The 144,179-nt window shown below is 36.4% G+C and overlaps 4 protein-coding genes and 1 long non-coding RNA gene across 5 annotated transcripts; 3 read left to right on the top strand and 2 right to left on the bottom strand.

The window, feature by feature from the left end:
* Positions 1 to 915: 915 nt before the first annotated feature.
* fam91a1 (family with sequence similarity 91 member A1) lies at positions 916 to 21,226 on the top strand. The gene is given in 25 exon segments (XM_042744700.1): positions 916 to 1,219; positions 2,216 to 2,300; positions 2,523 to 2,674; positions 3,549 to 3,606; positions 6,248 to 6,315; positions 6,540 to 6,653; positions 7,034 to 7,124; positions 7,904 to 7,966; positions 8,165 to 8,271; positions 8,356 to 8,394; positions 9,812 to 9,859; positions 9,861 to 9,925; positions 10,976 to 11,085; positions 11,254 to 11,363; positions 12,574 to 12,660; positions 12,994 to 13,123; positions 13,969 to 14,117; positions 14,525 to 14,659; positions 15,289 to 15,402; positions 15,512 to 15,584; positions 15,716 to 15,853; positions 16,164 to 16,271; positions 16,432 to 16,537; positions 19,300 to 19,387; positions 19,762 to 21,226. Coding segments are annotated over 25 exon segments (2,496 nt in total). The 5' UTR covers positions 916 to 1,147; the 3' UTR covers positions 19,948 to 21,226.
* A 994-nt stretch (positions 21,227 to 22,220) lies between these two features.
* lratd2a (LRAT domain containing 2a) lies at positions 22,221 to 24,404 on the top strand. The gene has a single exon (XM_042744699.1). It carries the CDS (start codon positions 22,776 to 22,778, stop codon positions 23,580 to 23,582), a length of 807 nt encoding a protein of 268 aa, XP_042600633.1. The 5' UTR covers positions 22,221 to 22,775; the 3' UTR covers positions 23,583 to 24,404.
* Positions 24,405 to 49,361: 24,957 nt separating this feature from the next.
* On the bottom strand, positions 49,362 to 56,362 carry LOC109111295 (tribbles homolog 1-like). The gene is made up of 3 exons (XM_042745209.1): positions 55,749 to 56,362; positions 54,693 to 54,985; positions 49,362 to 51,635 (listed from the first exon to the last, which is right to left on the bottom strand). Exons 1-3 carry the CDS (start codon positions 56,031 to 56,033, stop codon positions 51,170 to 51,172), a joined length of 1,044 nt encoding a protein of 347 aa, XP_042601143.1. The 5' UTR covers positions 56,034 to 56,362; the 3' UTR covers positions 49,362 to 51,169.
* Positions 56,363 to 76,124: 19,762 nt separating this feature from the next.
* LOC109111167 (protein FAM92A-like) lies at positions 76,125 to 84,656 on the bottom strand. Its single transcript, XM_042745507.1, has 10 exons — positions 84,484 to 84,656; positions 83,881 to 83,943; positions 81,208 to 81,379; positions 81,060 to 81,128; positions 80,744 to 80,845; positions 80,494 to 80,499; positions 80,148 to 80,252; positions 79,364 to 79,477; positions 78,449 to 78,568; positions 76,125 to 76,711 (listed from the first exon to the last, which is right to left on the bottom strand). Exons 1-10 carry the CDS (start codon positions 84,510 to 84,512, stop codon positions 76,610 to 76,612), a joined length of 882 nt encoding a protein of 293 aa, XP_042601441.1. The 5' UTR covers positions 84,513 to 84,656; the 3' UTR covers positions 76,125 to 76,609.
* On the top strand, positions 83,879 to 92,672 carry LOC122140733. Its single transcript, XR_006157315.1, has 3 exons — positions 83,879 to 84,091; positions 84,604 to 84,668; positions 92,226 to 92,672. It is a non-coding gene; the product is annotated as an uncharacterized LOC122140733 (long non-coding RNA).
* Positions 92,673 to 144,179: the final 51,507 nt, after the last annotated feature.

Here is a 144,179-nt window from a genome sequence, read left to right on the forward strand (position 1 = left end):
TGTTTAGATTGCTGGAGAGGGAAAGAAAAACAAACATGCATCTAGGCAGATTATATGACAGTCCCAGAATGCCATGGAGTCTGGAATGCCAGCAAGGGAGCATCATCTTTAGTAATGTCACCTGTTCCCTTTGATGTACACAGCTGTGTTTGCTTTGCCTACTGCACTGCTTTCCTACAGTACCTAGTGACTTGTAGGTGTGGTTATGCATTTATCTTAACAAATACAGAAGATATTTGCATCAAAATCTTGATAGTGATAGTTTTATAATAAGGTGTGGGCAAAGATTTAGCATATGAGTTTCAATTTAAGCTATTACGGTTAATTTTGGTTACACCCTCACAACATTTGAATGCAATGCGTTTTAATGTTTGGTCTGCAGCGTTGCCTGATTCGCCAATGAATCGTTCATTTGAGTCGGATCTTTTTCATGATTCCGTTGAACCCACTCAAAAAGACAGGACTAAATGTAAACGTATATTTAGTTTCTGATACACTATGTTTTTTTTTAAAAAGCTTTATTAATTCAGTGCCACAAGAACATGAGGTTGTACATATTCACATGATCAAATTAACATTAGCTGCCAGAGAAAAAAGGAAGAAAATAACATAAATTTCAGTTTTACATGTTTGCAAGGTTTTTTTTTTTTTTTTTTTTTTTTTTTTTTTTTTTTTTCAAGTGATTTACATATCATTTAAAGCCTCTGAGCCCACTTCTTCTTATGTATGTATTATGGAATTTTCCTAACAAAATAAATGCATAATATGTTGTTCTTTGCAATTCAAATTTTCGTTTTCTGTATAAAAAAAGTACATCAAATATACACATTTCTATCATACATTCCATTTTTCTGTTAATTTAGAATTCCAAGCTGATACACTGTGCCGAATCATAACCGCAATCCCCTTTCGTCACGCGCTGAGCGGAAGTGACGTACATAGCCAGAAGCGTGACGAAGGCTGGCTTAAAAATACAACAAGGAAGTGGACGTTTACTGTCAAGGCTTAAATAACATTCATAAAGGAGACATCTAATTTCCTATCGGTGTCTTATCACTGAATAAGTACCGGGAGGGTATAGTCACCCCGGACTTACCCGCAAGCCCGTGAGTATCTGTTTGAATAACCGTGGAGCTCGAGTCCAGCAATGAATACGGACGTAGAATTTCACATCAGGCAGAATTACCCGTGGAACAAACTGCCAGCTAATGTCAAACAGGTACAGTAACACACCGCACACAAACACCGTCTGACCTGACTTTCCCATCACTGCCTGCCCTACCTGCGTAATAATTCACAGAATCAGCATGATTTCCAGAGATTCTGTCATTCATCTCATTCATTCAGTTATCCGTAAACACACACACACACACACACACACACACACACAAACACAAACAAACACAAACAAACACACACACACACACACACACACACACACACACACATCAACATCATCATCATCATAATTATAGTTTCGTTACTGTCATCAGATTCCTCTGCATGATACCTAATCATAAAAAAAACTGTAGGAATTGCATTTTTATATATAAATTAATCATTGCATTAGTTGTGTGTTTGTGTCGACTTTGTATCAGATGTTTCTTCTAAAAGAGTTACTGAAGCATGTGGGGATAACATATTGTAATGTTTCTTTATGCTTTGAAATATGTACAATATGTTACACTGAATAGTATATTATTCAAATAATGTTAACTTTTTATTGAATAATATTAAACAATAGTTCATGATGTTTTATTTTGCAGTGAACCAAATGTATATTATAATTTTTAGGCATTTGTATTCATTTATTGTTTATTGATATTTAGAATTGATTGATTTATTTTAGTTTTTAATCAAAAAGATATATCTTTGAGACATAAAAGTCCAAAAAAATAAACAAAAGAAAAAAAATTTGAAAAAAAACAATACAACAGAGATTTAAAAACAAAAACAAATAACACAAAAACAGTAGGAATAAATGTGGATAGCATAGAAATTGTGGCTTTGGAAATATTTGATAAAACATAGATTTGATTTTTGACATTTGACATGATTGTTCTTTAAAATTCAAATTCATAATATTCAATAATGCCAAATATTATGTGTTTGCATTGTGCATTATGTAACTAAATCCACTGGAATTAAATTTGCACTTTCATTTCTGTAAAAAATGTTTTGCAGTGTTTTAATTGTCATCCTGCTTTATTTATAGAGCCTGGGAAACTCGCAGCGTGAATATGACAAGCAGGTTCTTCTGTACAGTATCCGAAACCAGCTTCGCTTCCGCAATAACCTAGGTAAGCATTAGATGAACGGAGAAAATCTATTGCTTTTCTCTTCTATAACTCCTATTTTTCATTCTGACATTGTTCCAAGCCATTTGTGTTTCTCACTCTACTCTGGCCAGCCCAACAAGCTCATTGTAGCTCCTGTCAGCAGATGTAATTACATTGAAATAATGAGCCTTGTTGCTCTGATTTAGCGTCCCACAACACTGTCTAAAATCTCTCCTCTAACAGTCAGGCATGTGAAGAAGGATGAACGCAAGTATTATGAGGAGCTGTTGAAGTACAGCCGGGAGCATCTGATGCTGTACCCCTACCACCTGTCTGACATCATGGTCAAGGGTCTGCGGGTCACCCCCTTCTCCTACTACATCAGCATCATGGAGGTTCGGTCAAGTCATTATTTTTGCAGCTTTAATTGTAAAGAGAGAGTAATGGGGAGGATAGGAAGTCTACTAATTAATTTTCTCAAACTACCACATTATTTTATCTACACTTATCACTGATTCTGTGAAAACAGTCTTAACATATGGTAGACATGGGCTGGCATCCAAGTGTTCAGTGTTTTACTGATCTAGTTTGCAAGTGTTTTTCTTCCTTTAATGATAGAGGCGATAGAGAAGTATTAATTCATAAGCTCATTACAGTACAAGTTCTGCATTCTGATCTTGCTTCAGACAGGTATGTTTGCTAGATGTTAGTGTTTTGTTTGCACATATGAGGATTACTGTAAATGACTCATGCAGAGTGTCAGCTTACCATATTTTATCGTATAAAACAAGTGTCTGCTTTCTGTCTGTGTGACTTCTGGTGTCACTTATGCTAATTCATTTACCGGTGTTTTTTGTAAGTCTTTGAAAGATGCTCTGAGAGCATTCAGAGGGAAAGTTCACTATCATTATTTAGTCACTCTCATGTTATTCCAAACTTATATGTCTTTCTTTTTTCTGAGAAAGGAGTAGTTTTAATGCTCTCTTCCATGCAATGAATGTTTTCTTCTCCAAAAAAGAAGAAAAACACAATAGAAGCATCCAACAAGTAGTTTATTGCTTTGTGTGAGAAAAATCAGTCATCATTCACTTGCATTCTATGGAAAATTGCAGCTTGGACATTCTGCTGTAAACATTTATTTTTGTTTTCCATCGAGGAAAGGAGGTCATATGGGTTTTGAAAGGCAGGAGGAAGAGTAAATGATGACAGAATCATAACTCTTATTTCACTGGACTTCATTTGATTGCAATCTCTTTCCCCTTCATTCAGGACATCATGAACTGCGAGAAGAGTTATGATTCCCTGCCCAACTTCACTGCCGCTGACTGTAAGTTGTTCTCTCTCTGTCAAAGCTGGGAATCATTATTTGTTACTATTACTGACTGCTCATGCACAATAACAAGGCCACAAGCCACTAGAGACGACTGTACATTGCTCACTCAGAATGAAGTGGCACAGAATTACTCTGACAAATAGTGAATGTAAATATTTTAATGAATGTACTTTGCTAATTCTTCAGAAGAAATATGGCATTGCTTTCTTGATGCTTTAAATGTGCCATATATTCTACAAAAAGATGCATTTACTGTTTAATGTGACTCAGACGTGGCATACATGCATTTACTAAATAATGATTAGTGAAATAATATTTAGGAAATGTGAAATATGTGTATATACAGAAATATGGATAACATTTTTATTAAGGTTTCATTTCTTAGTTGCTTTGGATAAAAGTGTCTGCTAAATGACTGAATATAAAATGTAGTTAATACATGAGGTTGATTTAGCTTAATATTATTTTTTGAATATACTAATGGTCATTGCTAATTTATTATACATTAACTAATGTTAATTTATAACTAAAATGTTAAAAATGTATTAGTATATGTAGAAATAATAAATGTACATTAATTATGATTCCTTATACATTATTGTAAAGTGTTAGCAAAGTGAAATAGTTCGTGAAAATGGCATAGTATAAAAATTAGATATGAAGTAGGATTATAAAATTTATTCATGACAATGGTAAAGTTACATTAAATGTTGACATTAAAATTTCATGAAATAATGCAGTTTTAAAGGGTTGCTGAGGTTCAGTGGAAAACTATTGTGAAAATAGACAGACATTGACATGCGTAAAATGTATTTAGATTTTGGACTGGGGCATTTCGTTTGGCTAGTTGGATTATTCATTTATGCAAATTAGTTTTGCAATCACCACAAAGGAGAAACATAATAGTGTACAAGCACCTGACAACAAGACAAACCATCACATATTATTTTGTGGAAAAAGGTAGAATTCAATTTTTAGAGCATCATTGCATTTTACAAACCCCTTATATTTACACATAAGTCTTGTCATTATTCAACTGAAAGAAATGTGCCGGTGTATCTTCGGGGAATTGATGTCAACACTCTGATGTGAATTGCAGGCAAAGATTAAAGTGAATTGTGTAAGGCTGTACAGTCATACAATATACATCATATATTTGTACCCCAAAGCATCTGGGTACAAAATCATTGGCATAATAGCACATCATTAAACTATGTTATGAAACAAATCATTTGTAATTGGCCCATAATAGCTGGCTGTGCATGCTCTGAGATCTCACAGAACATGGTCTTTGGGTTGGGTAGACAGAAGGTAGCCAGCAGGCTATGCATGGGTTTCTCGCTCTAATCTCTTTGTCTGAAGTGAAGCTGCACTCCTGTCCTTCACAGCTCACCCCACAGCCTTTGGCATCATGCCTGGCACGTCGCTGTCAGGCCTGGCCTTCCCTAATGATCCCAGACCCCTGTGCCTTTATGCATGGTGAGGGACAGGCTGCTGAGGCCACAGGAAGGCAGGATCTGGGGCATAGAGGAATATGTTAAAATCACAGAGGTTCCTCCAAACACTAAAGGACATCTATGATGTCCTACCAATTGCATGCATAAGTGGTCAGCTCTCAATAGAGGTGAAAACTGGGTCCAAAATGTTCTGTGAACCTCAATCCACATTTGGAGATATTTGAAAACGCATGTAAGCTACATTGCATAAGTGTTTGTAATGCTGCCTGCCTGGTCACATTATCCATTGTGCTTTAAATGCACATACATGTACATCCAAAGTTTAAATAGTGATTCTGCTCAAAATTCCATATTTATTAATTTCAGATCACATTTATTCATATAGTGCTTTTAATGAGACATTGTTCTAAAGCAGATTTACAAGAGATGCACATTTCTATGTTACAATTAAGAGTAATTTGTTATCAGAGCTGACTGTCAAAGTAATGTCCATATGGCAGAAATGTACAGTTTTATTATAATAAAAATCATGCAGTTAATGACGCATTCCAGCAGAAACAAAGAACACAATTAAGGCAATGATTACATGTGATCATAATGATTACAATGAAAGGATTTTTTTTTTTTTTAATTTGGAATCAACAAGTATGCAGATTTTTTTTATATATACCAACGTATAGTGAATTCTATTTTTACAAATCGATTTTTATTAACATCTTTACACTGCAGAGGTAAAAAAGAAGCTGCTTCTGACATGGCATTTATGTTTATTTACACAGACCTTTTTAATGATTCTTAAAGGTGACAAATGTATCTACACAATTACATCATGTATATAGCCTACATATAAATTCTGAAAAACAAAACAAAATATTACAAATGGTCCATGACTCCCATTATAACCTCTGAAGCTGTCTTACACTGCAAAATTAGTCTCTTACGTGCTTACTCTTACTGTACAATCAACACTTTTCATTTTCACATTTGACTTTAATAGCAATAGTTAGAATTGATTTAGTTTAATTTTTTGTTATTTTTGTGCCTTTATCCCAAGCCCTCGTTAATTTCCGATCCTGGTGTATACAGGGTCATAGATTGCAGATTAGGTGTCCATACATAAAATATTTGGTAGTTAGTGTGCATTAGCGTATTTATTGATCTAACTGTTGATCTTTCAGGTCTGAGGCTGCTTGGGATTGGCAGGAACCAGTACATTGACCTAATGAACCAGTGCAGATCATCCAAAGTAAGTCGCTCTTGGTTTTACGCTGTAGATCAATTAGAATGTTATGGTTTACTTCCATGGAATATCTTCTGGGATTTCAACATGATGTTCATTAGATGGTTCTCAAATCTGGATGGTTTCATTGCTCCCTTTGAAGATGAAAGATGTAATCCATAGAGAGCAGTGCTTTGCACACACGGTGATAACCTTACACTGTTGCCTAAGCAGCATCTGTCTGTGGCTAGAAATTCTTCCGGAGGAAAACGGCTCGGGATCTCCTGCCAGCAAAACCTGTGGAGATCACAGTAGAGCCCTGGTGGGTGGTACAGACCGGATATATCACCGAGGATGACATCAGGGTAAGGCGGATTCATTTAACAATGTTTCTTTAGTCTTGTTCATAAAATTACATTAGGCTTTTGGAAATGGAAAAAGGGAAATAAAAATTACATCAAAGAAATGCAATCAATGAGAATAGAAATAAATTATTCATTTAATATTTCTTTTATGATGTAACTGTTTTCAAACACACCTTTAAAAGTTCTGTAAAATTTAAATAAAAAAGATGAGCAAAACATCAAAACAAAGAAACAAATTATTCTCAACAGCTACATTTTCCCTCATATTTCCCGATTGAAACTATCAGAGGACAAAATGTCTTTTAGTTGCTCATCTGAAGTTTTGTAACTGGAGTGAAAAACCTCTGGCCTTTATTGTTTTTGTGCTGGGTTGATTCCAGATCTGCTCTGGGGCGGAGAAGACGGCCATTGATAAGATGATAGATTCTGGACCCCAGCTGGCTGGATCAATGGAGTACAATGTGGTTCTGAGTGAGTGCCAGTTTTTTATAAAACCGCTTGAAATAAAGATGATCAAGTCAGGTCATGCTCTGTGCATAAATACAAGTCAGTGTACTCATATTTTAGCATTAATGTAATAATTGAATGTAAAAGACTTTGCTTTGGTTGTCATCCTTTTTCAGGACTTTTTCAGGATTGTATTACAATGATATTGCATATTTTGACCCATAAAAGCACATGTTTTAATGATATAATGGTCCAGAATTTGACAATGCTTAATTATAATTTTTATTTACACTTTTTATATAAGCTTAATTTTAATAGACTTTAACTTTTTAAACTTTGACATTGAAATGAGGCTCCATAACTGCCATGGTTAATAATAATAATAAAAATAGTAAAATAGTAAAAGTTATATTGACTCACTCCACTAATTATTATATTAATAGGGTATATTAATAACATAAGAATAATGATAAAAACAACATAATATTTACTGAATATTTAACATTTCAGCCAAACTGTCATAGTCTCTGCGTCCAGTCTGTACTGGTGTGCGCAGAGCTGTCCACTGGACCGTGCAGATGATTGGTTTCCATACACAGCAGATAATGGCAGCGCACAATCCAAAAATGTGGGGTAATTTTGAAGTCAGACCAGTACGACCTCTAACAAAAATGTAGTCGCACATGCAGGAAAAGTGGTTGGAAAAAGCCACCATTTAGTCACAGTCTGAAGCCCTGTGTTTTTATGGGTGGTACATTCAGTACAATAACTTTCTATCTATTTATCTTCTCCATTTTTTTCAGGTTTGTACAACCGGGGCTATATATATCTTGATGTGCCCATATCAGATGATAGCTGTATATCAGGTATGCACTGCAGTTTATCAAATAGGCTTTAATTATAACCTCTTTGGAAAAGGATTTTGCTTGTCCATCGCCGCAGATTGTACGTAATAGCGGATGGGAGAATCATTGATCAAAAAGTGTTGATAGGATGATCACAAATCCATTTGGAAGAATAGCAGAGAAAACATCTAGGTTACTCTTCTTGGTTTTCGTTTTCAGTGCCGCCGCTTGAGGGATTTGTCATGAACAGAGTCCAGGGTGATTATTTCGAAACGCTACTCTACAAAATCTTCGTTTCCATCGATGAGCAGACTAATGTGTCGGAGGTACATAAGTGCACTTTTCATTTCTTTTTAGTGATTCTGCTTGTCTTTGGGAATCTCATAGCACTTTTCTGTTTGTCATTTCAGCTGGCTAATGTACTGGAGATTGACTTGGGCCTGGTGAAGGTACGTGTCATGCAGGGATGAAAATGGAAGGTCATTTACATGGAATGTTTGATATGAAATGATGCATTTATAGCTGACGCAGGACGGTGAATCCAGGATGCACCGGTTCTGGAATTACCGCCGCAAAGGCAATTTTCCAAATTCTTTGGCCTTTTGATGGGTTGTGAAATGAGTCCTCCTTTGAATGTATGATGCAGACTGAGGAGAATGAGGAGTGAACCATTGTGAACCACTGAACATTTCCATGTAGCAGTTTAGCACCATTTCAGTATCCGGCAGAGAGGAAAACAAGCTTATTCATGAGATCCGTCATGAAAATCCATAACTTGCTGACGTGACTCAAAGGACACAATCTTTAACAATTGAATGAATTTATTTTTACACATGATAGCTAGTATTCATTTTCATTATCTCTTTGACATTTTGCTAGACAAATAGAATGAAACATTTCCTGCAGTCATCCCATTAGTGAAAACCTATTCATTTAGTAAATGATGTTGACAGAGTCTATTTGAATAGATCCATTGTCGTCAGTGTTTATGCGTGGCAGACATGGTTTCTTTTGATAGCCGTGTGCCTGAAGACAAATACTTTCATTGGAAAAGCTTGAATATTGGACCTTAATTTTGAAACACGAGACATTTTTTTTTCTCTTTTCTTTTTTTTTTTATAAATCATTTATAAAGCCAATCAAAGTATCCATTTATATAAGGATAGTTTTATGACCATTATTAATTAAAGATTTATACAGAATTCAATTCTGCTATTTTTTTTTACGAATGACTTTAAAATAACGAACACTTTCTCTCTCTCACATACACACACACATATGCAGTGATATTTAAATTCTCTCTCTTTTTTTTTTTTTTAAAACCATAATTTATAGTAAAATGAGGGAATATAGTATCAGGCTGTATGGAGCCCAAATCCTGACCTACTTTCTCCAGTACTATTCAGTCTTTCTCAATAGCTAACAGAGTTTTATCTTCACATGTGACAGTACCGCAATTTTCTTTTCTGTTCCACTTCACTTAGAGCCATTCTGAGTCGTGCTTATGGCCATGTAGAGAATAACCTTTGGAAAAATAAGGGAATATGTATTCATAACCTTAGCTTGGTTGGCCTAGCTGCAGAATCAGTTGGATGTTTCTTGTTGTCAGGTGAAAAGGGCAGATGGAAATTGTGTTTTGGCAATGATGCTGTGATAATGTTTATTATTATAAAGCTGTTTTCGATATCGCTATGGATTATTCATGAAGATGTGTGTGGATGCTTTCCAAACATGATTCAGAGACTGGCAAACTTCCTCAAAAATTAACGGTGCTAACATGCTATTATAGTAGTAGTAGTTAATAATCATCACTGTGTTGTGTATGAATGCTGAATGAATATTGGACTTTTTTCTATTGTCTTCCAGAATGCAGTGTCCATGTATTGTCGCCTGGGGTTCGCTATCAAAAAATCATCACCTGACCAGCCCCGACCAGCTGCACCCCTCGTGGAAGAGTGCCCCTTCGGTCAATAGACTCAAGTATGAGAAGACATACCTGACACTGATGAATAGGCCTTTAGTGCTGGCTCACGTCTGAGAAGCAAACAAAACTCTTGCTGCTCTAGATATCTCAAACTCCGGGCCGTTCACTCATTAAGAGATTTTATCTGTGTTATTGGACATAGTGGGCATTCTTACTGCTGGACGCCTGGAGTTTATTGGTGGACTGACCATATCATTATCACAAATATTACTAGGATTAAATTCTTCCAATGAATTGAATATCGATTCCTAAAATCCTAGGATTGGTATTTTAATTTATGCATTTGTAGTTGATGCATAAACATGTCTGCCAAACATAATTTGTGCCACCTCACGTCTAGCAGATGTTGCTGGGTTAGTGGTGGATAATTGTTGACACCTAACACATGCAGTACTCCACCTCTATCATATATCTATTTCCCATGCTAACTATTTATTTATTTATCATGCTAAACATGTTAGATAATAATATTTTAGTTTTTATAATAATTAATCATTTTTGATAATGTAATTCAAAGTAAAGAATTCTTCAATAAAATAAAAATCTTTTTATTATATTCTTGTTATAATTGTTATGCATTATTATTTATTAATTTCCCATAAAGGAAAACCTTTGTTTTTTTTGTGTGTGTTCTTCATAGTGACATTATAACAATTCTTCATTCAAAATCTTGAAAAATCTGAATATTCTTCTTTTCTGTACTAATATCTTATATTAGCTTTGCATCTAATATCTAATAATCTAACAGTTTGTAATGGCTAAAATATTTGGAAATGTGAAAGGAGAAATAAAGAGAACGTGTAGTGTTATGTGGTAAGTAATTGTTGACATTTTACTTTGTATATTCCCAAATGATTCACTAACAAATTAAAATCAGAATTGAATCAAGAGCTTGTGATTGAGATTCAGATTAAATCAGAATGGGAATGTATAGCCGGTTAAAAAATCTCATTATAATGTAACCAGCAGTTGCTGTATGTGTGAATGTCTCTTTAGTCTGGTGTTTCACTGAGTTTTATATCTGAGTGTTTTCTCACGCTTGCCAGAGGCACTATGGACCCTCAGAAGATGCTTCTGTCATGGGAGGGTGGCAGTCCAGTGATGGAGGCAGGTTCCTCAGCCACTGATACAGACACCACCAGCCTGGAGGACCAGGGTGAGAGCACAGCAGCATTCATTAAATCATAAACAGCTTTCCACTCATCCGTTAGACACTTGCTCACTTTACTGCAGTGTATTATTAAACATTAGACTGGCTCCCATCAGTACATAAATCACAATAACGTGAATTAAATTGACTGTGTGATTTTTCCCTGTCCTGTAGACACTGCAAGTGTGAGCAGTCTAAGTATTCCAGTCGCCCCGACTAAGAGGATCGCCTTCCTGTTTGACTCCACGCTCACCGCCTTCCTCATGATGGGCAATCTGTCCCCTGTTAGTGTCTCATTCACAGATTTAAGTATCTCTGCTTTACAACTGACATATAGTTGAAACACTACATGTGGCTTATTTTACTGTGTATTTTAAAGGGGTCATGAACTGCCTTTGTTTTTAATTTTGTACTGTTCTCTGAGGTGCACTAATAATGTTATCAAGATTATTACATAAAAAACATAATTCAGACGTAATAGGTTATTATCTCTCCTGTTTTTAACCCCCTCATCAGAACGCTCTGTTTGAATAAGCATTGTGGATTGTAGACTCAGAAGTAAATTGTATTTGACTGAAATGCTTCAATTGAAATATTTTTACCCATTTAACATTCTACCAATGATAAAACTATGCTAAATGATACGTGAGGGAGGGGCACTGGAAGGGAGCCTTTGAGCTCCTCATGATTACAGTGTTATAACAGTTTTATAAACCTGTTATAAAAACCATTATGTTGATGATTAGTGCTGTATAGTGATTTTCATACTAAACTTGTGTATAACATAACATAGGAGTAGCATATTTTGAGTTTTGATATTTGGCATAGGCTAGTTATGGGCTGTTTTTGACTGAATGTTAGACAACAGCAAAGGTAATCTAAATGTAAAAATAAGGGAAAGAAGAATGCACTATTAAAGAGCCAATATGGATCTTTAACGATAAATTTAAGAACTCTTATTTCAGCCTATATCCGATCTTACTGATACTTATATGTTTGGCATCCCTACTACAGTAATTGCCCTCTAATTGTCCTTTGTGGTATTTAGATGCTAATTCATCTGTTACTTGGTAGAAGCAGCTAAATGAAGCAGATGCCAATAAGGGCAAGTTGTATGACATGCATTTATCCTAAAAAACATGAACAAAACTAATTAAATGCAACCCAGAATGTTAAATATGAGTTCACTTGCCGAAAAGACAAAACCTGGTTTGTGCCCTCCACAATGTGTTTAGTGTGGTGAATTATTGCCTGCCGAGAGCATGAAAACATAGAAATTCAATTTTGTACACTAAACAGTTTTAGTACTGTTGTGTCACCACTTGAAGTCCAGTGGAAAAGCTGGACCCTGAAGATAAACCAGTTGAGAACTGCTGATTTAGTGAACTAAGAGGAGGAGTCATGCTCAAGGGTTTTCCAAGATTGTCAATCATCAAATATGTTTAGTATATCATCTATAAATATCGGGATTTCATGTGGTGTTTTTCGTCTCAGAACTTGAAGAGCCACGCCGTGACGATGTTTGAGGTGGGGAAGTTGTCTGATGAGACCCTGGACAGTTTTCTCATGGAACTGGAGAAGGTAATACCCTTATTATAGGACACAAAAGAAGCCGAGGGACACACAGTGGACAGACAATCTCCTTCTCTGTGCTCGTGTTGAAATAGAAAGGGGCCACCACCAGGGGCTGATTATACAACACACACACACTCACATTTTTCACTTTGGCACTGCTCTCACATCTCTTGCGCACACAAAAGCATAAAGGCTATTGCATTTCTCCCTTAATATCTCTCCAACCTTTAGTTATTCTTTTCTTGTTTGCACACGTTCTTTTACTCACTGACATAATGACTTTCTTTGTGTGTTGAGCTTGATAAAGATGCTTTATTTGCTTTATTATATTTCTATAAGGTTGAGAGCACTGCTGAAGGAGAGGCTCAGAGATATTTTGACCATGCGTTGACCCTCAGGAACACAATACTCTTTCTGCGCTACAACAAAGATCTCACGCCTGATCAGGGCCCCGATGTACCAAATATAGGTATGTGTTAACATCTGAGGGCCTGTATATACTAGACCTGGGTGATCAATAAAATATTTATGCATTAAATGTTATATTTTTGCTTACAAATTAAATGTATTTCTATGAATCAGTTCTTTTGAATCCTTTACATTTAAAATGTTCATGGATGGATTTTTAACAATGCAAAAAGGATGCAATAGTTATTTACCCTGTTTTAGTTCTTAAATTTATTAATTTATTTATTCTTATTTATTCTTATTTATTCTTAATTTTAATTAAAATTAATTTTCGAAAAAAATGGAAAAAATGAATTTTAAGTAAATTTTGTAATTTCAGAGCAAAAGCAATTATATCAAATATACTATACATATTGAGCATGTGAAATATAATAATACATCATAAAAAATATACACAGGTGGGCAAATGTTTGGAAAATTTATGAAATTTAAAGGTGTTTGAAAGATTCAAAGAAAGGTTGCATTTATTAAAAAATTATTGTGAAATATTATTATACTTTTCTATTTTAATATATTTAAAAATGTCATTTATTCCTGTGATGTAAAGCTAACGATTTTCAGCATTTAAAAAACTCCAGTCTTCAGTGTCACATGATCCTTCAAAAATCATTCTAATGTACTGATTTGCTGTTCAGGAAACGCTTATTATTATCAGTGTTGAAAACAGTTTTTGCTGCTTGATATTTTGTGGAAACGATTCTGATGGGTAATACACAGTGTCCTTAATTAAACTGTATTATTGTGATCTTTATTAAATTAAATTTTCTTTCAATTATGGAGCCGTACAAGTAGACACATGTTCACACGTCCTGGTTGGCACTGATGTATGTTTGTGTTTCTCGCCAGGCCTGCCTCTGGACCTCCTCCGCTGTGAAAGCCTGCTGGGATTGGACCCTGCCACCTGCAGCCGTGTGTTGAACAAGAACTACAGACTGCTAGTTTCCATGGCGCCACTCAGTAACGAGATCCGGCCAATCAGCAGCTGTACGCCTCAGGTAGCCCAGGAGACTGTAGTCAGACCCGTAGAGAGGGATGTGTGAACGCTGGGAGTTACGAGACTGTGCTCGCTCAGTGAGCAGTCAGATCCTTGTCCTCTTGAGAGTATCATTCAAACTAAATAGGTCTTTCTTTGCCTCCGGGTTTCTTTATAAAAGTTGCACCGTGTACAAAAACGCTACTCACCAACTACATCGCTGCATTTCCATAATGATCTTTTACATGCTGTTTAGATGTCTTTTACAAATAAGGTCAGCATTTGGCCTGGGGGAGAAGTTACGGTGTGCATTCGGAATAACTTCATTTCGTTACACTTCATTACATGTTTTGTCACTAGGAGCTGTTGCTTGGAAGTTGGCCATGTCTCTTAGAGTAGCTTTATATGTGTCTGATGTGTCTCTTCCAGCACATTGGTCCAGCCATTCCTGAGGTCAGCTCCATCTGGTTTAAACTCTATCTGTATTCTGTCACTGGTCAAGGCCCTCCTTCGCTGCTGCTGTCCAAGGGCTCCAGGCTCCGGAAGCTGCCAGAGAACTTTCAGGTCCGTTTCAGCATAAAAATATTTATTTCATTTTTGTTTGTGCTTTGTATGTACTGTATATACAGGTATATGTATATTAGGGGTCTTAAGATTTTTTAAATGTTTTAAAAGAAGCCTATGTTCACCAAGGCTGCAATTATTTGATAAAAAAATACATTAAAACAGTAATATTGTGACATATTATGACAATTTGAAATAACTCTTTTCTATTTTAATATAGTTTGAAATGTAATTTATTCCTGTGATAGCAGAGCTGAATTTCATCATTATTCCAGTCTTCAGGGTCACATGATCCTTCAGATGTCATTGTAATATGCTGATTTACTGCTCAAACATTTCTTCTTATTAATATTAAAACCAGTTATGTGCAAAAAAAAATTTCTGGAAACTGGTGCATTTTTTAAGCATTCTTTGATTATAAACATTATAATTGTCTTTACTGTTGATAAATTGAATGCATTCTCACTGAACAAAAGTATTAATTTTAATAAAAAAAAACTTACTGTCCCCAAAAATTTTAATGGCAGTATATGCATTATAAACCTGTTATTATCATATATAATTTTAATATATATAATATATACTTTAAGTAAAATAACGTTTACATAATCATTTGATATGTTACTCAGGCCTATGACCGACTGCTTATTACATCATGGGGTCATGACCCTGGGGTTGTCCCGACATCCAACGTGCTAACAATGCTGAATGACGCCCTCACCCACTCTGCTGTGCTCATCCAGGTAATGCAGGGAGACCCTGAACACCCAAGAATTCTCATATCTAACACATTTTCAATCTAATCTCATTCTAATTGAATTTTAAAACATTTAACAAAATCACTCTTTTCAGGGTCATGGAATGCATGGTCACGGTGAAACTGTCCATGTCCCATTCCCATTTGATGACGAGGACCTTAAAGCAGGTAAAGTCTTAGTTGTGTATACATATAGTGGTATACATATAGTTTTTTTTAGGGTCACTGTAGATGTGTTTAGCGCTCTGAATAGCCCAGACTTTCTAACTGGCTGCTCTGATTTGTGTTGCCTCTCCCAGAGTTCTCATATTCCAATATGTGTGCGCACAAAGCCCTTAAGATCCTGCGGGACAAAGTGGATCTGGAGCACCAGTGTGGCTACATCACCATGCTCAACCACAACAACAGACATCGCAGACGACCCAGTGATGCCGACGGTGGGGCTAAGAGCCTCTTCTTAATTCTAACTGTCCATTTAACCAATCTCTGAAATGCCTGATAAGGACGGCCCCTATACTGATCATTAGCCACTCCAGGGCTGTATCGATAAGTGCTGGAATTAGATTAGAATGAGAGCAACCGGGTCAAGCTTTTGCCAGTGTGTTTTATTAGAGCAGGTCTCTAATTCAATTTATGTTTTAATTGCAGTCCACACGTTTGATTGCATCACTAATCAGAGTGAAACCTGAACGCTACCTTCAGGGTCTCAAAGGAGCTTGAGATTCACTCTCTTTGCTTTCCTCACAGGAGACCCTGAGCTTAGCGGAGTGCTTGATGCCAGCGGAAGCAATGAATCTTTTGAGCTGGTTACGGAGGAGAATAACGGAGACGGCAGCAAGAAACCGGGATCAGAAGGTAGGTGTACTTTGACTTTGAGCCAGAATCTGCAGATTTTTTTTTTGATAAAACATGCAGAATAGAGTTAAACGTGTGTTGTGGGTACTGATAATCAATCAAGTCATGCAGCTGAGTCAGTATGAGGTGCTCAGAAAATCTTGTTTATTCACTCTCCCAGGGTCGTCCAGTGAGGATGAATGGGTTCCTCTGGAGCTTTGCTTTGGGATGCCACTTTTTAGCTCGGAGTTAAACCGCAAAGTGTGTCAGAGGATCGTCTCCCACAAAAACTCCACAAAAAACACATAAAAAAATCAACAAAAAACCCCCCCTTTTTTTTTTACTGTGCCTAAGAGTGCTTAAAAATACTGTGTTTGCAGACATGCACTGGCATATTGAGCTGCGATGAGCACCGTAGCTTAATGTGCCAGTGCATGTCTGCAAATATTTCTAGCAAAGCAAATTTGAATCCAGCCCATTATTTTACTGATCCCAGTCCTACTTCTTTATCCCATCATTTCCTGTCCTGTATCCACTATCTATATTAATAAAAGTGGCAAAAGGCTAATTCACTTCTATTTAAAAGTTTGGGGTTGGTACAATTGTTTTCTATTCACAATATTATTGTTAAATAATAATAATAATAATAATATTTATTATTATTTAATAATAGTGTTGAGGAATATTATTATAATTCAAATAACGTTTTTCTATTGTAATATGTTCATTGTTTTATATATATATATATATATATATATATATATATATATATATATATATATAATATATATATATATATATATATATATACTGTAGATTGTTATATATAATACATTTAAAGCTGCAGTCTGTAACTTTAATTTGTTTAAAAATGATCCAAAATCAATTTTTGGCCAAGTACATTACTTTAAATGTCTAGTTAATGTTGTAGTATTTTGTTGTTGTTGTTGTTGTTGTTGTTAATGCATTCAGTTCCTTTTCCAGAAATAACACTAAATTATATGAATAATGATATAATTAATCTGCTGTAATTAAGTAATCAACATTCATGTTTGTACAAATGACGGTTTGTTGAGCTTTCATTATAATTAGACATGTTATAACATGCTATAAATAAACATTTAAATAATTATACACATAGAGTACAAATTCTATGTATTTTTTCCAGTACAAAAATATAAATATTTCACCTTTGGCACGTTTTATTATCCTCGCTGGCTATTTTTAATATTATCGGCCCTACCACAGTGACAGATAACGTGTGAGAAATCACACTTGTCTCTGTGATAGTCTGTGACTGGCCTCTTCTTCAATCAAAACCAACATCTCTTGAATGAATACATTAAAAGTGTTAAGAAAAATTAAGCATATTTAATTAAGTTCATTTAACAGCCTTAATTACAATATACACTGAACAAAATTATAAACCCAACACTTTTGTTTTTGCCCCCATTTTTCCTGAGCTGAACTCAAAGATCTAATACTTTTTCTATGTATACAAAAGGCCTATTTCTCTCAAATATTGTTCACAAATCTGTCTAAATCTGTGTTAGTGAGCACTTCTCCTTTGCCGAGACAATCCACCCACCTCACAGGTGTGGCATATCAAGATGCTGATTAGACAGCAATAATATCACACATGTGCCACAAAAAAAAACCACACTAAAATATGCACATTTATACTTAATGGGGGGTCCGGGGGGTCCGACAACCAACCAATCATCTTCTGTTGACACCACCATTTGCCTCACGCAGTGCAACACATCTCCTTCACATATAGTTGATCAGGTTGTTGATTGTGGAATGTTGGTCTACTCCTCTTCAATGGCTGTGTGAAGTTGCTGGATATTGTCAGGAACTGGAACACGCCGTCGTATACGCTGATCAAGAGCATCCCAAACATGCTCAATGGGTGACATGTACGGTGAGAATGCTCGCCATGCAAGAACTGGGATGTTTTCAGCTTTCAGGAATTGTGTACAGATCCTTGCAACATGAGGCATGCATTATCATGCTGCAACATGAGGTGATGGTCGTGGATGAATGGCACAACAATGGGCCTCTGGATTTCGTCACAGTATCTCTGTGCATTCAAAATGCCATCAGTAAAATGCCCCTGTGTTCGTTGTCCATAACATATGCCTGCTCATACCATAACCCCACTGCCACCATGGGCCACTCGATCCACAATGTTGACATCAGCAAACCGCTCACCCACACAACGCCATCTGTCTGCCATCTGCCCTGTACAGTGAAAACCGGGATTCATTCAAGAAAACAACACCCCAAAAAACCACAAGACATCAAATAATATCATCATCCCACCAAACAAGTCTGACACGACGATTAACTGCAGTCAGATCGAGACCCCGATGAGGACGACGAGCATGCAGATGAGCTTCCCTGAGACGGTTTTTCTCAGTTTGTGCAGAAATTCTTTGGTTATGCAAACCGATTGTTGCAGCAGCTATCCGAGTGGCTGGTCTCAGACGATCTTTGAGGTGAAGATGCTGGATGTGGAGGTCCTGGGCTGGTGTGGTTACATGTGGTATGCGGTTGTGAGGCCGGTTGGATGTACTGCCAAATTCTCTGAAACACCTTTGGAGACGGCTTATGGTAGAGAAATGAACATTTGATTCACGTGCAACAGCTCTGGTGGACATTCCTGCATTCAGCATGCCAATTGCACGCTCCCTCAAAACTTGCAACATCTTTGGCATTGTGCTGTGTGATAAAACTGCACATCTTAGAGTGGCCTTTTATTGTGGCCAGCCTAAGGCACACCTGTGCAATAATCATGCTGTCTAATCAGCATCTTGATATGCCACACCTGTAATGTGGATGGATTATCTCAGAAAAGGAGAAGTGCTTACTAACACAGATTTTGACAGATTTGTGAACAATATTTGAGAGAAATAGGCCTTTGTATACATAGAAAAAGTCTTAGATCTTTGAGTTCAACTCATGAAAAATGGGGGCAAAAACAAAAGTTTTATTATAAAAATATAAAACAACACATATTAAAACTGAACTAAAGAATAAAGAACACACTCTGTTTCTTTTGCAGTCTTCAAGAGTTACTACATTCCAGTCGAAAACTGGCATTAAAAGTTCTCAGTTTTGTTCATTCTTTCCAGGTAAATCTTCACCAGTTTTATTTTGTGCCTAATATAATGTGGGTTTAGTTCATAGGAGCAGTACTAATGTCTTATTTCAAATATGTCATTCAGCTGTATTACAGTCATGGAAAACCAGGAAATATCAGCATTTCCTACAGGAACTTAATGAAATCTTATAAAGTCATGGAAATTTTTATAGTGGATATATTTTGTTCTATAGATATAGTGGATATATTATGTTCTGCTCTAAAATATTTCATCAGCTAGAAATTGCTCTATGAGAGTGCAATCTCTATAAAATTGGGCAAGAAGTGTGAGAGCCCTGGTATTTTTCACTGTCAGGTGCTCTCTGTATGTGGGTTGAGTTGACTATTTTTCACCGTCCCTCACAGGATGGAAAACAGCCCGCGGACCCTGACAGCGGGGTCTGGGGTCCCCTGAGTCAGCCCCCGGCAGAGTCTGGCGTCCCCCTCCCCGCAATCAACCTGCTCTTCAAGGACGGGGAGCTGAAGGAATGGAGCGGTCGAGCGCCGCCCTCCCTGCACATCTCTGCCCCACAGAGAGATCAGCCCACATAAAACACCACCCTCAAAATAACCCTGATCAGATCCACACCATACACCGCTTATGTCATGAGTTACCATGTTACCTGTGGCAGTCAATCACACACAGCCGTCAAGCGCTGCTGCCGCCATCCGTCACGTCTGGATGCGAGCGTCCAGAGTAAAGTCCCGGCGGCTTCAATCACATGTCCCATTCACCCAAACAAAAAATAGAAAATCTATTTACAAAAAACCTTTTAATGTGTATATAGACTTTGCTTGGAAAACATAGGACCAATCCTGGGGTTGGATGAAGTCGCCCTACTCGTATTACCATGTTTTGTGATCTGATGCATGATATCACTGCACAAAATCTCAAAAACTACTTGACTGAATCAGCAGGGTTTGAAAACACAAAGTTGAGGTTTACGTTTTGCACAAAGCCTGTGGATGACATTCAGGTTTACTAAACAAATTAATTTTTGTTGTTGTTGGGACTTGATTACGGTTTATTAGATAGTATTCCAGCAGGAAATCTTGTCCGTCTCAATTCTGCTTAGCGGAGGAGCGTTTCTGCTTCACTGAGACCAAAGACCAACTTGTTTTATGTTGATTTTTACTATTATTTTAATTTTGGCTGCCTTATTTGCTTTGTGCCCATTAGACTACTGTATCACCAAATGCGTTTATTCCACTAGGCCAGTTTGAACATGTTCCCACTATCTGCTTTTGTCCACACATCTTCAAGTAGTGACAACAAGGTCATCGATTATCCATCAGTACCTAGATGTGTTGAATATCAGTATAAGTTTCGAGTTTGTGCGAATATGCAGTAATACAGCATTAAATTCCCCTCAGTGGCCTGATTTTTCCCCCTCACGCCTTTAATGAGGGTGCTGCCAGTGTTTTCCCAAATCAAACCTTATGGTAGTGGTGTATGAAGACCGATTAGAGATCTTGGTGCTGCATGATGAGTGTGTAGAGTCGTTGTGTGTATTGTGCACCATCCTCTCCTCATCTCTTATTTCACCTTTCCATTCCTTCCTGCATCAATACGACCCAAACCACACCGGCTCCGTGCCTGACCCAGTCACAGTGTTAGGGAAAACGTAACCGATAGTTTTATAAAGTCACCCTGCATTTTAGGAACTCTCTGTTGTAGTGTATTTGATGGGACTGTGAACATGCTCTTGTAATTAAATGGGTACAGAAGTTACATTTTCCCCTCACGCCATCCCATTCTCCAAAATATATGTCATAACAAATTAATATGTAAAAATTATATGAAAGTACTAATAAATATGTTACAAAAACACCCATTGCAAGTCTAACACGTGGAGTTTGTCATTTAAAAATCTGTTTTCTTCAGTTTGTTGATGGGTCGACTACAGAAAGGCTGGCTCCCCGGTGACTGTAATTACTATAAAAACAAAAACACAGTGTCACAACAGGGCACACAGACTCTCAAAAATGGCACATGATAACATAGATATAACAAAAAACAAGAAGAAGAAGAAAAAAAAAAAGCATCTGATGATGCCTGTCAACAATTCATATCGAGATGCTCTTTATTTTAAATCTTACAATATGCGCGAGGTCAGTGTATGTAGTGGTTTGACTTTCTGTCATTAATTTCATAATTAATCTTCTTGTGGCTTAATAATTAAAATTGGCTTTATCTAGAGGCTTGCTCTTTAAAACTAGGTCAGTGACTATAGTCAGAAACTTTCAATATTTCAAGAAATGTGTGTATGGGAGGAAATTTGACACAGCGGGTGGCTACCCTATCCATTTTTATTGTAGACTTGCTGCAGCCTATGAAATTTTACACAGAGAAATACAGACTTGTACAAAAGGAATATAACCTTTTACTTCAGTCTCTCTGTATTTTCAGCCTTTCATGTTTCTAAGCAGTGCATGTAGAAAAACAAAACTGGCATTATCCATGTAATCAAAAATATCTTGATGTAATTTTTCACTTACTTGGAAGAAGGGCACATACTTTTATTTACAGTTTAAATTACTGTAAATAAAATCTTATTCTGAATTATTAAATTCATAGAGCTCAAATTCATGGAGCACAAAATCCCCCTAGTCCCCCGTTAACTAAATTATTTTATGTCCTATTATTATTATGTCATAGGACTAAGTTTATGTTTTTGTTTGTTTGTTGTTGTTTGTCTATTTCTTGTGGCTCCTCTAATATGCACTGCGTACTGTTAACAGGACAGCTGGGTGAGCTGCTTTATCATATTAATAATTCGTAATGACGCCTGTCTAAACCGCTTTACACCGTGTTGTGCTTTTTCAGCGATGTCTCTTTAAATGCGGGAGCGTGTGTAATAAATGTGGCTGTGGTTGGGTTTCTTCAGCTCTGCCGGTTAGTTCGCATGATATCTGATAAACCCGAGCAACGCGCAGCAGGCGCAGTTCAAAACAGAACACTCTGACAAACAAACAGAGCGTTTTACGTTTCTGCAGGACGGAAATAACGTATTTGGCGTTCTATTCGGATTCCGGAGCAACATTATTTTTTTCAGCATGTCAGTGAAGCTTTGAAGAACTTTCTGCTTGGAAACATCAGGTGTGATAGGACTACTAACCGCCTGGTGCAACAACGCGAATCACTGGATACACAGACTGATGTAACCTCGGACTATCCCACACAACAACTCTTCTTATGTAAAGTGCTTTGTTTTGGTCTGTAATTGTGATGCGCGCGGATCTGGCATATGCAGCGTTAGTAAGCAACTCTCTGCGCAGACGGAGCATCGCAGTCAGTCTACTTCCAGATGTCCACCTCTCTCTGCTCGTAACAGGTGGAGCTCGTTTCACTCCATCTGTCCGCTGCTGAAGTGGCATATATGGGCAACCAGGTTGACAAACTGTCACACCTAAGTTACGCCGAAGTTCCCACGACCGACCCTAACGGACTGGACACGGAGGAAGACGGCCCGCGGATCGGGGTCTCGTACATTTTCGCCACCGACGACGACGAACTGGAAGATAACCATCACCAGCCTGTTGATGGACCGGAGCAGGAAGAAGAGAAGCGCTACAACGAGCTGGACTGCGCTGTGTACCACCGAGACGAGTGCATTTATGAGAGAAGCAGCAACACTACGGAACTGGAGACGTTCAGCCCGGAGAATTTATTGAACAGATGTAAGCCCGGGGACGTGCTGGAGTTCATGTGCGCCGGTCAGTACCCGCACTGGGCTGTGTACGTGGGGGACTTCCAGGTGGTGCACCTGCACCGGGCGGAGGTCAAGAACAGTTTTCTGACCGATGCTGGTCAGGGCAGGAGGGGCAGGATCGTAAACGAGCTGTACAAATTCAAACCCCTCAGTCCTGACATGGTGGTGCAGAACGCGATGGAGCAGGTGGGGGCTAAAGACAGAGAGTTAAGTTGGAGAAATTCGGAGTGTTTCGCCGCATGGTGCAAATTCGGTAAACGGGAGTTCAAGATGGGAGGGGAGATACGGATAGGAAAGCAGCCGTACAGATTAAAGCTCTTCTTGCCTGACAAACAGTTTCATGTGCTGGAGTTTCAGAGTTTGGAGGATTTGATCATGGAAAAGAGGAGAAACGATCAGATCGGTAAAGCGGAAGTTTTAGAGGAGTTGGCGCATCATTTGAGCAATAACGGAAGTGAAGTGAACGTTCATTGATGTGCAACAGGTAGCGGAGAGAAATGTATCCCAACATAACATGTGCGTGATTCTCACGAAACCCGTGCAGAACGTTTAACTGCAAAATTAAAATCAAATGTTTTTTGTTCAAAGAAAATTACAAAACTGGGACAGATTCTGATAGGTTTACTCCATGATACAGTACTAGCTCTTCATCATATCACTGCGCCGCTCCCATAGCAGATGATCTGCCATGTCAGGGACTACATCTTTTAGTGGAAGGATATTACTTAATTTAATAATGATAATAAAAGTTTAAATAAAAAAATGTGTCCTCGATATTTTTAATTTGTTGCATCCGTCTTTATAAAAACAATTAATCACTAGGCCATGCTGCATTGTGAATATAGTACTGGCTAAAATAATCAGCCCATATTGACAGTTTATAGCACATGATGGGTTTATTGGTTAAGATTGTTTTTTTTGGATTGTAACTTATTGTGAAGCGTTCTTTTCAAAACAATTAAGCAAAATTCCCATTGCTTTAATGCAAAAATATGTTCTTATAGACTCTGTAATGTGGTGAAAATATATATCACAGCAGGCTGGTATTACCACCTTTAAATTATGTTGATTTTAATAAAATAAAATGCATTGAAAATAATGGAAATAGCAGTCTAGATGTAAGCAGGTTGAATTATGGTAATGAGAATTGGGTGGTAAAACTTGCTAAACTGTCTTTAAAATAATGTTACAATGAAAAACATATTAATTGTCATAATTGTATAGTCATGGCCAAAAGTTTTGGCAGTGACATTAATTTTGTGTTTTGCAAAGTTTGCTTCTTAAGCTGTTGTGGTGTTCATTCACATTGTTTCTAGATTATTGTGTAGAGTGATTAGATGCATTTTAAATAATTGCTAAAAGCTTCATTGGCTAAAAAATGAACTTTTCACAAAAAAAAAAAACAATCACTGTTTTTATTAATCCTGACACAAAATGAGCAGCTAACATTAATTGACTAATCATATCAGCAGCACATGTGATAGTGAATGAGTACTAGTCAGGTGAAATCACTTTCATACTAAATAGACTGGAAGAGCAGACTGATTGCTATAAAAGGAGAGAAGAAGTGCTTCCATTCATTGTGTTCTTGTTAGCAATGGTTTCCTCCAAAGAAACAACCAATCAATATGGCCTCAAATGCAAGGAAATTGCTACAAAGAATATTGCACCTGAAAGAACCATTTACCGGATCATCAAGAACTTCGAGACGAGAGGTTCAACTGCAGTGAAGAAGTCTTCAGGACGTCCCAGAGTGTCCAGCAAGCACCAGGACCATCTCCTCCTGAGGAGTCAGCTGAAATCATGTCTCCAGCAGTGCAGAGCTTGCTCAGGAATGGCAGCAGGTTGGTGTGAGAGCATCTGCACGCACAGTGAGGCCAAGACTTTTGGACAACATCCTGGTGTCAAGAAGGGCAGCAAAGAAGCTACTTCTCTCCAAGAAAAATGTCAAGGACAGATTGAAATTCTGCAGGAAGTACAAGGAGTGGACAGCAGAAGACTGGTGCAAAGTTACTTTCTCTGTTGAAGCTCCCTTCCGAATGTTTGGGACATTTGGAAAATCTATTGTTTGGAGAAGAAAAGATGAAAGATCCTGTGTGTAAAGTCCTGTGACGTGCCAACAGTGAAGCCTCCTGAGACCATCCATGTGTGAGATTGCTTTTCAACCAATGGAATGTGCTCTTTCATGTCACAAAGCAGGAGTGATAAAGAAGTGGCTCGAAGATCATTACATTGAAATTTTGGATCCGTGGCCAGGCAACTCCCCGGATCTCAATCCCATAGAGAAGCTGTGGTCAGTCCTCAAAAGGCGAGTGGACAAGCAGAAGCCACGAATTGTGATCAACTCAGAGAACTTATAAGGAAAGAATGGCTCACCATCAGTCAGGATTTGACTCAGAAGCTGATATTCAGCATGCCAGAGCGAATTTCAGAGGTTATGAAGAACTGTAAATACAGTATTGACTCACTTTTTTGCAAATAAAAGCCTTTAAAACTTATGATATGCTTATCATTGTTTTTCAGTATACCATAGAAACATGTGGAAAAATAAACTACAAATACTGAAGCAGCAAACTTTGCAAAACACAAAATTTATTTCACTTCCAAAACTTTTGGCCATGACTGTGGGCTTCATTTACTTTTAGCAAAAATAAATTTAAATTTTGGGGCTTCGTGAGATTCATCTGTATGTTGGTATCTGACATCACATATTATGATGACAAATTATGTTAATTTTCCTTCTGTTGGAAATCGAAATTTCACACTCAGTTATTAAATATTTTAAGTTGGGTGCTATTGTTTTTCAAATAGATTGCCTCTCAAGTTGTAAGCTGTTCTCTAGAATGTCTAATCAGGCTCTCTGTGAGTTGCAAAATAGCCATAAATCCTCATATGTGGACCTTGCTTTATAAAAGTTTTGGCACACATGAAATTACAGTAAGTAAACATTGACTGAATCCACCTGTTTGCCCTCTCTCTCCCAGTTATTCTTGCTTTCATCATTTCACAATCTGAAAACACATCTGACCTCACATCTTGCTCTTTATGGTCTTTGTGTCAGTATGGTTCATTTATAACGCATATGTATGTAGTTTTGTGTATTTTTGTGACTTTGTTGCTCCTACAGTTAAGTGAGTGGTATTCACTGTCGTAAATATAGCAATATAGCTGTACATGTACATTTGTTGCAATCCGCTCTTTTCATGGAATTTTATACCCTCTCATCTTCCTGACAGATGTTTGGCGGGAAGTAGGGGAAAGAAAAAGAAGACATTCAGGGTATTGATTTTAAAACTGAAGGTGAAAACACATAAATTTGCTTTAATTAACTGAACATTCATTATACTTTTGACATTAGTATCCACATTTTTCCTGAACATGGGAAGTCGCACCTGATTCATACTGGAACAATGCTTTACATTTCCGGTTTCTGGTGTTTCTAGTAAATTTTTCCAAATGGATAATGTAATGTTAAACCTATGAAAATGGTTTAAGAAATGTATGTTTATATAAGAAAACATATGTTTATATATTTTCCTTTTTTTTTATTATTATCAGAGGCCAAGTAATATGGTGGAGTTGGAAAGCTACAGGTGAAAACATGAGCTTGTTTTAAAAAAATCTGATGGAAATCATTTGATGTAGTGTTTTAATATTCAGAATAAGATTTAATCCTGAGCCTCTTCAATATCCTGCAAACTCTCCACGACTTTCATTTGCAAGGCTGCCAAAGTTGGCTTACCCTCTAATTGTCCTCCCACTTGTAAATTTTTAATACAATTTTCTCTGTGTGTGTACTGAATTTGATGATGTGATGCTGTAGAAAAGAAGTTGAAAGTAACAGTTTGCTAACACTGGGTTAAATAAATATAGCAAAGGCCAAGGCATAAAATGCCATGTAGGTAATAATTTATTAATCTCTGCTTCGAAACTCTATAATAAGAGCCCTAACAAATGCCAAAGGCAGTAGTTCATAGCCGTTCAGTCATGAGATCATGAAGCAAATGCTTCATCCAAACTAGACTTTGACCTCAAACCTTGCCTATGGGAAAACACCAGGTGGTAAGACTTGAAATGCATGGACAATCTGAAGGGTCGAAACACAATGTCACAGAAACTCGGTGTGACTTATCTCTCTGAACAGGAGCCCTGCCTTTGAGATACGCCACAGATGACGTGTTATGTTATAAGAGGAAAGGGTGTTTTATGATTTGAGCCCAATCACACTGCCACAGGGCCACTCTGAGTAAATACGGGATGCTGGGAAACAGAGAAGTAATTATATATTGCCATACTGTGAGTGAGTAATGGCTGCCCACAAAGGCAACAAGACAGTCTTTGTGAATCATTGGAAAGCCAACACTCTTGCCAGCTTGAGACAACAGCCCCCTAATGAGCACTTAGTTGGTGATGCTTTGAATGTGATCTGACTCTGTGACACTGCTCTTTGTGCTGTGAGTGCAGGTCTCTGCCTTGTTCCTTCAACTGAGCTGTGTATAGTTAGCAGTTTCTGCCATACACTCTTAAAAATAAAGGTGCTTCAAAAGGTTCTTCACAGCGATGCCATAGAAGAACCATTTTTGGTTCCACAAAGAACCATTCAGTCAAAAGTTCTTTAAAGAACCATCTCTTTCTTACCTTTTTATAATCGGAAGAACCTTATTTCGCTACAAAGAACATTTTGTGAAACAGAAAGGTTCTTCAGATGTTAAAGGTTCTTTATTAAAACCATTAGACAAAAAGGTCTTCTATGGCATCATGAAGCACCTTTGTTTTTAGCTGAATAGAATTAGTATGAGAAATTCCTGAGGGAACCCATGGCAACCTCCGGGGTAAGGCAACACACTGACCTCTTAATTAAACAGTTCTGTTGGTTTGAACTCCGAAAGTATAAAAGACCATGGATACTGGAGAGAACTTTCATTTTTTACGAGATCTTTGAAATATTTCAAATGAAAGCAAAATGTAAATAGTTCTAACAAGTGACATTAATCAAATCCCCTTGTCCTTTTTATAACTGTATAGATTCTCTAATTTAAAAATGTACATAACTTAATAAGTAATAATAATAGTGCTGTCAAACGATTAATTGCATCCAAAATAAAAGTTTTTGTTTGCATAATATATGAGTGTGCACTGTGTGTATTTATTATGTATTTATAAATATAAACAAATGCATGTATATATTTAAGAAAAATGTTATGTTTATATATTAAACATATTTATATATAGAATAAAATATGATAATATCCATATACTGTTTAAATGTAAATACATGTAAATATTTTCAAATTATATAATAAATGTGTGTGTATTTATATATACATAATAAATAAACACAGTACACATACATATATTATGTAAATCAAAACTTTTATTTTGGATGCGATTAATTGCGATTAATCATTTGACAAAACTAAATAATAATAAAAGTAATAATTCAATAATTAAGTGTGTGATAATCATCAAATTTCAGTGTTCTATAGCTGCATGCATTCTCTAATTAATAGAAGTTGAGAAATTAAATTAAAATAATTGAAAATTTAATTAATTAATGATAAAATGAGCAGTCCAGTGATGTCCTTCAAATCCAAGTGTTTGTCATCACTGATTAGATTTTCTAAATCCGACAAAATAATTAAAAATGAGTAATCATGCTACATTCATCAAGTCCTTTTTGTAGGTATTTATTAGAGAATTCCTCAGTGTAGCTGCAGATTATCTTAAATTAATAAATGAAATTTTAAATAATTTGAAAAGTGACATTCATCTGATCTCAGTGTCCTTATTGTTGCTGCAGAAATTTTCTAATTCACTAAATAAATAAATAAATAAATAAGGACAATGGAAATAATTTAAAAAGAGTATTAAAGCCATTTAATCTCAATGTTTTTATTGTAGCTGCATATGCTCCCAAATAAGTAAATAAACAAAAAAAGAATTCAAATATTTAAAAAGAGTAGTCCAGGGACATTAATCAAATCATAGTGTCATTATTGTAGCTACAAAAAAATCTTAAATAAAAGTTACATTTTAAAAATTATTAAGAAAGAAAGAAAAATATAAATATTTTAACAAGAGTTACAAAGCATAAACATCCTAATAAATAGATAAATCAAACTATTTAAAAAGTGTACTTCAGATGACCTGGGTTGAGGTGAACTTGTGAAGCTCATTTGTCAGTGCTTCAATAGCTTATCAACTTCATCAAACATGCTTATTTAACCACAGGAAAATCTTTTCCTTGCTTCTCATTATCTCATTATCATACTCTTCATACCTGAGTCGTTATGTAAAAAATCCACCACATTATGCAATGTCTGAAATCTCTCAAAATAACATAATAACAAATAAATAATATAAAAAAATTACACACATTTCTCTCAAAAAACAACACGAGATAAGAACACCTCCTCCAACAACAAAACACCTCTGATATCCTTAGGGCTTACAATATGCCTTTTTAAGCCATGTTTAAATTATGCTAATATTTCAGTGAGATTAAGTCTCAACCATCTTTTTAACACTTGCATGGCTGTAGCCAGGCTTTGAAATTTGAAGTTATTAATTGTATTATGATAACCCCTACAAATACATCTCATTATATACACTATAAACACTTTAAAAGAGAGAAATGTAGATGTTTGTGAAAGATTTTGGAGGGATGATCATTTTAAAATTATACCCTATTTATTAGGTAATTTGTTAATACTTTACTATAGTTAGGGGTGGATAATTTTATGAGTTGTTTATTATTCATACAACAATACATATCACTGTCATAATTGTTATTAATAACCGTTGCAGTATAGCTTATAACATTGTCTAGTGCTCTTAGCATGATTTGAGAACCGTAACCTACTTGTTCTACAGATCTGTGTACTAGGTTTAAATGCTCCTGTTTTTTTTTTTTTTTTTTGACAACGTTGATAACGTTTCTGACAGATAATATCATATTTTTGGGGGGGTTATGTTGTTTCCTGTCAGCGATAACCTGTCTGTGGGCTATTTTGATTACTGTCAGTTTAAGTGCAGCAATGCAGGCGATGCTGTGTTGGCAGATATTGCTATTAAAACAAACAAAAACCGAAATATAAATAAAAATAAACTTTTTTTTTTAATTATTTAAAATCTTTTGGAATTAATATAAGATAAAGATATTGCTGACCCTAAACTGCAACGTCTTACTTTATTAACTTTAGTCAACTTAAGTGAAAAAGACAAGTCAAAACACGCTTGTAATAGCTGGATCTGGCAACACAGAGGCTGCGCTCACGCCCTCATTCACAACATTATCAAAATGCATTCACACCGCCAGCGTGTCACAGCGATTATTTTCACAACACTGACGCTAAACATTTTTACAATCTGTCTAAACTGAATTATACATGCCATGCAGACATTCATATGAGGAGTTTAACAGCAAATTAGTCATTCAGAGAAAAACAGTATTTTTGAACATGAAAAATGTACCGAGGTCCGGACCTCGGTGACCTCATAGCTGGCCACGGATCTCAACCAATTACATGGGTAAGTTCCAAATAATACAACAGAGTACTGAACACTTGCAGCAGTGACGCTATACAAGGCCTCTCTTTCACAAGACAATAAAGGCTGCAGTTTTAGCTGCAGTAGCGAGGAGGAAGGAAGTTACTTGCATATGAATCTTCCTGTTGCAAGCAGTTGCAGTCTGTAGGCTACTGTAGTTTCAGGCCTTTTTCAGCTTACGTCATATTTGGGGGGAGTTTTATGAGCCAAATATGATTTGGAAAGAAGAAGATTATTAAACAAGCATTTAAACACAATATTTTGACAGAAAATGCACCCCTCCTTATTGCCAATTAAATTTCCTCCCCCAACAACATATTTATGAGCCAAAAATGAATATTTATTGAAGTACAATGATGTCTATGAAATTAAAAACATATTTCCCACTTACAAAGGTACCTTTCTACTCCCAGTTAATCTTCTTGTGTTTGTTTGAATGTCACACATTTACATGAGGAATTTTTACCTGTTCTTCAATGCAAATTAGTTCTGCTAGATTACACAAGAGCATCGGTGGCCAGCAATTTTTGAGTCTGCCAAACATTTCTGATTGCATTCAAGGCTGGCTCTAGCTGCAGCAGTTCCAAGCCAGCCTTTTATCCTTTTTGTTGTGTGCTCTGTGTCATTGTCCTGATGGAAAATCAATCTTCACCGTGTGGATCTTTGGATAACTGAAACAGGTTCTCCATGGTGAAAATCTCCACTGTGAAGTGTAGTTGGTTTGTGCCACATATAACACATCACTTTCAGGCCAAAGAGCTCAATTTTAGTCTAATCAGTCCACAAATGGTTTCTTAGAAGGTGTTAGATGTTCTCAAACTCCAGGAATGATTTAATGTTGGACAGAAGTGTCTTACCTTTAAAACAATGACCTCTCAGCCATTACAAAACACTGTAAGTACAGTAACATCTTGTAATATTAAAGGTGCATACAGTTATTTCTATTTTTTAAAAGGTTTGTTGTAATTTTGAAAAATGTCTGTTATCAGAAAGACAAGGCAAGGTCTTTTCTGAATGTTTTAATCCTTCCTTACTATGTCCTAAAAGAGACCTCTATTGGATCTAGAGGCAAGTGGCCTTAAAATACATAAAGACCCATCAAGCTTTTCTATAAGAACTAGTTATTGCAACTAGATATTTGATGTGAAAATGGTCACTGACTGAATTAAAATGTAAAGTGTTGTGCTCAGAGAGAACCAAAATATTTTATTAAAATTTTTAGATTATAAATTAAATTAATATTTTATTTAAACTAATAAAATACTTAAAAAGATTTAAGTGTTTTATATATATATATATATATATATATATATATATATATATATATATATATATATATATATATATATATATATAATATATATATATATATAATAACAACCAGGTGAAATCTGTGTAGTTAGTAATAATAACAGTAATAATAATAATAATAATAATAATAATAATAACAACAACAACAACATCAGTATAAATCTATCATTATAAAAATCAAAAAGTGGCTGAATATAAACTTATTTAATTTAGTGAATTGTTTTGTATTTGAGACATACAAGACATACAAAAATGTCATGAAGAAATTTTGTCAGGCTATGTAGTAAAATGAACTTTTACCCACTGTCTGTGTTCTGCTTTGAACATCCTAGAAAGAGGAAAGCCTGTTTGATTATTTATCTTATTTCTCCAGAAGAAAACTGTATTTGATCTGCAACATAAAAGCTATCATAGAAGAACATGGAAACCACTGCTGGACTTATGAAATATTGTTTTCCCCTGTCTCAAAAAACCACATCAATAAAATTTTTTAAAAAGGTATACTGAATGCAGACCTACGCTGTAGATGTATGAAAGAGTGCCAATATGTTCTAGAACCTTTTAAAAGGTTTTAGAGTTTGTCCTTCAGAACTGCTGTTTAAAAAGTGTAATGACACTGAATTTAAAGGATTAAATTACTTCTAAAGCTGGTGATAATTAATAAATGGCTCGAAGCGTAATAAGGTGACATAAAAATGCCAAACACACCTCCAGACTCCATGAGTTATATTTTCATTCTGGATATGTATTATAATGAACTCACACGGGTGTATTTGGATCACTCTTAGCTTGAGTACCTGCTGGCTCAATCAAAGCAATGGAAATTCCAGGCCCACATTGTGATGCCAGGCAGCATCATAACACTGGGCACACAATAGAAAGTCACTGCATGTGGTGCTGATGTGGCAGCGCCTTATTCTAATTTGATTAATGTTGATTTTTCTCTTTTATGAGACAAGCATGACATGTCTGAAAATTCAAGACATTAGCATATCAGTCATATCAGGTGCCTTTGTCAGCATTGTGATAGGATGCATTAAATATTTCATGATGTAGATAACAGTTTAGAATTAGGATAATGTGTTGAGCTAATGTCAGAACACCTTATTACATATTTATTAAATGATTGTTTAGCTGTACTTCATTTAATCATTTTTAATGCAATGATAAAGGACATTAGGACATGACTAAATGCTACACTACCAGTCAAAGTTTTTGAACAGTAAGATTTTTAATGTTTCCTAAAGAATTCTCTTCTGCACACCAAGCCTGCATTTATTTGATCCAAAATAGGCCTACAGCAAAAGCAATATTGTAAAATATTTTTCTATTTAAAAGAACTGCTTTCTATTTGAAGTCAGTACAATTTTCATATAAACCAGTGCTTTTATTTAACAAGTACACATTAACTTGACCAAAAGTGACGGTAGTGACATTTATAATGTTATAAAAATATTATATTTCAAATAAATGCTTTTCTTTTGAACTAAATGAAGCAGCACAACTGTTTTCACCATTGATAATAATAAGTAATGTTTCCTGAGCAGCAAATCAGCATATTAGAATGATTTCTGAGATCATGTGACACTGAACACTGAATTAATGATGTATTTGATCCTTCAAATATATATGCTTCATGGGAGTCGGGGGGTCATGATGGATCTGTCTCTTCAAGATTCATCGGTACTGTAGTTGATCACCTGGGTTTTGGCTATTAAATGCGATTTTTAAAAAATTAAATTGAAATACCACTGACTAATGGCTTCAAGAGAAGCATATTCCATTGATTAATAACCATGGATCTCATAATTGGTCAGTTTGAAAGGTTTACACACAAATGTTTTGTGGACAAAACAAATGGTATTTTCCTTCATTAACAGACTGTTGAGCTCTATTATAGGCTTTCTTGAGTATACGAACCTTTCTTAAGATCTCGTTGTCAACTAGTCATTCAGGAAACCCACTGATGTGTCGATTAAGAAAATATATGTAGTTTTACACATCCCTTGCAACTGCACATTACTTTCTGATCAACTGAGTGCTTTTGAACAACAGCCTAATGTATTTGCGAGAGAGCTTAAATGTGTTGGGAATAATCAACGCTTTTTTCTGTGTGTTGAGACAGGGATTTGTTATGCATTAATACTTTTAAGAGAAGAGGGCGTCTTGAGGTCTGCATCATGCAGATAAGTGCTGTGGAGGACTGGCCTTATATGTCATTACAGCTTTCTCACTTCTCCTGTCTGACTCATAAAAGCTCCTCCAGCCTAAACCTCCATCATTCATAATACTACACCTTTACTGCTAAGAGGACCCAACGGTGAGTGAGTTAAAAGTTTTATGTCAGAAAAGTAAATGACTTGAGGAAGGTAATTGGTGGTAAATGTGTTCTGCTCAATTCCAGAGGACTGTGAACATGAGTGCATTTAAACAAGGCAGATGGAGGCCACTAAGTGGGTTTCAAACATGGCATGAAATGCAAAAGATGCGCGTGGGAAATAGGAGCAGCATCCTGTATGAAACTTTTCATGCATCATCTTGTATTCATAGTAATGGTAAATTTGATAGACTTGAGGGAAGACAATCATAGCACTTACAAACAAAAAAGATATTTCAATATTTGTAACCACTTTACCTGTTACAAACAGATAATATTATTAATTTGAGGTTTTATCTCTTACAAAGCAAGACAATGGTCAAATTTATTGCACTTAATATAAAAATAATTCTGTGATAATTTACGTTATTTTCCCATGTTGTTCCAAAGTGATATATATCCCCAAAAATAATACAATTCAAACTTTGCACATAACATTTGGTTATGAGACACCAGAGACAATCAGTGGTGTTTTTTTTTTTTTATTTTATTATTATTATTTCTAAATTGGCATTTTGATCAATCTAGTTTCAGTATATGCACATGCAAATAAAATTTGATAGTAATGGCAGACTTAACAATCTTTAGAAAAAATATCTTCTTAAATTATTCAAAATGTTATAAATTATAATTATTTGATCAATCAAGTTTTAGTATATGCAATATGCAAATGAAATTTGACTGTAATGACAGATGAAACAGTAAAATGTTAAATTGGAAATTAAATTAAATTTAAATTAAAAATTTCAGTCTGTCCCTGACACAATGCTATGATAAGGCTTCAATATTATTCTTGGGATATAGCATGAGTTATATTCTTTGTCCCTTTAAAACCTTATGGCACTTTTGTGCTTTTGTAAAACATTCTTTAAAGTCAAGATGAAACAGAAGTGTAACAGATCCGAGTGTAATAGATTCTCAAAAAAGGAAAAGTATGAAGACTTGGCCTGATTTTCAGATGAGGACCTGTGGATGCAGATGAACATGAATATGTCTAATTGAATGGAGAAGTCCAGCATACATTTAGAAAACAAATAGGGGGAACTTTAATTTCATGCCAACTATATTGCTATTTTGAAAGAAGAAATGAGGGTGAGTGATGATGACAGTATTTTTATGTTTCGGTGAACTATCCCTTTAACTTGACGTGAAAGCTTCAAGTGATTTAATTGTTATTGGATGTTTACACACACGCACACACACTCTTGACATTACTCAAGCTTAGCAGCCATAACAACATTTGACACGACAATACCTATGAGTAGTTTGCTGGGAAATGAGGCTCATTTAGACGCCACCGTGTTTAAGGGGAGATTAAATGGTTGCCAAGATACAAAAACCTGTCTGACATCAAACATCTGAGAGTATGAGTGAAAAAGCTTTATTTTGGCTGTGGAGAAACGCCAATAGTCACATACTTCAGGCGCTAATCAAGCCTTCACTGATGTATGAATTCACTGGGTAATCTGCTTTGCATTTAATTACATGGTTCCAATAAATTGGAGCATATTCTCCCTCCACAGCTTGTTTCTTAGTCACTTGTTTCACACTTGCTTCAATAACAGAATGAATGAAGGAGCTGCATAAATGATGCTGTCTGTGTGTTTGAACACTGTTAAAATGAGTGCTTGAATCAAATGTTAGGCTCTATCAGTCATAGAGAGAGCTTTTTCCAGTGTGCATCTATGTAATTTTAAATCTGCCTTTTCAATTATGCCTAAGCAATATCACAAGAATGTTGTTTGTCTGTACATCAGCTAATCACAGTCCTGCTGAACGTTCAAACTAGCAGCACAGTGTGATATTGCTTTTACAGTCCTACTGCAGTTCAATAAACAAGATGTTATTATTGAGCAACTTATATTTAGACACAATATTGACAGTTACGTTGTCTAATTTTGTTCCTCCAATGAAAAAAGTTCCAAACAAAGTCAAATTAATCTATCTAAAGGTCCATTCACAGCAAAAACAATAACTATAAAGATAACTGTAACAATATTAGTGTCCACACCAATGGACAATAACGGTCTGTTTATTATAAGTGGATTGCAGTTGTATTGTCTTTTACTTTAAATGCTTAAGTTCTTTAAAGTGTGGTGGAAATTCAGCTGCGAAAAATTGTTCTGAAAGTGATTCCAACAATGTTGTTCCTGTGTGTCATTATCTTTATAGCTGTGGTGTGGACTTCCCTATAGAGCATTTTGGTGTTTGCAAAATGTCATGATATGGTGGCAGAAAAAGGCAGCTTGTAGGCCCCCAAAACTCCATTGTCATGTAAATGAGTGATATAAAAGGTTTCCATTTTTAGTTGAAAAAGTTTTCATGCAAACAACCCTTAAATATTATTTCATGCTGTAGCTGGAGGGCTAATACATTACGCCCTCTATAAACTGCATAGGTACAGTAAATATAATGTAGATCTATAGTTTATATTAAATTCACACTGTAGTAGGCTAATCATTGCAGGTCGTCTGTTTAATGGCTTGCAACCATAAACATCTGTTTTAGCTTCAAACGGCATCTTCCAAAGATGGTATTATATAAAAATAAAGACAATCTTTTTTGCATCTGATTCTGACGGTAAGACACAAGAAGACATTTTTTCTATCCATCACGCGTGTTTTCCTCCACTGCCGCCAAAGTGCGCACGCAAAGTGACGTAACTATGTTGTCAACAGTATTTCCAAATTGTCTACTCTCATAGAATTAAAACTATTATTAAAACTTTGGAGTTATAGTTATCATCCCTGGTGTGAATGGTCTTAAACCACACTGTGGAATGTTCCAAATCTATTAGGGTGTGAGTAATACACAGTAGTGACGTTTCCTTCCTGAAGGAATCACTGTTTTTGAACAAACCAATTAAATGAATGATTCAATGACTTATTAATAAAGAGAATCGCTGCTTTCATTGCTGAATTAATCAATGTTTTTAAATGAAAAGGCTGAATTATTGATTCACTGACTCACTCAAAGATAGTTTCTTGTTGCCTCCTACTAGTGTAATGATGTAACCTGCAGAAAGAGTTACTGCACAAACCAAGCTGAGTGATACAAACAGTAAAAATACCAGAACTAGCTTCTCTGTTTTAAAAGAAAATGTTAAAGTTTTCAGAGTGGATTCTATTCATAGTCAATGTGATTAACTACACCTGTGTTTACTTTCCTAGGACTTCAAGGGAACTGACTTCATCCACTAAAAATGATCCTGGGACCAGATGGTTAAAAATAACTAGAATATGTTTGGTTCTGGGAAATAGTCTAGCATCATTTATTTGCAGATGCCACTTGGTTCATCAAATGCAATGAAATTAGTGTCCAGATTCATTCTGGGAACATTTTATTTCCCTGTGCAAACAAGATACTTAATATCAGGCCTACTACCAAACAGTGTGCAAGCTACTTTCACTGTTTACCCTGTCTGACAGTGTTTTGCCGTCATGTTACTCTCTGAATACTCAGAAGAACGCTAGAGCTAGTACTGCAGACTACCAGGCCAATTTCCTTTGATTAGCATTGTGAAGACAACTCCAGGAGCACTGTGACGAACATCAAATGCTGAATCATACATTCCACGGTTATACCAAATGCGAATGATCCGATCACTGCTTCTGTTCAATTTCCCATGGGCTCCCTGAATGATTCATTCACAGCGCCTTACTGGTGCCCATCGGTGATTGCCTCGGATACATTTTAAGTACATCAATATTTGGAGCATTGAATACAGCAAACTCAGGGTCAGAGCTATCAGAGCGGAACGTTAATTTCACATCCCAGCCTCCTCCATGTGCCCAGTAATGTCAAAGAAACTCATGTGGTGGAAACCATAAAGCTTGATGTCTAATATCAAGTCTAATATCAACTAGCAAAACACTCTTGTCTAAAGAAACAGAGCGATTCCGGGGGCTTCTAAAAGCCATTTAGCTTTGATATTACTGTCAGGAGTGATACTGAAGGCATCTGTTCAAGATGTATCACTTTTAGTATCAGTGTAGACATGCAGTGGTCCCAAAGGCTATTTAGACTTATAAGCAGCATGTGCAGATATATAAGTGTGTTTCTTTACTTCAGAAATTTTTAATGTCCCGGGGGGGGGTTTATTATTTAATTAACACTCACAGAATTTTTCTTTTTCTTTTGTGTTATATAAACATCACATTAAAACTATTTTGGAAACTTTTTTTTACCAGGTCTTCATCATTTTTTTCTACCTTTCCTAAATTAGTCTACAGGATTAAAATTTTAAATCTCAATAAATGGCAAAGCAATAGAAAACAAAATATTAAATACAAAAAATTACTATGTAAGTTACTGAACAACATAAATACTTTACTGTTCAAAACAAAGAATAAATGTATTTTGAACAAAAAATGCTATGTTCATAGTTAATGAGAAGAATTAAAATACATGTGGTTCCTCTGTTAACCTGAGGAGAACTGACACCATCTACTTGAAGTCTATCAAGTTATATTCAAATAATAAAGTCTTGGAATATGAATAATTTTTGTTCATACTGTATCTCCAAAGAAAAACCTAGATTTATAGTCTATAACAGTATTTGCCTTGAGAGCGTACCTCTCTCAGGAGATGGGAAGTGTGAAGCACTTTTCAGTTTGATGCAAACTTGGAGACAGAGATGAGAGTGATCCAGTCAAAGCTCTGCAGCAGCTGTTTGAAGCCTCCTGCTCACCCAGAGAGTGAAGGACCTTCAGTCGGCACAGGTGAAGGGAATTGTGGGATACAGAGCTTTGGACACTGCTGGACATCAATGAACACCTGCTGCGACCTGTGGTCCAGTTGAAAGATATTGTGAGACATAAGAGGTTAATCTAGATGAGCAGGAATTGGCACAAGCACTGCAACAGATTATCATCTATAGATACATATAAATAACAAATAACTAATGTTCCATAAGTGTGGATGATTTTGGATTTTTTTTAACAACATGAGAAAAATGAATACGATTTATTTATATCACAGCTTCATGGCTGTATATTTGCTTGTTTTAAGTCTTTTTTTTAGCATAGCTGCTTCTGGCTGAAAGGATGAGTCACATAAAGAAGTTCTCACTCTCCCATTCTCTAAAATGCTCCTTTTATCTTTGAACTCAATAAGGCCAATCCACCTCTGACCAACTTTTCACAGTACTTAAAGAGATGGTTTACTCAAATATAAAGATTCTGTCATTATTTACCCTCAAGTCATTCTAAAACCTTTATGACCTGGATGTGTGGCTGAAAGTCTAAGCTGTTCTTTGCCATTCAGTATGTGAATGGGGACCAGGGGCTGTCAAGTTTCAAAAATTAAAACCAAAACCCAGTCAAAGTGGTCTAAAAAGGTCATGCTCTGTGCTGTAAGTGTACTAAAGCCATATGATAGCTTTGTGTGGAGGAAAAATTCAAATCTGTCATTCACTGAATAGCTTACCCTCTGCCACAACTGTTAAATCTCTTTCATGTGTGCATATTTTTAGTCTGATTCTCACATAAAGCTATCGCATGACTTCAGAAGAATTTGAAAATAGCGCATGAGCCATATGGACTACTTAAAAGAACAACTCACCCTAAGGCCAAAATGTATATCAGTTTGTTTCTTCATCTGAAACAGATCTGGATAAATTTAGCATTATGTCACTTACTCACCAATGGATCTTCTGCAGTGAATGGGTGCCGTCAGAATGAGAGTCCAAACAGCTGATAAAAACATCACCATAATCCACAAGTAGTCCACATGACAAGTACAATTTACAAGGGAAAACTGTTCTAAACAAGTATGTTAGGACAGGACAACACAGGATGGACTTTTTTTACCCGAGGAAGGATTATTATGGATTACAGTCTCATATTTTGGCAAGAAGTGACATTTTAAAGTTAAACCAATTTAAGGACAGATTTGTTTCTTAAAAACACACCGATTTTTACTTCACAAGATGTTAATTGATGGACTGGAGTCATGTGGATTACCTGTGGATTATTTTGATGTTTTTATCTGCTGTTTGGAATCTCATTCTGACGGCACCCATTCACTGCAGAAGATCCATTACAAGTGATGTAATCCTAAATTTCACTAAATCTGTTCCGATGAAGAAACAAATTCATTTATATCTTGGATGGCCTTAGGGTTAGTACATTGTCAGCTATTTTTTTTTTTTTTTACTTTAATGGTTTAATTTCATTTGTGTTGCACAAGAATCCTACGGGGTTGGAGTGACATTCAGGTGAGTAAATGATGGCAGAATTTTAATTTTGGGGTGAACTTTAATACATCTTACAATTTCATGGCATTTCTTCATACAGTCTTCGCACTGTGCTTTTTATGGTACAGTTAATAAGCAATTTGCTCTCTGCACCATGACATTTAACACAATTTTACATTCATTCCATGCAGTTGAAATTAAAGTTGATGTTGAGAGTCAATGCAAGTTAATGCAAGATAAAAGAAACAATGGAATAGTTATAATTGAAATAAGAAATACATGTTTACCTTATTTGTATTCAGTTATATAGCTGGTTCAGTTCTCATCAAAGTTTTTTTTTTATTCTCCTAATGCCAGTAGATCTCTGGAACTGCTTTGTGTAAGGCACTGACATGTAAAAAGCTATCTGAGCTTCTTATAATTACAGCCTGACAACACACAGAGTCTCTACAAAGGTCTAATAATCAGAAGGAGATGATCAGAACCATGGTCTATGCCTCTGAAAAGCAGCACTGCTGAAATGTAATTAAAGTAGCCCAACTTCTCCAGCAGGAGGTCATGCATACCACTCTCCTCCTTTACTTCACCCGCTGACATGTGAATCTCATGCTGTTACACATCTGTACGGGTCATGGCTTTTAATGCAGCCTCAGAATGTTTCGTCCATTTTTATAAAACATTATTTGGTTTCTGATAATGTAATGTGCTTCATTGCATTTATAGGGCAATGGCCTTTCATTATACTCTAGTTCACAATCCCTCTACAGCATCAGAATGACAGTTCATGGTTTCGGTGGTGGGTGGAGAGAGGTGTGCACAACCACTTTACACCCTGGTATCAACCACAAGAATGGGGTAGCTAACATTAAATACCTTATATGGGCGAAAGCGCTTGTGCACTTTGCAAGGAGTTTAAAACAGGAGTGCACAGTCACAAAAAGTTAAAACTAACATTTTGAAAGTCCTTCTTGTTCCTTTGAAAGATTTTGCAAGACACTGTAATTTAAAAGAGCAACAATAAAAAGGCAACGCAAGGTTTTTCTGTGTGGGTGGAGAAGTTAATCTAAGGTTTTGCATTCTCCCTGACATAATAATGGAACAAATCTTTTTTTCTCATCATTAAAACAATGCAATGACTCACTCCTGCGGTCTTTGTAAATTGCTTTGGTTGGAAGGAATTTGCCAGATGCATATGTAAATATACACACTGCATACATACAAGTATTTTTTTTATTTATTTTTTTTTTTTGTGGGGGATGTTGAGATATCCTGCAGTGTTAAATGCTTTTATGAGATCGTGCTAATTAGGAAACGACATGCGGCATTTGCATGTTTAAAAATTCATTTGTGACATGACAGGAGGGAGTGGAGGTGTTAAAGCATGTATAACAAAAGGCAGTCAAGCTATATGTAAAATATGTGGTTCAAAAAAGCATTTAAATTTTTTTTTGTGATAATTAATGACAGGTTTGATTACAAGCAGATGTGTTCGGTTTTGACCCAGAACTACTGACAGAAAAGGTTGACCCAAAGACATTGAATAAGGATCATTTAAATTAAACTAGTGAAGGCAAAAATGCCCAAACATTTACATTTATTCATTTTGCAGACGCTTTTATCCAAAGAGACTTACAACTGAGGTATACATAAAGCGATTCTTCTTAAAGAGTCAAACAGACACAGGAAGTGCTTGTAATACCAAGTTTTAGGCATTGTTCAAATAAGTACAAGCTAGAAAGGGAAGGAATAAATAAAGAGAAAGACAATTTTTTTTTTTTTTTGGATGAAGTCAAGTAGGTTCGAAAGGGATGAGTTTTCAGCTGTCGCTTAAAATTTGTCAGGGATTCAGCATTCCGGATAGGGGTGGGAAGATCATTCCACCAGCCAGGAATGGTGAACGAGAATGTTCTGGAAAGTGATTTTTAGCTTCTCTGTGATGGTACCAAGAGGCATCGCTCACTAGCGGATCTCAGGCATCTGGAGGGGATGTAGATTCGTAGTAGTGAGTTGAAGTAGGTGGGTGCTGAGCCTGTGGCTGTTCTATATGCAAGCATCAATGTCTTGAACTTGATGCGAGCCACAACCAGTAGCCAGTGCAAGGAGATAAAGAGAGGTGTAACATGGGCTCTTTTGGGCTCATTGAAGACGAGTCATGCCGCTGCATTCTGAATCATTTGTAGAGGTTTGATTGTGATTGATGGAAGTCCAGCCAAAAGAGCATTGCAGTAGTCCAGCCTAGAAATGACAAGGGCCTGGACAAGAAGTTGTGCAGCATGCTCCGTTAGAAAGGGCCAGTTCTTTCAGATGTTGTGCAATGCAAACCTGCAAGATCGAGCAGTCTTTGCAATGTGGTCTTTTTTTGAAGGTCAGCTGGTCATCAAAGGTTACAGCAAGATTTCTGACCGAAGTTGATGGGGTAATTGTAGAAGAACCTAGCAGGATGGTGAAATCATGCTGTAGAGTTGGAGTGGCAGGGAAGACAAGAAGCTCAGTCTTTGCCAGGTTGCACAGTAAGTGATATTCTTTCATCCATGCTGAGATGTCTGCCAGGCAGCCTGAGATCCGTGCAGCTACTGTTGGATCATCTGGTTGAAATGAAAGATAGAGCTGTGTGTCATCAGCATAGCAATGGTAGGAGAACCCATGTGCCTGTATGATGGGACCCAGTGATGTTGTGTATATGGAGAAGAGGAGGGGTCCAAGAACTGATCCCTGAGGAACCCCAGAGACCAGTTAATGTGCTTTGAATACCTCCCCTCCCAAAGCCACCCTGAAAGACCTACCAGTGAGATAGGATTCAGACCAGCGAAGTCAAATCCCTGTGATGCCCAGTGATGAGAGGGTGGACAGGAGGATCTGATGATTGACAGTGTCAAAAGCAGCATATAGATACAGCAGAAAAAGAACTGATGATTTGGAATCAGCTTTTGCAATCCGCAGGGCTTCCTTGACTGACAGTAGCACAGTCTCAGTTGATTGGCCACTTCTTAAACCTGATTGGTTAGCATCCAGTTTGTTGTTCTGTGAGAGAAACAATTATACCTGGTTGAAAACAACTCTTTCGAGGGTTTTCACTATGAATGGAAGGAGAGAGGCAGGGCTGTAGCTATATGTAAGTGAAGTGTTTAATGAAGGTTTTTTGAGCAGTGTTCTTCATGTTCTATTTTAAATACCCATACACCAATATTACTATTGGTCAAGTATATAGATTTTTTGACAGAATTTTCACAAGAAATTGTTTGGTATAACACTATAGGCATAATGGCAAGGAACTTCCTCACTTTAAATTTATAGACCCATAGTTTCTCTGTAGTTACTTTTTTCAGCCAGAGTTTATTTATATTCTTGTTAACACATCCCATCCCCGTAGTCGTATAGGGAGAACAACCAGCAAGGCTGCCAATGAGATGGCTGATCTGTGGGATTTGAAGCGGACACAATAGGTGTTATGTGCTGAGAATCTAATCTTGTTGCTCAAGCCAGGATTTTCTCTTCTGTGGCTTTACAGAAGGCTGAGCATTAACTAATTTTTACACCAAAAAAATGCACAGCTTCCTTACCAAAAGTGGCCTGTGTGCTTGAATATAATGGTCAATTTTTGGAAAGTGCAGCTAAGCCTCTCACAATGTGGTGTAAGTCTGATTAGAATTAATCTTTCTGGCTATTTTGGGTGTTTTTTTTTTTTTTCAAAAATGCAGATTGGGTATTTGCTGATGGAGCCTGGAAGATAAGCTACTTAGGCCTCTTGCTCCACTGTGTCACATTCAATACATCCAACATATCCAATTTACTCTCGATAAAGAGCACACTATTTGAATAAAACAACAATATTTTTGAAAGTTTCTACTTTTCTTTTCAAATTTTATTTGATAGAATAACATGTTAGGACCACACACTGTTTTTGTGCTAATAAAACTGTACATAATTTCACCTTCTCAAGTTCTAATAGCCTACATCCCTGAGAAAAAAAAAAAAAAAAAAAAACGTGTTTCCCTACGTTTATTCACTAAAAAAACATAAAGCAATTAGGTTACATAAAAATTATTTCAGAAAGATTTTTTTTTCTTTGTTGCTTTAAATGCCCTCTCAGTCCCATTAGAGACATTCACTCCTTCATTAACACCAAATTAAAAATATGTTCCTTCTAACTGTTTTTAAACTATGTTTATTTTAACCTACATATTATCTCAAGCTTGCTATTAATATAATGATTCACTGTTAATATAAAACCAGTTGATGTTATGAGTGAAAACAGGCTCAACAAGTAGCTTCTCTGTTTAGTGTTACCATCTCAGTTATGTACAGACTGCATGATTTCCAGCAGGCCTATTAACAGATGTGATGGCTGATGAATGACTGAGCAGGAATGAACATGACATTTAGAGAGAGCGGTAATAAAATGATGAGTGTGACTCAAACGTCATCTGTCTGAGCAGTTTCGAAATTATGGCTCCTCTGAAAGTTTCACTTCCATCATGAGGGGTAATGATATAACCCAGCCAACAGAGCTCTGACAAACCCGCGATCTCATGAGGGAGAGCAAGCGTACTGCAGCTCGCATTCAGAGCACCATAGTGCGATTATTAGAAGATTAGCTCTCTCTCAGATTTGTTGCAACATTCCCCATGTTATTTGTCACTTGCAGGAAACAAAAGCCTTTTGAAATGTTAAGGAAGCTGGTTCAAACCTGAATCATATTCTGTACAAAGCAGAAAAGGATAAAAATCCTTAAGAAACACCACAAGGACAGAAAAATAGCTTTCTATTTTCTACATTTTCAAAATTTGCTAGCTAAAGCATTCCAAGTGGTTGTGTGTTCCTGTTCTAATAAGCATAGGACTTTGTTTACACTGTATTAAGGTGAATGGGGTACAAAACATTTTGAGGTTTTATACTTTCATTCACATTCGGGAAAACACTGCATACCACACTGGCTGCATTAGTGTAAACACTCATGTGGTTGAATATGTTTTGAACGCAATGAAGTACCGCCCCTTACCTGTCAATCAACCACAATGCCTAAACTTTGACGGTTTGTACTGACATAAAGGAACTACTTCAGTATGTCTGATATGAGCACGAAGCACACCTGAAGTTCAATTAATACAGCTACTTCACTAAAAGGTAACTATTTTAAGGTGTCCTTGTTACACACGTTACATGAAGGCTACTTACTATTATAATAACAATCAGTTATGCATAATTACATGCAAGTAACCCTAAACCAAACCCTAATCCTAACCCTAACCATACTAGTAAGTACAGGTAGTTAATTAATATTACTCAGTACTTAAATGTATAATTATACTGTAACAATGACATCTTAAAATAAAGTGTAACCCACTCTAACTGACAATTCTGCTTGTAACGTCACGTTTGTGGTATGTTTGGGAAAAACAGGGCATTTAGGATTAGAAACAGAAGGTATTTTTAAAATGTATAACCCTGTGAGTCATAGTTATGGTGATCTATATTTAGCAAGTTATTAATATTGACAGGAGATCGAATGACTTCAATTAGATGGCAGTTTACAGGGTAAAGCGTCTCATTTTGTGTGAGTGAACGGCAGAATGTTTTGAGCTCAGATGTAGCTTACATACTGAAACAGACCGTGAAACAGATGCTTGCACTTAGCATGGAGAACCATCAAACCATCTGTTCAACAGGCCTGACAACAACTTTATCAGCTTTTGCTGAAATACTGGCCTCTGGTGGTTTATAATTGCCATTTATAATAAGAAGTGCAGGCTTTTTTGTGTATTTTAGCAATATGGAAATGCGTTATCTGAAACATGTTTGAATTATTCTGTGAATTATAGTGATTTTTCCTTCCTTTATCCAATTTAATTATGTTCCTGTTTTCCAGGAATAAATGTTTTTCTTTGGGAAAAGTAATAGTTTCAGTACCAAACCTCTCCACACGAGTGTGACATAACACTAATAATAAAATATGAATGGTTCTAGTAAATATTTGCCCTTACTTTTGCTTTACGGATATGTGGAAATGTTATTGTTAACTAAACTAAAACTATTCAAATCGTTTTGGTTAACAGAATAAGGTTACATTTTTTTTTTTTTAAAAGAAAAGAACTAATACAAATAACAAAAGCATTACAATCACTAAAACGTGAACTAAAATTAAATGAATACTGAAAATATAAACATAAAAGCTAATTCAAAAAATTAAAAAGCATATAATAGTATACTAACATGATTAAAAAGGGCCTGAACTGAACACAAATATGCTTAAAAATGGCTTAAACTCAACTATAGTAATGAACAATACAGACATCGATAACAGACATGTACTTGGCCTCTGACTGATACTGTGAACATCTTACAAATAACATTCTTCAACTGATAATCTTTTGAACCCTGTCAGCCCTGTCCCTTGACCTCAAATTAGTATACTTTTGAAATTAGTGTTGTTTTAGATAGAAAATCTTCAAAATGATGCAATTCGAAACAATTTGTTTGGATTATTTTCTGATCATGTGAACCTCTGCTTCTTATTTATGTGTGGGAATGTAGACTCTGCAATGTAACTGACAGTAATAACAGCAAGCGTGATTTAGTATCTGTGTTTAAATGGTACTGTCAAAAGATGAAATGCTCTACAGCAATAAGCTGTGCATCATAATGGCTCCTGGAGTGCTCTTGCTCTTGTAAATCTTGAAATCAAGTCTTTAGAGGCTTAAGTTCATGGCTAATGGCATTACCTTCACTTGAAGCAGATTAATAGTTGGTGCAGTTGACATGTTGTGACGCAAGTTGCTTACAGAGTCACTTTACACCCCTTTATCTATCATCACGTCTAAAGCTTGACTGCATATCACAACTAAGCTGCTAACAGGCCCTTAAATATGACCTTATCCCATCACATCATCTTTTGATTTGGAGACAACTTCATACACTTGGTAGTGACTCATAATGTCACTCAGAGAGACTAGTGTCAAGATAATATGGGTAGTGCAAGCACAGTGGCGCTTTTTATCAGAGCGTCACCCAAGGCCGGCTCCGACATGTTTGGCAATTGCATCCATAGCGTGCAACGCTCCCTGGCATCCGGCCAACAAAAGAGACGCTCCAGCTACTCTGTTGATACCCAATCAGTTGCTTACGCAAGCCTCTGTGAGGTCATAACAGAAGGCGGAGCTACCTGACTCTCAGGTCATAATGCACATTAAGCTTTCTCTTTCAGTCTGCCCTGAATTTAGCACAAGAGGACATTTTACTGCTGCCAGTGGTTATGCTCCCTTGTGAAAAAGAAGTGCACTTTAGCATACTTTTAAAAAAGTAGTTATTACAGAAATAAAATGCTTTAATATATACTTAAGTGCAAACTAAATATAATGTTTTCATAATCTTAATTGCAGTAAATTAAAGTTACAGTTTAAGTTTATATTAAATGCAGTTAGCTGAACTTTAGTGGGCTCTTTTGAATCATGTATTTAAATCATTTTTAATAAATTACATTTTATTGTGATATTTTTAATAATGAAGTTGCAATTTTGTACAATATAATTTAATATTGAATAACCCTGCAGATAAAATTATATTTAAGGACTTCAGTGCATCAAAATAAGTGTTTAAGAGCACAATGTAAGATTTTTTTTTTTAAAGTGCACTAAAGTGTGTTAAAAATGGTCATGAATGTATATTTAAAAAATGTAGTCCATTACTGATTCCAAAATACATGACATTGATTTAAATAGGGAAATCTTGAATAATATTGATACAAAAATACAAAGAGTAAGAAAATATATTCCATTTGTTGTTATTAAGGTTGTAATTAGGTTCATGAAGGAACTGCAAGGGGTTCGAAAAGCTAATAATTCATTAAATCATAAAAATGTCAAAATAAAATAATTTCAAAGGCGCTTAACCTAAAACAGCAGAAGAACCAAAACCCACAACAACACTGACCAAGCTAATAAATATAGTAAACTAAACGATAAAAACGACAAATTATTTCCATGTTTTATGCCACAAATTACATTTTCATTATGTACGGAAAGCACATACTCTCTTTCTCCTGCTCTCTCTCCCTTACAAATGTACACACATACAGTACAGACACTCACACAAGGAAACATACGTGCACAGAAACATGTTTTATAAATAAAAAAGCTTAGTGACTTAACAGTTACATGAAATTTCTCACTAGCGAGGTAATAACGCCGCTGTTTTTGAAGCAGATGAACTTAGTTTCACAATTAGCAGAGATGCTGCTAACGAAAACTGTCCTCTCTCTTTAAAAACTCCATTATTAACTGCATTAGGCTTAAGCCTCTATTGCTACCTGTAGGTATAAAATAACATTGTGGAATTAGCAATGGAGGTACTGGATGAGATGAATAAGAAATTAATCCTACCTTTAAGGGCAATTACCTGACGAATGTCTTTAAATACAACATCTGAACAGTATTTGATCTGTGGTAACGGAATAAATTACTCCGGTCCATTAAATTATTAGAAAATAATGCACACCCAAGATAGTATAATTGTGTTGTGGCTGCATCAGCACCTCAGGTGTGCATTGTTTTTTGATAATTCAATGGCCCATCATCAATTATTTCTTTAATATATCATCTGCAAGTACAGTTATATACTTAAAAACTATAAAATGTACTTTTAAAATTTGTAGTACACTAAAAGTACATATTCAGTTAACCAGAGTTATATATTGACATCCTGCAACTTTAATAAAATTATTAGTGATTTCTGATGGTCTGGAAATGTAAAAAGAAATCCCAAGGAATTACATGCAATGCACTGTGCTACACTAGAGAGAAGTATTTCACAGAATGCACCAAAGATGTAAATAAGAAAGAGTAATCTTTATTCAGTTTTGTTCACACACTTAAGAGGCACATATTTACAAATGCTCATTTGTACAATGAATTTTAACCATTAAACCCTCACAGTCAAGCCTTGAGGTTTGTGTCACAAATACATAATTCACAGTGCAATATGAACTCTGTGCACTCGTGTCAGCTTTCCCCATGTGTTGCATGCATGAGACAGGCATTTTGCATACCCTCCAGCCTTCGCTTATGAGCCTTTCAGAAACCATAAACATCGCGTATCACCATTATGCTTTGATTCAGAGGTAACATACAACCCCCAACACGAGGGCAAGCAGAAAACAGACCTTTATAAGATGCTCTACCCTTACAGTAGTGCTATTGTAGTACTGTCCTCCTTTCTTTAAAGTGAGAGTAAAGCTACGCATATGTAGTCTGAGCACACTTATCTGGGCTCACAGCCCTTTCCTCTTCGTTACACCAACGCCCAGCTGTTGAGTCATCTTATATCTTACCCGCAGTATGAACTGGCCTGCCATACTGAAGCCTTATGCTTTTATGAGGTTGCTTGGATTCAAGTAAGGAAACTGTGACTAGAAGGACTAGAGAGATCAGGATACATCAGAAAAAAATGAACAGTTTGTATCAGTCTGTAAGAAGCTCATCCTGAACATTTAAGAATCTGTAGGTAACGGTGGCCCCTTGGTTGTCACAGAGTCTTAAAGGTCAATAAGTGACATTTAACCTTTGAACGGCTCTTCTGCACAGTTTGGCAACTCTGAGAGGCAGAAGTCAGAATAGCACACAGTCTCTGTGATTTAAAACAGCTTATAGCATGTAAGACGAAGTGCCACCTAAAAATTAAGTGAAGAATTAAATTATCACTATATTACATTTATTAAAAATTAACAGATATAGACATAATTGCTAGTATTTTATTTAAATAATGTTTAAAATTTTAAATGTAACAACAAGATAATTATTTTAATTATTAATATAAATGATAAAACAATTCAACTTTAAAATTTGATATGATAAAGCATTGGAAAATTGCTTTTCTTAAACCATTTTCCAATTATTTTCTTTATCCTTTTGTCAGTCAACTTCGAAAATATCATTGGATAGTTCATAAATGGCAGCAACCAATGAACTTTTGATAGTATTTTAGGTTACATAACTTTGACGCACAATGGCTGCCAATGTGTAAAGAATAAAATACTAAAGAAAAGCAATTAGTTGTTGTTTCAAATGCTTTAAAAGAAAAAACTTTTGCATTTAAAATGTATTAATGTATCATCTATTGTTATATTTAATCACATTTCTAAACATGAATTAATTGCATTGATAATTGTTTCTTCATTATATTTTTTAAGCTGCACTTCTAGTCCTCCATATGTATGTTTCAGATTCCTGGGGTTTCATTCCCCTCTTATTAAAATAGACATGTACCTTTGGTAACGCAGTATTCAATTGTTGAGTCAACCTACATGTTTCGTTTTGACAGTCATCTTGAAGCCACCGGTCTGGCCCGTAGGCCGAGGTTAGTCACCAAGCCGACATTCTCACATTCTCTCATTATCACATGACCCATAATGCTCGGCCTCATTCACTTCATACAGCACAAGAATGGTTCAATAGCAAACGACTTCAAAATACACTGGCTGTTGTGCACATTGTCCTTAAACCTGACACAGATGATACAGTACTTTGAGTGAGTATACTTCTGAATCTATTACAAAATCCATATAAGAAACCAAATAATAAAAACAAAACACCAAGAAAACCAACAGTTTTGGTCCATATTCAAGCTATATTGGTTTCCTCAGGAGAAAAGATCCTCATCCTGCTCCATTTCTATCTGGGGCACTGTCTGCTCTCTGAGGCTGACATGCTGTTCTGCGTTTCCTGTGTCCTGCATGTTGCCATTGAACCACGGGTGAAGGAGGACCTCCGCTGTGGTCAGTCTTTCGCTCGGGTCCTTTCTGAGCAGACTACGAAGTAGGCAGCGTGCCCTTAAAGACAGCCCATCGGGGAGGCAATATGTGCCCCGTCGAATCTTAGAGAACAGGGTTGCGGGGTCCGGGTCGTGGAAAGGGTAGCGGCCCACCAGCAATGTGTACAGCATGACGCCGAGGCTCCACGCGTCCGCCTGCTTGCCTGAGTAACACCCTCCGCAGTTCAAAATCTCCGGACTCACGTACGCAGGGCAGCCGTGCGTGTCGAACATCGAGTCGTCCTCTCCGCACAGAATATGGCAGTCCTCCAGACCCTCTAATTTCAGTTGGGTCCTAAAACAAACACACCATGTTTAGTACTATACAGCAGTGGAAGAGTTATAGTGTAGTGGCATGACTTATACAGTCCATTTAGAATCAGCTATTTCACTAATGATCAGGTCGTGTTTTACATTTTCCACACTTAAATTTGATTTAAAGCTTGTAGAATTTTCCAAATTGAAGTTGCCACTTTACATGGTAAAGTAGGTGGGGTCAGTAAAAAAGTATGATTTCTTAATGCTTTTGGGAAAAAAATTATTAATTTGATCAAAAATGTGGTAAAATTGTGAAATATAGTGCAATTTAAAATACCTCTTTTCCTATTTAAATATAAATGTTAAAATATAATTTATTCCTGTGATGGCAAAACTAAATTTTCAACATAATTTCTTCAGTCTTCAGTGTCACATGGCGGGGGTGGGGTGGGGGGTGTATGTGATGTAAATAACAGGTGATCCAGCTCTGTGGAAATCTGCATAGCTTTCTGCAGAACTCTGTGGGCACAGATTTCATGTGGGCCTGCCGATGATGGATTTAGTATATTCCTCTTCCCCTGCTAAACAAAGTGATGTATTGAAGCCTTCCTTTATTGTGCACTGAGCTGAAACAACTCTCCGTCACTTTTGTTGAGCTCACAGATTGTTGAGAACGTAAATCATGGTAAAGACAGACGCTCTAATTACGGCCTTCGTTTAAACAAAAGCACGCACCAGAGTTTCCACAACGCACGCATACAAAATAAACACACTTCCTCTCATTCCAAAGCGCTCTGTAATGTATTCTTGTAAAGTCTGGGCTAAGTTTAGCTCAGTTTCCAATAGGAAACAAATCCCTACTACTCTAGGAATATCCCTGTGGACTTTAATGGTAGACTTAACGACCAGTGAGTCTGTGGTATCCCTTTTAGTAAAACATGAGCTGCCCTGCACGCTATTGTGTTTCATCACTGGCTATCAGCCTCAGTTTGGGGGTTTGCAGATGACACAACAGCATTCTGCCAAAGAGGTGGAGAGAATGAGTCATAGTCCTGTGTGTGTGTGTGTTTGTGTGTGACAAACAGAGAGACTGAGGACAAATGAGTGCACTGCGCTGTGCTGCAGGTCCACTGTGTTCTTCCTGCACCTGTGCCGTACGCTCAAGGCATCTGGCGGAGCCTTATTACCCATGAACAACACTGTTACATCAGTGATGCATGGACGGCCCCTGCCCAACCAGCCTGTTTGTGTGCGTGTTTCACAATCTAACTACAGACGCATTCCAGGTCAATGAGTGTCTTTGTGTATGCGATCACACACCGTATCTCAGTGTTATCACAGTTTCGGCCTTTTTGTTGCTTATCCATCACTCATCATTACCGCATTTTGCAAAAGCTATTCTAGCTATGGAAATTGCATTCGGAAAGATACAGTGTGTACGAACTGTAGGTTTGCATAAGATGTCACTATGCTGATTGGTGATGAACAAAGTGAAAGAAAACACAAACGCTTCTTTGCGCTTTTCGTCTGACCAAATGTCAGCATGCCCTGGTCACGTCTGTGCTAGACGGATGCATCTGTTGTCTGCCAATCTGTAAGTGTCGCAATGGCCACAGCCGGCACACCTCACCTACGAGCGGTGCTATATTCAGGAGTGGAGTGTCGAGTGTGTGGGTATGATCCTGAATGGTGAGTTTCCCCTGTGTGCATTGCTATGACTCATCTTGCTGCACCCGTTGGCTGCTATGAGAGAAGGGTGACTACGTCCTCTTACACGTTCTTGTCTGCTTACATTCACTCAAATGAAAACCGATGCCCAAAGGTCAGGCTTAAAATGTTGGCCCAGAAATGGCAAACCTACTGTATGTATCGAGGGATGTGAAAAACAACATATTTGCTAAATCGGCTAATTGGTAGGTTGCCTGACAGACTAGTTGACTAATTGGTTTTAAGGAAGCCCGGTATAATTAGGTGAGTTTGGAGTTTAGTTGACACTAAACAGATGCATTTTAAAGGGAAATTTACATTGCTTTTTTTGCATTCAAAAACATTCAGACACAATGTAATGTAACAGAATGCAGGAATCCCAAGCCATGTGTATAAACTGGATTATTTACACACAATTATTTTGAAAGTGTAACTTTTCCAAGTAAGTGTTTCTGTCTAGAAACACAGCATGCTAATTAAAGCATTTATGTTAAAATATATATAATAATGTTTCATATTTATCTTTATAGAAAAATAAAAATAAGTAATATTTTATCTAAAAATAAATGAACTGATATTTAATAAAATATAACAAATTATGAAATATGTATACATAATGTTTCATAAGTTTTATAGTTTTAATCTAAAAATAAAATCTAAATAGTTTTAATCTAAAAATAAAATAATATTTAATAAACGTTAAAATATATAAAAGTAATTTTATCTAAGGGTTGAAAATATCAAAAATTTAAAATATACAATACATATAACAATAATAAACATACTTTGTGTGTGTATGCATGTATGTATGTGTGTGTGTGTATATATATATATATATATATATATATATATATATATATATATATTATATATCAGGTTTATTCTTAATATATATCAGTTTTTATATATCAGTAATATTTTATATATAAGTTTTATTTATATACAGTATATTTAGATAGACAGATCAGCAGGCTCCGGTATGTTTTCTTCATTGGGGATTGTGGATAAAATTATTAACATTTTGTTTTTAACAAATAATTCACACGTAATTCAGAAGACTCTCATTTTCTACAGAAAAATCTCTGGACACAAGTTCAGAGGTCGGATTACCAGTTGTTCCTCTTCCAGAGAAGCATGAGTAAATTGTGTTAATAGGTTTGTTCCATTGAATCTTAGGTTTGTTACATTGAAAGGGAAGCAGCACCAATCACCTGCGATGTGACACATTGCTGTGAGGAAGCGAAAACTGAATGAAACTAGAACTGACACTATTCACCCAGTGAATGTCATAGCTTTGATGCACGAGGTACAGTACCGCACCTGGAGTGCCCAAAAAAACTCCTGCTTTCTCACACTCTCACACAGTCACACTAACTATAACTCTCACCTTTTCTCATCTGAGAACACAAACTTGCGAAGCTTGAGGTCTCCCAAAATGATGCCAACCTGGTGGCAGTGGTTCACTGCAGATACCACTTGGTAGAAAAACTTGGAAGCCAGGTCTTCAGAAAGCCTCTTGCTGCTCTTTACAAAGGTGTGCATGTCACCAAAATCCTTCTCTTGGAACACATATGCTTTGCACTCCCCAAGAACTATGTCTTTGATTTGTGCAATGTTCTTATGACTTGACAGCATGCTATAGGCTCTTATTTTCTCCTGGTAATGGCCCATATCAAACACCTGCAGATGGCAAAAAAAAAATGTTCAGTATAGTATTATAAGTCAACTACAACTCTGACCTGATAAAGTCAGTTCACTGGAGCTGAATGAAGGTGATGCGCTAAGATTAAAGCACAAACATACTATGCAAAATTGAATGTCTTTTGAAGTAATAATCATATACAGCCTTTTTGTGTGTCATGTCAGCCCCATATTTCTCACGCAGTTGCAGATGCATTTGCAAACAGTTGATACAGATCCACAAGACTGTCATATTTGATTTTATAAATAAGATGGCATCCATGTATTCTGCACACAAATTCTGATATCCCTTCCTCACTGAAAGTGTATGATTATTTTAACAGTTTTTAATGTAAAAAAAAACAAGATTACGATACTCAGAAATTTTTTGCAATTTAATTTTTTCATATAGATTTTTTGTTAACATCTCTGAGATCATACAGTACCTGCCAGTTTTTAGTCCTGCAGTATTTTTTTCTGTTTTGTTAGCATATTTCTATATAATATAGGCCTATAATATTTATACAATAAATATAAATAATATAAATAACACACAATATAATAATAATTCAAGTTAAGTATTATTATTGTTATTATTATTGAAAGTTTAAAATCACTGCGTTTTTTAGTACCAAACACTTTCATTTCTTTTTTAACTAAATACTGTGTGTTGTGCTGGGTCTCGGAGGCATAAAACGTGTTAGTTGACTGAAGTGGATCATACTTATGTAGGTCATGTACATTATAGTATGCAGCGGTTTACCTTGCAGAGCAGTTCCTCTCCTGTGTCCATGTCCAAAGCGCTTTGCACCCCCGGTCGGTCGGTCAGGGGCACTAGCAGGAACTGGCCGATTCGAGCGGGACCCTGGTGGGCTGAGGTGAGGCTCAGAGGCGCTCCGCTAACCGGGGACCCCGGTGAGGAACCCAGGAGACCCGCATCAGCCGAAGACTCGCTGAGCCTCGGACATCTGGTCACAGGCTCGTCTGTGTCAAAGCGCTTGTGTCCGTGTCTTCCCGGTACCGGATTCTGGAGCCACTGCAAGCTCATTCTTACAAACTGCAGTAGTTGAAACTGATATAACCGGGCTGATTTCAAGCAAGCATATTCCAGGAAAGGATCTGTGCACTGCGCTGCAAAATGGAAAAATATCCTACTTACTAGTCAATGAATATGAAATGCAAGTGTCTGTGGTTTGCAGTTTCGCTTATCCATTGATTTCATTTTTTTTTTTTTTTGTGCATTAGCTAGTCCGTTTGAGCTTTTTGATCAACATTGAAGAGATACTGTATGAGGCAGCTGTGTGGTGTGAAATATTCCCGGTGTAGATCTGAGCCAAAGAGAAGGGTTGTCTGACTCACTGAACTACTGATGCTGTTTTCTGAGCTATACTTTCAGCTGATGTCCGATTCGGACGAATCGGTTCTTTTTAATGATTCACTTGAATCGACTCGGAAGCTTCATTCTTTACATCATTCCACTGAATAAAAGAACCTTAGCAGTAAAACTGTTTGGTGTTTAAATCCAAAAGCAACACGGTCGATACAGCCCAAACCAAACGCAGCGATAATTAGCTTAACTAAAATGTGTTTTACTTCATACGTGACGCACACAATATCAAGCTTGTAGGTTTTTTAGAGGAACCTGTGAATGATGACTCAAAAGAATCATTGAGTCACTTTCATTGAATCACTTCGTCCGAACGAAGCGAATCGCTAAAATGAATCGGACTTCCCAAAGCTGGAACTCCGCCCGGTTCAGACTTTCTCTAGTGACACATTCATTGCAGTCTCGACGATTGAGCAATCGCCACATGCCATTCACCTTCCAGATGAACAGTAAAGCGCTGGTTTAATCCATTTTCCTTTCCCCTCTGCAGTCAAATCTGCACGCAAAGCGTTATAGGCCTAAGTAACACTTATGTAAAACTGCTGCCTTTGTATTATTTTCAAATTTTAACAATTTACTCCAAATGTTTGTCATTGTGAAATCCAAGGAAGTTGCATTCATATTTTTCATTCTTCTTCAAAACACATGGCTCTGCAATGATTAACTTATTTCAACATTCAGGGCTCAGGGGGTTATGTTGTGCTCATTAATTCTGCTGCACTATATGCCTATTTTCTTACTAAAATGTTTAAGATGTATCATCTTCCTGCAAATATGTCAGCCACCACAATTACATATTTATTCCCCTTGACCTAAAAAAAATGTCTGTGTCTGAGGAAACGGTGGGTTTGTACTTCATATTTGCAGTTCATATTTGTTAATGTGCTGATGAGTCATCGCCATAAAGAGAAAGACATGGGAGTGGTGGTGGTGCCCTTTGTAGAATAACGATAGATCTTACTAGGAAGGAGATGTTTGTTTAATGTAACCAGAAGGGTAATGCACAAAGAGCTGGAAAACATATGCCTATGACGCACAAAATAAATTTGTGTCTCACCGTGTCATTCGGCCTATTAGTTTACTTCAACAAACAGTATAGCCTGCTGGGCACGCAAGACAGCGACTGTCTTTGAAACATCAATTGTGAGACAAAATAAAATCTCCACGCATCTCCTAATTGGCTGCATATGGCTATACAGTATATGTCCCACACAGACTGTAAAGTAAGTTGCTAGTGAAATCTTTGTCCCCGTTTTATTGGTTGTGACCGCTCTTAATTTGGAAGGGTGTAACTGAACGAGCACCTGTTTCGCTAGACAGAAAAAGAGAGCCCTGTTCAGAATAGACTCAAGTGAATGTGGGTTGTTTTTGATGCTTAAAATATCAGAGCTTTATCAGGTTGTACGTTTTCAGTGTTAATGAGAAAGATAAATGAATGTTTTTGTGGGCTAGTGAACAAAGTCTAAAATATGTGTCGAATAAAAGTATTCTGAGGTGATTTAGCAGTATGAGAAAGGTTCCTACAGTTTCAAAAAAGAAGTGTGGAATATTTCAGTACGCTTCGTTCCTGTCCTGCTTGGCTGAATTCGTGACTGTGTATAAAAGACGGTGCAGCTGTGGCCTGCAGGTTTCGAGTTCAAACGTGGTCGGATTGAGGATTTAACATTAAAGATGGATTATTTTTAGCAACCATGTTTTCTTTGACTGTAAAATATCTCTCTGATGACTCAGTATCTGATGTGTGTGTTTGTCATGCTGTTAAGCAGGAACAGAACAGGTTTTCTGCGCTTCCTCTCCCTTTAGAGTAAAACACCCTACTCTCCATGGGAAATATCTACTTCTCCTTTGTTATGACATAAACAGGTGTCACTGAGACCACACTGGATGCTATTTGTGTTATGTTTGCATGTGATTCAGACTCCATGGCTATTTGAGGTCATTCTCGCTTGAGAGCCCTAACAGAGCTCTTTTCCACTGTAATTAGCTGACTCATTGCCAGTAGCAAAGACAAAGCCAACTGATCATTCTGTACACAGAACAACTCGGCCAGAAACAGGTACGTTCTCCTTAGACAGTCTGCATGTACACCAGCTGCTTTGGAAGAAAAAATATACTAGTGAATCTGGCCTTGACAGGAACGATATATCATAAGTGTGGCTGAACTTTAACCTGAATGTTACTGTCAAAAGCAATCATGAAATAGGGAAGTTCTGAGTACTACACACAGCCCAAAAGGTGTAAAGTCAGTTATAGGTTAACTGCACAAGAAAGCATTTCAGTCACAAGATAAACTATTTCTGGAGGCCCATTTCTGCCTCAGAGGAAAAATTAAAAAAGGTAATTGTGAGAGAACGTTTAAAACAAGAAATAAAGATAAAATTGTGAGATTTAAAGGGATATCCTTGTGAAAAAGAAGAGAGGTTGGTAACACTGTATTTTAAGGTGCCCTTGTTACATGTACTTACTATTATAATGACAATCAGTTATACATAATTACATGCAAGTAACACTAAGCCGAACCCTCATCCTAACCCTATATAGTAATGTTAATTAATATCACTCTTCTTAAATGTATAATTACACCATGACACCTTAAAATAATGTGTAACTGTGAGCTTAATTGTATTGAATGTGCACTTGTACTTCAAATCTTAAAGGCATATTTTTAAAATGTGCAGATAATATAATATTACTGAATAGTAACTAAGTGTATTTAAAGAGAGTGCACTTTAATGGCTGTTTATTTATATACTTAAGTACACTTTTTAAAAAGTGCACTTATAATATCAAATTAAACTTTTTATTTTAAAGTACTTTTTAAATCATTATGTTTTAATAATTTTCTGTTTTGCTTTAAAATAAAACACATATTTTGAGATGTTGACAAACAGAGGCCTACTAAAGCACATGTAAAGTACTTGATTATAATTTTAGTGTGTTATTCACTGTAGTGTGTTATTCAGTGTTACAAAGTCAATACATTTAATGTGCTAAATTGCAGCTTCATCAGTACAGATGTGTAATTATAATATATTTTAATACATGACAAAAGTTTCATTAGAAATTACATTAAAAGTATATTTTAGTTTACCATAAATGCGTATCTGTACATTTGGTAGTACATTTGAACTGTATTTCAAAGATTAATTATGCAATTGCATATAAAGATGCACAGTACTTAAGTGGGTCAAAAAACTGATTGCATTTAGTGTAAATTTAAACTATAATACATTTTAATTTATTGAAAATAACATGCAGTTAAGTGTTTGAAAGTATAATAACCCACAGAGACATTTATCAAAACATGTTTGTTCAGAAAAAAGTAAGCCATACAGATTTGGAACCACATTGGAATAACAAATGATCCTTCCCTGTAAGGTTACACTTTCGAGAAAGAAAGTAGCATTTGTGAGAAATAAAATTGTAGTAGTAAGACAAAGTCACAATTACCTTTTATTATTTCTTGAATGCAGAAACATGTTTATATATGGCAGGTCAGGAAGGTCTGGGGCTACCATGAGCAGATTGTGAAACAAACAGCCCCACGGTAATTCAGTCACCAGTCTTCCCTCTTCAGCGGCTGTGGTTTGGTCACAGGTGTGTGCAGGGACTTTTGAAGGGCTGCCTAGACATCTACTGCTAGGCTCGTAAAATCTCAAGTGGCAAGATCGTGAAATCCTCACGGTTTACAAGACATAATACATTCAGCACCACTAAAACGCTCTTGTAAACATTCCACGGTTTAACAAGCATCAAATTTCAAACAGGCCAAGTTGAACCATTATTAAGCTTCCACTCAGCTTCTGTATTTCTACTGTGAACTTTTCCCATGTGCTGTAGTGTTGCTGTCTTTTTTTACGCCATGTTCCTCAGGATCCAGTTACCCAAGAAAATACCAAGTGTTTGTTGTGGTAAGTGTTATCATCAACAATCAGTCATGATGAGGAAGAGCTCATCCTGTCAGCCTGAAGAAATAAAGTGTGATGTGGTGGCTAAAGGCAGTTCCCCACACCACCCTCCTTCAGTCGAGAAAATAAAAGTACAGTCATTCTGCGACTCTGCTTACAACCGTATGACCTTAAGAAAGAGGTTTGGAATGTGGAGCTGTGTTGAGATTCTCATATGATGCCTAAGTGAGAGGTTAAATGGTGAGAGCGACGTCTGCCGCAATATTGCATTGAGTTCTGCTAATAGTTTCTTGCAGGTTCAAAAAGCATTGAGTAGCTGGGTTTAATTCCATTTGGAAAAGAAACAGAGGAGGGGAACCTCTTAAAAATGCATTAATGCCACTCAGCGAAGGCCTACAGTTTACACTTGTCTTGAGTCCGTTAGCGTGAATCCTTCTAAACCTTTCAGTCATCAAGAGTGAGTCAGCTGTTCTTAAATTATCAAAGGGAGGGAGAGCTTAGCATTTCAAAAAGAATTTAATTGCAGCACATTAACAGGATTTCAATGGTCTTCAGCATTGTACTGCAACAGTGGAGATTTGCACCAATAATACCGTGTATAATAAGGATAAAGCAATAATTTCATAGGCATTATGGCAGGATGCCAGGGAAGACCAGGAAGAAAGTGTTGTAGTAGAACAATGTGAGTGTCTATAAGCTGTTCTTAGCCAGATTATCCACACTAGTGCTTGAGCGAAGGAATACCTCTGTATTAACTTTTTGCATTTTGATATTAATTGCTGTCTGACTCATGATTAATGAAATATACCATGGAAAATGTTTTTAAAAACCCAGATATTTAAAATGAGGAAGGCAAAATGCCAACATATGGAGTAAGATTTTTTTTTTAAATAAAATAATACTTTTATTCAGCAAGGATGCATTAAATTGAATAAACGTGAGTCATTTAGTTATTTATAATATTACGAACAATTTCTATTCCAAATAAATGCTATTCTTTTAAACGTTCTATTCATCAAAGAATTCTGGGGAAAAAATGTATCACTGTTCAACATTGATATTAATGACTAATGTTTCTGAGCACCAAATCAGCATATTAGAGTGAATTGAAGTATCATGTGACACTGAAGATAGACTAGAGTAATGATGCTGAAAATTTAATAGTAATAAATTACATTTTAAAATATTTTTAAATATTTTTAAAAAATATTTTACAATATTACTGCTTTTGCTGTATTTTGGATCAAATAAATGCAGGCTTGGTGAGCGGAAGATAATTATTTAAAAACCTATTGATCCTATGTTAGCAATATGCCCATATAAAAGTAAAATGCACTGGAAAATGTTTTCCGAGGTTGGAGAGAATATTGCTCTTAAACATTGATTTCTGACACTGGATCAGTGTCAAGAGATTCCCAGCAAACCCTGGAGTCAAGTGTCACTTTAGTAAAGACTTGTTAACATCAGTTCTAAAGTGCATTTACCTCAGCAGCACTTGCTCAACTTGAGTACAAAGAAGTGCCCCTGTCAGCTTTGTTTAGAGGTGTGCAAGGGTTACGCAACTGCTATTTCCATAAAGGTGGACTCGTGAGAGCTCTGCTCAGGATCAGTGACTGGTTCGTACTTGTTGAGGTCGTATGGATTGGGTATGAAGTGAGTGCTGAGAGGAAGGTGTTATGTTAGCATGTAGGCGGAGGTAATTAAGAGAAGGAAACATGCATTATTAATGCTAATGAGTTACAATAATAGACTGCGGCGTGATCTGTCGTGCCCACAACCCTGGGTCGTCGGCATGTTGATGTACCCGCTGTTGTTCCCTGGACCTGTCAGAACTCTCACTCACCAAATCGAGAGCTCTCGATCTCAGCTGAGTCGTGATACACTCGTGACACAAGGCTGTACATGCCAAATGAGGAGTAAAGACCAAAACTAGCCGTATTTGCTTTGTCTCTCCTCCAAAGCTGATGATGAGATTACTTTTACTATAAACAGGATGACGAAAGCTTTCCGACAGCTCTTGCTGACACAAAAAACAAACTCATTATGTAAATTGCCTCTCTGACTACAACACGCTTGCTACAGAGTGCCAAATTTCCCACAATGGGGAAATGAGATGAAATGAGGCTACGAATCAAATCTTTATGGGAACTGAACTAGCCGGGACAAAGGCGAAGCATAGCCCTATATGGATAATGAGACTCTCTGTCTCTCCATACTGAGAAGAACAAAACAAACTAGATTGAATATCAGCTGCTGTGCAGTCCAAAGGAGAATTGGCATACAGTATGTGCAGTCTGGAGCTGGGACGAGGCCTGTGTGTTTTTGAACACACTGTACTTGATAGATGGGAACACAGAAAAGGCTCATCAGGAGTGTCTGTGCGCCAGCTCTGCATAGTTTAACAAGTTACTGAACTTAGTATAAACCCTATATTTCTTCTGCATTCTTAATGATTCAGTATGCCAGTGCAGTTTATTTTGTGTACTCAAAGCAATTCAATGCCTTTTATGAACATCTCTCTGTGTTTGTATTATTATGCATAATCTCTTGGTTAAATAATTACCATTAAATTACATTAAATAGATCAAACGTGACAGTATTGTAATTTATATTCTCACAATGCTGTCTCGTTTTCAACATTGATGATAACATAATAACAAATGTGTCTTGAGCAGTAAATCAGCATATTAGAATGACTTCTGAAGGGTCTTTTTATATTAAAGGCTGGAGTAATGATGGCTCAGTGCCTTTTATGAATATCTCACAGTGTTTGTATTATTATACGCACCATTTCTTGGTAAAGCAAAGCAAACAATGATGTATCAGTGTCATGATGGGTCATTCTGGGTTCAGGAGTTAACTGCGCAGACATTCCTCAGGTTTTGTCTTCACACTCCGTCTGTTCCCACCTCACACAAAAGCTCTTAACACAGTCCAGATGCCTTTGGAACAGAGTCAGAGAAGGAAAATTATCCTCTTGGTTTTCAGGAGTAAATATTTTCATCAGTTTTGAAGGTAAATGGAAACAGCCGGAGCTGGCCGAGGAGGAGAGACATTCCCCTGCTGCTTCTCTGACACTTGCTTGGTGAGAGAAGAAGGCAATGTAACATGCCAGCCAGCTCCTGCAACACTCGTGATGGAAGAAAGTGAGCTAACGTAATAGACCACCGTGCTCGTGTCTTGGTCTGTATGAGTAACAGCAAACTTTTGGATCATATTCAGAATATGTAAAGATTTATTAGTTTTATGTTCTGCCTGAGCTCTGTTATTAGACTTTCACTATTGCTTTCTCAAGCAAACTAACTAAAGTTGTGGTGCAACGTAAGCTATAGAGCTTAATAAAAGTGATAGTAGTTTAGCTGTTTTTCTTTAGTGTATTTAGCTACTTTTGTTAGTAGCTTGTACTGAATATCTCATTGCTTGGCAAACTACATTTAAATCACAAGTTTAAACCAATAGAACACTTTTTTTTGTTAGCCATGCATGCTAAAAGACTAGTCAATGGCATACAAGAGAGTAAAGAAAAGAAGAAATCTTTTAACAATTTAGTTTAAACGTGTCAAAGTCCTAATATATATGTATGCATGTGTGTGTGAGTGTGTTTGTGTGTGTGTGCTTCATTCTTTTAATTAACCATTATGTATGCATAATCTTTAATGTCAAATTCATAACTTTAATACATTTTATTAGAATAATAAGAAACTATATGGCTGTTACCAATCAAATGAAATCTGTATCAAGAAAATCCATCTTTGCACTGCATCTGAAGTGGCACTGAGATGTTTAATGCAGCACAGAGGTGGAATAGATGCTTTACACTGCAATAATTGCTGCATAAACAAGGTTATGAGATTCATGTTTCAAATGTAATATTCTGATGATACAAAATGATTCAAAAATGAAATTATAGTTTAAATAGGTAACTAAAATCACCAGTAGGTGATGAGCCAGTAAAGCATTCATTTATCTGATAAGCCATTGAATCATTGACCCAACTGATTCCTTCAAAAATGCAGATTCATTTAATATGTGCAACATTTCTACTGTGGCTTAGTTAGAAATATTTTCATCAATGAAACAAATATAAAAATTTGTACAGGATACACTTTTATATGTCCCATGCCCTCATTAATTTCTGACCTTGCAGGACAGAATATTTATAATTTAATAAAATAATCATGTACTGTAAGAGGTGTTTTCAAGTAATTTAATTGCATTTTTAATGTTTTTTATTTATTTATTATTATTATTATTTTTTTAAGGTTTTATTAAGATCTGGACAATACAATTAACATGTCATTGATCCAGTTACCTCTAAACAGGTTCATGAACTCCAAAAGTTATGCCTGCCCTTTATTTTGAAAGGGTTTGACTAATGGTCTTGGTAAACATTGTTTCTTCTATGTCTGGGTCATGCAGTATCCCAAACTGTAGAAATATTACCTAGACTGGACATATTTGAGCTCAAGTATATCTAAGGTTTGAGCATCAGAGTCAGTGGTGTGCTCTCCATGACCATCCAAGCACAAGAAACCCTTAAAGGTCCCGGAGATGGGTATAGCAAACACTGGATTGATTTCCTCCAGATGTCTCTCTACATCCTGTCCTACCCAAACAAACACTCAGCAAAAAGGCAGAGGGACACAAAGCAGGGATCCACAAAGCATGTGTTCCATTACACTGTGTATCCTCCCTGTTCTCTTGTGTTCTTCACGTCCAATGCCAAGCACACTCAGTTACTGTCTATCTGTTACTAGATGTCTCCTGTTTGTGGGATGTGTTTTTCCTCAAATATATGGCCAAAGCTGAGCCTAATTCAGTTGGACAATGATTCACATGTGAGAAATGTTTATTTTTCTTTTTTTGGTCATTCAGATAAGCCGTGAACTCAAATTTGTGTAACTGAATTGAATGACACGCTATAGGTTTAGCATACTTAATGTAACCCAACAAAGAAATAAGCAATCATGTGTCTGTGGTGTTTGCACATGGAAGACATTTGTTCAGTAATTGCTCCCTGATTAAAGCAACATACAGCACAGTTTTTCATGCCCACAATCCTGTCCTGACAGCAGTACAAGCTCCACTCTTCACCACAACATATCAGAAACCTGTCTAAATCCCAGCACAATATAACATTAAACATGAACTAGTCTCAACCTCTTCTTCTTCTTCTTCTTCAAAAACACAAAATAACAATTAATTTCAACATTTACTCCCATTGTGGTTTGCTTTGCATGGAACTGGAAATTCCCTGCCCAGCTACATTAGTGCCAAAGAAAATGATTAATGTAATCCCAACGCAAATGGTTTAGGCAAACCATTATTTTGCAAATTTAAATCAAAAATGAAATGTGAAAATGTACTCACCCTCAAGGCATTCAAGTTTTCTTCATCAGGACAGATTTGGAGAAGTTTAACCAATGGATCATCTGCAGTGAATGGGTGCCATCAGAATGATAGTCAAAATAGCTGGTAAAAACATCACAATAATCCACGTAATCTACATGACTACAGTCCAGCAATTAACATCTTCTGAAGTAAAAAGCTGTCTGTAATAAACAAATCCATCATTAATGTTTTTAAATTCAAACTGTTGCTTCCAGCTAAAATAGTCCTCTATCCATAATGTTGCTTTCTGTAGTGGAAATGGAATCTCATCTGAATTAGGAGAGGAATACGCACAGATCTAGCACCGTTTATAGGCAAAAACAGTCCAAAACAGTTCTAAACAATTATGTTGGTGGTTTTTTTATGTGAGAGGACAACAGAGAGTGGACTTTTTCACGTGAGGAAGTGTAATCATGGACTGGTATTTTGGCCAGAATGAAAGTTTAAAGTTAAAATGCCTTAATAATGCATTTGTTTCTCATAAATACGCAGCTTTTCACTTTACAAGACATTATGGACTTGAGTCGTGTGGATTACTTGTTGTTTTATCAGCAGTTTGAACTGTCATTGTGCTGGGACCCATTTTCATTTTTGGGTGAAATATTCCTTTTAACAGATCCATGAAATTAAATTAAATGGATGATAAAAATTAATGCTAAAAAGTTATGATAAAAGAACTGCATTACATTTGCTGAGTTGAATTAGCTGAACAAGTGGCATTTGTTTAGTTTATTTGCATAATTTTGAATCATATCAACTTGCTTAAAGTGATAGTTCATCCAGAAATAAAATTTCTGTCATGTCTCACCCTCATGTCATTCCAAACCTGTAAGACCTTCATTCATCTTCAGAACACATTAAGATTTATTTTTTGGAATTTTTGCCTTTATTATGATAGGACAGATCAGAACCGACAGGAAGCAAAGTGGGAGAGAGATAGGGCGTGATTGGAAAACGTCCTCAAGTCAGGATTCCAACAAAAATGTGACGCGGTACTCTCGTGAATGCCGGCGGAGACTGACCCGGAAGAGAAGAAATCGAGTCATTATTTTTGTTGTCTTTGCACACAAAAATTATTCTCATAGCTTCATAAAATTAAGGCTGAACCATGGATGTCACATGGACTATTTTAAAGGGGACATATGATGCAATTTAAATTTTTCCTTTCTATTTGGAGTGTTACAAGCTCTTGGTGCATAAAGAAGATCTGTTAAGTTGCAAAGACTAAAGTCTCAAATCCAAAGATATATTCTTTATAAAAGTTAAGAGTTAACCACTCCTACCTAAAACGGCTCATTCTAACACGCCCACACATTTCTACGTCATGATGTGGGAAGATCTGCATAATGCAGCCCAAATGTTCACGCAAAGAAAGAAGGCGTAACTTTGATTCTCGCTGTTGCTGCTGGTGCCATGTCAAGGAGATGCTATGTTTCATTTTGAAAGCAAAGCTACTTTGTTTGGCCTTCCAAAAGAGGGCACAACTAGAAATCAGTGGTTAAGTTGTATTTACAACACTGTTCCAGAACAGTTCAACCCAAATATTCAGATGTGTGCAGTGCATTTTGCTGAGGACAAGGACTGTTTCCTGTGAGAGTAGCCTACAATGCCGGTGTCTGTTTCTATAAAGTTGGGCAATTCTAACTGTGCAAGGACAGTCTGGCTCTTCTGACTTACAGTCTGTAAGTACGTTTACATATGTAACGTTAAAGGATTCACCTCTGATGACTCAAACGCAAGTTTTGAGCAGTGTAGAGTAGCGCTTGTTGTTTGTCATTTCTCCAATCACAAATGCAGACAGCGCATAAAAAGACAGTATAAGTCATTATAATCAGTAATTATATCTCCACTGGATGCAACAAATGCCTCGTTTGTAATGGGTTTTATTGATTTTGTCTCATCGCACCGGTGTCCTGATATTTTATCCTACTGTACCCATCAGGCACACACGGCATCACAGTGTTTAGGGCCGTAACATTTCTGTCACACGCCTGAGGTATTCATCCAATCACAACGCACTGGATAGCTGGCCAATCAGAGCACACCTAGCTTTTTAGAATTATGAGCTTTGTGAAAAATGACACGTTTCAGAAAGGCGGGACATAAAGAAGAAACAATATTGTACATTAAATGTAAAATAATGTGTTTTTTGGAACCTTAAACCACATAAACACATTGCATTACACCAAATACACAAAATAATGTTCTTTTTTAGCAACGTCATATGACCCCTTTAACAATGTCCTTACTTACCTTTCTGGGCCTTGTATGTGTCAGTTGCGTGGCTGTCTGTGCAGGGTCAGAAAGCTCTCGGATTTTATCAAAAATATCTTCATTTGTGTTCTGAAGAAGAAAGAAGGTCTTACGGGTTTGGAACAACATGAGGGTGAGTAATTAATGATGAATGAGATAAAGATGTGACAGCTGTTTTTCCTGAAGTTACTGTTTTTCCGGTACTGTCTGAATTGACTGACTGAGTTTTAGCCTGCATCACTCTTATACATATGCTAGATCCAATAATACCGGAAAGAAAAAAATAGTTGCTATGCAATCGCTGTGGTAACTTGGGTTATTATCTCATCACGAATGTTTATGATCACGCAACAGTTGCTGCATCTCCACAATCAATCAACCACACGGACCCACCGGAATATGAAGAGATAATTATTAATGTTAAGAAGCTCTTTCATTTTAAATCATTAAAGTTGAGATTTACGGTCTGTTGACAACACCCCTGTTAGCTTTGAAGAAATGCCTCTGATGTGAAATAACATTAGGCTGGTTGCGTAGACAGTTAAACATGAATATGAATGAAACTGCTTGTTATGACCTGAGATGCTCATTAAAAGGAAAAATTCCTTTGCTTGCTCACCCACTGAGTGTGTGGTCTGCTGCATTAATCACAGCGCCGGCTGAAAAGAACATTTTTACATTTCAAATTCGACCGTTTTTCAAAGGCAGCTCTGTTTATGAAAAGTTTTACTGGCTTCTGTCAGTAGTCAGACAAAGGAAGGATGCAGCCTGACTCAAAATAACAAATTAATATGAGGAATTCCATCCTACATGGACTGCTTTGTCTCAATAGGCCTTCAAAACATAGTTTCAGAAGATTTTTCAATAGAATAAATATTTTTTGTCTCAGTACAAAAACCATATTCACATCCATGATGACCCAAGGACCAGTTTTAATTCAGAATCCCAGCTGGATCTTTATGGAAAGCTGCTTAAGTGGCAACAAGAGGAAATTTTGAATTGAAATATTGACCATGCTCTGAATCAGAAGTTCACTTCTCAATAAGACCGCTGGACGGTCAGTAAACACGGATTCCCAGTAGTCCCGGTTCAACATTGGCTTTATCATTGGCCAACGAGCAACATCCCTCTGCCTTTGATAACAGAAAGGCACACTTGTTTATATGAGTGTGTTTGCCCTCAGATATATTGACACAAACGTACCATTTCCTGTCTTTGCTCTGTTGCCCAGTGTTTGTTCTTAATAAAGAAGGGACCCGCTCTGTGAAAAGGTCAGGTTTGCTTCTACTTCTTACACCAGCTGTTTCTGTTCTGTCTGTTGGCTGTAATCAGAACAGATGATTATTCAGCACCACTGGGCTTTCCGTGGGCTTCTTCCATCATTACATCCTATATCTGTCATTTCTGGAATAGACACCACTAGTGAAAATGCTTCTGTCTTGCATACATTTTCTTTACAAATCTTATTGTGTGTAAAACCATTTGACTATGATTTGAGAATGTTCCAAAAAGCATTTTGTGTATCAATGGAAGCAAAAACATCTGATTGTCTGTATGAAGGTGTTCAAATGATCGATGTCACAAGATTATTTATGTCATTAGTGAACTAAAAATATGTCTGAATCTTTAAGTATTTCTGCTACATTTTAGTTAGGCTACATTTTTCAAAATACTAAAACGTAAGAAATAATAATAAAGAAAATTATATTTTAATTAATTAAGTATAAAAATATTTTACAATTATTTTTACATTTATTAATTATAATTTATACACTCTAGTGTTAGTACGATATTTGATGTTTTAACCAAAGCTGATTTTTTTTTTTAAGAGCTGCAGATAAGAAACACTGCGGTTCATTGTATTGCATTGTAGGAATTCCTGCAAACTGTACATAATGATGGATATATGCATATACATATATATACATTTTGTTTTAATGCTTTGTTTTAATTAAAATATATTATTCTGGTCTGACAGTGGGGTCCAATATTTTGAAACCAAATATTGGATATACGCTACCACTGAGTTTAGGGTTTAGAGTCAGTACATATTTTTATTTTGACATTTTTCAAAATAAATTAATATTTTTATTCAGTAAGGATACATTAAATTGATCAAAAGTGACAGTTAAGACTTTTGTAATGTTACAAAAGATTCCTTTTTCCAATAAATGCTGTTCTTTTTAGCTTCCTATTCGTCAAAGAATATGGGTTTCCACAAAACTATTAAGCAGCACAAATGTTTTCAACAGTGATAATAATAATAATTAAATAAATAAATAAATAAAAGTTTCCTGAGCAACAAAACCAGCATATTAGAATGATTTCTGAAGGATCATGAGAAACTGAAGTCTGGAGTAATATATTTTAAAATATAGTAAAATGGAAAACAGCTCATTTAAATGGTAACAATATTTTACAAAAATTACAGTCTTCACTGTATTTTGCATTAAAGGTGTTCTAGAGATTTTGGAATGTGTAAATGAACTCTGCAGGTCTTTACAAGCCAGCATCCAGTTACTCAACATGGCTTGTTGTCCACGTTTACACACATTAATTCAAAAAGCCGATTGTTGGTGTTGACCTTTAGAAGTTCTCATGCAATGCCTGAGATTATTCATGAAGAGACATTCCATAAATGGGAACGTGATTGTGCATAATTAGATCATAATGGGCACCGTGTGAGTCATGGGCAAACATCGGCTACGTCTGTAATGGTTTTGTGTGCTACTTTTCTTTGAAACCTTTATCAACACATTGCACAATAAGAATTCGAAACGAATTGTGCAGGAGTCAAGGAGATTAAAAGCGATGACACTAGTGGAAAGAAGCAGAGGCTCAGTATGAGGCCTCGTCCCCCTTCTCAGAAGGCTGCTATTTGCTCTGAGCAAATGGGCCAGTTGCACAACTGTTCTACCAATGCTGTTCAAACGACTTCTCACAACAACCTGCTGTAAACAAAAGGCACAAAAGCAAGCAGTGCCGGTTTGCAAAATCCACCCCCCAAGCCTTCAAACAGACCCTATTTGCCCCTTTCTGCCACAATTACACAAGACCTTTTCAACCCCAGCCACTCTCTGAAGCAAATAATAGATTAGAGCTGCAGCCTATGGAAACAGTCTAATTACGAAATAACGAAAGTTCAATGAAACCCATATATTTGAACATACCATTGTCTTGCATAAGACAAATCTGTAAATTGTATAAGCTTTTCTTCTGTGGAATAGACTGGATATTGATGGGGTAATATAGTATGGGTTTACACTGGTTTTAGCTGTAATCCTCTACTACTGTAACTCCTATCCAAAGGCCAGTGCTGTTTATGGGATTTGGAGGATACTGAAACTGGGTCCTTAAAATTTATTCACCAACTTTTTCTTCCTAAACCATGAGACTGTCTGTCTTGTTCAGAACACAAAATGAGAAATTTAGCAGAATGTGCAAGCTGCACAAATTGGGAATAACATCTGTGGAGTAAATGATGAAAAGAGTTTTTATTTTTAGGTGTTCTTCCTCTTTAAGGTGGTTTCTACACATTTCTCAAGGCATATATACACAAATACCTGTTTTCAACAGCTCATGATGGCACTGCCGCGCTACAGCAGGGTTGCCAAGTTGGATACATTTGCAGTGGGTTGATTTTTTCCCCCTAGGGTTAAAGGTTTGACATACTGCGTGAATGATATTTGACAGAAAAGCTTGGTTTGAAATATTTAACTCTACCCAATACTAAAGATAAAACTGTGCTAGATGATGAGATGGCATGAGCTTTTATGTGGCTGTTTCCGTTACCATGGTAACAGTTTGGCGGGTCTCTCATGGATTGTTGCAAATAAATTAAAAAGATGTAATTTTTTAAAAGCATTTTCCATTCATATATGTATATGAAAACAGACTGTGTTTATGATCCCTACAATACAGTATTTTTGAACACTTTACATTTAGCTTTTATTAATCTTATTTCATTTCAGCATTTACTAATAAGTTTATTAAAATCAAAATTTTTGTCTATTAATATTATTAAATGGCTCAGAGTTAACATTACCTAACAAAGAACAATTATATTTTTATTAACTAACATGAGCAAAAATGAATAAACACTGTAACAAATATATTGCTCATTGTTAGTTAAAATTAGTAACTAATATGACCTAAAAGTGTTACCGTATATGATTTTGAAATTATGTATAAAACATAACTTTAAAAATGTATTTAGGTGCTGAAATTTTACATATTTTACAAGTATTTGGGCTAGATTTGGAGCTAGTTTAATTGGTCAGTGGGCTAGTTTTGATTGGCCAGTGGGTTGGATTTGTTATGCAGATCTGGCAACCCTGGCATACAGCTATAGCAACAACCATTAAACGTAATTTGTGTGAAAACAAGAGTGTATGTACAACAACAAACATCCCTCCATTGTTTCCTGTGTTGATCACGAGACGTTTTAAACTCAAGTCAGGCACTGTGGCGACCGTAAGCATAAACAGAGGCACGTTCCTGATGATGAGGCCACCTTGCAGCCAGTGGAGAGGATGTTGTGCAATCAGTGAACTAAGCTAATTATCATGAGATCAAATAGTGGCTCCATGGAAACCTCTCCACTTTTTCCAACACAAAGCGCCATGACTGTCTCTTATCCATTCCTTTGAAACGGCCACCACTTGTTTGTCTCTGCATACTCTGTTTATTTCCAATGACACATGGCCCAGCAGCCCATGTAAGGAGTTTGAGAAACTGTATGTCACTTGATAAGGAAATCTGGGCGTTTGCTCACATGAAATAGGGCACTGCTCATCAAACAAGCAGTCTTCATGACAAAAGTTTCATTAATTCAATGGCTGTTTAATGAAAGCGCTATTAAGCCGTGTGAGAATATAAACACTTTAGTGCGATATAACATTTTTCTTCAATGTCTCACCTGTTGAAATACACTGTTTCTGTGGTGATGGAAACAGAAAATGTGCTCGGCTGATAACATGTGTGGTCATAAGGAGTTGGGACACATTCCTCTTTCTTGTATAAATCCTATGGGATTTTCCCAATTAGCATGCTGTTCCCAGACATTAGTAAAACCACTGGCTCCATACTGTGGGTAATGAACTGCACTCATATCGCAGGCTATAGCTCAATCATGCACCCAGTCTACGTTTTCGCATGTCGTATAATTCAAACAAGTAGGATTTATGCCAATAAGGTCAAGACCTATGATGGTTCTTCAGGGGTTGACAGGTCCCTGAGGGTCTGGCATCCTGCTGTATGACCTCATGAGAATTTCCTGAACCACTACACTCTTAAAAATAAGGTTATTTTTTGGTATTGCTGGTTCCATGAAGAACCTTTCACATCCATGGACAATTTCCATGGGACAAATGCTTCTTTATAGGTTCTTTGGATTATTAAAATTGTATTCACATTAGGAAAAAAATGGTTCTTTTAAGAAGTTCTTTTACTGAAAGGTACTTTGGGGAACCAAACAGTAGTTAATCTATGGGATCGCTGTGAAACCCCCCTTTTCGAACCTTTATTTTTAAGTGTAGGAACTTTTTTCAATAACATTACATTTTCTTTATAGTTGAAATGGTTCTTTAGATTATTAAAATGTTCCTCACTGGGTTTTTTTTTGCAAACCAAAAATTGTTCTACTGTGGCATCGTTGCAAAAACCCTCCTTTTGGAACCTTTATTTTTAAGTGTAGAAACTTTTCGTATTATTAAATATTCTTTAAAGTGGAAAATTATTCTTTATATGGTTCTTAAAACGTTCCTCAGACTACGAAACATTTCAAGAACTGTTCACTGAAATGTTCTGTTGCAAAACAAAAATGATTCTTCTATGGTTTCACTGCAAAAAAAAAAAAAGAAAAACCTTTTGGAACCTTTATTTTTAAGAGTAAATGGAAAAATTCAATTACCTTACAGATCTGCCACTGATCCAGTGTGTAAAACCATCAGAAAAGGTTTTTATTTAGCTTACTTTTTTGCCCTCCAGACCATCTGAAGCAGTGTAGGTGTGTGTCACGTACTCACCCAGACTCGACAGTTTCAAGTATCACTTTTAATCAACATTTTTGACTCATGTCTCCAAATTCTGTTCAGGGGGCGAAGCCACTCCTTATTTGTGAAACTAAGAGCAGAATGTATGGGTCTGGTGCTTCATACAACATGCTTCTTCAATGAATCAGTTAGATCTTGACACTGAAAACAGAGAACACTGCTCTAGAGTGGCTGCTGATTTAAACATGCTGCATATTTGAACTGAAATAGATATTTCTACAAACACACATATCCGACCATGCGGATTTGCATATCCTCATTGTACAGCTGAGTGGGTCAGTGCTAGCAAAGACGGATGCCTGTTTTCTTTTCTGCCTGCTATAGCTTATGACCCCAAGGCATCTCTGGCAGATTGTATCATCCTAGACTCAGATAAGCACTTGCGCAATATTATATGTGGCAGCAGTATGCTTTTAAAGGTGGATGTCGAAACCATTAACAAAAACAAGCACAGAGTGACAGAACAAACCTGGAGTGCAGGTACTTCTACTCAGTACATAGTATATGGTTAACCAGTTTTTTTGCTTTCATTTGAATTCTTTTGATGGAGAGACAGTTAAATCTGTCAATAAAGAATCAAGTTAATTCTTGATAAATAAGCTTGACTTTCAACATGTTTCAACTGTTATTCAGTTTGTTATGCATAATTCCAAAGAATTTTGAAAGGGGAAACGGCGACATAATTTGCCTTCGCTTTCTAGGAATTCAGAAGAAAGACAACAAATTGCATTGAAGAAACTAAAAATATTTTGTTTTTAAGCCACATGACATTTGATTTTCTTTCCAAGACCTTAGGTCACTCTCAGAGGGAAACACATGCTGAAAAGCTCCTGTTGTGCTATTAAAGTCGGCATGAAATGAAAATTCTCCCTATCTATTTTTAAAATTGATCTTTTTTGCAAACAATTCATCTTTGAACTTCCCAACTCAATCTTCCAGTGAAACGTCAGACTTCTCTCTGGTGACATATGCAGGACCTTTTCCCATCCTTTAGTCTGCTTAAACCCCATCCCTCCACAATTGATCCACAAGCTTGCATTGATTTTTAAGTGTAATGCCTCAATCTCAATATCCAATTAACAAACAATCAGTAGAACCATGTTCTCGCCCTACATTTTTCCCTTTTCAGCAAACCTGTATAATGTATGTCACAATACAGAAAACATCTGTCACTACTTCTGTTTCATTGGACTTTGTACAGTACATCACATTGGCTAAAAAAACTATTTATTTGCTATTTTTAGTTTGAGATTAAAAAAATGTAATTAGTCGTGCAGTAGGCTATTGTAATTCAGAGATGATCCATGTCAAAATCACGCCACTGCAGCAGTCAAAGAGGGTTTTCGTGACAACCAAATCTCTGCATCTGCTTGATGGATGGAGAGAGTGTATATACTGGGGAACATTTACCCAGAGCCTGCAGCACCTCTCTCTCTCTGACTCATGCTGTAGTTATGTTTTTTTTTTTTAAACCGCTGCGAGGCAACCATCGTGTTAATATTCGGTACAGTCAGGCGCTACAGCGCACACAAACACACATTGGTTCCCATTACGGCCTCAATAAAGGATGAGTCATACGGGTTAGAAGGGAATCCTTTCCTAAGATATTGTTATCCTCAATTCCACGGAATGAATGGCCACGTTGTGCATCTGTCACGAAACGCCACGTATCCACACCTGGAGACAAAGCCCTAGACCATTCAGTTCACAATCCAAAGGTGCAGCCAATTAGAATTTTAAATGAATGAGATCTTCACAAATGCTAAACACTGTGAATATATTGTATAGATAATTGAGATGCATGCATTTGATTAGAAAAAGTTGCCTGTCCATATTTTTTCAGCGGAATTGGTTCTTGGTTCATAAAGTGATTCCATAAACACACATTTCAACAATGTACATAGCATTTCAGTTTTAATTATGTGTCTTCAACACTTTTGCTCCAAGTCATAATTACACCAGCAGTACTGGTTATGGTTTCTGACTCATTTATGACTGACATAAAAACTATGAGACACAATGATGCTGAACACAGGGTGGGTCAAGTTCCAGGGGTTCACTATTGTTCGTGTGTATAACGTACAGTGAGTGTTTTGGTATGCACACTCTGTAAACAGAAGAACAAATACACACTCAGACATCTGAGCTCATGAAAATTAGCTATTATGCAAAAGCAAGAGCCAGCTTTATTGGTACACAAAAATGCTGTAAGGCACATTCTTACCAGATTTATTGACCACAGAAACTGCTTGGCACTTTGTACACAGACAGACACACACACACACACACACACGTACACACACACACACACACACACACACACACACACACACACGCACACACACACACACACACACACACACACATAACATATTGGTTGTTTTAAAATCATTAAAAAAAGTAACACTCTACTTGAAGGTGTTTTTCAGTTTATATATATAATTTTATAGTATATGATTTACAAGAGAGCAAACATCTAACCACGCACTCATCTTTACCTAACATAACTCAGCTATCATTACATCACATTTTTTGATGGTGATGCAAATTAGTTTTATAATATCACTCCTCTCCATTCAGTTCAGGAGTGTCACGGTCTGAAAATATATGATGAAATGGCAAAGAAAATATTTTAATGCTCATCATCAGTCACTTCCTCCAAATCATCCTCGTCTTCATCATCTTCCTCTTCTTCCTCATCTTCCCTTTTCCTCTGTCTGCTAGACGTTCTTGACTACAACAGAAAAAAAAAATCTTTCATTTTTGGGATGCAACAACTAAAAGGCCGTCCACATCAAGGATGATAACTATGCAGATGCATCTCAAAAATTAGAATATCGTGAAAAGGTTTATTTTGTAACTAATTTCAAAAAGTGAAATTTTCATATATTCTAGATTCATTACATGTAAAGTAAAACATTTCAAAAGTTTTTTTGTTTTAATTTTGATGATTAGAGCTTACAGCTCATGAAAGTAAAAAATCCAGTATCTCAAAATATTAGAATATTTACATTTGAGTTTCATTAAATGACCATCCCTACAGTATAATTTCAGGATATTTCTTGTTCTTTGAAACCACAATAATGGGGAAGACATATTTTTTGACACCCTCCACAAAGAGGGTAAGTCACAAGAGGTCATTACTGAAAGGGGTGGCTGTTCACAGAGTGCTGTATCAAAGCATATTAAATGCAAAGTTGACTGGAAGGAAGAAATTGGGTAGGAAAAGGTGCACAAGCAACAGGGACCGCTTAAGAATACTGTCAAGCAAAGCAGATTCAAACACTTGGGAGAGCTTCACAAGGAGTGGACTGAAGCCGGAGTCAGTGCATCAAGTGTCACCACACTCAGACGTCTTCAGGAAAAAGGCTACCAAGCCACTTCTGAAACAGAAACAATTGTGCTAAAGAATGTAATTTGTGCTAAAGGAGCCCCGACCAAGTATTGAGTGCATAAATGAACATACTTTAAAGAACTTGAACTTTTCTGTTTTGCAAATCATATTTTTGATTGATCTTAGGAAATATTCTAATATTTTGAAATACTGGATATTTGATTTTCATGAGCTGTAAGTTCTAATCATCAAAATTAAAACAAAAAAACTTTTGAAATGTTTTATTTTACATGTAATGAATCTAGAATATATGAAAGTTTCACTTTTTGAAATAAGTTACAAAAAAAGATAACTTTTTTCACAATATTCAAATTTTTTGAGATGCACCTGTAGATATAAAGTTCTGATTCTGTGAGAATAGAGAAGTTAACATCACAGTTATAATAATAATGATATAGAAAATCAAAACCAGTGGAATCACTTTAAGAAAGATGTTCTTTCAGCAAATGAGTGATAAAAACACTGGCCAATCAGAATCCACATTTAAAGAGCTTAAAAGAGCTTGAGCATTTAAAGCAGCAGAAGACAAAACTGCAGTACACTCTTAGATAAAATAGAGCGTTATCTTCTGTTGGTGTGGATGCTAATAGAGTTGCCATTATTATTGTTTATAGATATCGTTCTTGTGTGAATGGGCCTTAAAGGGATAGTTCACCCAAAATGAAAAATTTTGTAATTTACTTGCCCTTAGGTTGTAAGCTATATGAATTTCTTTCTTCTGCTGAACACAAAAGAAGATATTTTGAAGAATGTGGGCAACCAAACAGTTTCTGGTCTTCACTGACTTCTTCCATAATATTTTTTTCATACTACTGAAGTCAGTGGAGACCAGCAAATATTTGGTTACCCACATTCTTCTAAAATATCTTCTTTTGTGTTATTTTAACATAAAAAATCAAGTATTTCTCCACAAAGAAATATATGATAACAGTCTTGAATTCAAACTATGCATTTGAAGCATATTAAGCCATTTTACATTTGATAGATAATGAACTGTACTGAAGTAGAAGTTTTAACATTAATTATCTAACAATAGAAAGTCATTTTATCTAGCATAAGATATGGGGAAACACTAACCTGCATTGTTACTGGTTGACTCATTGATGTACCAGTTCGATTTAGGGAGAGTTTAGAATTGGCACGAACTATTTCTAATCGAGACTGGTAATCAGGGGGGTGTAGTGAGTTCCTGAACACCTGTCAAGACAAAATAAATGGGGTCTGTAGACATATGGACCACCAGGAACCTAATGTCATCTCATCACCCCCCACATAATAAAACAATAACGAGTTCAGCCGAGATACATTAAACAAGATACATTAAAAAGAAAAATGAGTCAACACAAACTAGTACCACATACTGTGTTGTAGCAACAGAGAACCATGTCATTTAGATTGGGGAAAAACATTTACACACTCTGTCCTAGTGAGGGTGAGCCAACAAACATTGTCACCTCAACTTTATTAACTCCAGTTAAATTTTACAGGAAGAATATTTATGACCTATCTCTATAAGCTCTAGCTGTGTCTTCATAAACCGGTCACCATGTGCCAATATACAGTATGACTATTACTAGTTTACACATCCAATTACAGGCAAAGTTCAGACAAGAACGAGGAAACGTTTCCCAGAAAATCCCTGATGAAATAATATTCATGTGAATTTCTTCCCCGGCAAGTCAAGGAAATATTAACAAAGTTAAGAAAAAAAAAAAAAAAAAGGTTTTGGCACGCCAACTATGAATTCATACATAAATGCATTAGCCAGTGCGAACATTCCACAGCTGACTGAACATGCTTTGCAAGATGCCTCTATGGTTCTTTTAGCATCAGGATTGGAGGAGGCCTTATACCCCAGCAACCAGAGCTTTCATCATTATGACAGCAGGGGGATCTCAGGAGGAGAAAGAATATAATTTGATTAGACATTAAGACAGACAAGCTCGAACCAGCAGGACTGCCAGAGCAGCGGTGCTGGAGCAGAGCGCTCACCTCAAGGTCTCCTTCCTCATCCACATTCTGAATGTGCTGGTAGGCAGTTGTGTAAATTTCCAAAGCCTTGGCATGGAATGCCATCTCCACTGTTACAAATTCACCGAGAATATTCTGCACCAAACACATGAGAACATCAGTCTAAATAGCCATTTCTGTGAAGCTGCTTTGAAAGATTTGATGTATGGAAGAATGTAATTGTCTTATTCTCTCTTATTCCCATCAAGGCTGCATTTATTTGATCAAAAATACAATAAAAACAGTAATACTGTCAAATATGATTACAATTTAAAATAACTGTTTCCTATTTTAATATTTTTTAAAATGTAACTTATTTCTGTGAAGGCAAAGTTGAATTTTCAGCATCATTAGTCCATTCTTCAGCATCATATGATCCTTCAGAAATCATTCTAATATGCTAATTTGTTGCTGAAGAAACATCTTAATTCTAATTATCCATATTGAAAACAGCCGTGCTGCTTAATTTCTTCATGGAAGAGGTAATAAATAAATAAAATAAATCTTAACTGTCACTTTTAATCAATTTAAAAACTATTAATCATAATAAAAAAGATTTTGACATAAATGTGGGTTTAGTTTTAAACACAGTAAAGTCATCAACTCACTCTGAATTAATTACTAATTAAGATACAATCTATATAAAAAAAAACATACTTTATATTATTTTTGTATAATATACAGTATAATATTAAAGTTTGTTTTATCCATTCACAAAATAAACTGATATTACTTCTTAAATAAGTCATCGTTCAGTCTGAAGGACCTTGATATCACGAATCTTCTGCTTTTCAAAGTCATCTATTGTCTCCTCCAGCTGGCGAGTCGTGCGTGTGGCATCCATTGTGGCTCTCTGGAGTTCACTCTCAGCCTTTCGTGACACAGTACACAAAGAAACGTAAAGCACAAAATGGTCTCAAGAAGCAGACATACACGATTTGAGTCTATCAGCTCACCAAGATGTTTTGAACTGAGAAAAATAAGAAGACTCACATCAGGTTGAGTATAACTGACATATTAGTGACAGACTGAGTTGGACCTACTTGGTTATAACTAAATTAATTCAGAGTAGTTTCAAGATAAAATTACAGTTCGTTGCACGCAAGTCCCACCTGTGACTGAGAGAGGCTGTTAAGGTAAGTATCTTTCAGATTATTTGACATTAAAATGTCTAGTAGGGCTGTCGGTGCTTGTTAAGTGTATTAAAAATTATGTGTTAAAAACTTTATGCAAATATGCAGCAATATGCAGATGATTTGAGTTTGAATGACTTGAATGTAAAATCCGTCAGACCTACTCTTGTGCTTCACAGCTTTGTATTTTCAGCGAAAGCAGAAATAATAACATTGGACGGTAGGATACAATAATCTGTCTGTCTGAGGGGTTTCTCTGCCTCATCCTTTCAAGCTGCCGCATCTGCTTGGCCTCTCTGTTCCGTGCAGTCTGCGTCTGCTTCAGGTCCTCCTGTACATAAATTTAATAAAATCACAAAAGGCTGGTAGAAAAGAGCACTCTAGTTCTTAGGTTTTGATCTATGACAACAGTCACGGTACATCATGCTTACTCAGAATGTGATGCAATGCTGCCCTCATGAGATCACTGGGAAAAGGTCATTTGTATATTTGAACCATAAAGTATAAATCCTCTTATTTGAGGGGGTTATAGAGAAAAACCTTACCCTTTTCGTTTTGACAATATTCCCATATGCTTTCAAAGGCTCTATAACTTTCACTTCCAGCCTCTCCACCTGTGAACAACAGTATGTGTTCGTATATTAGTAGGAAACACAAATTCGCTGAAGTATGTTTTCACGGTTTTAAACACACTTCTGCTTGTCGATAGTCCTCAATCTTGGCCAGCTGATCTGCAAAATTCTTCAATCCAAATTTCAGGTTCGGCGTCTCTGTGTCAGCATAAAGGCCGACTTCTTTAACCAGAAGGTCGGCTTCGTCCCGCAGTCGTGCAGTTTTACGGACGTAAGTAGAAAACAGTTGGCAGCAGGGACGTGCACAGGGGGGTTGCTCAGGTTGCCCGGGCAACTGCCCATATGCCCTTCTCGACTCACGTTGCCCTTCCGAGGTGGAAAAAAAATGAATAAAAAAAATCATACAATGGATGCAGAATTTCACGTAGGCCTAGATAAAAAAAAAAAAAAAAAAAAAATCGCAAAGCCTCACTCACTTCCATATTCGGGCACCCGTCCCGAAAGTGAAAGTCGGTAGGGGAAGGGCAAACTCTCTTTACGTGGCTGCAGCGCTACACGCGACCGGCACCTGAGCTGAGCCTGCATGAGCGGCCCTAGAAGGAGATTGTCGCGGTTGTCGGGTGAGACGACTCAAACGTTGTCGGAAAAGTAATAGTAAGGTTATAATCGTTAACGAAAACGAACGAAAAAACGAAAACTAGTTGGGAAAAAAAAATTGTGTTAACTGAAATAAAAATAAAACAGAGGCATTACAAAAAAAACGATAACTAACCAAAACTGTAATGTGTGTTTGGCAAAACTAACTAAAATAAAATAAAATTATAGATTAAATGTCCTTAGTTTTCGTCTTTGTCAATGTCTTTCATAGAGCAAACGTTCAGCTGCATTTCATTTCCCTGCGTCTCTCACACTCACGCGTCTCTCTCACATAACGTTACTCGCGCGCGCGCACAGCCCTCCCCTCCGTGCACACCGCGTCTCCATGATAACGAGTGTTGGAAGCAAGTTCGCGAAAGGTTGGTATCTCGTGAAAACCATTACACAATCACACATTAAAAAGTGGTATAAAAATATTTTTTAATTCTGAATATAATTTTGTCAGTGTGTTAATGTCGACCCGAGAAGCGATTGCTACTTTAGAAACTTAACTAGACGCAAGTTTGAGGTAAAATGCACTTGGGTTGTCGATGTCAAAACACTATTTAAGCTGTGATTCAAGTAAGGAATAATTGACGACGGGCGGTTGAATTATTAGAAAAAATAATGCACACCTTAGGTGGTGATTCGGTCACGACTCGAAGCGGAGTCAATTATTCCGCTTATACCACGGTTACCCACACCTCAAGACATCTATCAGATGATATATTTAAAGGGATTCGTTCGGTTTTTTGTACTTAATCGCTATTGTGGGTAGGACTATTTCTTCCGCATCTCATCCAACGCTTCTTTTGCTGGTTTCACAATGTCATTTTAAAGCTGGTAATGGAGGCTTGAGCCGTTGATAGTATTATGATGCAGTTATTAATGAAGTTTATTAGAAAGAGAGCGAGAGAGAGAGAGAGAGACACACACACACACACACACACAGAGAGAGAGAGAGAGAGAGAGCTTGTGTGAATTAGACTGCAGCAGCGTCTCTAAACAGCGCTGTTATTACCTCGCTAGTGAGAAATGTCATGTGTACTTTTGGAAAATCGTCTGTCATGTTGTTGTTTTTGTTAGTCCTGTAATTTCCGTTATTACAGTTTTACTATGAGAAGTGATATGGAACTGTAATTCGGTCAAGAGAGCTGCCTGGAACTACGTTCGCCATGCTTTTCCCAGAAAATAATGTCACGCCTCAGAACGTTCGTCAGCCAATCAAATTCAAGCATTCAACGGCCCCGTAGTATAAATATTGAATAATGTTATGTCATTTTTTTACTCTTACACTGAATGTTTGCTCCTTCATTCCAGATGAGTAGGCTATTATATAGGGTACATTTAGTATAGGGTGTGAAAATTGTACAGCTGTGGAATTTGTATAGGGTGTGAATTCTGTATAAAAAATTATTGCTTGACTAAAGTAAAGCCCTCTCTCTCTTTCTCACCCATGCACACTCACTCATGCACACACACCACGGCACACACACACACTAAAAAAATTATGCTGTATTAAAGTTTTCTTTTTATTTGTTATTTGTCATGTTCTTTTCTCAGATTAAGCTCCCTGACAATCTGACAGAAATGTCTTGTTGTGGCTCAAAAATGGGTTGAACACATGCGGTTCATGTATGTCTTCTTTAGTCTGTTGGCTCTTTAGGTTTTTTACTGGCACACGTCACTTACACATTTTGCACTTACTGCGGAGTGTTGAGACTGTTTACATATGTGTGCCCATATGTACATTTTATGTACTGATTTTATTTTTGAATTAATATTTTCTAAAATTGTATGATGTTTTTGTTGAGTTATTATTACACAATACTTTTTTCTGACCTTTTTGAATCTTGCCCCTGACAAATAACCCAAATTTACAAAAAAAGACTAAAACTAACACTAAAAAGTCATGTTTTTTTCTATGTTATTATTAGTAGTAGTTAAGGTGATTGAGTGCTGTATTTTAGTGTTTTACCTTGTGTATATATATTTTAATAAAGACCCTGTTATTCTCAGTCCTTCATATAGCCCGTGAGTTTTTTTTTTTTGGGGGGGGGGGGGGGGGGGGGGGGGGGGGTTGGGGGGGGGGTGAGTGCCCTTTTTTAGGTTGGAGCAACTGCCCCTCAAAATTCCTGTGCACGTCCCTGGTTGGCAGAGATCTCCAAAGTGCTTCTCTACATGGGTGATGTTCTCTTGGATCTGCTTGGTCTGGGTGTCTCTGTTATGTGCAAAAAAAAAAAAAAAAAAAAAAAAAGAAGCAGAAGAAAAATTAAGCTCAGCATGTTAAAAGGGTTATATTTCAGATTTATTGTGCAAGAGAGGAACAGTCAGTTATTACAAGAATATCATGATGTATATTCCTTCAGGTAAGTGTTATTTTAAAAATGCTGTTTTCTGTCGCAGGTTGTTTTTGTCTAAAAATTCGACCATTGTTTATCTGGCATGAGAAATTGTAATACAAAACTAAACAGACACGTCTTAATATTACACCGAGGACGCTTCACATGTAGTATCTGTTATCCTCTTGTATCTTGGAAATGTGCAAACATGCTATAATGTTAGCAATTTTACATTTCAAACACACAGATAATTATGCAGTTTCTGTTTTAGTATATTGATAGAAGATCTGCTTATGCATTTACAGTCAATGATATTATAAAACACGCGCTAGCTGAGTAATTAATGTTACTGCTTGTATCATTTAGCTTAACGTTAAGTTAGCTGGCTAGCTAGCTTCCCAGCTGTGGACAACTTTTACCTCGCTCTTGCATCAGGAGTGCGGCTCATGATTACAAGAAAACAATATGTATTAGTTAAAAATAAAATCTCTTGACGTATTTAAAAAGCTAAAAACTGTTTTGTGACTTCTGTGGTAAAGCTACAACAGGAAATCTGGAAGAACAGCGTCCCGTTACCATGGAGCTAAAGAGGCGCCCTCTACAGGTACATAAAGGAAAAACAAAACAAAAAAAATTACATTATATAAAAAAAATGTTGTTCAAGTCAATGCAAATTATGTTAAGATAAAATGTTTGCAGAATAATATAATATAATATAATATAATATAATATAATATAATATAATATAATATAATATAATATAATATAATATAACAAAAAGAGAATAAATAAAAAAGAAAACCTTTATTATTTTTTTCCCAACATTTCCATTCCCAAAACCAAATACATGTTTTATAAATGTGTTTATGAATGTAAAATTAGCAGACATTTATATTTGTTTCATAATACAATATTTTAAAGTTTACTTATATAAGCCATACATCCCTGTGACAATGTTCATTCTATAATCACTTTAGTTCATTTAGTTTAGTTTCATTAGTTCATTATAGTTCATTTTAAGCTGAAAAGTCCATATGAAAATGTCCATAGCCTATTGGCAGTTTTCTCCTCTTGCTTATTTGTTTAATGTATTGCCCTCTGTAAATTAACTTGATCATTATGTCAACAGCATGAAATCACAAAATCATCTGCTGGATTTGCATTCCTTTTTTACTATTTTTACTACAATTAGACTTTAATTCCCCTCTTAACATACACATATGGCATACTTTAGCGATTTTATTGGGTTTGTAACATTGCCAAAAGCAGACTTCATAATCATTGAAAGTAATGGGAATTCAATGTGATGCGCTCATGAATGTCACCAGCTGCTGTGTCTGCGCCTCTGTGGAGAATGTCCAAAAACCTTCATTATCATGCTTAATCATCCATGGAATTGATCCCACTGTAACAGATTGCCTGTGTAAAACACATTGCACTTAGATGTGTGCACATTGCATTGAGTCCAAAATGGTCACTTACATTGTTTTTAATCACTGGCTGTTTACACGGACAATATTATTATGCTTTGTTCAAATTCTGACTCTAAATGTCATGTAAACACATTAACCTGAATGTCTAGAGATAATATTCTGGTTTTAAGAAATCAGAATCTAACAGATGGAATATGATGCTTGTATTGGTATGACTTTTTTGGCCACCATACATCCATTGTAGCTGCACATTAATTTATCTGGGCATGTGTAATAGCGTAGCCTAATGCAAGTAAAAATAGGCCTAGTAAATAATTCAACCACATTTTGCAGGTATTAATTTTTCAGTAATAAAGCTATTTTATTGATTATTAGCGGTAGGCTAAGTGAATCGCAAACATATTTTTCTTGATAATAGGCCTATTTTAACAATAAATAGCCTACCTACATGTGTAGTGCTGTTTAGAATCAGAAGTCTGATTCAATAAAGAATGATTCTGTTCGTTTCAAAGAATCGGTCGAAAACATCCGAAGTCACAAGTCATCCTCAGCTTGAATCGACTGAAGTGATTCCAGCATAAATGACTCACTCATTTAACTGACTTACTCATTTAACTGACTTACTCATTTAACCGAATCACTCATTTAACCGACTTACTCATTTAACTGACTTACTCATTTAACCGAATCACTCATTTAACCGAATCACTCATTTAACCGAATCACTCATTTAACCGAATCACTCATTTAACTGACTCACTCATTTAACCGATTCACTCATTTAACCGATTCACTCATTTAACCGGATCACTCATTTAACCGAATCACTTATTTAACCGAATCACTCATTTAACTGAATCACTCATTTAACCGAATCACTCATTTAACCGACTCACTCATTTAACCGAATCACTCATTTAACCGAATCACTCATTTAACCGAATCACTCATTTAACCGAATCACTCATTTAACTGACTCACTCATTTAACCAAATCACTCATTTAACCGAATCACTCATTAAACTGACTCACTCATTTAACCGAATCACTCATTTAACTGAATCACTTATTTAACTGACTCACTCATTTATCCGAATCACTCATTTAACTGAATCACTCATTTATTTGGGCATGTGTAATAGCGTAGCCTAATGCAAGTAAAAATAGGCCTAGTAAATAGTTCAACCACATTTTGCAGGTATTCATTTTTCAGTAATAAAGCTATTTTATTGATTATTAGCGATAGGCTAAGTGAATCGCAAACATATTTTTCTTGATAATAGGCCTATTTTAACAATAAATAGCCTACCTACATGTGTAGTGCTGTTTAGAATCAGAAGTCCGATTCAATAAAGAATGATTCTGTTCGTTTCAAAGAATCGGTCGAAAACATCCGAAGTCACAAGTCATCCTCAGCTTGAATCGACTGAAGTGATTCCAGCATAAATGACTCACTCATTTAACTGACTGAATCAACTGGGCGGTTCTCCAAACAGCATATTAGAAACTTCTTCGAGCGTTGTTCTGTACCTTTAAGTATTTTAAGTACTTTAAGCACACGACAAACTCACTGTTCAACGAGGTGTTAGTACAGTTATTAACAATCATACGTGGAAAAATAGGCTGTCATTTTCTGCAGTTCGACATTAAAGTGCTTTCAGTGTCGAAGATTTCCAGCACAATGTGAACACATGTACAGGTAAGTGACAACAGGTGTACTGCTAAGCAAAAGCACTCCTATTAATACGACGAGCTGCGTCTCAAATACATTATCAAGGGGTTTATGGAAGAATTAATTTAATTTTTTTTATTTTTTTGCTGCTAGCTTTTGAGTAGCTTGCCCAGCCGTGTCCAAAAAAAAAGTTAATTCAAGTGATATAAGGCTAAAAACAGTGGAAGTCTTATATAATAAGAATAAATTGTAGGCTACATTTAGAATGTGCTGATTACGTGTATACAAAATTGTTTGAATAGGTGTGAAGCCTGTACATGTTTCCCGCCAAAAAAACGTAATAAATCAGAATAAATATTAATTTTAGAAAAGGGATGCTCATTTAAACAGGTTTATTGTATGATAAACCTTTGTATAACAACATAATTTTAGTCATAATAGCTGACCCATATGTGGCATTTTAAGAAACAATGCACATGACAAACCACTTATAAAAAATTATGTGGCGACTAATATAGCATAATAGAAATTAATGGTGCAGTTTTAGTCTATGCGGTGGAGTGCAGTAACATTTCTTTTCCACTAGATGGCAGCCAATATCTTTCTTACCGCACTGACAATTCTGTTCGGATAAACTTGCTTTTTCCTTAAAGTTGTCTTTTCTGTAAGATAGATGTGTGTAGGTTACAGATGAGGTCTACTGCGATACATATGTGATAATTTGTGTATGAGTGCATGGAATAAATGAAATGTGATTAGATTGCAGTCAGTGTTTGTAGATTTGAAGTGTACATTACTGCTTATGATACATTCGTATGAAGTGAGGAACGAACAGATGTTTAGAGCACAGCTTTCCTCTTCTTTCCCCTTAGATCTTCAGTCTTCACCTTGTGGAAGTTGCCCTCAGCCCAAAAATACTGCATTGTTTGCCTGGTGTATTAATTTGTTCTGGAAGATTGTGTCCTCTTAGAGACAGAGTCTGACTGACTTAAGGAACAGATGGTGTTATTACAAAAACACCAATTAGCGGGAAGTGGGTTGCATCAACACAGCTCTCTGAGCTTCGTGTTGGTGGCCGTCTGTGCTGCGCTGACAGGTTATGTCAGAAAGAAGTGTTCCCGCTGAACAGATTGGGAATGACATATGTCAGGAGCCTTGGCTGTCTAGGGCCCAGCGAGAGAGGTATCGGGGCCTTTGAGCATTGCTCCTCTTGCCTGCAGGTGAGACCTCATCAGTGTTGTGCTCTCTAAGGGTGTCAAGTCATCTCTACGGTCCCTGCACCCCACCAATCACCGGCAGCAGTGTGCCCGCATGGCTGCCTGCTTCTGTCATTATGTGCTCTGTGGTGTCTGTCAGCAGCTACATGAAATTAGAGCAAAACCTTCTGCTGATTACTACTTCATTCTGCTCTCATTTAAAATGCACGGCCCACCTTATGCTGATGCTTTCGCCCTGCGTGATGTCAATTCATCTAGAAGAATGCAATAGTTTCATTAACATGTAAACAATACCCTCTGAGAAATCATTTCATCATTGTGTATATCTGAATCTGGCTCATATTCTGATTGCATATCGGTCCCAAGATATCTTCTTTCACATCTTTAAATGTGGTGTGTCTCTTTAAAGTCTGTTTTGTGGCATACTTAAGGGTCTACATGTTGAGACACATCTTCTGCACAAACTAAAAGTGGGAGACCGGGGCTAGTTATCATACGTTTTACTCTGTAAACGTATAAAAATATGAATGTAGTGTCCGTGATGTCACCCGCAGGTTTCTGAAGAGCATTTTTGAAGCTCAAAGTGGGCGGAGGCGGCCGTTGCCATCTTGGCAACACGTCACACCCGGATGATTGAAAATGGGCAAAAAGGCGTGAGCTGGTTGCTGAAGCCAGGCCCACCTAGCTCGACAGCAGTGTTTGCAGCGGCAATCCACCTGTCACTCACGCCCTTAATTACTCAAAACTTTAAGGCTTAATATAATTTAAACAGTGAGTTTCACCCCCCTCACAGTTGTCATGAAGGGCAAAATTAGCTATATAGACCAAAATAATTTTTTGAACCAGGCTGTAAACATTTTTTCTGCTGTAAAGTTGGCGTTTTAACATGGGCAGTCTATGGGATTGACTCCCTTTTGCAGCCAGCCTCTAGCGGCCACATGACGAATTACAGTTTAAGACACTTCCATGTTGGCTTCACGAGAAAGAGCGGGAGGTTGCTGCTTGGGCTGGACCATCATAAGCACGTTGGAGCTACGCATGCGCATTGGCTGATCTAGCCTGACAAATAAACTTTTTATTTGAGCATAAGAAACAACATTCATGGGGCAGTTCATTTCAGATTTTGTTGCTGATTTGAAATATGTAATTTAATCGCAAGTTCATCAAGCAGTTTTTTGATATATCAGGATTCCCCTATTTATTTTCAGTACAGGTCAAAAGTTTGGAAACATTACTATTTTTAATGTTTTTGAAAGAAGCTTCTTCTGCTCATCAAGCCTGCATTTATTTGATCAAAAATACAGAAAAAAAATTGTAATAATTGTGATATATTATTACAATTTAAAATAATTGTTTTTTAAATTTATTATACTTTAAATTATCATTTATTTCTGTGATGCAAAGCTGAATTTTTAGGGATACTTTGATGAATAAAAAGTAAAAAAAAAAAAAAAAAAGAAGCTATGTTTTTAAAATATAAATATTTTTGTAATAACAATATACACTATTGGTCAGTAATTTGGGGTCAGTATTTTTTTTTTCTTTCTTTTTTTTTTTTTTTAAATAAAATCAATACTTTTATTAAGCAAGGATGTGTTAAATTGATAAAAAGTGATAGTAAAGAAAATATAATTATTAGAATATATATTATTAGAATTTTTTATTTTATTTTGAATAAATGCAGTTCTTTTTAACCTTTTTATTCATCAAGTATATTAGACAGCAGAACTGTTTCCAAACACTCATAATAAATCAGAATATTAGAATGATTTCTAAATGATCATGTGATAGACTGGATGTTACATGTGACACTGAAGGCTGGAGTAATGATGCTGAAAATTCAGCTTTGCATTACAGGAATATTTTTTTTTTTTTTTAAGTATATTCAAATAGAAAACTATCATTTTAAGTTGTAATAATATATCGCAATATTACATTTTTTTCTGTATTTTTGATCAAATAAATGCAGGCTTGATGAGCAGAAGAGACTTCTTTCAAAAACATTAAAAATAGTAATGTTTCCAAACTTTTGACCTGTACTGTAGATATAACTTAGTCTTGTTTGAGCTGCCCAAGAAACTTTGATTGAAATGTATTTTTTCCCCTTCCATTTTATATTTTCAGCATCACCTAGTGGCTCCGTCCAAAGGGTTACCTAAAAACTTCTGTTTGTTGTCACTGATTTGAGAAAAATATCCCATCATAGCATGGCATATACAGTATCGTGCTCTTATTAATGTAGTTACATCACACTGTAAGTAACTTAGGTAAGAAAGTGACTGCAAAGACATAAATGTGCAGTTAAATTAACAAGTGCACAGATTTGAATCAGCCATGTAATTCTCCTCCATACCCTTAAAATTGATTGTATCTTTAAGCCCACTCCACAGAAGTGTCATGCATGTATAATTTATTTATCCCACATTTAATATTAATATCAATCTTTATTCTTCTCCTGCATTCTTTGAGCCAGATTCCCCACCCTGTACTTTTACCTTAATGCATCTCAGAGCCAGTGATGCTGCCAGACTGCGGCCATCACACACACGCAAACAGCTGAGTATATCTTTACTGCATGTTAACCTCTTAGCTGTAATAGACTGCCCCTCCTAAACACACAATATCTATCACTTCCCTAGAGAGGCCGTTTTTGGAGTGCTTCCAGAACTTCTTGCTTTACCGGCTAATTGAGGATGACTTCAGACTCCAGAAACACAGCACAGTCCTCTGAGGTTTAATGTGTGTGTGTGTGTGAGGTACGGTGGCATGAGCAATAGATCGAAGGTGTTTTTATAAGTCATCTTGAGACACATAATTTTAGCTGTATTTCTCTTTTGCATTGCAAAAACCATCCTTATGTCATCAATATGCAAATTGATAAAATTGCCAAGAGTGCAGCTTTGTTTCCCTGAAGTGCATTCGTTAGAATCTTTTAGCATAATTGATTCTCAGCACTGCAATAAAACTGGTCATTTTGTGAGGCTTCTAAGCCCCATGGGTATGCAGTTGGAGTTCATGGAGTAACTTCCAGCATTAATCATTAAGAAGTGTCCATGCCTGATAGACAGCGTTTGGCCTCCTGAGACGCACACTCACGCTACTATTCCAATAATTGATATCTGTATAATAAGAGGGCGACAGTGGTTCGATTGACCGTCGCCCTTTCCAAATGTTTTCCGATAAAGACTGACTTCTAAGGTGGGTTACTTCTGATATTTACCCTTTTTTCAGAATTTGATACATTTGAGCCATCAGTTCTTGTCTAGTTACTGTAGTTACAACTTTCAGAATACTTATATCTGTTATCAGAGTATTATAGATTTTATTTAAATTTATCAGTATCGATATTGGGTATTGAATCGTTAATAAGACTGTTAAATGTAATCTTTACCAAATCTCAAAATAAATATCATAATGTTGTGTTGCCTAAATTCACTCGTAGCATATTAAATGACTGGTTTTGGTTTTTAGTGTTTTATTTATAATTTTTTTTGTGTTGTTGTTTTAGGTATTGAAATTTTTACTTAAGAATTAAAAGGAAGTGGATTTTATGTTATATCATCCATCCATTCTCCAAATTGCATATCCTCTGTTGGATTGCAGGACATTGTATCATTTTATCTTATATTTCATTACTGCTCGATAATTAGTATATTGAAATTAAGTAAAATTTAAGATTCTTTAATAAAACCATTAAAAGCAGATGTGATTCTCTATATCTTCATGTGGGGGTATGTTGGAATTTTTTGCTGTTTTCCACAGAAAGACTGGAGGGAGATGGGGGTCCCAATGAAACCCATCTTTTATTTTCTAATTAAAATCCTCCATTTTTTGCTCAGGCGCTCCACAACACCTCGACGGAGAGGGGAATTCATGATGTATTGCTGCCTTGCAAATAAAAACGGATCCATCACCTCCACCAGCCATAACCCAGATGGCCAGAAAATTGGCTTTGTGTAGAGATGTGGATTCAGGCATGAATATTAATAGAAGACAGATGTAAACGCATATTAATATCCTTTCACATTTAGGACAGGCTGAAAATTATAGTGCACTCACTTGGGGGGGGGAAGAAAGGTTGCATCTGGAAAAAAAGTGTTTTTTCCTCCTTTTCTTTTTTCTAATATGATGCCAGACTTTTGCTGTGTATGCAGGTCCAGTCCAAGTATGATATTTTGTCATCTAGTGCTGTCATACATGATGTATCCAAACACAGAAGATTAGAGTAATCAGAAAATGTATAATTCACTTGACTTATGTATACTATAATACAATATTTCTCACGTTTGCAGTCTTTTCCTGTGTGAATAGAATGAAGAGAAGCATCAGACACAGATACAAAGGCAGATGGTAAGGTAATGTGACACTGTTATTGGAAACAAAAGTTATTGCTACATTATGCATGTACTATTTGCATGTGTTTTCCCCAAAGAAAAGAGTACTTAAATGATTTTAATAAGAGATATGGCCAAAAGTATGAACACTTAATTAGCTTTCACTCTTCTTGGAATGCTTTGTTAGAACATGGCAGCAGTGTCTGTTCACATTTAGCATTTTAATATTAGTATTTGATTGTGAAAATAACAATATAAAATAGCCAGATGAATAAAATGAGTTTAATATTAATGTGTGGATAAAGGAGTTTTACATCACCATTAGATGGCAGTAGTGCTCCTCCTAAAACAGCTTATGGCCACTGTGAGGTCTGTCTTTTTTGTTTTTCTTTTTCTTTGCAAAAAGAGGACTGCTTAAATATGCTGTATTTAAAGGGAAAGTTCATTCAAAAATCATATCATATCATATCATCATATATTCACCCTCACATTGTTCTAAACCTGTGCTCTCTCTTCTATAAAACATAAATGTTTTTATCTGTCATTCTTTGGAGAATAGCAGATTGAACATTCAGCCTTGAACATTTAGGACATCTCATTTAAAATCACCATGAAATTAAGTCCCGCCCTACATTTTCCCCCCTTGTTCAATAAGCCCTTCCATTCAGACATGCACCACAAATGGGATGAAAAGTTGGTTCGTGCTGACTTCAAAATCATTAGTGTGTATTCAAAATGTGTTCTCCCTGTATATTATCCTGTTTAAATGAATGCCCATGTTACAAGTGTGAAGTTAAAGGTGTGAAGACAATAAATAGTGTTAAATGGACATTAATGGTGATGATGGAGTGTGAATATTGACTGGTGGCAGAGTGAACATGGCAGGTCTGAGGTATCAAGACAATTTAACTCCCACCTTCAGATGAACCAGAAGGCTCAATAAAACCCAATTAAGCAACTAGCCCCCCATTTCCTCTGCAGTTTTATGAGCACATTTACATCATGGTGCCCAAGAGACTGAGGTCGCAGTGAGAGGCTACTTCAGGAAAGCTCTTATGGTCAGTGTGCTGTATCATAAACATAAGGAATTACTGTTTCTTTGTGTGTGTGTATTTGTGGTCATCACATTGTTTTAGTCTAAATGTAAATTTGTGCTTAAAAATAGATGCAGATTCTGATTTCAGATAAAGCTTAGTTGTTGTTTTTTTTTGTTCAGATAATTGTGTAGTCATGAGAGGTTTCATACATAAAGTATGCAAAATTACAGAAACTAGTCCTTTATGACAGTGGTTACAGAATGTGAACACGAAGCTCAGTATAAACAGACTGAATGATCAGCTTATGCGGATAAAATATTAATTAACATGAAGTGTCTTTTTAACATTTATATTTGTGCCCATAAGTAATAAACCACTTAATTTCTAAAACACATATTTTGTAAAATTGGCCATTTTTTAAAATGGTCATATGTGCATAAATTATTAGGGCTTGGCATCAGTACAGATTCACAAGCTCTTGATTTGATTTGATTCTGATTCAATTTGATTTCATTTAGAATATCCATTTTTTTTCTTCAGTCTTCTAATGATGAAATAAAACCAGCGCACTCCTTTCCTTCATAGCACATCCCTAAAAACCCAAGTATATATTTACATTTTATTTGATCTATTTTGTTCAATCTGCTATCTCCAAAGAATGACAGATAAAAACATTTATGTTTTTCAGTTCAGTCCACTGTTAAATATATTTTTTATGTAAATAAATGCATGATATTTTCAAAGTCAGTGAGTAATCCTGTTAAATAATTGTGTTCTCAGCATTGACCAAAATAATTAATTTAGATTTTTGCTATAATTAAGCAGCCAGATTTCAGACTAAGTGAAACCTGGTCTTTTTTGAACTCTTCACAAACAGATGCATTTGCATGTGAATCAGGCTACACTGGTCACATTCTGTGTTTGTTTCGCAGCCCACATAAGCATTAAATAAACCGTTTTCAGATTTTAAATATCTCTCTTTGAATTCTTCAAATGAAGATCACAATTAATCATAAAAATCGACATTTGAACCTGGCCAGTAAAGGCTAGTATGGAATTATAATTGAACTAAATTATAATTGCAAAGTGTTTATTACAATGTTGTGACAGTGAGCTCATTTTTGCTGTCAGGGTGTTTTGATATGCTGGCTCATCAATAAACCTCAGTGATCAATTTAATCAGAGAAGATGAGTTTGAGACATAATTAGGGATGATCCTTTGTGCTTCCATTTCTTTGGAAAATGTTTTGGGCTTGAGGCTTTGTTGTGACATTTTAGGTGGCATGTTTTTGTATCTATGCAGAAAAAAGGACAAAATAATGCATCTATCACAATTTTTGTAAATCTCAATCCCATTTTTGGACTACTAAACACGTCTGGAAGCCAGGAAGCTTACCTCCAGTGGCCTTGTTGTTGCAGTGAAACACAATTCATCTTTCATGGCTTGGCATTTGTGAAATATGTATGTGCTGTAGCACAAAGACATGTTTGCTGAAGTGCCCATCTAATATGCATTACATACAATCTGACAAATAGCTCTTAGGGTGTGATTGCATCCCGGTCCTCGCGCTAGCTAACAGAGCCCACAGCTGGACAATGTCTGGATAAATTACACGAGTGAATAGCTTAGTGACCCACATTTTTGTATGATTTTTGGCAGAGGAAATGTAAAGTAATATACTGGAGCACAGTGGCAGCGGAAGAATGATCATCAAAACAATTTACAGTGAAAACCTTGAATTGGCCAAGTGCTTGCTGACAAATCCCTAACAGAAGAAAAACGTAACTCGTAAGTATTACAAGCAGGTCTTTCTTCCATATTTACAGACCCTTTTATTGCCGACAGAAAGGCAGAGAAAGAAAGGAAGTGCGGTGTGCGCCTGATTGTAGATCTTAATGACAGAATGGCACACCATGCCTTTGCCCCAGTGCTGGGCACACACAGTACGATTGCTAGTCAAACGCCTGGCACAGACGGCAGCAGAGATGGCTGGCTTGTGAGCCACTCTCATAAAGGCAATCTGTCTCAGGCTCCCATAATCACCATCTGTCATTCCCCTGAATCAATAGAAATGACAAACGAGCACCAGAAGCCCTGCTGACAGGCACAGAGGGCAGAGTGCTGGACAGAGCTCTCTGGATCTTCAGGGGTGGATCTCATGTTAGAGCAGGTCGGTCAACATCACTGCATTCCTCCTGGGTCTGCAGACCTGCTGTACTCTGGGGGCCTTTATCACTCAGTTCATTTAGTAATTAGTTTAGTGTCTATGATTTGGAATAATTCAGGGTCAAAGCAAATCAAGTTGTGGTTGACTATGTGTTGTAAAAGCGTTTCTTCAACTACTGCACTTTTGTGTCTTAAGTTTATTAAAACTAACAGTTTAAGTTTTTTTTTTTTTTTTTTTACAGTAGAGAGCATTGTGCCAGCAACACCAAGGTCATTGGACTGATTCCCAGGGAAAGCAAGAACTGAAAAAATATGCACCTTGAATGCAGTGTATGTCACTTTGGATAAAAGCATCTATCAAATGCATACTTGCAAATGAAAATGCAATTATGAGGGTCACGTTTGTGAGTTGTTGTTTTTTTTATATAAACAATTATTAGCAAACATTATATATAGGAATATCTCATGTAAATGTTTTAAAATGATTAGTATAGATTTATTGACCATCACTTGTCACAGGTGTGTACAATTGAAGATTTATTAAAAGTTAACGTGCCAAGGAGACACAAATGTCAGTGAACATCATACTTGAGATGGAATTTGAGAAAGCTGAAGTTACATAAATTTAAATTTAATTTTCCATTTAATTTCAAAGTCCAATGTTAAAACTGATTTAATTTAATTTAATTTTAATGATTAGAAAAAAGTGTCAATTATTTAATCAACCAAACAATGTAACATAAGTGTTGTTACATCTCAAGCTATAATGTAACTAAACTGTTAAAGGCCAAACTAGACGTAATCTCAAATGTGAAAAACAAGTTTCCGCATCTTTGTGTTTAGAAAAAAGCCTAATAATACATACAAATGCATCAGCTGTTCATTGCTGAAGTCATTATTTTCATGTGTTACTGAGAGACCCAGAAAGCAGGGAAAAACTTCATATAGATAGTTTCGAAATGTTTATAGAATCAATACAGGATTGGTTTATTTTTTATAGCTGGAATCAGTTGCTTTAGTTGTACAGCTCCATCATGTATGCAGTCTCCAGGGAATAACCAAATTACATTCCAGTCTTCTCATCACAGCCAGATTTGTCTGCGCAGGCCTCCGTAAAGCCACATGCCATGACAGAGCCCCTAATACCCCCGAAGGTGCGCTGCATTGATGAGGAGCTTTACTCCTATACATCAAAGCGATTGTGATTGACAAAATAGTGTTAAAGCGCCCATCATGGTGCAGGCCCTGCAGACTTGTGGGCTTACAAAGCATCAAAAACCTCAAGATTGAATCTGAACTGGGAATAAAGGACACCGACGGATGATATATGGGACGAGCTTATCCCAGCCCGGACCACTAACAATATCTAAGCGTCCAAGGACTTAGATCCACGTGAGCACGTTCACCTTCACTGTGGGAACGAAGACGCACACACCAGCATTTGGATTGCTTGAAAACAGCACCTGCTCCTCCATTTGAAAACTATTTAGGGAGGCATCAAACTCTATCAGAGCAGGTCTGATTGCGGTCGCCTCTTCACAGTCCTCCAATCACTCAGTGAGTCAATTAGCCCCCGCCCTCGACAGCAGCCCTCCTCAGCTGTGTGCTTCCAGCCTGAGAGGGAATCCATTCAGTGCCACCGAGCAACACCTGAGCCCCCCCTGGCCCTCTTCTCACTCGCCCGCCCCCTTTCAATGGCTAATAGTTTGGCTCCAAGGGCAAACAGCGCACAATGGCGTTCAATTCACCCCCATTGTCATCCTTTACTTCCATAGAGGAGGCCCACCAGTCACTGTTCCAAAAAAGCCATTTAGTCAAAAACCATCGCAAGGAACCGAAGGTAAACGCACTCTGCGACTCTTGCGGTGGCGTTTTAACGTAGCCATCTGGTCGTTTGCGGTGTTTTATTGTGAGAAAGCAAGCGGCGGCCACGTTTCGCCATCGCTTCAGGTTAGCCCATGCTCACAATTGGTTATTTATTCAGGGCTCTTTTGAAATAATCGAGTTGACACATCTGTCAGATGGCGAGGGAAGGAATGCTAAAAGTTCATGGGGAAAGATACCAGCTGCTCCAGACGAACCTTTCCTGCCTTCAAATAGCACAGTCATTACACTGGAACAGATGGGGTCCCTGAGCTTTCATTTCAGTCTTCAGGTACAACGACACGAATGCAAGGTCAGTTTAAGCTGTCTGGTGGTAAAGCTCACCATCCCCCCTTAAAAAACACAGAACTCTAGACAACATCTAGACAACTCTTGTGAGTAACAAGCCTGCCTGGATCTGTTTTCATCAATGCTATGGCATCAAACAGAAGAGATGATGGTAATTGGTTACTGCTTCATTCATAATTTACACAGGGCTTTTGACGTGATATGTCATCCAGCAAGAGTGTGTAAAAGCATGCTTGGTGCCTGAGGCTGAGCTCTGCAGGCGCCCTTTGATGATCCTACAACATATTGAAGACCTGTAGAAACAAAGGGATCTTTGATATTGGTATTGGCATCATCTCTCTTCTGAGAAATTAGGGAAGTTTTAATCACTTTGAGGGGGTTTTGGTGATCCACTTGTGGACGTGCTGTTCTGGTATCATCAAGAGTATGAGTAATGTTTACATTTTATCCTTAAAAGATAATATGGTATAACAAAAATGGCTCAGAGGCAATATGGAGTGTGAACACAATCGCACAAATGACTATGAATCATCTAAATAAGCATGTAAATATGTGTGTGCACGTGTGCATTAGACTTCACACTGAACTGCTCCTCCACGTCTTTGTTCTGCAAATACTACACTGCAGATGCAGTCTCCAGTAATGTTTACGAGAGATAATGCATGCTGTAGTGCTAACGGGGGATTTTGCTGTTTGTTTAATGTTTATTTTAATGGATTAAAAAGGTAAGCACAGCTGTAGATTACCAGGCTTTAGAGAATGAAGATATTGTGAAGGTATTGTAATCAGAACACTAACAATAGTAAAAAAAAAAAAAAAAAAAAAAAAAAACAAGGATGTGAAAGAAGTTAATCAAGTTTGATTGACAGCTGATATTGTGGGTGGTACCTACAACTGTACAATCAGTATTGTGAATTAAGCGTAATGTGAAAAGATTATTTACACTTTGTTTACACAATTTTGGGGTCAGAAAGGTTTTTTTTTAAGAAATTAAAACTTTTATTCAGTGAGGCAGTAAAGTGACAGTAAACACATTAATAATGTTACAAAAGATTTCCATTTCAAATAAATCCACAAAAAACAAAGCAGCACAACTGTTTTCAGCATTGACAATAAAAAATGTATCTTGTTTCTTGATTTCTGAAGGATCATGTGACACTGAAGACTAAAATAATGGCTGCTGAAAATGTTACTTTTCCATAAATTATATTTTAAAATATATTAAATTAGTAAACAGTTCTTTTAAATTGCAGTAATATTCATAATTTTACAGTTTTGACTATTTCTCTGCTTGGTGAGTTGTCTACGAGACGTCTTTCAACATTTTGAACAGTAGTGTATTTTTTCATTTGTCTTTTTTCATTATTCTATAAGTTTTCTTACTATTTTCTTTAGAAGTATGTATATGAATAAATTGTGGATAATTTGTCATATTAAATGCAAAATACCCACCAGTCTAAAATAACCTTAATGGTGTGGAATACTACATTTTAAATGATTCATAACTACAGTAATACTGGCATCTGCCTCAGGTAATGATTAGAAGGACTCCAAAGGTTATCATCCAAGCAGATCCAAGCTTAGGTCATCCATCACAGTAGGTCACACTCCTTGTGTCAGGAGACTTTCAAAGACAGTCTGACAATAACGGTGGTGAGTAAACTGATAAATATTACAAGCTGACTGAACAGATGACAGTGTGAACTGTACAATCACACCAATGACAAACTTACAGATTTACTTATCAGTGGCTTCATTAAATAGCAAAGAGTTGCTTTATTTTGAGCTCATTGGTTACTTCAATTACAATGCTACTGATTACTTAAAAGATGTCCTTAGAGACTATGTATTAGTGTGAGATTGTTGGTTACTTAACTGATGACCACACAAAGACTGTCTTTCTTTAATGTCCTTATATTTAGCGACTGCGGTTCATTAGTGATTTAATGAGTAAACAAATATGTGACTTCATTGATCACATCAAGTTTTGCTTCATTGGTAGGCTCATTATGTAATTGATCATTTAAAGAGGCTAGTAAGGCAATTAAGGGGAACTAATTGTGTAAACTGTACTTTTCATGCCATAATTACTTTTCAAAGTATTACCTCATTATTGACCTCATCCATGAACTTGCTAATTAGCGCTTAAGGTCAAGGAGTGGCTTGGTCTAATTAGTGCATACTAATTAGTTATTCACTGACTTCACCGATGGACTTCTATTTTAAATGAAAGCGTTTTTGTATAGCTGGCTATGTCTCTGTCCGGATCCTTGAAGTGTTAGATAGAAGCATTTTTACTGGCCATAAATATCACCAAACACCTTATCTGAAACGGGAGTACCCTCATCTAGATCCCCTTGAGTAATGGACATAAATCAGGCTGTTTTAATGATGAGCTTGGGTGCGTACTGGCCAGTCTACAGATTTCCATCACAGTGCATGTTAGCTGCATGGAAGTAGCTGTGATGATGAAGACAACGGACAAGCAGCTGGCAATGTAGAAAGAAAAGCGCTGCGTATGCAACATTAACAGAATTAACAGAGCAGAAAATGTTCATCGGAGTCAATTAGCAGCCATTCACTAGGCTAGGATTTTTACTATCACCTTGCATGAATGCAGCAGGAGCTACTTTATTCAAAGCCACATCCTGCAGAAAAACATGCTGGAGTCTGTATGTATGTATACAGAATCACTTCAGAATATTCCAGAGACACAAACAATATGGCTGCATCCGAAATCACATTCTCTCTGAGTAGGTGCTTCCTTTGAATAATTACTTGCGGCTATTAAGAAAGTATGTTCTATATATGAATGTAATTCTACATTCATTATGTTATCATTGTCATAACCTACAAGCATCAGTTATGGATCTTCACTGTGATTCACAAATCATGGCTTCATGTGATAGTAAAGTGCTTAAGAACGTTGTACTTTTCAGTATTTTTATATTGTGAAGATAATATTGTGAAATCAGACATACTACTCTTTTTACATATTATTTTTTGCCTAATATATAGGCAAGTATGTATATTAGGATGCAGCCAGTATCTGACAACAGCTCTTTTCCAAAACCAAGTGAGCTATATAGACAGCTGCCTTCTAAGAAGGTACACTAACCGTCATAGTATCCCAAAAGTTACAAATTTTGAATGCTCTACTTATGCAGCAACTCTGTGTAGCACATAAATAGATTGATTTCAATAGCTTAATGTTAGCATGTTGCGAAGCTATGGCATTTTTTAAAGTAACTCTAATACTTTTCGGTATTGAATGAATTTGAAAGTTATTAGTAATTAACATTTTTCTAGACTCCTCCACCACACTGAATTAATTTTTTTTCCACTGCACTCATTGTGGTGCATTCTGGGATTGCCTTCAACTGTATATAGTTGCCGTAAACTGTATATAGTTGACATTTTGATCAAGAGAAAATACTCTTTTCCAAAACCTAGTGAGTTGCCTTGCTGCCTGCTGCTTACATAGGCAGCTGCCTTTGAAGAAATCATCCTTACCATAATTACACTTCGTAAGTGATTGATTTGGAACAATCTACTGTACATAAGCAGCATCTACTGCTGTATTATGTACTTCCTTACTATATAGTAGACAAATTTACCTTGATAAGTTACTGCGTCCATTGACTTTCTGAAGTGCACATCCCATGATGCCATGGGAGAGCAGCTGTAAATGACAGTGAAGCAATGTAGGTCACATGACAATGACAACGTGACGAATGTTGTGTGTCTGGATTACATTCCTACATTCACTCATGCTCTATAGAACTATTTTTTTAAAAGTTGTAAAGTAGGCCTATTTATTTAAAAGAAGTACTTAAAGTTTGTGATTTTGGACTCTACAATATGGATGCTGCACAAGTAGCTCTCTACATGGAAACTCCACTTAGAAGCTAGCATGTTGCTAACCTCATGGTACAGTAATAAGGATAGATACATAGCACACAATTATTGGGTAAAAATTTATTTTTCATTTGTTTTTTAAAATACTGCTTTTTTTAACAGCCTTTATGTCTTTAGAGTACATATGGTGCCTCAAAATGCTGCAGCTTCTCACTAGTTTTGGGACAGACTAAATGAAACGTAGCTTGATTAACAATGACAGTCCTTTTGAAATAGGTTCCCAGTGAAGTGAGGAACATGCAGACCTCCTTTTCTTCATGTCACTCAAAGTGTTTTCTCCTCCAGTGAGTAAATGCTCTTTGGCAGGGGTTAGATGGCTGTGCCTGTGGTCATAGTTGGTGATCACTACTGTTTAAAGTTTATTTGCAGCAGTCTTGAGTCTGTCATACTTTGAGCCCCTTAAATCACTCTGATCAGTCCGTTTCTTCTCAAGCGTTCTGCTGTCTAGCTTTCAGATGAAGGCACTGCTCTGATCTGCTCTGATCATATGTGACAGTTCCACACAACTTGTGACATGCACTTTAGAGCTGTGGGCTTTTACAGTTACACACAGATAAGTGAGGCTACTGAAGCTGTCATGGGTCAGCTGGTTAGTGTGTCAATTTGAGAATCTTTCTAGGTGTGTGGGTGTAAAAGGTGAGTGAACCAGAAAGAGACAAAGAGAAGTTTTCTTCTTAAATCGAGTGATCTACCTACCTAAATTGTTTTAAGGCATCATCCTGCTTTTGTTGTAGAAGCTGAACCAAACAGTATGTAGCAAAAATTACGTTGCTTTCCCTGGTGGCAATAAACTTAAATTAGTCTAAGGTGGTTAGAAGGTTTCCCAGCCTGATGAAGATGGTTCAACACTAGAAAGGAGCATTTTGATAAAAATATGCACTATATTGCATATGCAGGACATTTTCTACTTAAAGGGATACTCTACCCCAAAATGATTTTTTTTTTTTCATTTATCACTTGCCCCATGTTGTTCCAAACCCGTAAAAGCTTTGTTTGTCTTTGGAACACAATTTAAGATATTTTGGATGAAAACTGGGAGGCCTGTGACTGTCCCATAGACTGCTAAGTAAGTTACACTGTCAAGGTCCAGAAAAGTATGAAACTGATGCACTGTTTTCTTTCAAACCAACGTGTAAATATACTTAGAAAACGTATCCTTGTAGCGTGGCTGACACGGAAGAGCGTGCACAAAATTTTCATTTTGGGGTGGAGTATCCCTTTAACTGTTGTCTTCCTTATTTAAGGAATGTTTGAATAAATCTGTCATTAAAGTTATTACAGATAGTGTAGATAAATTTAATGGCATCATTTTGTTTATTATTAGTCTTTTATGCAGTTTTGTTGTCTGACTTTTTAAAGTCTGGTGTATTCTGATTAACTGACAATGTTTTTGGCAGTTAATCAGACTGGAAAGTCATTCATCAGCTGGAAAAAATATTTCAACAGTATTGTTCTTTTGTGTCATTATTGTTATAGTTGTGGTGTGGACATTTGATCAAATATACAGTGAAAACAGTAATAGCATATTATAAAATATTACAATTTAAAATAACTGTTTTCTGGTTAAATGTTTTTATAATAAGTGCCATTTATTCCTGTGATGACAAAGCTGAATTTTCAGCATCATTACTCCATTCTTAAGCGTCACGTGATCCTTCAGAAATCTTTCCAGAATGCTTATTTGGTTCTCAAGATTTTTTTTTTTTTAATTTATAATTATTATTATCATTGTTGAAAACAGTTGTACTGCTTCATATTTTTTTTAGAAACTGTGATCCTTTTTTTCAGGATTCTTCGAAAGTTTGAAATTGAAATTTCAAAAGAACAACATTTGTTTGTAAAGAGTTAATGCATCTTTGCTGAATACAAGTATTAAAAGTATTAAATTGTACATAGATACAGGTGGAAATAGCATAGTGGAACACAGTATTATGTCCTGTGTGAATTGCCTAGAGCAATTCAGTTTGAACAGCACAGTTTGGGACAGAGCTGTAGTCTTTATATGTTTGTGAGTGAGTGAGTGAGTGAGTGAGTGAGTGAGTGATTGGGGAGGTCTCTGGCCTTGTCTCACCCTTCATTAGAGGTGGCCCCAGTGGTGTTTATGGCTACTGTGCTGACTTTTGCCCACCGGTGGCACTGTGACAGGGATCCACACAACGCTCACACTCCTGTTCGACACACTCATAAATCTTTGGTTGAAATAGCATTCTGTGTGCCAGAGAAAATGTTTTTAGTGTGTGTGTCTTTGTAAAACTAAGCAGATATTTCACTGAAATAAATTCTGAACACACCCTGCAGATGTTAATGTAAGCAATGTGTTTGTGGCAGACCCGAGCACTGAGGGCTGATTGATAGGCTGAACTCTTGCAGTGATGAATCTCTGAGGGAGAGCATGCAGAGACTGCTTCCAGTGGTTTTTGCAACAGTTGTTGTTTTCATTTTACAAAATATGCATATTGTGTTCTATTTGAAATGGAGTAAATGTTCGCATTTACAAACTCAGATCCATATTCTTTCTGTTATTTGCAAAGTAAATGAATAGTTCAGACAAAAAATACCATTCTGCCATTATTTACTTATCTTCTTGTCCTTCCAAATCTCCTAGTTGTCAAATCTCATTTACACTTCCGCATATTCAAATAAGAATACAGCATTTAAAATGCGTTTATGTGATTTTTTTTTTTTAGCTTGATAGCATCTGTCCCCATTCATTTTCAGTGTATGTAAAATAGCAGCATAAACTTATTGCCTAAAGCAGTGTATACTGTGTGTTTTCTCTGCTTGTCAGATTGTACATTATGACCCCCATGGCATCTTGGGACAAAGCTGAAGGCAATCTATGTAACATCATTTTTATTTTTGTCACACTGTACAATAGAGCATCTTAGCATGATTAGCAGATCTTTACATCATTAATTTAGTCTCACAAAATTTAAATGGTACCACACAAACCCAAGCAAGCCCTTGTAGGGTTGAGCAAATTTCAGAATTTAAGAATTTGGAAGTATTTGAACTGATTTGACCACAATTTGAATTTTAGTTGTTTTAAGACATTTTCCTTGAATTCAAATTGTCATTTCAATCCTGGATTCTGTTTATCCCTGACAGTAATGTCCCTGATAACAAGAAGCAGTTATTTCAAATGGTTTTTACTGTATTGTTGTCCATTTAGGACATGTCATTTTTGCAATAAAGACTCTACACTGCCTCTTAAGATGTTCTACCTTGGACCGAAGAGCACCCAAATCAAACTTAAAAGGGATTGAGCACGCCATTCATCTTGAATCTAAACGGTTTTTACTGTATCTTTAAAGAAATATATGTAGCCTTGGTGAGCAATATTAGACTTCTTTCAGAAATAATAAAACTCTAACCTTAAACTTTTGAACGGGAGTGTATTGTCTGTCAAGTCATATAGACAAGCAAGTATTAAAGGATTAGTTCACCAAAAAATGAAAATTATCCTGTGTTTTACTTACCTTCAAGGCATCCTACTGTAGGTGTATATCACTTTCGTCTTTCAGACGATTCCAGTCAGAGTTACATTAATAATTGTCCTGGCTATTCCAAGCGTTATTATTGCAGTCAGCGGGTGTTTCTGTTGAACAGTCTACAATACATTAAATAAAGCACGCAGATCCATGATAAAACGTGCCTCACACCACTCCAGGGGTGAAGAAAGTGCTCCTGTAGTAAATCCATGCGTTTTTGTAAGAAAATGATAGCATGATTAGTGAAGAACGCGGAGAGAGAACAAAACAAAATGCTACTCACAAATTAGGACAAACCAAAGATTTGTAAAGAAAAATGTCAGAGGATTTCGATATAAACCAAGAGGAGACTGGTTTTCCTTTGCTAAAGTAAGGAAACTTTGCTTCCTTTGCTCTTGTAAACAAACTCACGAGACTAGCATATCTCAGAGGTGCATCCTCTGCGCATACGTCCTGCATCATCTGCCAGAACGGCTTCCGTGTACGACAGATAGCTACCGGAAGTGAGAGAAAAGTGTTTATTATATTTGAAATATGGATATTTTTTAGGGCTGCCCTTGACTAAAGATTTTTCTGGTCGACTAGTAGTCGTTCATTTGAAGCATTAGTTGACTAATCGCACGTTTATTAATAAACCATTTGAATCATTATAATGAAACTTTAATTGCCTACAAAGCCTAATAAGCGCTCAAGCACACATAAGCTTATTGCCACAGCACACCAGCAGAAGTAATGATTATGAATGTGCCAGTGAAAAACAGTAAGAAGGCTGCATTAACATTTTAATAATTCATTGATAAACTAGTGCTTTCTTTGTTTTCGGTTTAAGAGATGAAGTTGGCGACACTGACTCTCCAGAGTAGGGATGCGTCTGTATGCATGTTTCATTACATAATCTGAGAATATCTGTCTTCCATTTGAATTGGTTCATTTTAAAGTAGACATTTCACTCTCTACTTCTGTAAGTATTAGCACAGTATAACGGTATTGTTCTACAATAATCTAACGTCTTCATCTTCCACTTCCTTTGTGCTTCCCTTCACAACCCCCCGTCCAGACTAACACAGCGCCTGTGTGAACCCAGAGGTAAGATAGCAGCATGCTAAGACCTAGAGGCGCAGAGGAAGGGAGGATGGCAGGATGAAGAGAACAGAGGAATGTGAGACAGCGTGGCTCAGGGGGTGAGAGATTTGTCTCGGTGTACCGTGGAGAGGGGCGGGGCTGGGGAAGAGGGGCAGAAGATACCATATGGCCCCTGCCAGGGCTGGGTTTGGGGTGACAGAAAGGAGGGAGCATAAGAGGACGAGGCAGCAGGCAGGGGAGACGATGAGACGGAACGCTTCCTTCTACAGTTTAGGGCAGATAGACTGGGGCCGAAGGCCAGACAGGGGCCACAGACTGACACAAGATCTGATTGCATCCAACACAGAGATGCCAAACTGTGACAGGTGCCAGCACTGTTAGAGCAGAGCGGAAAGAGAGGGAGGAAAGACCAGACGATGAGATAAATGCTGTTAGAGATGAGAGAAAATGAGGATGTGGAGCTTGTGTTTGGTTAGTTGATGTGGCATACTGTACAGCGGTCTCTAAACATATTCAACAACTCTTGGAAATGTAATTTCATTGCATTAGGTTTATTGTTTATTATTGTTAAAGTTTAAAACAAGATATAAGACATGTAAAAAGTCAGAATTTTTAGGAACAAATTTGTAATTGTGACAAAGTCACACTACAAGATAGAAAGTAGCAGTTATGAGAAACATATAAGGTCAGTATTTTTTTTTGACACACTTGTTCACCATGGATGCATTAAATTGGTCAATGGTGACTATATAGACATTTATAATCTTACAAAAGATCTGTATTTTAAATTAATCCTGTTTTTTATTATTAATTTTCTAATCATTAAATAATCCTGAATATATATATATATATATATATATATATATGTGTGACTGTACTTGCAATGAAATAAAATGCAACTTAAGTATATATATTTATATATATTTGTATGTGTGTGTGTATGTATGTATATATGTGTGTGTGTATATACATATATATATATATATATATATATATGTGTATTTATATCACGGTTTCCACAAAAATATTGAGCAGTACAATTGTTTTCGGAATGGATATTAATAAGAAATGTTTCTTGAACAGTAACTCAACATACTAGAATGATTTCTGCAGTATCAAGTGACACTGGACACTAAATGGACATTGAACACTTTTAAATATAACGAAAACAAAACATTTATTTAAAATTTTAATAATATTCCACAATATTGTCTTTATTGTATTTTTGTTCATTAAAGCCTTAGTGAGCCTTGAAGAGCATAAAACACATCTAAAAAATATATATATAAATATTACCAGCTCTGTAGGATGAATTTAAATTTTATGCTGACTGTAAATAAATGCCACTTGTTGAGATATTTTTTATTGCATGCAATGTCTTTCACGTGTCAAAATACATTGGGTCACTGTATATGAAAAATAGAATAGAGCACACACACTATTTTAATGATTTTATTCATTGCATGTGCCAGGCAGTTTGTGTCTTGTTTATCTCTGTCAACCACATGAGCTTTTGAGCATGTTTGTTTCTTCAAGTACACTGGCACACTGTGTACGTGCTTATGAGCATGGATGAGGAATTATGTGTGAGTGCAAATAGGGGCCATTGGAGAGCAGGAGTGTGTGTTGTGAGTGTACATCTCAGGGCTCAGGAGGCCTGCAGCTGTATGACCCAGGTGCCACATGGCACTCTCACTTTGGCCTTGCTCTCTACAACCCCGCAGGCAGCCCTAGTCAAGAGGCTCTCACGGATTATCAATACATACACTCTAATCATCTGCAGAAATTCAACTTCAATATCTGTTGACCTGACAAATATTATGCAGACTGGAAATTCTGTCAGCACAGCGGCATTATTTATTTTTTTAAATATGCTTCAGGATTTCAGCAGACTTCAGTTGCATTTGATCAGCTGAGATGAAATGATCTTAGGATGGTTGATGGCGTGCAAGATTCAATACCATTCACGTTTGGATCCCAAAGTGATTCTTTATTGAACTTTTAAAGTGCCCCCTGTTTGGCGCTTGATTAGAAATCTAGTAACACTTTACATTTGTTAACATTAGTTAATGCATTAGCTAAAATAAACCATTAATGGTTTCTAGCTAGGGCAGGCACCGTGATGGATTTTACGTGGAAGAAAATAAGGCTGAGATGGATAGACTTACAGTCTTTACAATGGCACACACTGTATAAAGGTACTAGATCACAGAAATTGTAAAACTCACAACTTTTGAAACTGTTTAGGTTTTTTTTATTGGGGTTTTCATAAAAAAAAAAAAAAAAAAAAAAAAAGATTTGCAAAACAGAAAAGTTCAAGTTGTTTAAAGTATGTTCATTTATGCACTTAATACTTGGTCGGGGCTCCTTTAGCACAAACTCCAGCATCAGTGAGGTGTGGCATGGAAGCAATCAGCCTAAGCCTGTGGCACTGCTGAGGCACTATTGAGCCTTCAGCTCATCTGTATTGTTGGATCGACTGTTTCTCATCTTTCTCTTGAAAATATTCCATAGATTCCATATGGGGTTCAGGTCAGGCATGTTGTCTGGCCAGTCAAGCATAGTAATATCATGGTCAGCAAACCACTTGGAAGTGGTTTTGGCACTGTGGGCAGGTGCTAAAGTCCTGGTGGAAAAGGAAATCAGCATCTCTGTAAAGCTTGTCAGCAGACGGAAGCATAAAGTGCTCCAAAAACTCCTGGTAGATGGCTGCATTGACTTGATAAAACACAATGGACCAACACCAGCAGACGTCACGGCACCCCAATTCATCACTGACTTCAGAAACTTCACACTGGACTTCAGGCAGCTTGGATTCTGTGCCTCTCCAGTCTGACTCCAGACCTTGATTTACAAATGCAATGCAAAATATACTTTTATCTGAAAAGAGGACTTTGGACCACTGAGCAACAGTCCAGTTCTTTTTCTCCGTAGCACAGGTAAGATGCTTCTGACGTTGTTTCTGTTTCAGAAGTGGCTTGGTAGCCCTTTCCCTGAAGACGTCTGAGTGTGGTGACTCTTGATGCACTGACTCCAGCTTCAGTCCACTCCTTGTGATGCTCTCCCAAGTGTTTGTATCGACTTTGCTTGACAGTATTCTTAAGCTGTCATCCCTGTTGCTTGTGCACCTTTTCCTACCCAATTTCTTTCTTCCAATCAACTTTGCATTTAATATGCTTTGATACAGCACCTTCTGTGACTTTGTGGAGGGTGTCAGTGATTGTCCATTGCCAAGTCAGCAGTCTTCCCCATTATTGTGGTTTCAAAAAAACAAGAGATATCCGGAATTTGTACTGTAGGGATGGTCATTTAATGAAATTCAAATGTAAATATTCTAATATTTTGAGATACTGGATTTTTGACTTTCATGAGCTGTAAGCTCTAATCATAATTTGTACAATTTTATTCAGAAATTTTCGTATGACTTGCTTATAGTCCACTGCTGGTTATGGTTGGGGTGGACCTTCATGCTTGCTTTAAAAAAAAATTATGCATGTTTCCGTCCTAAACACATTGTACAAATACCTGTGAAATTGCCACCTTATAAAATATTTGTTTTCTCATAAGATTGTGTTGAAATGTAGTGTTAACTATATGAATATAATAATTCACGATTTTAAACACATACGGCACATATGTGATTTAGCTATAAATTGTCAAATTAAACATTTTTAACCCTGTTTTTCAGTTAGTTTGCAAGTTAACTGGTTAACTTACTAGCTTTGCATACTGCCAGTTTAGGAGACTGCTATTTTAGCATATTGCTAACTGGTTAGCCTGCTAGTTTATATTACTGTAAGCTTATATTAGCCTTTTAGCCTGCAAACTTAGCACACATTAGAATAGACTGCTACAGAAAATATATCACAGTAATTCTACTGTGTATGTTTAAAAAGCAACGATGGAACCCCAAGCACACACTGTAGTTTTACAATATTAAATCAATACAGAATAAATGCGGTAAAAATTTGCTTTCATGTGGTGTTTAACAGCTTTAGAAAAAAAGGAAGAAAAAAAAAAGAAAAACCTTTTACGTAGTAATTTACACTATACTGAACAAAGCATTCAGATTTGCACAGGAAGATACCTTGAAAAAACCTGCACTGGTAATTACTGCATAAGTAGTTTAATTACTCTAGATTAGCAGACTTTTATGCATGATAACATAACCTAACTTGACTGGATTTGATAATGTGCTCGAGCATCTGCAGCATTCCACAGCACAGGAGTGATTTACTGTTGTATAGCTACATCAATGGCTTCTTTGTATCTTTCTTATTTCTTTCTTCTTTTTTTATGTGCGGGTTCATTGTAGAGCCATCTAATTCAAAACAGGGATCCTTAATTATGCAATGTGTCATTTACATATGCTAATTAGTATCATATTAATTATCTTTAAATTGGGTAATTAGGCAATCTCAATTAAGACATTGTTCATTACACTAAATGCACAGGAAAGGTGTTTGAAGTTTTTTTTTGCCCTCCCAGTGCCTCATCTCCCTTCATGAGTCTGTATGTGTACGTGTGTGTATATGTGTGTGTGTGTGTGTGTGTGTGTGTGAGAAGAGGCTGGGCTCGCTGCCACATCTGAATCGGGCCTTGCCAGCACGGCGCGTTTAATAATTTAGCCGTCCCACATCATATAAGGGATGCACCCACAGCTTTTATGATTACCAAGCATATGGTTTGGTAATGAAGCTGCTGCTTGTAAAATAGTAATGACAGCGGAGAGAGAGGGAGAGACAGACACAACAGCTTCTTTATTTCATTTTAGCCATGCAGCGAATGCATTATACAGGCTTGTTTGGATTTTGTGTGTGAAGCTGCCATTGAGAAGATCCTGTTTGCCCTGCGCTTTATGAGGAAGGCCAACAAAATGCTGGCAGGGATTCAGGGGCACTAGAGCAGCAACTGAAGCTGGGAGGGTTTCTCCACCTCAGCATAGTCTGTCTGGAAAGAACACAGAGACAATAGGATTTCATTGCAAGTTTATGTGCTTAATTATGTGGTTCTTTTAAATAGATAATTTAATGGTGTGTTGCAGCTTGTTGAGATTATGCAGTGATACCTTTTTGGGTTTTAAGTCTGTACACAGTGGCAAAGATGGGTATGTACTGTAGAATGACCATTACAGAACCATCTTTTTGCGTTTTGGTGAGTTGGTGGCCAATTTGCATGTATTCATACAATCTCATTCCCTTAAGCCCCATGAATGTGGTTTAGGGATGGACCTTCAAGCTTTTTATTCCTAAAAAAAATCACATGCATTTATACAAAATTTGGAACGTGTAAAATATATATGTTTTTCTTTACAAGATCAGGTTGGCTGTTTTAGTACCAATCAGGGTTAATTAAGGGGCAATTTTTGCCCCTGGAAATGATTTCCACCGGCAATATTTTTTAATTTGTGAGGGCATTTTTTTATCACCACCTTAATAACTGTATCCGTGTTGTCTTTGATGTCAAATACTTGAATTTAACCAATTACTTCAATCAATCAAAATACTTAAACTGTTGCCAATAACAACTGACTCTTTATAATTGTCTCTCTCTCTCTCTCTCTCTCTCTCTCTCTCTCTCCACCCATGTTTGCTAACATATATATATATATAAAGAAAAACATCACCAGCTGCTAAATTCAAATCTGCGTTCGCTGTCTGGCACAGAGCCAGACACACACACATTTTTAAAGCACTGTGCATTATAAACAATCCCATACGATTATGTTGAGCTTATGAATGCAAGGACCAATCAAGGATGAATGCAAGGACCAATCAGAGGCGTTCAGATGAGTCACCGCTGAAACACGCTGTTTCGTCACCGTGTGCGCAGGCTGACTGAATTCTCTGGCAAATTCTCTCATCAGAAAAAAACAGTGATGATGTATGAATGTAAGTAAGATATTAATTTCACAGTGTAAACAGCTTTAGAGATTATTATGGGAGTTTTTGAGTGCTTGAACTCACTGGACTGAAGTGAGAGGCACTAGAGGCGGTTTAGCCAATCACAACACACTGGGCTAGCTAACCAATCAGAGCACATCGTTTATTTCTGAGGGAGGGGCTTCATAAAAGAAGGAAATGATCAGCGTGTTTCTCAGAGAAGGGACAGAGCAGTGTGGAATACAGGTAAATTATATGAAAAATAATGAGTTTTTTAAAAAACGAAGCGTTAACACGTTACACTGCTCCCCATGAACACAATCAAGCCTAGAAAAAAAAAACACTGAACCAACCCTTTAAAATTGTGCCCCCTAAAAGCACAAGTGGCCCCTGTCTGGCCCCCCAGTAGAACTGCCCCTGTTCACAGACACAAAGAATTCAATCAGTGAGCGTGCACACTGCACACTCAACAACAATTCCAGAGTTTTCAGCACCGACTAAACTGAACGCCTCTGATAGGCCATTGCATTCCTAAGCTCAGCCTCAATGAAAACACGTGTGAATGGTTAGAAGACTCAATTTAAAATAAAAAAAATATAAAAAACATTATGCATAAAAAGCAATCTGATGCACTGTGAGTGAATCAAAATGTAATTTCGTGAATAGACACTTTTCATTCATTTTCACATTTCTTTTTAATTGCAACACCCATAATAATTTTTTTTTTTTTTTAATTTTTGCCCTGTTATCTTGCAGGCACACTATACTTAAATTTGTGAAATTACAGACTCTACAATGAATATCGACAACAGGATCTAATGTCTCATTCTTTTGGGCTTCTGTTAATGAATAAGTAACAAATATAATTTACTGTTTTTCTTAGGATCAAAGCCTTAAATATAAACATAATATAACTCTAATGACAACGCATATGTATAAATGTAAATTCTAAGTCATACCTACCATACCATACGTAAATTGGTAGCACTTTATTTTACAGTCCTGTTCTACGTGTACATACTGTGTACTTACTGTGTTACATACTGTGTACTGTCCTTTGCACATAATATACCTGTACATACAAAATTGTCTATTGAAATATACCTGTACAAATTGTCAATTTGTATATTGTTATTCACTATTTACTTGTTCTATTTTTATTGTTTTATTATCTGTGTTTTGTCTTGACACTGTCAGTCTCATGCATAATTTCCTTGTACTGTATGTGTAAACATACCTGGCAATAAAGCTCATTCTGATTTTGATTTGATTCTGATTCATTCTGATTAATTATAGCAATTACAATAACTGGGCAACCTACCCCTAAATTTAACCTTAACCCAAGTAGTTATCTTGCAATACCCGATATGTTCTTGGATAAGTACACTGTTAAGAACACTGTAAAATAAAGTGTAAACCAAAAATTTGTTTTAAATATAGAGAAAACCAAGGGATACTTTGTCTGTCTCTATTTACCAGGTCACAGGTCAGAGTTCACCAAATATTTTTTGGTCCTGTCACGTGGTGCACTAAATGGTGGAGGATTGGTTAAAGTGACCGGTTAGGAGCATAGCATTTCTTGAAGGAGGCCAGTAATACACGATTCTCTCAGGCATTTCCGGCACACCTCCTCCGCTCGGTGAGGAAGATGAGGGCACAGCGGGAGGTTCATCTCTGCCACAAACCTCAGAAAAACAGAGAATGTTTAACGCACATATTTCTTGCCCTCTTTCGAAATTTTTACACAGCATCACGCTGTACAGTATTCAAGACTGCTACTTGCAACCAAATGATCTATGTAGATGCTAAATAATTTAGATTTTCTACACACCTTACCTCGTGCACATAATGTCTGGAATATATACCCTCCTACTCTGAGCCGAGCATGAATCTCAATGGCTGCTCTGTAAGGTAAGGGAGAACTACCTAACAATGTAGCCATTGTAAAGTGCAACCTGGAGAAGTCATAATATAAATCCAGTATTTTATTTCCTCTCCATCAGGGAGTGAAACACAGGGCAGCGAGTGGCACGCGTCTCCATGTGTGCAAGACAATGGGGTTCACAGCTGTACTCACTCCCACTGAACCTGTGGAAAAACTATTAGGCTGTTCAGTCACACATGAGCTCTGCTACAAAACCCAGTTACTATCGCCTACATAGGCAACTGGCTTCTAAGACAGAATCCCAAATGTCATTGTACCTCATAAATCAGCATTTGAAATACACAGGCATTAAGCACACATAGGAAACTCAACAATTTGTTTTCTCCAAAAATTGTATGTTAGCATGTTGCTAAGCTAATGGTACAATGCTTTATTATCATTTTAAGGAAAATAAATTGCAGAATTGCACTGTTGAGGGAAAAAAACAGATGACATCAGTGTACAAGTAATATTTTATGATTATATTCTGAAATAATGTAAAACATCTGTGAAAACAAAACATTTATAAACATTATAAACATGTATTTTACTTTCCCTCACTCCACAACAAATCCTTTAAATTAGAACACAAAAAAAACAACAAAGTATAAAACAAACAGAAATTCTAGTGACATTTATTATAAACATTTATTATAAATGCCAAAATGAGTTCACTTGGTTTTGTAACAGCGATAGCCTAAAGACATCTCCACACCAAGAAAGAGAGACAAAGGGAAAAACAAGAAAGAAAAAGACCTGGAGACCTGGCTGAAATGGTCAGGAAAGATCTTGAAGGAAAGCACAGAAAAACAGAGATCGAAGAGGAAGAAAAAGCTTTGGCTCCATTCATGTGGAAATAGATGGAGAAATATGCTGTATAAAAGATGAGGAGTTCAAATAGACATACAGTGCACAGGAAAGGTTTTACTGACTTACTTGGTTGCCTAGGTGATTGTAACTAAACATGACTTAAATTATTGGATATTGAATGGGTGCCAATGTCAAGGACAACAATAGCAGGGGCTTTTATGCGGTCCACTAGGGGGAGCTGTGGTATTCCTTTTAAAGCCCATAAAGAGCATAAGCATATGTGTGAATGCACATTGTGTGTCTGTAACCAATACATTAGCATGTGAATTTTACAAACAAACATGGATGGCATGAAACACTTTTGGGAAGTTGCCATGTCCTGCAGCGTGACGTGCTATACTACTGTAATGTAAAAATATATATATATATATTTTTTTTTTCTAATAATTTGACATTTTCATGACTTTGTATATTAATTGATCGACTACATGGAATATTGGAACAAAAAAAGTAATTAAATGTGGTGAAGATGGCATGAAAAAAAAATCCATGGACATGTTATTAATCAACTACTCATTTTATGAGAAGATCCTGACAGTATCAGAACAATAGTCTTGTTTCATTTCTTCTTGCAACATTTTTTTTTCTGTGAGAATATTGAACAGCACAACCACTGACAGGTTTTCCGCTTCTGTTGTCCTCCTGTCACTCGTTTTATGCAGGATCCATTGCCTTCACTCTTCCTCTGAGTAACTGACTTCATACTGCTTTGCTCCACTGGGAGAAGGTGGAGCAAATCTGATCTTGGATTCCTCATCTCTCGCCTTTTATCTGGTCTCATCTGGTTGGGATCTCAATAAAATGATGCCTTACTGTGAGGTGACAATTTTTTTTCTGCTTGTAGACGTGCTGAGCTGGACTAGTTTTCCTACCATGTGATAATAGGGAGTGAAGGGAGTAAGTCTGTGTGAAATGAACCACCAGAAAGAGCCGCCTTTGCACAATTAGAGCTTGTGATGGTGTGATATTGCGAAATTTTAACTGTGACCCTGTAGATATTCATATTAATGGTTATTCTTATATGAGCATATCTGATAGCACAAATTTTGAATATACTGTATAGCTGCAGTATATGCTGAGTGAAAGGTTTGAGTTTTGGAACAACTCTGCTGTTGATAATGCAAGATGAGCCAATATTTTACTGCAGCTTTCATCACAGTTTATTCATTTTATACAATACAGAAGGCCAAAATGTGCTCATGGCGGTTCAGTCAAACAGGTTTTTATATATCTCACAATTCTTTAATTATGACCTTGGCCTTTTATTCTCACATCCTTATTGTTGTCTGAATATAAAGAACAGATAATTTGTATGGACAATATGGCTTCACATAGTCTGTCTATAAAAGAAATAAGTCTGGCTTCAAACAGAATGAATAACTTTGGACTCTTTTCTGCAGTGTGTCAATTATTTGCTGGCCTGCACATGCTGCTTTATAATGCTTATTTAATCCATGTTTGTATAGTCTGACAGGCCATAGTACAAATCAAGTTTATCAATTCCATTTAATTCCCAAATATAATGCAACCACTATTAAGGAATACTCCACTTTTTTTGAAAATAGGCTAATTTTCCAAGAGAAACAGTTGAGTTTTACCGTTTTCGAATCCATTCAGCCGATCGGTGGGTCTGGCGGTAGCACTTTTAGCTACAGCTTAGCATAGATCATTGAATCTGATTAGACCGTTAGCATCTCGCTCAAAAATGACCAAAGAGTTTCTATATTTTTCCTATTTGAAGCTTGACTCTTCTGTAGTTACATCATGTACTAAGACCGATGGAAAATGAAAAGTTTAATTTTCTGGGCCGATATGGCTAGGAACTATACTCTCATTCCAGCGTAATAATCAAGGAACTTTGCTGCCGTACATGGATGCAGCAGACGCAATGATATTACGCAGCGCCTGAAAATAGGCTTATTGGAAGTTACCTAGTTGGGACTATTTTCAGGCGCTGCGTAATATCATTGCTGAATGGCTTCGAAAATGGTAAAACTCAACTGTTTAACTCTAGGGGAGTTGGAAAATGAGCCTGTTTTCAAAAAAAGTGGAGTGTTCATTTAAATAAGCAACATACTTAGAGGATGTTGCAGTAATAGTCATCGATGCAATGAATATTTTATTTATTGTGCATCTTAATTGTGCTATGTATGTGATTCTTTGATTTCTTTTTAATTAATATTTTACTGAGTTTGATTGTATTGGTACACACTTGAGTACTGTTCATTTGTACAGTATATCAGTTTTACATTTGCCTTGTCATAATGCATGAATTAATCAGACAATGAAATTTCAACTAATAAAATTACAGAATTCAATTAATAGATTGATCAATATATCTAAATTTCTATATATAAAATACAGAGAAAAGGTGAAGGCAAAAGATCTTAAGTGTATATACTGCATATGTGGGAGTGTACTGCAAATATATATATATTTGCTTTAAATGTAAAATATACTTATATTTACACACACTCACACACACAAACACACACACACACACACACACACACACACACACACACACACACACACACACACACACACACACACACACACACACACACACACACACACACACACACACACACACACACACACACACACAGTATACCCAGTATATTGGACAATCATTTCATATCCAGTATCCATATACATTTTGGACATATTTTCAGTTGTAAAAATCCTCCAAATCCCCAGCGTACTTCCAATAAAAACAATAGCATTTGTGTCTTCAGCATAATTCAGGGCGGTGGGGGGTGTGGGTGAATTTTTATTAAAGTCTTGCCTAATAAAAAGTTTAATAAGAAAATCATAATTGTAATTAAACCATGTTGGATCAAATTTACCTAGGCTTGTATTCCTGTAGCTCCATGCACTATAAGTATTATCTGATGTTCTGGGGCAAATCAAGGAGCTGTTGAGTCTATGACTATCAGCAGGACTTCAGTGATGGCCCATCAAGCTCATTATGATCCACTGACCAACATTATGTTGCAGAAGTGAGTAGAGTTTCAAGCTTGTGTGCTGGAAGCCTACGGGCCATTAAGAAACTAATGACACGTTGCTCTTGCACTCTCGCCATGCATTTTAATATCACCATTACACTTTATTTTGCATAGCCCATAGTTTTTAGCACACGGGAGCTCCAGAAAAAGCACCGGCTACCTAGTCCAACATACAATGTGTATTTCAACATAGCTCAAATCGTAGAAAACATGAATGTGTGTGTGTGTTACTGGTGTCAGCCAGCAGATCCAGTGCCAGTCCCACTGTGTCTGCTCGTCTGTGGACATGGCTTATTTTGCATGGCAACTCACAAGCCACACTTCACAGGGACTTCATAATAACACCCCCCCACCGAGGTGACAGCCTGATTGGATTTCTGAAGGAGTCGCTTGCATGCATTTGCATACTAATTGACGAATGTTTTTTTTTTTTTCTGTCTCCCCTCTTCCTTGACTCTCACCATTCTTTAACTCTCATTAAATGATGAGAGCATCATCCACCCGTGACACATGAACTCACCATTGCTCAGAATAATTCAAGCAAATGGCAGAAAACGCTTTTTAGGTTCACACCATGACACATTCAAACCACACAACTGACACCTACGGCAAAAGCGTATGGCTGAATTATTATTCTCTTTTAAATTGAGTATATGCGGTGCGTGTGTTTTACGACTCAAAAGAGTAAAAGAGGATTCCTCTCGGAGCTCAAAGATGAGAGCTGCTCCAGCTGAGAACATGTCAAGTCGGCAAAATAAGCCTCCCTGGAGAGTAGACACCAGGCAAGGCAGGAACAGCAGTGGCAGATGTGCCCCACTATAATGCAGTATATATAGGACATGCACACACACACTCCCAGATGCCCTCTGCCCTTCATTACACACTCGCACACACACTCAAACACACCCACGTACCACCACACACAAAACTGAAGCGGATGTCACCAGATGCTGCTCTTATAGCCCGTGTTACTCAGGCGGTTGTTTTTTTTTTTTTTTACTCCTACATGCGTGCAGCTTTGCCACAGTATTAATTATATGGTATAAAAAGAGCTCATAGTCTCTGCTGGATGCAAGCGATTGGAAGGAGACCACACAGAATCAAACTGCAGGATTGTTTGTGCAAGTGCCAGTGTTATATACAAATGGCTCAGTGCGTCAAGTGGCAGAGAAAAGCGGTGTTGGTGGAGTGCCAATGTCTTTCATAGCATTACGTTATGAAACAAAGCGGTTCTAGTCAAGTGTGCGACAAGGTGAGAAATGAACTCATTTTACCTCAGGCGCAGGGATAAAAAAGGCCTCGGACTAATGATTTGATTTATAAAACAAATAATTATAATAAAAAATACTCCGCCTTCTTCCCCCCTAATAACCCCCATAATAGACGAGGTGGAAGGATGCTCTCGCCGGCCGGGTCGGTTAAAGTTATTTTCAGTGGCTGAGAGAGCCGAGGCTCCGGAATAAAATATGGATACATACATGCCCCTCTGCTTCTAAGAGAATGGTTTCAAAGGCACTGAAGGCTACTGAAATGTTTATGAGGAGAGCTCACTTCTCTGACAGACCTTGGCTTGACTTTCTCCCAGCAAACACAAAATAGCACTCAGGTCAGGTAGCTGCTAATGTACACACAGCATATTTTAAGAACAATGAGTAAAAGCTGGTTGTTTTTTAAGTGATGTCTGAAACTGTGTGGATGAGCTTTTAAAGTCAACATGAAATCCATGTTGACACTATTAACTTTCTTTATACATGTTTCTGGTTTTACTGTGAATTATTCAATGGTGCATGTTAGTCCAATAATAATAATAATAATAATAATAATAATAATAATAATAATAATAATAATAATAACTTCGCCTTCAGAATGACTTTCCAGGCTGCTTGTCACATAGAGACATTTTACAATCCACTCAACTCCTAATAGATAAAAAACAACTCCCGTCTCAGTTTTTCTTCTAAATATCAGTGTTGTTAATAGTTTTTGGTGTTTGAAATGACATTTAATCAATATAAAATATAAATATTAGATGAAAACTAAACTAAATGTAAAACAATAAGCTGAAGTACTAAATTACTAAAACTGAAATAAAAATAAATTACATCTATGTAGCTTAAAAAAGCTTAAAGCTTAAAAAGTAAAAATATTGTAATTAAAATTAAAAAGACTAAAATGGAAAAAAAAAATGAAAATGAAAAGCTAATTCTAAATATGAATAAATACTAGAATAATGTATAAATAATACTAATATATATTTGGAAAAAAATTAAACCACATGAAAATGTTGCTGGCAGCTAGTCATGTTTACTATAAAAAATGTTCCCTACAGAAATAAAAGGGAGATGAAAACAGAGGAGGCAGCATTTTTGCATATTTACATTAAGAAATAAATTAATGTTTATTAAGCCTTTTTGCTGGTAGGGTCTGTTGACTTGTCTAGGTGATTTCCGGTTACAATGTCCTTAACGGGTCATTTGGTCCTCTAAGTGCCTAAGTGTAGGCAGATCTGACCGCACACACATTTTTGCTTTTAGACGAACCCGCCGTACCGAGAAAGGAAGAAAGCTAGAAGAGCGCCAAACGAGAGCCTCTGGAGACCGCATGTCTACTGCTGCGCTTGTTGTGTGCTGGGAGAGATGTGACACTGACAGTGATAGCCTCGCTGGTCTCTCTTTTGTAAAGTGGTCGTTGCAGGTGATGGATTCACTTCTAATGGAGTGCTGCTCCCTCAGAGGGTTAGCGTTTACCCAGTGCTCCGCCACCCACAGAAAGCACCCCTACACTGCTTGCACATGAATAATTGCCCACTAGGGACTGATTTTTCTCTAGATACCCCAGTGTGTAAACCCTCCCTCCCCACCCACCCGCCGCCCCTCTGGGGAAAGGGGAGGGGAGGAGGCGCGTGGGCCCAGTGTCAGCGCGTTAAAGGTATTTTCAGGTCTGTATTTTCTCTTTCTCCACCTCTGATATTCTTTCATACAGCAATTCATAGAAATGCCATTGGTTTTCCCAATGTGTGTGTGTGTGTGGAAAGTGCAATGCTCTTGGCTTTTAACAAGAAGCAATAATGGTGGCTGGGAGCAGCAATGCAGCAGAGAAAGAAAGAGAGGCAAGCCGAGCTCTTTATTGTCCTCTCCTTATTGTCACTGTGTAGCTGCCTCGAGAAACCAGTTGAACGCTAGCCTTAACATTCACACATACTGTGTGGTATTCATAAGTCTGTTAGTTGTGTATCACATTATTGTTTTTGTCTAAAGAAATAGCAGCATTTTCACTAAAATTCATTATGTGAAATATTTGTCTGTATAGATTCACATATCTATCTATCTATCTATCTATCTATCTATCTATCTATCTATCTATCTATCTATCTATCTATCTATCTATCTATCTATCTATCTATCTATCTATCTCATTCGTTTCTCCTGCCTATCTATCATTCTATCATTCTTATGGTTTATGTGTGTAGTAAATATAAAATAAAAACTGTTACAATAAAATGTTATTAACATGAATATTCAATAAACAAATAATTCATATACATCAATGTTCAAAGTTTGGGGTCAGTAAAAGTGACAGTAAGAATATTATATACATAATGTTACAGAAGATTTATATTTTATATAAAAACATACAAAAATCATGCAACTTAACTGTCAAACATACACACAAATAATGGTCTTGCATTCAAACGCATGGTCTTGCGTCCAGCCTGTGTGCCGTACAGTGGACACATTTGTGTACTGGCAAATAATCACATCATAAATATTACATCATCTGATGATGGCTCCCAAGATGGATTGCATTCTCCGTCCATAAAACAGGCACGGGACAGATGAATTATTCATTTGGGCTGAAGCCACCTGCCCACCCCTCAGGAGATACTCTGCACACATTTATAGAGTCTATTTACCTTAATTAGCCTCCTACATGTTTTTTTTTATAACCTGTGCATTGGGGTCGAAGTTCTTATGCAATCAAAATGACAACATAGACACGGAGCCTTATGCACAACACATGCCAGGCAGTTGTTTGATTTTACTGTACATTGCACTGTGGATGTTGCTTTTGGAAGCACCATCACCATCATCATTCAGCCACAAGTGTTAATATCTGTTCTAGTGCTAGGGCCGCCAAAGTTAACACACTTTCAACACATTCACCTAATTCCACATGAAAACAGCTTTATTGTGTTTTGTCCTCTTTTTAATGACTGGGTTGGAACGTTCAGAATCTCTTGAAAAAAATAAGCACAGGTGTCCATGTTCAACACACACACACACACACACACACACACACACACACACACACACACACACACACACACACATGCACGTTTACTTAGCTATCTAAATGGGGACATTCCATTGGCATAATGGTTTTTATACTGTATAAACTGTTTATTCTATTACCCTACACCAACCCTACATCTAAACCTACCCCTTACAGTAAACTTTCTGCATTATTACAATAATAATAATAATAAAACAACTTTGTTTACTTTATTTTTATACCAGTTTTACAAATGAGGATGTCCCCAAAGGGAGGTTTTTGAATATTTTGTCAGGTTTAGCTCACTTTTAGGTACAAATTTGTCCTCAAAATATGGTAAAGTAGGTACACACTCACACACAAACATAACCAAAGGCTTCAGTTTGTCTGTAAATGGAGAAACAGCTTCTTAATTTGTAATTCATTAAAAATTTAATCCAGAATGAACTAAATTAAGTTTTTGTGGCTGTGTATAGTGGAATTTAACAAAGGTTAAAAATGATGCGCTATTAGTAAATGATATTGTGGTATTAAGAGTGAAATACAGAATACAGATGGCATAAACCTTAATAAGAACAGTAGCAGAGGACTGTTGTTGGCTAATAGAAAAGTGGTTGTTTCATATTATCTATTTATTATTTGCTTTTAAATCCGGTTGCTGATACTATTACTGCATTATATTTAATTAAATATAAAGCATCAGGGATGCTTAGTGTATTGGTATAATATCTGGTATGTCTTATTGGCCAAAATGAAATTTCTTTAAAATGTATTTATTGTTTTTGGCCAATATTTGATTTGAATAATATTGGATATATTATTATTTATGCTCAATTCCTAGATATTTGCATTTACATTCATTTGCCATCATCTGATGCTCACTTAAAATTCATTAACAAAGTTAAATGTAATCTTTAGCTAATCTTAAAATGAATTTGAGTATTTCATATTGTGCATTAAAATAATGTGATGCCTAAATGCACATGTAGCATTTTAAACAAGTGATTAATGTTTCATTTAAAAAAATAAAGTGTAGAATTTGAATAGATATTGAATATCATTGTACAATATGGTTTGCGCCATGGGATAAAAAAAAGCTAGCGGTTTTGAGTTTATATCTGAAAGTTCTGAATTTTTTCTTGCAATTCAATATTTTTTTTTCTTAGTTTATATTTTCTTTTTTCTCACAATTCTAAAAAAAGAAGCCAGATTTGCTATAAGTCTCAAATTTATTCCATAGTGGAAATGGGCTTTGATAATATTGACCATGTTAATGCCAATAATATCATGTGTTTAATTGTAAATAATTATTTTAAACTTTTTTCACAAATTTAGCATGTACCAATGGTTTTGACACAAGTTTGTAGAGTTGCCGATAGTTTCTAGAGAGAAGTTTTCTCGGTCTCCGGCTGTCTCTGTCTCTCTCTTGTTCTGTCTGACGCAGCTGACATCTCAACACTTCCTCTGTGCCTGCTGTCTTATGTTATCTGTCAGTCTGCCAATAACAGCACATGTTGAGTTATTGGAGCTTTGCTCGACATTAAACAATTAACTGGGTTTTGTTGTCCTTCCTCCCCCGAAAACACATGTACTTCACTCACTGCAGTTCACACAAAGCCTAGATAAACTTTCTGTCATTACAAGCATTACAGTTTGAGACAGTGCCAGCACATGAGTCTCTCAGCAGCACATAGCTCCAATTAGTTTTGAGGCGAATGAAATGCACGGTATCCGTGACTCATGTAGGCATTAAAAGAGCTCTATTTTTAAACTATGGAGGCTACGAGTTGGACTTGGCCGACAAGCTAGTTAGCTGAGTGTATTCTGAGCGGGCTGGTGTGAGTCTGCTGAATTTTAATGGGGATGCTGACAGTGTTGAAGGTGGAGAATTGTGTGACAATGCTGGAAGGAAAGAGCTGCGGGCGGCTTAGCTGATGCTGAGAGATGGAGCGGTAGAGAAAAAGAGATGTCTCCATGTGTCCAGAACTGGTCCTCTCTGCACTGCTTGATCTTACTGATGATACATTCACATACACAATTGTACAGAAGCGTTCAAAAGTTTGGGGTCTGTAAGATTTTTTGGTCCCACTTTATATTTGATGGCCTTAACTACTATGTAGTTACTTCAAAAAATAAATACAATGTACTTATTGTGTTCATATTGTATTGCAAAACACATGTGCTGCTAATTGAGGTGGGATACGTGTAAGATCAGGGACAAGTTTGGTTGTATAGGTAGGTGTAAGGGATGGGTCAAGGGTATAATTATAAATGGAATTACAGGAATTTAATACAGATGTAATTAAATGCAGGTATTTTTTTTAAACAGGTACAATGTAAAAACATTTATGTACACAATAAGTGCATTGTATCAAATGATTATTTTAAATGCACATTTTAGTTAATATAAAGTGGGACTCATTTTTTTCTCATATGTTTACCATAAGATTTATTTGATCAGAATAAATTAATATTGTAAAACATTATTACAATTTAAAACAACTGTTTTCTATTAAATATATTTTAAACGTAATTTATTCATGTGATGTCAAAGCTGAATTTTTAGCATCATTGCTGCAGTTTTCAACGTCAGAAATCATTTTAACATGCATTTTTTTTTTTTTTCAAATAGAAATATTTTGTAACATTATATGTCTTCACTGTCACTTTTGACCAATGCATCCTTGATTATTAATAGTTTTTTTACTCACCCAAAATTTTTTATTAATAGTGTATCTTTAACAGAAAATATAATATTTATTTGTTTTTCTTTTTTAAAATATGACTCATTTACACTGGTATTATCATGTCATTTCATAGAAAACATTTGTTTAAAAAAAACACAAAATAAAATATGTATTTCATTCACAAAATGGGTTGCCTGAATCACAAAATACATGGATGTCTTGCATTTTGTGACATGCTGAATCCCGAAAAATAATATATATTATCTGGGCAAAATGCATTTTGTGATTCAGATAACCCCATTTATGGATGAAATGCATAGCTCATTCAAAGACCTAGCATATCAACATACTGTATATTTCATTACATGAATTGACACACCAGCACAAAAGCTGTTTTTGTTCAATGAAATAAAGTACATTTCTCTTACAGTATGTTCATTTTGTGTCACTGAATTTTCTTTTTGTGTAAGTGCATTAAAATAAAACAGCATTTTATGTCATGTATTTCATTCAGGCCATGAAAGTAATCTGGTTATACGTAGCGCCCCATATTCCCTGCTCAGTGTTTGCATTAAAGGACATTGTGGCCCCTAAAGAAAGTCCATCTGACACCGTCAGGCCATTGAACTTGACTTGACATTAAGACGCAGGGCAACGCAGTAAAACTTCCACATGGACACATTTGCACTAATTGCCATTTGCAGCAGAGAGGCTCAGATGGAGACATGGAGAAACCAATAAGATTTCAAAGGGTCAAACAGAGCCCCTAGCCTCATTATATAGACACTGACAGGCTTACTTAACCCTTCGGTCACAATGATAGAACGAGAGAGAGACAACGGAGAAGCAAGACTTTAAGTGAGCAAACGGTCTGATGCATCTTGACTAGATAGACATAAAATTTGCATTGAGTTGGGTTTGAGTGGCTCTGCCTAAACACTTTCACTTATGTTCACATGAGAAATTTTACTGCTGTTTTAATATTTCTACAAAGAGTCTGTGAATTATTAACTGACTAAATATTGCCAGAGCTGAAAGAGCTTTTTGGAGCGTGCTGCACAGGTACAGGGCTTGTATGATGAAATATGTAATGTGAGCTCTCACTATATGGATTATTACTGAGATACCATTGCACTGAATAACCTGATGTGTGATGTGTATTATACATTTCTGCAATATGGTGCAAGATGCTGTGCAATATTGTGTATAAAAACTTTATTTGTGGCTTAAAGGCATTGTTGAACACAACACACTGCAAATGATCTACTGACTTACTGCTTTCATTAAGCTGATACTACACAATATATTATTAAGTTACATTAATTTAAAAGTAATATAAATAATACACAAAATATTAAATTAATTAAATTTTTTAAAGCTAAACAAATTATTTAAAAAATAATGACTGATACTATAAATGGGGCTAAAATTAAAATGAAATCATAAACAAAGTTTTTGTTACTTTAAATAAAATAAAATAAAATAAAATAAAATATTTTAGCTAGTTGCCAAGGTTACATTTCTTAAATTTCAAACTTTAAATTTAGAAACTTTCTTAAAGTTGAAGAACCAAAATATCTAAAATCGAATACTAAAACTAAGACTAAATCTAAAACTTAATAAAAAAATACTAAAAATGACTAAACCTTTAATCTTAAAATGAACACAGAAAATACAAAATAAAATCTAATTCAGAATATTAAGAAAAACTATAATAGCATATCAATGATATTTAAAAACCCTGTATATTGTGTATTGTAGAAAAGCTGGATTAACCATTCAGCATCCAGAACCAGAGCGATCCATTTTTATAATGATAATTAATTTAACAGTTAAGAAACAGCGACAGGTCATTTTTCAAAACCATATTTTTAGTCTATCCACATATCCAGTGACAGGTTCTGTTTTAGATTAAATTTAGAGCTACTGTGACCACAAGAATCTAGGCGGGTGAAAAAAGCAAGTAACAGAAGAGGAAGAAGGTTAAAATAAATGCGAAAGAGACCGAGCGAAAGTCCAGGTGGCTCCTCCACCCAAAGACAGCTCTGAATCCTTACAGCTGCTGGCATACGATTGACTTTCAACAGGCCTCTCCAGCTTTCTTTACTGCAACAGGCAGAGTAAAGCGATTGGTTTCGCCCTGCCATAATGGCTGGCCATGAATGCTGAGTGTGATGGTGGGAGCCCATTAAAGCCTCAATGGCTGACAAGACACTTAGCACTCCCAGGAGCTCAAACGGCCCTTTTATCACCGGCCTAAGGCTGGGCTGAGGCCTGAGAACTGGTGGCCAGCTGGGTCTTTACCCAACCCACACACACACAAAACAGCACCTGCTTGGTATTACCCAAGGGCTGAGATTCCCAGTGTTGCCCTCAGCTGGCATGGAGACACAGAAGAGAACATACTGGAAAGCAGCTGTGAGATTTGACAGCAGGGATTTGGGAGATATGGGAAAGGAAAGGCAGCAGCTTTGTAAAGATTATCAGAATTGCAATGTGCCGGTATGAAGCGCAGAAACAGAAGGCCCGTAGTGACTGGAAGATTTGCTCAGGTCCTGGACTTTGTTAGTGTTACTTTGAAAAGATGGTGACTTGAAGCCATTAAAAAGCACTCAAGTCACCATTACCTTCCAAATCGTGTTGAAATTACCTTGAAAAAAGAGGAAAATACTTAGATTGGGATTCACTTTGGTGGAAATTATGCACACAAAGACATTCTGGGTGGTTTTCACAACACTTTGCAGAGAATGCCGTTGCTGACCTTGCAGTCTTTCCGCACCCAGCTCAAGGAGCGCTTTAGGACGAAATGCATTAGTCTCACTCAGGGTTGAACACCTATCTCATACAACCTCTTTTCTCCACTTCCTCCCTCAATCTGAGAGAGCACTACATGAGGTGCATAAAAAGTTCCTCCGGTCGTACTGTAAGTGCTTCAGAATCCATGGGGTGTTTTATTGGGGCAGCGTGGTGGCTTTTATCAGTTTTTTTGGACTGGCATATGGGAGATATTGTCAGCTGCAGCTTGTACAGATGGAAGGGCAGGACATTTTATTGTGAACGTAAGTGGATGAAGATACGGCTCAGAAAAGATGGTTGTGGCTCATAGAGCTCGAAAAATGTGTGCACCCTCTATTTAAAAATACATTTAAATGCAATTCATAAATGCATTACACTTTTTCTATGATAGCATGTTTTTAATTTCTGAATTAAAATATTTTGGGTGTTAGAAATGTCATGGTGCTACAACTGTATAATAAAGAAAAAATCATTGGTAACACTATACAATTAGGTTTGATAACATCTGTTAACTACATTTGTTAACATCAACAATGAAAAATAGTTATTTAGTTATTGATTGATACATTATTAGTAAAAAGTTGTATTAATGAATTGACCGGAGCTAACATGGACGAACAGTTGTATTTTTGTATATTTACAATATTTGGTCTCTACATATATATGGTGACTGAATTTCACAACTGATAAGATTGATACGTAAAACGTGAATGCAGATCATTAGTGTAGTCATTTATTAACAAAATGATATTGTTTAATATTAGCTCCTTGGTAATGACAGAAAACGGTTATGGCTAACAACAATGGACTCTACCCTTTTAATTGAATTATTTTAGCGTGTTAAATGAGGGAGTATTATAATGAGAGATATAACGATGGCCATTCTGTCTTTCCAAATACCATTGTATCCTTCATCCATGGATTAACCCAAAGAAGAAAAGCATCCAGATTTGCAGAACAATTGAGTTGACACAGTCTGAGAAAGTGGAGCCAGGATCATCCCACCCACCGCCCGGCAGAAAAGAAGGGCTAAACTGCCCGAGAGACTGCCTTTGACGTCACCAGCAACTCCAACTTTCTTTGAGAACTTATATGAGCAATTTTTTTTTCCATCCGAATCCGCACAGAAATACAGAAATAGGCAAATGGAGAACTTGCTGGAGCTATATTCAGCTAGAGGTGTGATAAAAGACTTTGCTTTTGTGCTGCCGGGCTCAGTTTCATTTGGTCAATTGAATGCTTAAAAGGAGAAGAAAAAAAACTTTTGCTAATTGACAATGCCAATGAAATTCAGTAGCTATTATAAGAGCTCTAGGATGAAAAGCCTATTAGGAAGCGTTTGTCTAATGCCTCTATTCACTGACTCCGCAGTAGTTCTTTCACAGAAACTAAATTTGCTGATTTCTTTCTTTCTTTCTCGTTCTCAAGGCTTGGCATTTGCCACTGCACTATAACAAATTAAGTCTTTAGTTTGGGTGCGCTGGAATAGAAGACCTGGTTTAAAGATTGCTTGAAAACATTTCATGCTAGTAACACTCTGAAGTCTGTCACCTCCTTCACCCACGTTCTTTTCCAGACCAACATAAACACTCCCTTGTTACTTCCATTGAAGTTTTCACCCAAATTAATGTGAAGATAGGCTAGGAAGATGTTTCGGTGGATTCCAATTAATTTCTGACAAAAGGAGCAGAGCGAGCCAAGGTCCTTTTTTGAAAGGACATATCTCTGGGAAAAGATGTGGCCAAGAACTCATTTGTTTAACAGGTTTCCTTGAAAAAAGTGTTCGCACATTTGATGAGACATTTATAAATCAGTTCAATTCAAAAAGAGGGGATAATTTGTATTAAATATTTGTTTTGAGTGAACATTTGATTATATGAATTTCATAATTCTTTAATATTTGGTTTTTATGTTCAATTTTATGTCATAATAGTTCTTTGTTTTAAAAAATGTTTACATTCTAAAACATTATTTAATTAGATTCAGATCAGTCGAGTGAAAATGAATTGAAAATGAAATAAAACATTTAATTTCATTAGATCAGTCGAGTGATTAAAACATGAATTAGTATTTGTTTTAAAACAAACACTAAAACATGAATTAGTATTTGCAAGAAATACCATCAAAAGTGTCACCCAGGGAATTCTGGGAATGTCAGTTTACAGTTTTTAAATGTCAATTATAAGATGACTTGCAAAAAGGTACATTTAATAGTATTTTACTGTAAAATATAAAGTTATATCTATTACAGTTTTACCCTATATATATGTAAGAGAGCTTACTGTTACAGTTACTGTAGAGTAAAAGATTTTTTTTGTATTTCATTTACAGTATTAACTGTCAAAATTTGTTTGTTTAGTAAAAAATGTGCACAAAATCCAGGCCCTGTTCTATGGGTGTGCTAAGCACCCTCAAACAAAATCAAAAGCACCCTCAGTTAAAGCTGTATTAATGGCATTTTATTGAATATTTGGCAAACTATCCAGTGCTTTATGGTTTGCGCTCTGGAGATCGATTTCTATGTCAATGTGTTTTTGGAGCGTTGAGCAATGTAGCCAATCACAGACACAGACAGAAAATTTTGTCATTAATCACTTGCCCCCATGTCATTCCAAACCCGTAAAAGCTCCGTTCGTCTTCAGAACACAATTTAAGATATTTTGGATGAAAACCTGGAGGCTTGAGACTGTCCCATAGACTGCCAAATAAATAACAGTGTCAAGGTCCATAAAAGGTATTAAAGTCGCTTATTATCACCGTATATGCTGTGTATGCTCTTCTGTGTCATCCACACCACACGGATGTGCTGTTTCTATGTGTATTTAGCTTTGATTTTAAATTAAACAGCGCATCCTTGTGGCATGGATGACACAGAAGAGCATACACAGCATATACGGTGATAATAATAGACAGAGGAGACCGTTGACAAAGGAATTATTGAATAAAGTCATTATTTTTGTTTTCTTCACTTACAAAAAGTGTTCCCGTCACTTCATATAACACAGATTTCACGTCTGATGGCAGATGGAGTATTCTGACGATGACTTTCATACCTTTTATGGACCTTGACACTGTTATTTATTTGGCAGCCTATGGGACAGTCTCAAGCCTCCAGGTTTTCATCCAAAATATCTTAAATTGTGTTCCGAAGATAAACGGAGCTTTATGGGTTTGGAACGACATGGGGGTAAGAGATTAATGACAAAATTTTCATTTTGGGATGGAGTATCCCTTTAAGTTCGAATTCACTCACCACTAAAATCGCCAGAGTTTTTGATCTGCTATTGTGTTCAGCACAAATCATCTCATTATAACAAAATGTTGATGCATTGCGCAGCGTAGAGAACTTTATTGATAATAACCTTTCTTTGTGAGATTGCAATGAATAAGATGAGTGACAGCTTTTTAGTGAAAATCAGTCTGTTTTCCAGTTTTTTTCCAATTGTATCATCCAATCACGTGATGGATGGAGCTGGATTTTTTGCCTTCTCTGGTCAATGTTTTCTCAAGATAACAATTTGAGATGTAAATTTTAAGTTAAGGTTAATGTTTCGCCTCCTTGCTTTTCATTTAAAAGTGTTTTGTTCACTGTAACTTTCTTCCGTCTTTCATTACACATTTCACAGGCCCGATTGCAACATTCAGCGGGAGGGATAGGGGTTAATAAGTGCAGTCACCCCTGATTTATTCAATTTGTAGAGTCCAGCCAAACAATGCGACAGGAGCTTTATTTGACCATCAGCCCAGTGTGGGTCTATTCAGAGGTTCAACCATAACAAAATGATGGAGTTCACCACCACAAAACCGACATGCTTGTTCTCTGGGGCTTTCAATAAATCAGTCCTGCTTTGCTGCACATCGTGGAAATGTATGAATTATGGGACCATTAGGCTTTGAGCATGTCTGGATCTCTTTCATCTGGAATGCCGAAGTGCCCTTTGTAATACAAATGAATGGGGTGGCAGGGTATGATAATTAGATATGCTTGTTTGGTTAGTCTTGGGTCTTGATAGTTAATCCAAAAAAGGAAACAGGTTTGGAATGACATGAGGGTGGGTGAATGATGTCAGAAGTTTTATTTTTGGGTGAAGTGACGTGTTAAAAGATGGTGATGGTCAAACTCTTGTAACAGTCTGTGCTGTCAGATTTTTCCACCTTGTTGTTTTCTACACATGTAGGTTAGAGCAGGGGGTTGTGTGTGTGTGTGTGTGTGTGTGAAGATGAAGCAAACAGGATGACAAAGACAGACAGTGGGAGAGCGTGATGATCAGGCTGTAGATTGGCAGCTCCAGAGGAGTTCATCAGGACACGCTGCAGTGCCAACAGAGACTGTCTCTCCCCAGCGGCACACAGCCGAGGAGAGGAGGAAGACGTGACATTGCTATGGTCCCGTGTCTCAGGGTGCTGAATAGAAAGATTCAAAGAAAAATCTACAGCTGAGCTTTTGTCCACATACTCATCTCTATGCTGACATGCTGATGAATGACCTACCAACAGCTTGAATGCAAAAAAATAGAATAAAATCATATAGCTAAAGTTAGTATATTAAATAATTTGACATGTTTTGAAAGGCTATAGACCACAGTGTTTATATTTTTAAAGAAGTCAGCCTACAAATTGGTTATTTATTGTTGTCTCTGCATCATAAACTACGACAAAAGAAAATATTTTAACTTTGAAAAAATTACACAGGTCACCTTGATGGACACTATTCATCAGTTTGCAATACAAACGCGAAATAAGCACATTGTCTTTTTTGTTGTTGTTTTTTTAAGGTGCCTTTGAAAAATCTTGATTTTATAGTTTCCTAAATATTGTTTAGAGGATAAACTTTGACTTGATGACTTTGCTGTTTTCTGAGTCTTGGCAAGGCGCTGCAATTAACCAATATTCAGCTCCTGCCAACAAGAACGATTGGGCTTAATCAGTCGAGTGTGTTATTAAGTCTGCGTCAAATTAACTTATAGTCATAAAGATTTTTTTTTCTGTGTAAAAAAATAAGTGATTTTATTCAAACAGTGGTCACTAAAAATATTGGATCACTAAGAATGCATTTGCATTGCATTATGACAAGCCAATGACATATGCAAATAAATGACTCTAGACCTTTTCTCAAAGGTATCTACACATTTATGAGCCTTTGTTTTTTTTGTTTTTTTTTTTGCTTTAAAAGAGTGTTCAAGATATATGTGACCCTGGACAACAAAACCAGTCATAAGGGTCTTTTTTTTTTTTTTAGATTTACACATCTTCTGAAAGCTGAATAAGTAAGTTTTCCATTGATGTAGCCTATTTGTTAGGATAGGACAATATTTGGCTGAGATACAACTATTTGAAAATCTGGAATCTGAGGGTGCAAAAAAATAAAAAAATAAAAATAATGAGAAAATCACCTTTAAATTTGTCCAAATGAAGTTCTTGGCAATGCATATTACTAATAAAAAATGATGTTTAGATATATTTACGGTAGAAATTTACAAAATAGTCACATATTTCTAAAATGGCAGCTGTGGTTGCCAGATTCGTTCTGTAAAAATATATTATGTAAACATATTTACAGAACATACTGTTTATAAACTTGTAATGTTAACAACAAACAATAAATGCAAAAATAAGACATGGCCTTTGAATATTCTTTTATAAAACCCTCTTTTTTTTCCCTGAGGAGTTTGAAAATAACAAGAGTTCAAATAAGAAGCAGCATCTCTATCCAGCTTCCCCCACCTCTAGCCTCTGATTAATTGTGTGTCTTACTCATTGTGATTCTGCCTGTTTTAATTAGCTTAGGCATGCTTTTGCATATTGTATTTATTTAATTTCATCATGTGCGAGAGGCAATGCGAGGCATAATTTGGAAAATGAAAGGGCTAGCTTTTGCCAGCGTGCACACAAAGGATTCAAGAAGCCACTGGAGTTCTGAAGAGCAAACATGTTCATTCTGATGAGACAACGGCATCTCAGCATGTTCAGTCATGCTGCACACTGAGCTTTCTTTTAATCATGACTGAATACCTGATGAGACTCATTAACTAAGATAACGAAATATCACAATCATAATTAGATTATACTATATATGTGTATAACATTGCACTTGCTGCATTCAAACTGACACTGAGGTACGAGAAGTCATAGGGAGAGCCGCCACACACTACTTTAAATATAACTTATCTTGTCATTTACTTGCCCTCATGTTGCTCCAAACCTACACTGAAAAAAACTTGGTGTAGAAATAATTTTCACTTATAAATTGCTAGGAAATTTCACAAACAATTACAAACAAACGGCAAGTAACACATTTAATTAAACGTGATATTTTAAAGTAGATAAACTAAAAAAGTATTTTTTTTTGTACTTCAACATGTTAATTTCCAACACTATCTCACAACCAATTCGTATGAATTTTATGAGGTGGCTAATTGGTATGAATTTGTACGGCCTCTCTTTCTTTTGTAGGTTTTCTGTGAGAGGTAGATTTAGGGGCGGGGTTAGGGGTGGTCATTCATACAAATTTGCCACCTCATAAAATATGTATGAGTGTGGCCATACAAATTTATACGAATAAGCAACCTCGTACAATATATATGAATTACCGTAAGATTGGGTTGTAATTTCATGTAGTGGGTATTTTCATAGTCCCATAATCTTAGTATTACTTAGTTTGAAAATTCATTTTTTACTGTGTACATTGGTGTAGAAACAATTTTCACTCAGAAATTTCTAGTAAATGTCACAAATAATTTTACAAAGAAATGACAATGAACAAAATGAAATAAACACGAAAATTAAGAAATATAATATTTTTTATTTTTGTTTGACTGTGAGAAGTCAGTTGACTTTTTTCTGTGGAACATAAAACAAAAAAATATTTTTTAATTTGCATACAATTTCCATATGATGAAAGTCCAAAGTTTTCAACGTTGGTTTGGATCACATTTCTTTTAATAGTTTGAACACAAAAAGTTGAAATATTCTTTAAAACATTGTCTTTTTACTCCCACAAGAGAAAGAAAGCCATACAGGTTTGGAACAACATGAGGTTGAGTGAATGCTGCCCTTTTTAAATAAAGAGTTAACACTGCAACACAAAAACATGACATGCTAAAGACACTCTGTGCTCGACAGTTCTCTGTGACTGTTTAAAGTAGGTGTTGTAAAGAAAGAGAAATAGAAACAGAAAGAGAGAAAGATATCCGCTTAGGTTAACAGAGACAGATGACACTCTTCGTAGAGCATCAAATCACGAGCTCTGTCAAGCAGCCGCGTGAGTTTGCAAGGAGCAGATGGCAGAAGGGACAAACATGGCTTATTTAATCTGCTCGTGTTTGCAAGGAAGTAATTGTGTTTTAACCTGGGGAGATACAGAATATTACAGCCTGGCAAACAAATTACACTCACCTCACTAGTCTACAGATGACTCCATTTGTCCAATCCACCGGTCTGAGGAAGATCCGACTGAAAACAAGAAAAGAAAGAAAAAGAAACCCCGGGCTGTCAGTGTGTTCGCTTTTGTATTAAAGCTTTGATGTTTTTACTCACATATATTTTTTTTATACTAAAGGGATCATGTGAGGAATCAGATTTTGCTTGATTTTTCAGATAAAAGTGTTTTATGTACCTTCTCTAGCTTTTAACAGCTTAGTGTCCTTGCAAAAAGTGCAACTGTAAACAACTGCTAGCAAGAACGCATTTGTATTTAAATTTATGTTGCTTTCACTTTAAGTCAAACAGCACAGGTCAAAGGGTCACAAAGAGAAACAGCCATCATTGAAGAGCGAAACTCAACACAAAGGCATCTCAAGCGACAAATCTCTTCGTCACGCCACACTGACTGTCTGCTACCAGATTAACTTTTGATTAGATTCAGTGTAGATATCTGTTCCTGACTATGTTTATGGAAATCACCCGTGGTAATTATTTCTCCTTTTTCGTCTCCCAGGCGTCTGATTACCCTCAGTGTGCTGTGCAGTTAATGTTGGCGGCCTCAGCAGGATGCTGGGAGTGATGAGACGAAGGCTGCCCCGCGGCTAGCGCTCCATCGGCGGCAGCTTATTTCACACCTCTGAAGCTGCACTCAGCCAATGAGATCTAACCCAATCACACAAGAGACAATAAAGAAACACACTGCCTCCTTCTCACTCGTGGGTCTTTCATGCGGGCAGGCTGGGTAATTACCAAATGGAGATGGGTTTTGCTGCAGTGGTCAAAACATGAGAAAATCAAAAGGAAATTGAAATGTTTCGAATGGAATGAAGAGGAGTGTGACGCACCGCTGGTGCTGTTTGTTCTGTTGTGGCTTGGAATAATTGTAACCAGAGGAAAAAACTCACAAACGCAAAGCCTTCAAGGTTTTCTCTCAGCATGTGAGCACATGCACATCCCCAACATGGGGCCTGCTGTTCAGATGTGTGGCATCTGTGTGACAGATGACTGAGTGAAATATACACAGTCAAGTTAGTTTCTAAAATGTTCCACACAGCTATGTTAAGTATAGCTTTGGCCGTTCGTTGTTTGTTAAAAATGAATTCAACACCATAAAACTACAGTATAGATTCTCTTGGAGTAACCTGAGGTGAACTTGATCAAGAGCACAATGGTGGCAGTTCATGTTGTGATTAATCCAGAAGCCTTCTGTTCACTAGTTATGAGCTTTATGGTGCTTGTTAAATGATCAAAAATTATTTGATTTTATGGAAATATTTGTGAATCAATGTTGTTTAGTTAAAGAGCAACAGTAAATCTAATAAGACGTTTTATTCAAATTAGTGCTGTCAGTTAAACATGATAATTTATGTGATTAATTATAAAAAATAATGCAATGAAATTTATACTTTGTTAATGTGATGCAATGGCCAAACTGTCAGTGTATATAGACCAACAATTAGAAAAGAAAACAGTAATGTAAAAAAAAAAAATTAGAAAACTAATAATAAAAAGGTTATCTTTAAAATCTACCACAATTTGGTGATTTCATCTACCACAATAATGTTTCAGTTCAGTCTTTTTTAAGCAAATACTGATATTATATGCCATTATATTTGATTAAATTGAATATTGACATATTTTAATTAATTAAATGAAAAAATAATGTATTCATTGACAAAAAAGATTCCAGACCTACCACCTGTACACAGTGATTAATATATTGAATAATCATATGGAGGTGAATAGGAAAATAACAGTGTGCAAAGCGATGTGGTGTGACACTATGTGAACTAAGCATTACACACTGTTGTGGGGAAATTTTTTTTCCCACAGATCTAAGTTTTCAGCATAAAACTTTAACTAATTTCAGTTTAAATGAACTTATTAAAATCAGCAACACTGATATCTAATTTAAAGTGGGTCACCTCAATTTGGACACTTGTGGAAAACAAGTATGACATTGCAAATTTTGCATTTGCAGTGTTGTGGCTCTTTTTTATTGGACAACACCTTCAATATACTTACAACCAAATGTATTACACTTCCTCTTAGATAAGAAAAGGACAAGTTAGCTTGTTTTACATTGTTAAAGCCCTCGGCTCGATTTCCAACACCATTTCAGAGACAGCACAGGAGTTTAAATGGAAAATCAAATATTTTCATCCATATTTGATTTTCCTCAGAGCATCAGTCACTGTGACAGATGAAAGTGCTGGGCTGTCCTCACAGAGACCTGCTGTGATGGTCTAGTGGTTACAACCATCTACGCCAGAGAAAATATTCACGCGTTTGTACCTGCGTAGTATGAGTGTGTATGAGAAGACGAGACGGTGTGTGTTGATGTGGGAGCGAGTGTATCTGTGATTGAGTGTAAGAGTCCATCTTCCTCTTCCCAGCTGTAATGATGCACAACAGTCAGCCTTTGGCACCTGGAGCGGTGACCCTGCTGTCCATTCACCTGCCTGTCCCCCTCTCTGGGCTCTCTTTCACACTGCCCAGCCATCCGCAAACTGCCACTCCAATGAGGGATGAAGCCCATCCTATGGATGATGAATCACTAAAAAAGAGAGTACCTGTCATGCAGGCAGGGGGGAGAACACTGCTGGAAGGAGAGCTCGGGCTGAGGACGATGATTGGCTATGCCTTAGCTTGACAAGTGAAGTGTGAATGTGTCGCCATCACGGGCCCTCCTCAACGGCCCCTGCGGTGACAGAAAGGGACATTTGCCAAACTGTCAAGGAGGAAAAAAAAAACGCTTGACACTGATCGCTGGATATCGCCGGGATGAGAAAAAAAAATGAGGGAAGGAGTGAAAGAAAAGAAAAATGAAAAGAATCAGAAAATATAGCAAAGAGAGGCACATGACATGGTGTAATGTGCACAGAAATTGCAGTGCCGCGTATAGCAATTATTCATCTCACGCTGAGCAAAGGGGTCAGTGGCCGGTCTAATTGCCACCTAACTCCAAGCGTTAGTCCTGTGCCATTTTTAGGATGTTAAGTGTCACCTTTTAGCCCACCCGGAAGGTCTCGCCAGTGCAACTTATTTTCTCATGCACATTTATGTAAGTAGATGTATGTGTTTATGCCCGCCTGAGCTATTTCCAAGAAGTTTTTCTTAAGTACAACCTTAAGAATTAAGGTGCTTCATGATGCCATAGAAGAACCTTTTTGTCTAAATGGTTCTGTAAAGAACCTTGAACATCTGAAGAACCTTTCTGTTTCACAAAATGTTCTTTGTGGCGAAAGAACACATTTTATAATTCTTCAGATTATAAAAAAGTAAAAAAGAGATGGTTCTCTAAAGAACCTTTAACTGAATGGTTCTTTGTGGAACCAAAAATGGTTCTTCTATGGCATCGCTGTGAAAAACCTTATTTTTAAGAGTGTAATAGATAATTGACAAAACTACCATTTGCCATCATAAACATGTATTTAACAAACAGAAACAAACTGAGACTAGAAACTCCAGTAACATCAAGTGTGCCGCTTAACAGTGTTGAATCTAACACAAATATGTGCTAAGAATGTTCTTATATTCCCATTAAGTTCTCTGAACATTCAATAAACTGAATGTTAAAATTCCCTAAACATTAAAAACTACTAAATAATTTTTTTTTTGTTTTACAATTTTTTTTTTTTACCTTTAAGTATTCTGCTTTGATTTGTCACTCTAAATGACGTATTTGTCTCCAGCTTTGTAAGAATATATGATTGTATTATATTATTAGAAAATACAGAATTAGTTTCCATTGTTATGCTGATGATACTCAGCTATATATCTCAACAAGACCAGATGAAACTTCTAAATTATCTAAGCTAACAGAGTGTATTAAAAATATAAAAGATTGAATAACCAATAATTTTCTCCTATTGAATTCGGATGAGACAGAGATATTACTTATTGGACCAAAAAGCAGTACACAGAATCTCTTGGATTACAATTTGCAACTAGACGGATATACTGTTACTTCTTCTACAGTCAAAAATCTGGGTGTTATATTAGACAGCAACTTGTCTTTTGAAAATCATATTTCCCATGTTACAAAAACAGCATTCTTCTATCTTAGAAACATTTCCAAGCTACGAAACGTTACCTATTTCTGATGCAGAAAAGCTAGTTCATGCATTCATGACCTCTAGACTGGACTATTGTAATGCACTGCTAGCTGGTTGTCCTGCATCCTCAATAAACAAGCTACAGGTAGTCCAAAATGCAGCTGCAATGGAGTCCTTACCAGGTCAAGAAAATATGATCATATTACCCCAATTTTACAGTCTCTGCACTGGCTACCTATTAAGTCCCGTATCAGTTACAAAATATTATTACTTACTTATAAGGCCCTTAATGGCTTAGCTCCTGCATACCTAACTAGTCTACTACCACGCTACAATCCATCACGCTCCCTAAGGTCACAAAACGCTGGACTTTTGTTAGTACCTAGGATAGCAAAGTCCACTAAAGGAGGTAGAGCTTTTTCGCATTTGACCCCCAAACTCTGGAATAGCCTTCCTGATAACTTTCGGGGTTCAGACACACTCTCTCTGTTTAAATCTAGATTAAAGACACATCTCTTTGACCAAGCATTCAAATAATGCTTCTCATAATCTTGTACTGCAGTTATATCTGATCAAATGCACATTATTATGTGAAAAAATCATTTTTGGTTGGTTGGAACAGCGCTATGCTAATTATGTCTCTATTTGTTTCTCTGATTCTGACTGACATCCCGTGGTAAATAAGATTTACACCAGCTTCAGTCTGGATCTAGCTCTTACAAAGACCTGAGATGACTAAACACCTGAGAAGAGATGATGCAAACCCCTCAGAGGAGCTCAGATGGTGCCAACCCTGAAACAACATAAACTACCAAGTTTTGCTACGAGTTTGATTGCAACATATAATCATTGCTGTTAATAATGATCATTGTCTGTCAGATTACATCATTATCTGAATTTTACTGTAAATTTCTGTACATCAATTTGACATAGTCACCACTGACAAGCTACTACTAAATATATTGGAGAAACTTAATTTTCTGTAAAGAAATTTGTATTGTGAAAAGAGCTATACAAATCAACTTGAATTGAATTGAATTGAATTCATAACCAGTTTCTATACTAAATATCTTAATATGGAAGTGAATGGGGAAATGACCATGTGCAAAGTGACGTGAAAGCATATAAAGTAAGTGTTACACTATTGTCATGCTCAAAAAATTTTCACAAGGTTGCCAAGTATAATTTTTCACCATAAAACATGTACTTGTTAATATATTCGATCAGTTTAAGGAAATCTATTAAAAAAGCAACACTGATATATATATATATATATATATATATATATATATATATATATATATATATATATATACACTTATGTAAGTAAGTATATAAGTGTTATATATAAGTGTTGGACCACATTAATGCCATTTTGTAAGTGTTGTGGAATGTATGACATGTCATAATTTGCACTTGTAGCTTTGTGGCTGTTCTCTTTTTTATTGTACAATAGCTTAAAAATATTGGATGAATGTCCAACTCAAATGTGTCAGAAAAAAAAAATGTTCCATGAAGGATGTATAAATACTGTGATATTTTAGTTCTAACGTGTTGAGAACATTTTTAAAGACCAGATAACTTTGAACAAACGTTCTAATAACTTTGAGAGAACCTTGCCAGAATATTAACCAGAGTTCCGACAATGTTCGTTGTTAGTTGGATACCTACTGTTCTGCTAAGCCGCTGCGTGCATGTTAAATTTAGAGCATTCAGAAGCTGAAAAGCACTCGTCTCCGTTTAATAACTAGCATGACTTAATGTGGCCCATCAATGACGTACTGTGCTGAAAACATTCTTCATTAAAGTAAACAAGATTGTAGTGCTATTCTCCTACATGGCTCTTCCTAACTGAATTAAAGCGTCATTTGCATAACCCAGATTGATGAGTTCGAAAGAAAAAAATAGGTGCTCTTGTTCCCGCTGTAGCATGATTCCTAGATGAAATGTCGCACTCCATTAGAATGGCAATACTTCATCATTTTTTTCCATTACACTTTGTGATAATAGCTCGGAGTCCTTTTTTCTCCCACATATAAATACATTTTTATTGCTTTTAAATTGTGAGTTTGATAGAAATGTTGTGGAGCACAGAATTCAGCATTTATCCTTATGTGTGACGCCCCTCCATGAAATGTATAATGCAATCTGTGTATATTGGTCTCAATGGAGTATAAATAATAAAAAGTCAAGAAATTGAATATTCTTTTTTATTTGGCAGCATCTTATATGCTCAATCAATAGCGGTGCATCCGCGGTAATGACAGCCATTGTTTGTTTTGCTTCAAAACTTGTTTTTGACATTTTTTTCAGCGACCTTCAGAACTATTTAAAGTGCCACTTATACACACAAAAATAAAATACCTTGATAATCTAACCTATTTGGTTGCAATACTGAGAAATACTTGAAAATGCACACTAAATAAATAATTAAACCTCCTCCTCCTCATTCCCTGATTTTAGTAAACACATTAAGAGTAGGCCGTGTCTCTGCGGGTCGACAGATGTTATGTGTGTGTGCGTCAATCAGATGGTGGAGCTCATAGATCAGGAGATTGTTCTAGCTGGTGAAATTGCAGTCGACCCTGGCAACAGATTTTCTTTGCCGAGAGACTGAACTGAAGCTGCTGCTTCTCTTTCTGTCTGTTTAGCTGCCTGTGGAGTCAAATGCTTCCCTGCATTCATATCCCTCTATTGTGCTTCATCAAAGCTTGATTTGAAGCATCTATGGTCCCTGCAATATGCATGCATGCAACCACACACATATTATTAACCTATTGAGTGTTCACTACCTTTCCCCAAGTACCTACATATAGGGTGAATTGAGGTGAAGGTAACATTTATATTATGTATACTGTAGGACTGAGTACAGATTCGATTTGATTACGATTTCAGTATGTTTTTCATTCATTAAAGAATTGGCATTTGTTGTGAATCGAACTACACTGATCTCACTATATTTTGGATTATATTACTATACTATACTATATTAAAAAATAAGCATTGCACAAAATGGTGCAGAACAGAAGTTTCTGGATGTTACTAGCATTGCTCATGGACATTCAGTTCACACTCTTCAGAGCCCTTCAGAACGCACTGGTGAAACACGCACTGGAATATAATGAGCATTTTGTGATTAATACTGTATGTTGCTTGCAAATAATGTATTTCTTCTGAATACATTGATACTTCTGAATGAAGATACCCACAGGGCCACCCTGGAGTAGAATACCAGAGAGAGCAATTAAGACCATCCCTTACGTCTTGAATATTAATTTTTGTGTTTCTTCTAGTTACCATAACTTGGAAAAATGGAAGAACTCTTCAAAAGTTGCATTCTGATTAATAGATTCTTTGTGACACCGATTAAATAATTCAGTGTAATTAAATGTTGGCTGGTCAACCTTCAGTGCTTAGCTGACTGACAGATTGTATTTCCAGAATCACAAACATCTACGTCCTCAAACGCAGTTGTGCTGATGAGTCTGCAGACAGGGTGCATCAGTGGACTGTGTGGTGCTGCTTCAATCATCGTCTCCCATGTGAAGATGTTACTTGAGAGAGGGATTTGTCACACAGGAAAACCACAGATCTCCCTGGAGCCTTCGCCAGGCTTAAGGGAAAGCAGATGTGACCCAGGGCATGGAGGGGAATGACAGGTGTTTCACTCTGTTGCTGCGGCTGGTGATGGAAACGAGTAAACATCTCGGCGTGAACACGCGTGGCCCAGCAGGAAGCACAGCTTTAGGTTGTCGTCAGTTGGCACTAGTTCAACCCGAGAATGTGAGCATACGAAAACTGGCAGCAGCTCAAAATGCTGCAGTAGATATCTATAGGGCGCATATCTTTGAGTGGTTTCACCGCAGGTGGTTGCTCATGTTGGGGTGGAATCACACTAAATTATGTTTTAGGCTCGTAAATAAGGTTTCCCAAAGCTCTTTATTGCTATAATCATATTCATGAATGATATCCGTTCCATGTACATGACAAGCATTAGTATTTGAACATTTTCATCACTAATGTTTACACATTGCATACATATTTGTACATTTGGATGTAAGCAGAAATGTTGACTATGGACTTAGTGACAGCTTGTATACATAAACTTATTTATTTATATTATTAAGGCGAGAGACTGCAGGCAAAAACACTGTTTTTCATGCACCTGCCAGTTTTGTGAATTTGGCCTTTCTGGCTTTCCATGAAGTATTTTTCTCAGAGTAAGGGAAATAAAACATCCAAAAATACATTTTTAAGTGTTTCTTTTATAGCACTTTATCTATTTGTGTGTGTGAGTGTGTGTGTGTGTGTGTGTGTGTGTGTGTGTGTGTGTGTGTGTGTGTGTGTGTGTGTGTGTGTGTGTGTGTGTGTGTAAATATATATATCTCATTTTTTTTTTTTTTCTGGATGTCCTTAGTAATTTCTGATTTATGGAGTGATAAAAAGAGATATCCAAAATACCCTCTGTAAATACCTGGCTTCATCCCATGATTAATTAGATATTTAAACATAAATTTTCAGAAAACGTGTGTATTGTTAATCAATAAGCTGTGTAAGTATGGTGAAATCTACTAGTTAATTACTATTATTTTTTTTTATTTTTTTTTACCCTATTCACCTGGGGTGTCTCATCTTAAATATATAGTTTATAGCTTTGCCATTACATATGGCA

The sequence above is a fragment of the Cyprinus carpio genome, chromosome B19, assembly GCF_018340385.1.
Source record: "Cyprinus carpio isolate SPL01 chromosome B19, ASM1834038v1, whole genome shotgun sequence".
NCBI lineage: Eukaryota > Metazoa > Chordata > Actinopteri > Cypriniformes > Cyprinidae > Cyprinus > Cyprinus carpio.

Bases quoted from the DNA above. Each gene is read 5' to 3' on its own strand.
- lratd2a (XM_042744699.1), top strand. From the start codon at position 22,776: ATGGGCAACCAGGTTGACAAACTGTCACACCTAAGTTACGCCGAAGTT.
- LOC109111295 (XM_042745209.1), bottom strand. From the start codon at position 56,033: ATGAGCTTGCAGTGGCTCCAGAATCCGGTACCGGGAAGACACGGACAC. The intron at 54,986-55,748 runs GTAAACCGCTGC...TGCCATCTGCAG, and splicing joins GAGAGGAACTGCTCTGCAAG to GTGTTTGATATGGGCCATTA. The intron at 51,636-54,692 runs GTGAGAGTTATA...TGTTTGTTTTAG, and splicing joins GTGTTCTCAGATGAGAAAAG to GACCCAACTGAAATTAGAGG.
- LOC109111167 (XM_042745507.1), bottom strand. From the start codon at position 84,512: ATGAGCCGCACTCCTGATGCAAGAGCGAG. The intron at 81,380-83,880 runs CTGCCAACCAGG...TGCACGTCCCTG, and splicing joins GAGAAGCACTTTGGAGATCT to CTGCCAACTGTTTTCTACTT. The intron at 80,846-81,059 runs GTAAGGTTTTTC...ATTTATGTACAG, and splicing joins ATATTGTCAAAACGAAAAGG to GAGGACCTGAAGCAGACGCA.